This window comes from Cnephaeus nilssonii (genome assembly GCF_951640355.1).
Source record: "Cnephaeus nilssonii genome assembly, chromosome: 10".
NCBI lineage: Eukaryota > Metazoa > Chordata > Mammalia > Chiroptera > Vespertilionidae > Cnephaeus > Cnephaeus nilssonii.
In genome coordinates this window covers 46283627-46427805 of record NC_137081.1, presented here as the reverse complement: position 1 = coordinate 46427805, position 144179 = coordinate 46283627, and the positions used below count along the sequence as shown (strand labels likewise).

The window sequence follows — 144179 nt, the reverse complement described above, 5'->3', positions numbered from 1 at the left end:
AGAGAGGAAGGGAGAGGGATAGAGAGATAGAAACATCAATGAGAGAGAAACATTATGGATCGGCTGCCTCCTTCATGCCCCCTACTGGGGATTGAGCCTGAAACCCAGGCATGTGCCCTGACCAGGAATCAAACCAGTGACCTCTTGGTTCAGGGTTTGACGCTCAACCACTGAGTCACACCGGCCTGGCTTAATTGCAGTTTTGATTTGTATTTCAGTGATAGCTAATGATGCTGAGTACCTTTTCATGTGCTTACTTGCCTTTTATATATCTTCTTTAGAGAAATGTCTAGTCAAATCCTTTGCCTATTTTTATTTGGGTTAGTTGTCTTTTTATTGTTGAGTTGCAAGAGTTATTTATACATTATGGGCATGTCTCCAATTAGATACATAATTTGTAAATATTTTCTTCTATTCTGTGGGTTGTCTTTTCACTTTCTTGATGGTATCCTTTAAAGCACAACATTTTAAATGTTGATAGTATTAATATATCTATTTTTTTTCTTCTGTCACTTGTGCTTTTGATGTTTCTAAGAAAGCGTTGCCTAATCCAAGATCATGAAGATTTATTCCTATGTTTTCTTCTATGAATTTTATATTTTAACTCTTACATGACTCACTTAGAGTTAAATTTTTTAAACATTTGTATTGATTTCAGGGAGGGAGGGAGGGTGGGAGGGAGAGAGAGAGAGAGAGAGAGAGAGAGAGAGAGAGAGAGAGAAATACAAACATCAATGATGAGAGAGAACCAGTGATTGGCTGTCTCCTGCACAGGCCACACTGGGGATGTACAACCTGGGCATGTGCCTTGATAGGTAATTGAATATGACCTTCTGGTTCATAGGTCAATGCTGGCTGGGCTTAGAGTTAATTTTTATGTGAAGTATAAGGAAGATGTCCAACATCATTCTTTTACTTGTGGATATCCAGTTGTCCCAGCACCATTTGTCAAAAGAGGGATATTTTTTATTTTTCCTTTTGTTTTATCTCTCATTCCAACCTATCAAGTTTTGCTCTTTTCCTCTTTAATGTGTCTACCACCTTTTCACTATCAGGCCAATTTCCAATCAGAGCCTTCACAATCTCACACCTAACTGACTGCATCTGTGTCTATCCTTCCAAGCTCTCAGCAAAAATAAATCAAGAAATGGAATTGAATTCCTGTAATTCACCTGCTCCAGAGCCTACAATAAATCCCTACTGCATAAAGCATCAGGGCCAAGCTTCTCCCCCTGACTTCCCTAATCTGTCTACACCAGCAAATCAAAGATGTAAAACTTCATCTTCCATGTTTATTCAGCTCCTCACTGAAAGGGGGTTCCCTTTCCTTGCTGTCCTTTCCCCCCTTCATCATCTTCCTGTCTATGAACCCCATTAAAATCCACTAGGTCCTTAAAGGCTCCTCCAAGCCCCAGCTCCTTGATAAATGTCCCTTGCCTCCTCCAGGCCTCACAGTACTCTCCTGGGTCCCTGCTGCATGTGTGTGCTCTGTAGCACCAATCACTGTGCACAAGACAGTGGTACACAGAATTTCATGCTACCACCCAGCACTGATGAGCAGCTACTGAGCAACTACTGAAGTTCACAGCACTGTGCAGGCATGACACATTTCATGCAAGCACTATTTCCTCCTGCCATCAAATGGGGGAATCCAATGGGATAAGATAAATGATCCTCCTAGAGCTAGAATTCCATTCCTCCATCCATGCTATATTGACTCAATTTTGAAGTTTAAAACTTAACATTAACTTCAAATTTCCAGTGGACGGAACTTTCCAAAACTAAGCCTGTGTTTCCAAAGATCCCAGTATTATAATTTTTTTATTTTTTTTTTATTTTATTATTATTTTTTTTTTTTGCCACCGAACTCACTGGGCCTATTAGTGATAGAGCCCCTGTTTAGGGCGTCTGTGACTGGGTCTGCAGCTTAAGCTGCAAGACCGCTCCAAATCTCAAAGTTAATTTAGAGAGTATGGGATTGCAACTCCTCCCCCCACCCCCACCATTAAAAAAAAATCTTTCAAATTGCAGAGGCAAAGTTTGATCCCTTCCTTGAGAGCTGAGAACAATAGGAGCTTTCTGCTCTAGTGCGACTTCAAAGGGTTGCAGAGTGACTGCTCTCAGAATACTGGGTTGTAATGACTAAAGAAACGCACAGGCATCCTCCTGCGACGCACAGTGCCCCGAGAGCACCAGGGAATTTCTGCCCCCTTTCTTACCAGCACTTTAATAAAGCAACGAGTGGTACTTGTAAGTGGGCAGGTGCAGGAAACTGGAAGGCTGAGCCTTTGGCAGAGAGCGGGCGAGATCTGGGCACTTCAGCAACACCCTGCTGTAAAGATCCAAAGAACTAAGAATTAGTTGAAATGACCTAAATAAGTGGGGGCGGGAGGGAGGAGGAGGGGAGTCAACTGGAGCTGGTTTACTGGATTGATTCCAGAGGCACGATTCCCTGGTTGCTGCAAGGAAATGCCTGAGGCAAGAAGATACCAGGCTCGGTCGCGAACTAGCAACCAGGAGTTCTCGGCAAACACTTTTCTTTCTGGGGCGGATGCCCGAGCGCGCAGAGCAGGTCCACCCATCGCGCGAGTGCCTCCGCGGAGTCACCTACCCGCCTCTTGCAGGTGGCATCCAGTCCGCGAAGCAACGGCGTGGCAAACGTCCCACCTCCGAAGCCTGCTGCTTGGAGAGCAGCGGAGTGCGGCTCCTGGGCACTGGCGGCTGCTATACAACCTCCCCGCGGCGCCAGGGTTAAAGTTTGCGCCCTATTCGCCGACCCCCCTCCCACCCTGGCACTTGGAGGACCACGGAGGAGTTCCTGGGTCCTCCTGTGCACAAACACCCACCAACAAAAGAAAGCCCATTAAATCTTCCCTCCTGTGAACTCGCACCCCAACCGACAGCTCTTTGAACTGACCTCCGCCCCCGCAGCCCCGCGCCGTCTGGAGCGCGCTGGGCCCTCCCGGGCTCCCTCCCGCCCGCCCGCCCGCCCGCCCCGCTGCGCACTTTTGCAGCGCGCTAGGTCTTTGATGTCCTTTTACATTACGGCAGAGCAGCCACACGCTCTTCCCGGCGCGGGGATTTGTGTACCACAACTGACATTTGGCCTTGAAACCTGTATCTCTTGGTGATTACAACAAATTTCTAAAATAAATGTTGTACTTGGGTCTCCCGGCATTGCATGTTTTTTATGGTCGCTGCGAACGTTACTTCATTAAGAGTAAGTTTTTCAGGAGCACGGAATGCAAAGGGAGGGAGGCTAAACAGCCGTTTGTAAAAGTCTCTCCAGACTTCAGCTCGCGCCTAGGAGGGCTGGAATCCCGGCGGGTTCTCACAAACGGAGATGAGGCGAAGAGCAAGGATTTCCAACACTCAACACGGAGCCTACTGTGCGCTGTCCCAGCACTGTCCTACAGTCTTTGCATATACAAAGTCATCTGTTAAGCCTACAAGCGCTGTACAGGTGAGCATTTTACACACTGGGAAAGTAAAGCACAAAAAGACTAACTTGCTTATCAAAGTTACCAACTAGAAAGTGGAAATCTGGGTTCAGATTTTCAGAGTCCGTGCTCTTAACCACAAAGCCACCAGACTCTGCTTCACTGGTGGAAGTGTAATTGGCTAAGTGGAGGCATCTCAGAGAAAAAGTTATCTCCTGTAACAACCAAGAGTGTGTGGATTGGCCTTTCTTGCCTTTTTGTCACAATAGGGAACAGATTCGCCCAGTGCGAATGCCTTCCAGTCTGTTTGGCCCAGCCTCCCGGGGACAGGGGGTGTCGAAGAGCTCAAAAGATTTCCAAAGGACACACGCTAAGGGACTAGACCGCTTGCCCAGTGCGGACTGGTGCCGGCAGGGCTGTGCGCCACGGGGCTCCCTGGCCTCTGACTTGTATCCGGAAAGGGGCTCCCTCAGGTCCCAGGCTTTGCGGAGACTCGACCCCCTTAGACCGAGCGTGGAGAGGGGTAGGTTTGCCCGGCCTCAGATCAAAGCACTAAGTCCCTTCCCTTCCCCTCTCCTAGAGCACCCACACCTCATCATCAGGACCCAGACCTCGTCACCGAGCTGTGCAGTCACTGCTCAGAGTTCCCGGGGTGACACCTGGTTGAAGAGATGAGGGGCGTGCAGGGACGGGACGTGCAAAGTGCTCGGTATTGGGGCCACTCCCGGCCCATTTGTGTCAAGCAAGACGTTTCTTTTCGCTGATGGGCCCTGGGCAGGGGGAAAAGTGGGCCTGGTGGCGTAGTGTCCCGGCCCCTTGGGAAATGCTGAGGGCACCAATATACTACAGCCCAGTCTCTGAATCCGAAGCCCGCTGGAGTTCAGTCACCCTATCCGTCTTCTCACGTCAGTCCCGCCGCGGGGCGGTGCCTGGGAGGACTATGCGCAGGAAGGCTGCGGGCGAGAGGACTGGGAAGATCCCTGCACCGCCCTGGACCGGGGAGAGCACCCGGTTCTGCGGAGGGAGAGGCCGGGCTTGGGTCTGGGTCTACCAGGCCCAGCAGGCCCAGCAGCCCCGGCTACCCGCTGGAGGCCTCAGAAGCTATTCCTGGCCCCTAATCCTTCTAGTGCAGTGGGGACCCCGCAGCTCCTCGCCCGCCTCTTCCTCATCCCCCCCCCCCCCGCAAGCCCCCAAGAGAGGAGATCCAGGTGTTCGTACAGCCCCCGCAGGGTCCGCCTTGCACTCTTGGCCGGAGGGAGGCAGGTGGCGGACTGTCCCTCCTCGGCTGGGCGTGGAGGGCTAGCGAGGGTTGGGGGTGCGGGGGTGCACACTGGTGAGCATTTCCCTGACCCGGGCAAAGCACGCCCCGCTCCTGGAAAACTTCCTTTTCTTTGCAAAGGTGGTGAGAACAACCGTTTTAATGGACTTTCCTTTCAGATTAGAGGACTGTTTATTTGTCCTGGTGCGTACTGTTATGGTTTGTTCAACCACAAAAGGCTCCCTCGGCCGCGCCTCACTTTTCCGAGTGGTGTTCCCGGGTAGGTCTGTGCGGCTCGCGAGAGCGCGCCCTCCCATAGCAGGGCCGGGGGGAGCGGGGGGAGAAACTGCCAGCCCCGTTGGGGGCTTTCGGTGGGGGCTAACAGCGATCAGCCCCCTCCCACTGCGGGGTCCAGGGCTGCGGGCCGGAGAGAGGAGGGCTAGAGAACAGCATTTCTTCCTCCGGGTGTATGTTCTGGGTTGCTCTGGATGTACCACCCAGCTCGGCTCTGGGAGGAAACGCGGCCCGGGTGTTTTTCCCAGACTATTTGCAAAGTTGTGGCCCTTAGAAAACTTCCAGGCCGCCGGTAGGAACGTCTCCAGAGGGCCCCCGCAGCTTGTCAGGCGGGCGGCCCTGAAGTGTGCGCGCCACCCACTGCCGCCCTGGGCGGCCGCCCCGCCCCGCCCCGCCCCGCCCCGGGTCACCGCCCAGCCCGCCGCCGCGCAGAGGCGGGCCGGGGGGCACGCGGCGGGCGGGGCGAGGTGAGGCCCACGCCCCGCCCCGGGAATTCCCTCGGGTCCGCGGTGTGCGCGCACAGTTCCGGCGCGAGGTGTGTCAGTACCGGGGAGGGGAGAATTGCCCTCCTCTCCGTCTCAAAGTCCGAGCTCGGAAGACGAGGGCAGATTTCTCTGGAGATAACAAAGACACTTTGTCACTTTGGGCGCAGCCTCGGTGCACATCTTTAATTGCCAGGGAGGCGGGGGGGGGGGGGGGGGGGTGAGGATAGAGAGTCTCAAGCAACCCAGCGCGGGTCTCCGGGCGGCAAGGCCCCCTTTGATCAGGAAAATCCAATTATTTGTGTATATACATTTCCCACACAGTGATTACTTCATTAATTGTCCCGCCTTTATCTCCTCCCTTCCCATCCCCCCTAATAATCAGTTCTTTTATCCAGACCAACAAACACACCATAGGAGCTTTGTGGATTCAAAGGATTTGCTTTCGCTTCTGAAAGAGCCGCTATTCTTTGATGATTGGGCAGCGGCAAACTTCAAAGTCATAAATCTTCCCTCTGACTGGCTGGCGGCCCAGCAAAGTCCTTATCAAATTCTTGGAGGTGATCCTGAAGCGCTCAGACTTCGCGCTGGGCGAGCGAGCGGGGTGCGGCCAGGGGCGCGGGCAGGGAGGGCCCCCGTGCACAGGGCGGGCGCCGGCGAGGGGCGAGGGGGGCCGTCCGGCCGGCCTTGGGGTCTCCATGCCTCGGCTGCGCCCTGCTCCGCAGCCCAGCGCCGGCCAACTGTAGCCATGGCCGCCGCTGCCGTCCTCCGGAACGACTCGCTGCAGGCCTTCCTCCAGGTCAGGGCTGGGCTCGGAGGGGGCGAGGGAAAGGTGGGAAGGGTCGGGGCTCGACTTCTCCAGGCACTCTGCGTACCCGGAGTCTCAAAGGGAGCCGTGCCCCGTGGATGTCGCTGGAGTCAGACTTAGCGGGGTGCCCACGCCAACTTAGCACCTAAGCTCGGTGTCAAGAGTGTGGCCTTTGGGGGAGGGACGCGCGGGTCCGGGGGTGGTGCTGGGGTGCCTCAGGCTGAGAACAAGGCCCTAGCTGACCCAGCTGGCCCCCCACCCCCTCCCCACCCCGGCTGATTTCAGCCAGGGGCGGGGGCGGGGGAGGAGCCCGAGAGTCGCGTGGAAACCGCTTAAAAGATGAGAGGGAGGGAGCGAGGGCAGTCCGGCTGTGGGTGTCTCCGGGCCCCTTCTGACCGCGGAACCGGGCGTCGCGGGTCGGATCCCTTCCCCGCCCACTCCGCGCCTGGTTCCTCTAAGACTGGGTGGCGTCTCCGGGAGCCAAGTGCCGTGATTTCACAGGAGCCCTCGTGCGCTCCGCGTGCAGGTAGCGCAGGCACCAAAAGTTTCCCGGGACTGGCGGGGGCGCGCGGGGGGCTCGGGGGCGGGGGAGGGGCAGCGGGCGGGGGAGGGGCGGCAGTATAATAGCTGGCGAGGGGGTGGCGGGCTGGCCTGGAGACCGCGCTCGGAGCGCTAACCTTTTGTCTGTTCTCCGCCCTCCCCGGCCGCCGCCCATGCAGGACCGCACCCCCAGCGCCTCCCCGGACCTGGGCAAGCACTCACCCCTGGCGCTGCTAGCCGCCACCTGTAGCCGTATCGGCCAGCCGGGCGCTGCGGCGCCCCCGGACTTCCTGCAGGTGCCCTACGACCCAGCGCTGGGCTCGCCCTCCAGGCTTTTTCACCCGTGGACCTCCGACATGCCGGCGCACTCGCCGGGCGCGCTGCCGCCCCCACACCCCAGCCTGGGGCTGACGCCGCAGAAAACGCACCTCCAGCCGTCCTTCGGGGCGGCGCACGAGCTGCCGCTTACCCCCCCTGCCGACCCCTCGTACCCTTACGAATTCTCACCCGTCAAGATGCTGCCCTCCAGCATGGCGGCGCTGCCCGCCAGCTGCGCGCCTGCCTACGTGCCCTACGCGGCCCAGGCCGCGCTGCCGCCCGGCTACTCCAACCTGCTGCCCCCGCCGCCCCCGCCGCCGCCTCCCACGTGCCGACAGCTGTCCCCCAACCCAGCCCCCGACGACCTCCCATGGTGGAGTATCCCGCAGGCGGGCACCGGCCCGGGGACCGCCGGGGTTCCGGGGGGCAGCCTGTCGGGAGCCTGTGCCGGCGGGCCCCACGCGCCCCGCTTCCCTGCCTCCGCTGCCGCTGCCGCCGCCGCCGCCGCCGCCGCCGCCCTCCAACGGGGCCTGGTGTTGGGTCCGTCGGACTTTGCGCAGTACCAGAGCCAGATAGCCGCGCTGCTGCAGACCAAGGCCCCCCTGGCGGCCACGGCCAGGAGGTGCCGCCGCTGCCGCTGCCCCAACTGCCAGGCGGCGGGCGGCGCCCCGGAGCCCGAGCCGGGCAAGAAGAAGCAGCACGTGTGCCACGTGCCGGGCTGCGGCAAGGTGTACGGCAAGACGTCGCACCTGAAGGCGCACCTGCGCTGGCACACGGGCGAGCGGCCCTTCGTGTGCAACTGGCTCTTCTGCGGCAAGAGCTTCACGCGCTCGGACGAGCTGCAGCGGCACCTGCGGACTCACACGGGCGAGAAGCGCTTCGCCTGCCCCGAGTGCGGCAAGCGCTTCATGCGCAGCGACCACCTCGCCAAGCACGTCAAGACGCACCAGAACAAGAAGCTCAAAGTCGCCGAGGCCGGCGTCAAGCGGGAGGACCCACGGGATCTGTGAGCCCAGCCGGGGGGCGAGTCTGGGCCTTTCCCGCCTCGCACTCCCCAGCACCTCTACGGGGAGGAGGGGGGCCCCCCGGTCCTGGGGGCCTGTGGGCAGCTGGCCGAGGGGAGTCCCAACAGAGGCACTTGCCCCTTCCTGCTGTCTGCCTCCAGCTTCCCCGGCCCGGCCGGCGGACGGGGACCCCTGTGTCCAGGAGAAGCAGGGGAGGTAGGGCGGAGGGCTCTGCGCCACGAAAGGGCGGTTTCGAGCCCTGAACCATTCCCACCGTTTGGGGGGACTGCCCTGAGCTGACCTGTGTATAGGAAACGTTGCTGAATCAAAGCGGAGGAACCTTGGGAGAGTTGAAATCATGCTGGGTTTTGTTTGTTTTTTTGTTAGGATAGGGCCCGGCTTTGTACAGGTTATTTAATAGCTTTGTTAAAGAATAATTATAATAATTACATTAATAAAAATGTTACTTTTGTCCTCGGCTCCATGCAGAGCTACAGCATGAAATGTCTATGTAAAGCAATCAGCCGTTGCAACGTGAAAAATAAATACGTTAACTCCGGGGGTCGCCTCGGGAAGACCCCGCTGAGCCGGTCTCATTTGATCTTTTCTTCTTCCGGGAGGCTTCACCAAGAGGTCAGGTCTCACCAGGAATTTGGAGGTTCCTGGAGGCTGCTCGTGTCCGAGGCTTCCTTGGTTTGGAAGATTCTGGGGAAGCGTATTGGGTGCATGGATGGAGGAGGACGTAGGGCAGGGTCTGTTTTGTGCTAAAGAAGATAGGGCAAGGTTTTCCAGTCACACCCTGCGAAACTAACTTTGCGGCCTTAGGACTTCTTACCTGGACAAGTCCCTGTGGCTTTCCTTTTGTTGGCACTCTAGAAACAGGTCTTACAGCAGCTTCGCTTCCTCCTGGCAGCCAGCTATGCTGGTGTCTGGAAAGGTCCTAGCGACGCAAGGATCTGTTCACAGGTGAGATCTTTGGAGAGTCAATAGATAAGCTGGGGGCCCTTGTTCAGGTTTGTCTCTGCCTGGAAAAGAGGCATCAGTCTTGCATTTCAGCCCCACCGTGGCATACAACGTTGTCTTGTTTTTCGTCTTAATTATTTTGCTGTACAAATCTTAAGTCTTGTTTTACAATAGCCTTGTTTCTGGCTGGACCTGGAAGTATAGTTCCATTTTGAATCTTGGGATTTTATTCATCACTGAAGTAGACTAAGATTTTCTCAGGGAGGGGCCAGGAATACTCATATCCAGGTTTCTCTCCTGATTCTAAAATGTGAAATTTTAAAGTTTACAAGTGCTTTTTTTCAAGTCTCAGCTCTACTGGTTCCTTGATGTTTTCTAATATTTGAGTTTTTAAACCTGAAACTGAAATCTTAATCTTCTGATTTAGAATTAGCAAAGAACAGAAACATTTTAAATTTCGTTAATATGCTAAGCTGGCATCATTAATGCCAAATTTCAGTGGAACTCAAGCTTTTCATGGTAATAGAAGTGTACTATATAAGTTGACATGATTTCCCAGTTTACAAACAAAAGTTTGCCTTTTGTTTAAAGTCAAAGTGAAGGGTAAGTTCTTAAAAGCTGTGAGGGTTGTACTTGAGACTTAACTGTAGTAAGTCAAGCACAAATATCAACATAATTGAGATTAAGATTACTGTTATACTCATAAGAAATAGCATTTTTACTCTGTTAACTTGGGACAAGGTAGCAAATGAATATTAGAATCATTGTGGAAATATGCCTTAGAACCAGTCACTCTCATTAGAGATTTTGAAACTACTTAATGACAAATTAGACTGAGTCTTCGGGGTGCTTTACCAGGGAAAGGCAATTTGGGTTAGCTACTGTGGCAGTTTTTCTAGCAAGGAATAAGAAAGACGTTAGAGTAACATTAACATACATGCAAATGTGTAATCTTGATCTAAATCAAGATTCTTGAGAATCATTTCTATGAAGCGTTACCGAAACTCTCACATCTGAGGCATTGTGTGGGATCAACCTTAGAGCCAGAAGAGGTTTTTTGGCAGTATGAAGAGACCAAGGGCTTTTGACTCAGAAAAGTTGAAGTGATCCTTTCATGAGAAAGAGAATGCCCTTGGTAGAGAAAAAAAAAAATGGCAATTTTGAATGAGTCTACTAGCTATTCTTGACAGCTATGAACATTTAGTATCCAAACAGATGAAGTGATGAAGATAGTTTCCTTATCAATTTAACTTTGTGGTTATTAAGAGAAAAATTACATATTATCTATAAAACTTAGTATCTAAGTGAGGTGTTGAAGATATTTCCTTATAACTATAATTTTGTGATTGTTAAACTAGGTAAAATATAGTAAGTATATCTAAAAATACAGTAATTAAAAGCAGACTAAAGTCATTTGATGACATAACTTTTTTAACTATAATTTTGTGATTGTTAAACTAGGTAAAATATATTAAGTATATCTAAAAATACAGTAATTAAAAGCAGACTAAAGTCATTTGATGACATAACTTTTTTATGTTTCATTTAATTGAGCCTGCAAATTCTAAAAAGTATGGTTAAAGTACAGTCTCTAGACTAACTTTGCATAGCTGGAAGACCGCTCTTTATTGTACCACTGCAAAATCTATTCCAATTATGCCATTATCCAAGTGGCAATCAGAAAGCCACAATAATGTGACATTTTTGCCCAAGTGTAGGAAAGTATTTCATGTTTATACTGAAAAATAAGCTAATAAATGCTCAGCAATACCAAGTTTGTGCAGAAATGTATTAGACTATATAAGCTGTTAAAATTTAAACTGCTATGGCATGCTTTATTTGTTTCATAAAACTGCAACCAGAGTACCATTTAGGACTTTAAAATGATTTTTAAATCAATATGTAAGAAATAATATGCATAAATGATGGATTTAAGCACACTTAGCAGAAAAATTAATGAAATTCAAATTAAAAGAAGTTCAAAAACAAAGTACTATTAAATATAAATAAAATTTATTTTATAATTGGAGTTTTACCAGTATCAAAAAAGACAGTTTAATCTATCAACTGTATTCAAGGCTTTACTTGGAACCCAGAACCCAATTCAATTAAGTTTTAAAAACTAGTTGAAGAAAATATGTTAACAATGGCCTCAAATGTCAATAGACATTTTACACTTTCTAAGCAACTGTTTTAATAGTATGCAAGTATAGTGTAAGGTGTCATATTTTAGAAAATTCTAAAATTGGTGTGATATTATTTTAAATTTAACACTCAGTTGATAAATGAACCATTTTTTTACCAAGTACTTAGAAACATGGAGAAATTGAGTTATCAGTAATTTAGGTAATTTGGAATTGTGTGTTTCTTGAGTTGTTTTTATACTCCATAGTTTTCTGCTTTTCTCAAGAGAAAATTGTGCAAATTTACCTTTGGCTGACCGCTAATTTGTAATAGTTCTGATAATGAATGAAAGCAAATTGTGTTAAAGAAAATACCAGTGTATTATTCACTATTATGTTATTCTTTTCTAGTTTGGGTTAGAGTTCAAATCTGATAGCTATATTGTATATATTGTTATAAAAATTTTCCCCATAAGTCAACCAAGACGTACCAATTAATCTTAATGAGCATGTTTATTGCAGAAATATATTTGAAACACTATTAATAGAAAAGGCCGTTTTTCACTAAGTTTGCACCATGTTTCTATTCTAACACTGTGGGTCTTTAAGTAATCAGGTAAAGGCAGCATCTTTGTGTTTCCCATTATTTTGGTTTTGCTGTGAGAGTTTCACAATATTACTAGGGCCGGAGCTCTGACTTCAAATGAGGGTGAACACCTAGTAGGTTGTTTGGAGCTCTGAAGTTGCAGACCATGTGCATCAGTTGAAGTAAATTAACAATATCTCACTGGGAAATGGTCTGCTGTGTTTTATAGTAAATGTCATTAAGATTTTCTAACATCCCAAACTGAGGAGCATGCAAAACAAATATTAATGCTCATTAATGTTTTGTGATATATCATTACCTTCCTCTGGTTTGCATGATGGAGGGGAACTTCAAAAGTTTATGACACCAAGTGCAGCTTTGAAATGAGTATATGTCTCAACAGTTGGATAGCCTAGAAGGAAAAAAATCTAGATAGAAAGATGTATGTTAATAAGGAGATATATATTTAGATTAATACACCACAAGGGCATGTTTTATTACTGAGCCACTATAATGGTAACCTGATTGATTTATGGGTCATTCATTCAATATACAGAGGGGGGGGGCAAAAGTAGGTTTACAGTTGTGAATATGTGTAACAGTTTATTCTTGTATTGTTATTTATTAATTATTGTATTATTTTCCATATGAACAACTGTAAACCTACTTTTGCCCCACCCTTTATGTAAACAGTACATTTTTCTCTGGTGCTGTTCAAACTGAACACATTTTTTTGCATCAAGATTTTTGTATCTATTACTCCTCCCTTGATTGTTTTTAAAGAATATGCAATTTTTCAAATTAATTTATGGATACTGTAATATAACTTACATGACGTTCCTTACTATCGCAAGTAAGTGATAGCATTCAACAAATATGTAATCAAACATTTATGGACCATCACAACTTTTTCTGATAGTTACAGGGTTTTTTTACTATTATAACTTACTACCAGTTGAAGATTTGCACATGATGATTTATACACATTTTCATGCTGACATTTTGATGATTTCTCTTTCTAGTCTTTATATTCTTTTCTTCCATGTCTTTAGTAATTATGCTGAAGCATAATCCCCAATGGGGTAGTTGACACTTACTTCATAATTAAATCCATGCATGTGAACTATAGTAGTTTCTGCACAGTATCTAATAAACTGTATTATATATTTTGCTTGTCTACCTAATGTCAAGTTCAATTTAGGGAAAACAATCCAGTTTCTAACTTGATGGAAAATAGCAGATTTCACTTTTCAAAAGTTGTTGCATCATCATGGAGATTCAATCTGCCTATTATAAAATGAACGTTTGTTTTACAGCAAAACTAATTTTTTTCATTATCAAACTTATGACATCAAAAAAATACTAAATTTTCTAAAGTCTAAGGCAGTATATAGATGTTACCTGATTTTTAAATATAAAGTTAAATTGTTGAGTCATATGGGTGCTCTCTAATGATTTTGTATTTAGCATAATCAAAAACACGGATGGAAAACATCTGGTCCTCAGTTTCATCCAATTCATAGGCCAGTATCAAAACTAAATCCTCATTTATACTTATAGTTGGGAAAATGTGTCCTAATGTGAAAAGTATTTGGTGACAGTTTCCTAAAACTCTACATAAGGTACCATGAAAGCTTATTTCTCTTATTTCTGTCTTTGAGAATTTTATTCTTGTATTTGGGTAGTTTTCTTCTCCCATTCTATGTCTCTTTACTTGTGGATGTCACGTGTCTTCTGTATGTCCATGTTCATCTCTACCATGGAAACTCATTTTGTGTTATGAGTCTCTCTTCCTTCTTTTTTTTTTTTAATATATTTTATTGATTTTTTTACAGAGAGGAAGGGAGAGGGATAGAGAGTTAGAAACATCGATGAGAGAGAATCATCGATCAGCTGCCTCCTGCACATCTCCTACTGGGGATGTGCCCGCAACCCAGGCACATGCCCTTGACCAGAATCGAACCCAGGACCCTTCAGTCCACAGGCCGACGCTCTATCCACTGAGCCAAACCGGTTAGGGCCTCTCTTCCTTCTTGATGTATTTATGCCCACTATTTGATTTTGCTTCCTATTGTGTAGAACTTGACAGGATTCTAAATTCTAGGTATTTAAAAATCTGTCATTTTCTGTAGAAGTTTATATTCCTTGGTCTAAATTTTACATGTGAGTTAATTAAATTTATATTTCTATTTGTAGATTCAAGTCATGCTTTATTTATAGTATGTGCATGGCTGATGTTTACTGTGGATTTGTGAACATTATATTTGGTGGTGACTTCTCTGAAAGCTTTCTTCTCCTATGTGATCCTTGATAAAGTCCATGTCATCTCTTCATAGTACCGCAGACAACTACTAAGAAGTCACTGTGGTAATAAGTTTTGTGCCGAGCCTGGGTATGGAATAGAAAGTTGCTAAGTTTTCTAAGGAGAAAAGCACTTCCTCCATCAATAATTCAGGCTTGTCCAGCAGCTAGTAGCTGGAAGCTGGGGGCTACAACTGCACCCTTGCTTCTGTAGCAGAGAAATGTAGAAATAGTGAAAAGGGAAACAGATCATGGGGGAATAACATGACCATGAGGAATAACAGACACTTGGAGTGTCCTGTTTAGATAGGCTATTCTTAAAGGAGTTGCAACAGAGCTGTTGGGTAGAAGTTGAAGGGAAAGGTTTGAGCACACTTTGGGAAGGTGGACCCCAGCTTGGTTTGGTTTTTTTAAACCAAAGGTGAGTATGAATGTAGGGGAGATATGAGACTTGACTGAGGACATTTGGACTTGGATGATCTTTATGGTCTCTTCCAAAGCTGAAATGCTTCAAATCTAAAATCTGTAAATGAAAATTTCAAATACATTTTTTAAAAATTTATGTATTGATTTTAGAGAGAGGAAGGGAGAGAAACATCAATTTGTTGTTCCACTTATTTATGCATTCATTAGGGGATGGAACCCGCAACCTTGGCATATCAGGACGATGCTCTAACCAACTGAGCTACCCAGCCAGGGCCAAATACATTTTATTATGGCTTCTAAAAATGGAACAGTAGTATGAATATTCCTGGCATTCTGGTATCTGATTTTAGAAATCCAGTCTTTAAAAATATAATTTGTTCTTAAATAGTTAAAAGTATTAAAGAGGAGCAAAGGTAATTTGCTATAAATCAACCTCTGCAAGTAATGTCAAAATTTAGCCATGACTTTAATATTGGCTTTCAAACATAACGCTTCTGGGTATGTCAATCTTTATAAATGCTGTACTGTTATGCAATTATGAAGTGTCCTGTTTCTATGTATGGAAATTTCACAGTAGAATGATAGGATTGAAAAGTATAGATAATAATAACTAAGGAGATTTATTTAGATTTGCAAACTTTAGCCTAGTTAAGTTTAAGAAAACCATTCGTTCCCCACACCCTCAAAGTCAAGTTGATATGTGCAATTAAGAATTTCATACTTAATTTAGTACTAGTTATAATTATTAGATGTAGAAAACCAGATACAAAACAAATTCAAAACACGTGCACATAACTAAATTTAATTGACCAAACAATTATTTGATATCCACAAGATGTAAAGTACAATGAGGATTCAAAAGTGAACACAATCCTTCAAAAACCTGGCTGTCATAAAGGAGATAAGACATACACACAAATGAAAGAAATTCCTATTAAAGCACAAGGAAAGAGGAAGTATTTCAGGTAAAACAATGATAAACTATTTTATACCATAAATGGGTCTTCTGCTTTCAAAAACAACACCCCATAAACTGGATTCAGAATCCAATTGGGGGGGTGGGGGGTGGGGCGGAAACGTAAGATGAAAAGTAAAAAAAAAAAAGGAATCCAATTGGGTTTTTACCTGGAGCTGAGAGCTCAAGACAGTGTGGTTCCCAGACCAGTAACATTAGCATCACCTGGGAACTTGTTAGAAACGCCATATATATATATAATTTCAGAGAGGAAGGGAGAGAGAGATAGAAACATCAGTGAAGAAAATCATTGATCGGCTGCCTCCTGCACGCCCCCTACTAGGGATTGAGCCCACAACCCGGGCATATGCCTGACTGGGAATCGAACTAGCAACCTCTTGGTTCATAGGTTGACACTCAACCACTGAACAACACCAGCCAGACAAAATGCACATTCTTGGGACCAATTTCAGGTTACTAAACCCTGGGAATAGGGCTCAGCAGTCTGTGTTTTAATAAGTGATTCTGATGCACACTATAAAGTTTGAGAATCACTGGTTTAGAAAGTTGAATATTTAATAATGTATAAGATTAACCTATGGAAAATAAGCAAATTCTAGCCTAAAACATTTCTCACAAATTACTCTGGAGAAGTCGAGAATGGATAGGCCACTTGGCTGAAATCCCTCAATTAATTGAGAAACAATTGAAAATCTAACTCCAATGAGAAGTCAACAATAATCTTAATTAGTTATTTTATATGCATGTTACACAATTATATAGGCAATTGTCTTTTTTAGTATTTAATGCACATAGAAAATTAACATTTTTGAATCCTAAATCATATTTATATGTTAGTAGAAATTTTCCCCATAGAGGGGAACACTGACTTTAACAACATCTGTTTTCTGAGAAGGAATACTCAGCTAACTGAGCAGTTTGATTTTTTTAGTGTCATTAGATGATTAATAACTAATTATCTGAGGGCATGTATGAACATCACCTCTAAGAATGAAAAAAAAAAATGCATGTACACTCCATGCTGCAGAAATGTAACACTTCCAAAATGCAAGCACATTGCTTCAGGCCGCTGGTTTGCCTTAAAAGGGCCTTTTAAAACTACTAAGAGACAAGAGCAGAGTCCTAGGGCTTTTCTATAGAGGCCAGACTTCACTTCCTCTGGTTTCACCAGAGTCCTCATCGGCCCACCCTCTTTACCAAACCTTTCTTGCTCAAGGTGCTTCTCAGGGCTCTTCCTCAAACCGGAACATGATTTTGTAAAATTTCTTTGAAAAGCGGTTTATTTCTGACCATTGAAATTATAGAACGCTGCTGGGAATTACCAGCACTGGAGAAGCTTGTTACATAAATGAGAATAGCTCCATTATTTTTTTTTTCTGGTTTATGAACCCTTCTGGCTCCAGGTCTCATCGATCATTGATTTGTGTTATTTTAGGGGGCCCCTTAGTGAATGACAGCATGAAGCTAGCTTGATGCTGGCTATGGCATATTCCCAAAGTTCCCCAGAACCCTGAGAGATCAAAGGAACTCTGTGACCAGAAAAATCTTCCCAACCAGAATTTTTGAACACTTTGGAGTTGGAGGAGACCTTAAAAACCATTCAGTCTGGCTCTCCCATTTAGCAGAAGAGAAAACTGAGGGCATGCTTGCTCCATGATGCATTTATGAGTAAGCACACTGAATGGACATTCAGCAGCCTGGCAAAGGAGAAATGGTAGAGGACCAGGAAAAGTGGGAGAAGACTCAGGAAGTCACAAGCTGCCAAAGGACTGGCTCTCAATTTTTTATGTGTGTGAAAATTACCTGGGATGCTTATTTAAATGCAAACTCCCAGGCTACATTCCTAAACCAATTTTCCTGGACTGCCTACCAGCTGGTCTTTTATGTAAGAGAGAAATAAACCATTTCATTTTAGCCATTGTTATTTAGCATCTGTTACAGTAACTTAACCAATATCCTAACCAATGGTTCTAGAGGCAGTTATTAGCAGTGCTTCCTGTGGCAGCTGTGAATTACATCCCTTTAAAAGATAATACATGGTGTCACCTTTCCACCTCCTCCTGGGCTGTGTCAGCCAGAGTCTTCAAAAAGTTCTCACTCTTGGGAGGGTACCCCCTTAGGATGCTGCTATGAAATTGCCATCTGTGCTTTCCAGCTTTGCCCGTGCATAAGTACCCAGAAGACTTCATGCATTCAGTTATTCATGTAGTCGCTGTTTATGGGGCTCTTCACATGTGGCAGTCCTGTTTTAAGCGTCAGGAATACAGCAGTGAACAGAACAGATAAGCTTTATGTTGTCAGGAGGCCGGCATTCTAGTAAGGCAGTAAAGATACAATATTACCAAATAATAAGACAATTTCAGGGATTTATGAAGTAAAACAACAGTCTGAAATTCATCTTCATTTGCTCTGTAAGGTCACACAGGCAAACTGAGTCTCGGTCACATTGCTGGATATCTCATGGTCTCTGTGGTAACCAGCCTCAAAGATGACCCCCAATAATCCTTGCCTCTTAATTGCCTCAAACTAAAGGAGACACGTTATTTCCTCCTACATTCCTTTGGTGAGGATTAGTCCCATGAACATACCTAGATGCACGGGGAATGGGAAATAGAGAAAAACACATGGGTATTTGTTGAACACTAACAGTGTTCTGCCAACATACTCATCAAAAAAATTCAAATAAATAAAAAACATAAAGTAGAAAATAAAATGGCTACTGTCATTCATTCAAATAACACATCTTTATTGATCTCCTATAGTGAGCCCAGCCCTGTCCTAGATGTGCTGGATATAGTGCCTTAACTTCATGTAGCTTCCAGTTTGAGTGTGTGTGTCTCCTTCTGTGTTTGCAAACTGCCTCCACCACACATAGCTATGTGATTTCAGGCAAATGAAACTCCCAAAGACTCAGGTTCCTCATTTGCAAAATGGGTATAATAATAGTACCTAATTTATAGGATTGTTGTGGTGATTAATTTGGTAATATACATTAAATGACTTGGAACAAGCACTCAAAATATCTACTATTGCCCAGCCAGTGTAGCTCAGTGGTTGAGCATCAACCCATGAACCAAGAGGTCACCAATTCATTCCCTATCAGGGCACATGCTGGGGTTGTGGGCTCAATCCCCAATAGGGATCATGCAGAAGGCAGCCTATCAGTGTTTCTCTCTATCCTTTTCCCTTCCTCTCTCTCCAAAATCAATAAAAACATTTTAAAGAAATAACAAAAAAAATCTATTCCTATATGCATAATACAAATATTTGCTTTTATATAAATAGTATTACACTACAGTACTTATATGAAACTATTCTATCATTTACTTCTTGAACTCTTTCAATAAGGTTTATTTTTCTATTTAAAATGTAGAAGATGAAGTTTATCATTTTCACTGCTTTATGGTATTCTGTAATCTATATTTATCCTAATATATCTGGCCAAGAGCTTGATGCACATGGGGTATATAAATGGGCATATGCAATTTATTATGTACTCATTTTTCTGGAGAATGGATCCAAAAATTAGTTAAATTCTGAAAGGATTCATAATTGAAAAGCAGAACTATTATTTAAATGGATCAATCCTTGACCTTGATCATGTAATTTCACCTTTTTGTGCTCCAGTCTCTCTATCTCCATGTTTAGTTAAATCACTTCTCTCTTTCCTAGAAATGTGAAAGCTTTCTAGAAAACACAGACAGAAGCAAACATAGATCCCAAACCAACAGTTTTACCCGGATTAAGTGTAATGGTTCCATTTTACTTCCAGTTCATATGCTGAGCAGGACTGCCAGCCTCTACACTTGAGTTTTGTTAAATTACCTCAGTTACCTTCCTGGCTCAGGCTTCAAATATCAGAGTTTCTGTGCTGTCCTCATAAGGCCTATTTCTTTTTCTCTACGGAGTGTGTCCTCATGTAGACTTTCCTCCCTCTATGTACATCCTAAAGCACCACCCTTGAGGAGATACATATGCTCCATTAAACACTTGTAAAGTACCCTCTACGTGTGCTCTCAACCCTACAATTTAATGTTGCTATCAAGATCATCTAAATTTGTGATTTAAAAAATGTACTCTCCGAATACCAGTGATTTTGTATATTAAACTGGCACAGATAAAATCTTTTAAGAGGAAAAATTCAACTACCCATTTTGATTTTGGGGGATTTCAGTTCTGAGATCCACACAGAGGCACAAAGGCCTGGATGATCATAGACAAATCACTTCACTTGTCTGAGATAAATTTCCCTATCTATAAATGAGAGAGAGATAAAGAGGTTTCCAAATGTAATTCCTTAGAGCCCCTGGTGACTGAGGAGATGCCTTAGGAGTCTCCTTGTTGCTTCTGTTTCATATCCTGAGCTTCTCTGATGATCACCAACCAACTGGATGGTCCCTTTCACTTCTGTTATGTCTGTACCTGGTAAATTACAAGCATAATCCACTGCCTCTCAGGGCCATTGGTTGATACACAAGGTTTCAATGCACAGTGTTGGAAACAGAAAATGGAAGAAAATAGTAGAGTGGGAGAAGCCACTGGGAGGAGAGGGAGAGAGATCAGGGAAGACTGGGAAAGGAAGAAACAACCCACCTGCCTAATAATTTAGGCAGGCCCCATGGGGAGCTTTCAGCTTAAAGATTTACCCACAGTCGAAGAGAGCTGGAATTTCAATGTACTAGTAGATTCTGTCCCTGGCAGAACAGCTGATACTGTTCAGTTCATAGAAGACTGTACTGCATGGTTGATACATCTCTGCTTATGGAAGAGAAATTCAGACTCTTGATCTGCTACCAACTAATGGCATGATTTTAGGCAAGTCATATAACTCTGTGAGGGTCAGTTTCTTTATCTAGAAAATGAGGGGGTAGGACTAGATGATCTCTGGAGGTACTTTTCTGCTTGAAAATAGCATGACTCTCAGGAACACTTGTGTATATAGCCAACTGTTCTGGTTTATCTGTTACTAAGTAGAACTACCCCAACACTTAATGCTATAAAATAACAATCATCATATTGTGCTCCCATATTCTGTGAGACAGGAATTCACACAGGACACAATGGGAATGACTGGTATCACACGGTCTTGGATTTTAGTTGGGAATCACTCAGTTGGGGGTGACTCAAATGCCTCTGGAGACTGCCTCATTGACATGCCTGGTGCCTGAGCTAGAAGACTTGAAGTCTGGGCTAAGTAGAGTGTGTCACCCAGAGCACCTGGCCTCCTCATGTGACTTGAGCTTCACAAAACATGGCAACTGGGTTGCCAGAGGGAATATCTTGAGATTGACCATCCATTCCAATAAGGAACATTTTAAAACAGGTGAAAGCTACATGGCCTTTTCATAGATAGCCTTAGAAGTCACTTGGTAAAATTCTACTATATTTTATTGGTTACAGGCAAATCACTGAGGTTCAGGAGAAGGAAAAGTAGAAAGACAAATTCATTGCTGGGGGCATAGCAAGTTCACTTTGCAAAAGAGCCATCTCTGCTGCCATTGTTGGAAAAGTACAGTCTGTCAGCATCTGTGCTCAGGCAACAACAGTTCACATCCCTCTCACATACAAAGCAACTTGACCCCTTCCTCAAGATCCCCAAAGCCTCATCCTCAAGATTTTACTTATTTGTTTGTTTTAATATTTTAAAATTTATTTCAGAGAGGAAGAGGAGAGAGAGAGAGAAAACATCAATGATGAAAGAGAATCATTGATCGGCTGCTTCCTGCATGCCCCACACTGGGGATTGAGTCCGAAACCTGGGCAGCCACGCTGGCCAGGCCATCCTCAAGAAATTTAAAGTGCGTCAATTCAGAGTCCAAGACTTTACTATCTAGTCAGTTTCTGGTGCTGATAAGGCCTCTCAGGTGCCTTTCTCAGGTATGGCCCCTTTAGTACATCCTTGCAATCTGAAGACCTGTGTATTAAAGAGACAAAGTGGTGTCTTAAGCTTCTTAAAGTGCCTATTATCTGTCTGAAAGTGTTCACAGGAAACAATCTGAAATCTTTTTGAGGTTTCAAAGTCACATCATTGGCTTTATCTTTATTCAGAGACTGTCTTCCTAACTGCACCCTAGATCTGACCTTTGCACTGAGGACTTTTCTTACTTTGAGAATGCTTTGCTGACTAGAAAGACTGACTTGAGCCCTCTATACTTCCTCTAACTTTTGCTGGAAATTGAACAGTTCCTCTTTCTCTAGCCAGATTGTATCATCAGTAATTAAAAGAAACCAGTTGCACCCTGGCCAGTTTGGCTCAGTGGATAGAGCGTTGGCCTGTGGACTGAAGGGTCCCAGTCCAGCGCACGTACCTCAGTTGCATGCCCAATCCTGCCCTGGTCAGGGTGCATGTGGGAGGCAACCAATCGATGTGTCTCTCTCACATCAATGTTTCTTTCTCTGTCTCTCCCTTCCCTTTCACTCTCTTAAAAAAAAAAAAAATCAATGGGAAAATATCCTCAGGTGAAGATTAACAAAAAAGAAAAACAAAACAAAAAAAGAAAGAAAAAGAGAGAGAGGAAGAAAGAAACCAGTTGGCACTTTCTTCTTAGCCAAATCCACTCTTTCATTTGGTATATTTTCTATTTTCCTTGTTACTGCAGGTGACAGTGTTGCTAAACATTTGAATACAACTTAGCAAGTACCCCTTATTTCCACCCTCCAATAATAATTTCCTCTTTGCCTTAGCCTTCATTGACAGCCTTCTCAAAGCCCATACAGATTTCACTAACTTCTCAAGGCTGTTTGAACTTGAGAGCCCTCATATGCAAACAGATAATGGAGAGACAATATATAAAAATGAAACTGTGACCCACAGTCAGCAGCAACCAGCCTAGAACGTCAACCCATTACTACAGTAACCAGCCAGGAAGCCTGCCTGTTAGAAGTCAGACTTGGAGGAAGTCAGACTGCTCTCTTCAGCAACAATCCAGGAAACCAAACAAGAGCCCCTATAACAACCCAAAATGATCAGGTTAATAATTAACTAACAACAGACAGTGTCCCTCATTTTTGTCCCTGCTTCCAATTTAGGAAAGACCGGAGAAAGGCAAATATGCATCCTAACCAATCACATAGGACATCCCACTTTTCATTAGCCCACAGCTTCCCAGGCCAACCCTCTCCAATCAGGGCATACGTGAAGTCTTCCATTTTTCCCACTGTAAAACTATCCCACTCCTTTCTCTGCCTTTGAGTTTCTGCCAAAACGAAAGTGATGGTGGCTGCTTCCCTAACTACAGCAAGTTCTGAATAACCTTTGATTGTTCTCATTTAGCTGGTCTTCCTTTATTTCCACACGCTTCTTTCTACTGCTGAGTCAAAAGCCAATGATTTATGGGTGTGTGTTTTGTGTGTGTGTGTGTGTGTGTGTGTGTTTTGTTTGTTTGTGGTTTTTTGTTTTTTTTTTTTGGGGGGGGCGGGTGCTGTTATGAAAGAATCCCACTTCCAGGTACCAAATTCTATTCTGGTTACCTGTTGCTACATAAAAACTACCTCAAAACTTGGTGGCATCAAAGAACAGTCATCTTATTATGCTCACTGGATCAGGAATTCAGACAGGACAAACAAGGATGCCTTGTCTCTGCTCCACAATATCTGGGGCCTCAGTTGGGAAAACTCAAATGACTGGGGGAGGGACTCATCGGGAGGTTGCCTCCTTGACATGTACTGATGCCCAGGCTGGGGTGACCTGAAGACTGGGCTCGACTGGTTTGGCAACCAGAGACTTGGGCTCTTCACAGCATGGTGGCTGGGCCTGTGAGGGAGAGGGAGTGTCTTGGGAGATGCACCAAGACAATGAGTTTTAGAGAGAAAGGTGGAAGCGGCACATCCTTTTCTAATCTAGCCTTAGAAGTCACATTTGTTGGTGCAAGAGAGTCACTAAGGCTAACCTAGATTTAAGGGGAGGGAATTAGACTGGTGTCTTAATGGAAGTGGCAAAGACCCTCACAAGTATACGTGGAATAGGAGATACCGCTGCAGCCATTTTTGGTAACTATGATTTGCCACTCCAGGCCACCCCTTCCGGACATCCATCTACTCATTCATTCCTACTTACTTATTTTTCCTCTGCTTCCTTTCAAAAAGAATTTGAGGACACTCAGTTGTAGTTAGGAGATGGATTGGTGGGCATGGAAACAAAACAAAGGAAGTTGGTTAATCTCAGGTGCTAAGATAATAATCTCATACAGAATTCATTTATTCATTCCACAAGTATTTTTTAAGCATTAACAAGGGGTCACCAAAAAAAAAAAAAAACAAAAAACAAGGGGTCACCCACTTTGATCGCTAAGGAGATATGAGTTGAGCAAAATTAATGCAGGTCCTGTTCTCATGAAGCTTAAATCCAGTTGGGGAGGCAGACATTGTAAAACAATTCCACAAATAAATAATTGCAAGTATACTAATCGCATAAGTGTCATGCAGCAATGGTCTAGGAGCAACACAGGAATTAGAGGTTTCCCTGAAAAAAAGAGACTCTTGAGCTATTAATGCAAAGATGAGAAAAAGTCAGGTAACTAAACCAGGGTGTTGCAAAGCATGTTACATGAATCACTGGTGGAACAGAGATATATTATTATTGTCCTTATTATGTATTTATTCTGTGCAATTTATGACAGGTGATTTTCTGTTTTTGTTAGCGAAGTTTCCTTCTTAAATAAATGTTAAGTTTAGCAAAGTTGTCAACTTAAAAAAGAAAAAGATGATGGATAAAATAATAGGGTAGGTGTTACAAAAAGTGGCAGACTGTAGGTGATATGTGGAAACCTGAAGTTTAGTAAATACTGGACTTGGTGTGTTGGGAGGTGGGGGAGGGGAGGGAAGTCATGGGCAATAAAGGGAGCATCATAATGCAAAAGCTCTGAGGTGGAAGAGTGAAGGTTCCAAGAAACAGAAAGATGGCCTTATGGCTTGAACAGAAAGTGAGAGAGCGTTGCTGGCAAAGAGCCAGAAGAGGCCAGCAGGACCTTGATATTCAGGGACCTTAGTTCAGAACTGAAACCTCAAAAAATCAAAATGGGTAACTGTACTTTTTTTCCCTTAGTACAAAAAAATCACTGATATTTGAATAGTACATTTGTAATAGAACAAATTTAGTCTACATAGATAGCAGCAATATTAACTTGTAGTGTCTGAGAGCTAGTATTCCCATTGGAAACAGTGTTGTTCAACATGTTTTAATTATCCTAAAAGCAATAGGACATCATTAAAGAATTTGGGAAAGGGGAATGATAAACCTAATTTGTGATGTTTTTAAAAATTATTTTTATTAATGTAATTCATACACTAAAAATTATATAGAAGAACTAATCTATATACATAAAAGGCTAATACGCAAAGTATTGGGAGTTCGACCAGGAGACTGGGAGTTCGCTCTCTCGCTATGATGTGTGTTGACCACCAGGGGACAACGTGGAATGAAGGAAGGCCCCAGCCAGCAGCCAGAAGGCCACAATCGCCCTAATCACCAGCCAGGCCTAGGGACTTTACCCGTGCATGAATTTTGTGCATGAGGCCTCTAGCAGTAATTAATAAGCAAATGCTGCTCACCAACCTCTTTCCCACTCACAGAAGCAACCTCTTTCCCACTCACAGAAGCAACCACTTTAACACTTTTCAGTTTTTGTTCTTCTGATAGTTTCCTTCTTACTTAAAAAAAAAAAAAATGCTTAAATCGCCATTACTTGATTTGTCAAGTTTGGACATTGTACTGTATACATGTGCTTGCTTAGATTTCTTCAGACTCTCCTTTCTCCCAGTCTCTCAGCTTGCCCTATCATTGTTAACTAGTCTTGTTTTATTTATTTAAATAATAGCATTATGTTTAGTGTTAATATTGATCTCTGGCATTCTGCTTTTGAGAATAACTTAATACAGATTTGAAATAAAAGTGAGAAATAACTTCATTAATTTTATTAGGCAATATATAATCACGTTTATTTATTTGATGAAATTGAAATGGATAGCCAGCTGAAAAAACAAACAAACCCTAAATTGAATACAACAACCATTTTTTAATAGGAGATAGGCAATATTTAACATTTTATAAAATGAGGATTAACTGTAATTGAAATAAATATTTTATGATATGATTTAATAAAATAGGAACTAGCTGCATTATTTAATAATGTACACCCAACTGAAAGAAATCACATAAAAGTTTTATCTGTAACTTTTATCTGATATATCTTTAAACAATTAGTAGTCCCAGAAATTATTCCAGTTACACTGAAAAGAATCAGTGTTATTAACTTACACTGATTTGTTGTTCAAATAACATGGCCCTAAGGATGAATACTGAGAATAACTCATAAAATATTTGCTCATGTTTAAATGCATTTAGAAAGCCATTTTAGAATCATATATATATATATATATATATATATATATATATATATATATATGTATGTATTTTTTTTTTTTTTTTAACCAATCCTCTTTGTTCTCCTGGATTCTTCCCAAGAATGCTCCATGTTCTTGACAATAGTCTGGGATAGAGGAGGCTAGGACTTTCAACAAAAACTGTCATTACTTTCACCAGCCCACTCTACAATGTATCACAGCTGAAAACATTTCAATGTGAGTCAAAATACCGTGTCTCTAATGCTGGTTTTACTTTAACTGAAATATACTTAGAACAGAGGAAGACAAGAAATCCAAAATGTGTACAGTATGATGTCTTGGTCCATCACAAAAAGGAACTACCCTTTGGCTTGTCCCACAAGGTACTTACATCGTGGAGGTCACCTTGGAGATTTGAGATGGGTGAGAGGCATGTTTTTTGTTTTTTTTTTATAAAGTGAGAGGAGAAGCAGGGAAATTTTAGGAAAGAGTCCATACAGATGTTGAGGATCTGGTAGCTGATTCCCTTAAACTATTTTTTAATGCGATTGCCATTTGAAGACCAGTGGTGTAGGAGAGGAGGAGAGCAGATGGACTGAGGGCATGAGGTACAATGATAGGGCAGCACTGATGACCCCCTTGAGGTTAACCATAATGAATTTAAAATGAAACTAGTCATGTGTTTTCCATTAGTCACAGTCTACTGGGCTGATACAGGCATGAAGAAGGTAGAGAACCAGATTTAACCAGGGTTGAGGATTTAACCAAGCAAGTAGTTTCGAGAATTTATTTTTTATTTATTTACACACACACACACACACACACACACACACACACACACACACCAGTTTTGAGAATTTAAAGATGAGAAAGGAAATGTAATCACAGTGCACTACTAGATTCTACAGTAATGCAATTTTATATAGATTTTAGTTCCTGGCTCATCATACTCTCTAAGTAAGTGTAGTCTGGTGGTCACCACTCCACCTCCTTTCTCTTTGTTGTGGATTTAGACCTTTGTCATTCTTTCATTATCATAATAAATGTGATAAACATATGTGCCTAATTTGTCATCCTGAGCAAAAAGTTCTCAAATTGCATTTTTTTTCCCTTTCAAATTGCATTTTCAAAGATCATGCTGGCTCTTGGATAACATGGATTTGGTGAGGAAATGAGTGGATGTAGTGACATTAGGAGACAGTTGCAGTAATCCAAGGAAAGGGTGCTGGTAGCTTGGTCTAAAGTGGTAGAAGTAAAAGCACATGGTGTGGAGAGTTATTCAGACTTACAGTTAACATGACTGGGTTATGGAATGGAAATGGGGAATAAAAAAGAGATATTTGTTCAGTCTTCTTGTTAATGGCCATATTCACTAAGATAGGGAATACTTAAACAGGACAGTAATAGTGGTGGAAGATCATTAATGTAGTTTTAGAGCTATTGAGCTTGAGGTATCATTGAGATATCCAAATAAGAGGTCAAGGAGGCACATATTATATGAGTTTATAGGTGAGGACTGAGGAGAAGACATGTTAGGGAGTCATCGCTAGTATATTGATGGACAGTGAGCCAAATGAATGGGTGAAATCTGTTAGGAAATGAATACAGAGTAAGAAGCAAAGGAGGAAGTAGTATAATGTAAAAAATGGCCACATATTCCTCTCATTCTGGTTTGCATGACTCTTTACAATGTGATTTTGTCTCTCATTTAGCGGAGTTTCTTTCTCTCACCTCTTAAGTGTGGAGCAGCCTTGCAACTTGCTTTGACCAATAAAACATGTTAAAAGTAACATTATGGGAATATGAGCCTAAATATCAAGAGGCCTTGCAGCTGCTGCTTCTCCTGCCCTATTAAGAAGCCTGGATTAGCCTTCTTGAGGGCAAGTGATAATGAGCTATCACTGACCACCATACCTATGGGAAAGGTCATTTTAGGAAATCCAGGCCTTGGTTTGACATCAGATAGCTGTAGATGCATGAGTGACTATAGGCAAGAGCACAGAACCCCTCAGCCAAGCCAAATCCAACGTGCTGATAAAATCATGAACAAATAAAATATTTGCTATTTTAAGCCACTAAGTTTTGAGATGCAGCAATAGACCACTGATGCAGAAGCCCAGGAAAGTCTTAAGAAACTCCAATATTTAAATATTGGGTAGAGAAACAAAAGCTGGCAAAAAGAAAAGGAAAGAAAGGAAAAAGAGAAAAGAAAGGATAGGAAAAGAAAAGAATCCCAAGTGTTTGGAGTTTTTTAAAAGAAAAGAACAAAAAGTGAGAGCCAGAGAGAGAGGAAGAAAACCAGAAAGGTACAGTGTCACAGCAGCACGGAATTAACCCACAGAAATCAAGGAGTGTTTCAAGAATGAGGAATACCAACAGGGTCAAATATGGCTGAAAGGTTAAATAAAATGAGATGAAAAATTCCTGTTGGATTTAATGACATGAAGGCATGGTCATGGTGACATTTGGATCAGAGGAAAATATGATAAGACAGAATGTGAGATGCCTGTGGAGTATCTAAGTAAGTACATGAAGCTCAGTGAAAAGTTTCACACCTGTGGGCATATAAAGTGTGGATGCGACTCCAGGAAGACTATGTAAAGTGGGATGGGGAGGGGATCTTGGGGCACACCGGGTTTTAGAGGGTGGGCATAGTCAGATACACCACAAAGAAGCCCATGAAGTAGGAAAACTGGGAGAAAGAAGTATACAAAAGCTAAAAAAAAAAAAAAAGGTATTTCAAAAAGGCATGAGAAGTCTGTGTACTAGACTTATCAAGAGAATCACTTTGTAAGTTATATAGATGTCTATCCACTATACTGTATACCTGAAAGTAATGTAATATTGAATATTAGCTGTAATTTTTTTTTAAAGGTAGTTGGGGGTGAGAAGTATGTCAAACGCAGCAGAGAGCTTAGTAAGGCTAGAACCAGAAGGTCCTCCCATTGAATCTGACACCATTTGCCAGGAAAATGTTTTAGCAGCCCCGTGCAGGCAGAGCCAGCAAGGTGTGCTGAGCCATGGCTGAAAACCAGAATATGCATGCCTGTGTGGAAAGAGAACCCCTGCAGCAGGAAGAGAGGAGGTCACCTTTCAATGTCAAGTGTTTGGGGTTTTTTAAATTAATTTTGTTTGTTTGTTTTAAGGCTATGTGACTTTTGCTTGTTTAGTAATTGAGGAGAAAGGGATAGTAAAAGAAAACCAAAAAAAGGGGGGAGAGGGGTTACACTCTAACAGGATATTTTTTTCTAACGTTTTCTTTTCCAGATTCCATGAAAAATCCTTCTACTTGTACTTAGTTTTTGCAGTATGGCCCTTCATCTCGATATATATAGTTGTTGTTAAAATTCCCAGATTTGTTTGCTTTTTCCATTACGACTTTAGGTTAGCTGGTTCCTAATTAAGTTGGGGACGGACAGGTCATTTCATTGTTCTCATTTGGAGCTAGCTTCAAATCACAGAGGAAGTACCTAGTGATCCTAGAGCTCCCAAGTGGCCCTAAGAAAAGGACTGAAGTTTCCTGGTCAAATAATTGGAGAAAGGCTGTCCATTAAAAACCTCCCTCTGAGAGACTGACAAAGTACATTAGCATATTAAAGCCTCTGAGCCATCCTAGTTAAACAACAACAACAACAAAACTCTGTTTAAAAGTTTACAAACTCATTCCCCTGCCCCATGCTTTTTTCTCTCTGCATGTTGTTAACAAACCAGAAGAATTTCCCCCTTAATGCCAGTTTAGGAAATACCTGCTGTAGCAATTTGATTCTCCCTATGTTCTGTGGACTGGAAGGTTTTAAACAGAGGTTCTCCATCTTATTTCTAGATTCAAGGATTCATGTTACCCTCCCTAGACGGTGAAGAATAATGGTGACCACAAATTACCTTGCGGACCCCTTTATAACACCAGGACCGGAGAAATTAACAAAAACTCAGGATACCGAGGATGAAGATGGTTGAGGAGAGGTCATCAAGATACATCATCTTTGATAGATCCTCCCTTCCCCCAACTGATGGACGGAGTATGACGTAAACTCCACCTGTAGCCGGACATTCCTGAACACCTTATATGGACCGTACATTGAACCACCAATCAGCACCTGCCATATACCCTAAACCCCCAATTCCTAAATCCCTAGGCCCCTAACCATGTACCTTACATGAAACCACCAATCAGCGTGTGCTGAGTGCCCTAAGCCCCGTCCCCTCTTTTCCTCCCCTTAAAAGGCACTCTCACCCCGGCAAGCTCGCGCTCTCTCTCTCTCTCTCTCTCTCTCTCTCTCTCTCTCTCTCTTCCCTTTCCCCCTCTGGAAGGCGGCCGGCAGGGTGATCTCCAAAAAAGCCTGTGTCCTGGTATCCCATGGTCTCCGGCCCTCTGTTTCATCTTTCAATCTTTAATTAAGGGAAACAAAAATTGCCGCTCAGTGAAAGGATTGGCAATTTATTACCTTCCCAGAAGGATGTGCTTTCAAAATAGGATCAAAGTGTCTCCTTATGTGTCTGGAGGAAGCAGCCAACTAAACTATAGTCACTTTAGTAAGATTTTTGAAGTTCTGATGAAATAAACAATCATGATGTAATGCCCATGGAAATGGATGGTCTACATTATGGGTTGAAAAGGGGGAAGTTGTGGAGCACAAATATGTCATTGTGGAGGTGTGCTGTCTCCAGCGTTACCCAGAGGACAATGGGAGGCAGCATGAACCCTGATGAAGTCTAGCTTGAACTGGCAGCCAACCTTCCCTTTCCTACTAAAGTGGTTATTTAGGTACAAGCAACCTTTTGGGGGGAAAAAAAGATTGCTGTATCACATATATGCTAGTATTTAAATTCAACCACATCTCAGGACTTGGAAGACAATCATCGTTTAGGTGAAGCCTAAAATAACAATGTTTTGGCTCCAGGCTCCCTCTACTGTTTCTGCAATAATAAATAAACATTTTATGGCACTCTCCTGACTAGATTCCAGAATTTATGAATGTCAAAGCAAACACAATCTGTGTAATAATAAAGGAAATCATTATTATAATAATCAGGAAGTTCAATATTTGGAGAAAGTTGAGAAAAATCATAAACTAGTTAATGATATAGATAGAACCACATGAAGTTATTTGACTATTTTTTTAATCCACAAATGACTATTTCATATGGCTCAAGCTTGTATTTAAACATTTTATTGTCAAACGGTGGTGGTGGTGGTGTGTGTGTGTATTGAGGTGGTTATTTTAATAAATAATCTTTATTATGAAATCCCCTAAATACATTGGTTAATTTACATCTTGTTTCTTGACCAAAATTAACTATAGGGTATGTCAGTACCATAAGAATGTGTGTATTATAACTTGGGTTTAAAAGTTAAAAAGTGTGAAAATACAAAATGTTTCACACAGGAAGGTAAATGAAAGAAATGTAGAAAAGCCATATGTTTACAAGAGGAAAGCTAGAAATAAAATAGTTAACATTTTAACTGTGAGAGGAGGAAGTAGGGCAATTTGCATAGACTTCAAACAATCTCACACTATTGAGAAAACCTGCAAATCCTGGAAAGAATTAGAGATAAAAGCCAAAGTCAATACACTTCAACCACCCTTGATGTTTCACAGTCACTAACGAGAAAGCATCTTCTGGGTAAGTTCACACTTTGCACAAAATAAATATTAAGTCTGTTGGCAATTTTCCAAAAAGTTAATATTTTACAGTTCAGGATTTTATTTAAGTTTGTCTTTGAACCAGAAAAAAAAATGCTTTTTGAAGTTGTTTCCATAGTTCTAGGAATTCAGTCTAAGAATAAAAGATGCCATCAAAAATTTATTTACAAGGGTGTTCATCAAAACCTTATATTTACAGTTATTGTTCACCACTTAAGTCTTATACCTAGCATAGCACCTAGCATCCAGAAAAATCTCAATAAATATTCTTGGAAGAATGAATTACAGGAGAAAAGTTGGAACTTTCCAAATGGGTGACTAGTTGAATAATTATGGGTAGATTGTGATTTATACACATTATGTATGACCATTAAAATGTTTTCAATACTTTTAAAAAGACATTAGGGAAATGTTAAGGCATTAGAGAAAATGTTAAGCAAAAAGGGATGACTACAATGTGTACACTATCTAATATAAATCTTATAAATATATATGGACACAAAAAGGGTTAAATTATTGATTGAAGTGGTTTTTATTTTTTCTTTGTGTTTTTCTGTGTGTTGCAAATTGTCTATCATGAGTATGTATTGTTTTTATAATCAGAGCACTAAGTGTTATTTAAACATTTTTATAATGCTCTGTTAACATTCAGATCTGTAATAAAAATTTATCTATTAAAACCCATGGAGCCCTAGCCGTTTTGGCTCAGTGGATAGAGCTTCAGCCTGTGGACTGAAGAGTCACAGGTTCAATTCCAGTCAAGGGCACATGCCTGGGTTGTGGGCTTGATCCCCAGTTGGGGGTGTGCAGGAAGCAGCCCATCAATGAGTCTCTCATTTTGATGTTTCTGTCTCTCTCTCCCTCTCCCTTGCTCTCTGAAATCAATAAAAAATTAAATATATATATATATATATATATATATATATATATACACACACACACACACACACACACACACACACACACACACAACCATGGAGTTTAATAAAAGGTATTTGCTGTAGGGTGGTTCAATATTTGTATAAGAGTGTTTGGCTTTTCCCTATTATTTTGTTAAATGCTCACTAGATAGATACTTTTGGTAATTTACTCAGTGGTCTGAATCATGAAACAGAGCTAAATTGTGCTCTACTTTTGAGTATTACACCAATAACTTGTATACAAGTTACAGAGATAGGTGAATTATTTCTAAAGTTATACAAAGATAAAATATGTTTTTTAATAAGTGAGAAATAAAATAACCACTATGTATAGGCACTGGGCCAGGCAGCTTCCCTTTATTCATAGACATGATATTATAGTAGAAGTAGTAATAATAGCTGAGTTATTGATCAGTTGTCATGTGCCATACTCTGTGTCGGGGGCTTATTTTCTCTCATTTCATGTTTTGAGCTATTGGGGCAGGTAGTGTATATTATCACCACTTTGCACTTGAAGACCCTGAAGCCCAAGGTGGAAGCTAGAACTAACCACCCTCCATGTGGAGAAAATATTTTTATGCTCAAAGGTCATTAAACCATTGTTGCCCCTTCTTTCAGGAACAATAAGTAAACACTGAAAACACGGTATTCTACAAATGAACTTGATCTTCTGTTGGAAGGAAGAGGGGGTGTAGGAGGAGGCAGCTTAATCAGCTAGAGTAGAGGTCTTCTTACTTTCCTTGGAGTAGAACAATGGGAATAGCCAGTCAGACATCACCCATTATCAATACAAAGCAAATTCATCAAACTGACTTTTCAAAGATATTCGTCAAGAAATATAATGATTTTTCCCTTTGCCTATTTGAACGAAAAGTCTGCAAACTTCAGACATCGTCTATGTAAGGGTGTTTCTATAATAGAGGTAGTGGCTTGCTATGTCCTTATCAAACAAGGGATGTTTTTGTCAATGACTTCATTGAGTTCTTTAAAAAACTTCCATTCTGGCTTTATCCCTTTGCCTCCTCCTTTCCATCCAGGGTTCCAAGGAAATTTGGAGTGAATATGGAGAAATGATTAAAAAAATTTTTTTTAAATAACGGACACTCTGCATACTTTTGGTTCCTGAAATGGTTCAGCTGGTTCTATTTTTAATAATAGTAATAATAAATTAATTTAAAATTGCCACATATTATATTTTGTGTCCTTTGCAGCCCACAACCATCTACCAAGGTACATGTTCCCAGAGGGCACCTAGTCCAAAGGTTAAGTAGCAATTAAACCTCATATCAGGGCTACTCAGTGAAATTCGAATCAAGATTTGATTCCAACAAACAGGCTTCCTTCAAAAACACGTTGCCTAGCAACAAATCGATCCTAGTGACTTCTACGCATCTTAAGTGGAGAAAACCAACCAATTCCGTTCCTAGAAGCCAAGCTTGAAGAACAATTAGAATTGTTTACTGACATTCTTCCCCACCCGCTTCTGTGACCAAAACAGTCACCTAATCAGGAAAACCTCCCATTGGCCAGTGTCGATTTCACTTGGGACTTGGCAGGGGTTGGTGGTAGAGGAGGGTCCCCGGGTTCTCACTTGAATCTGATTTGTGGGGAAACTGGCGCCCAGAGATCCCTTAGGAAACCCATAATCTTCTGGGGGCGACCTCAGGTTGAGGGACCAAGACCTGCAGGGGGCATTTGTTCATTCGCATTCAGGGAGAACCCTCTCTCCCAGTGCAAGACCGAGCCTCCTTTTACTCCACAAGTTTAAAACTACCGAGGCCACCACGCCCTTGCCCCTCTTCCCACCAAGAGCAGGATCGGGTATGGACAATGATACTTCCATCTCCCTTCCTTCTGCCCTTCTCCAAGTAACCGGTGAGCGTGCGGACGTGCGTCCGAGGGTGTATGCACCTAACCTACTGCGCGGCGGCACCCCTAGAACCAGGGGGCTCTCTCGGGCCTGGGTTTCGCGCCCCGAACCTGCCGTGACTCACAGAACGTGCTCCGCCCCCGCCCCACCCTCGCCCCGCCCCGCAGGCCCCGCCCAGGCCCGCCCGGCCCCGCCCCCTCAGCCGGTCCCCAGGCCCGCCCCGCCCTCTCCGCCCCACTTCGCAGACGGAGCCCGGGCCCGCCCCGCCTCGCCCCCTCCGTCTCGCGCCAACTGCGGCTCCCCAGGCGCGGCCCGCCCCCTCCACGCCCCTTCTCAGCTCCCCGAGCTCTCCACGTGCAAGCCCCGCCCCTTCCGCCGCCTTCCACGGCGGCTCCCGGGACTCCAGCCGCACGTGGTGTCGTCTCCATGGCGACGGGGCGTCCACAGCTCGCTGCTCCGGAACCCGAGCGAACCTCCGGCCGGGCCGGCCTTCGCCGACTGCCTTTCAGATGATCCGCTTGAGAGGGCCCCAAGCGGGTAAGAGGCGCCGCGGCAACTGCGGGTCTCCCTCTCCCGGTCCCCGCGTGCAGCCGGACTCATCTCTCGCCTCGGACCCTCCAGGCCCGGCGCCTGGCTCCGCAAACTTTTGTCCACCCTCCAGGTTTGGGCTCTGCGGCCCCTCGGCTGCCAGGCGGCACGCGAGAAGGTAGGACCCGATCGCACGGCTGGAGGTGCGCCTCGCACGGGGCTCCTCCTCCGGCTGGAGGGGCCCGGAGGCAGGACATTGGTGTCCGCGAGAATGAGTGACGACGGGCTGTCTGACGGCTACACCCGCCGCCAGCTCTGGGCTGCGGATTCCCCCGAGCCAACTCCCCTTCTCCCCCTCCCGCCCCCGTGAAAATTGCTACAGTTCATCTCAAGGCTTCCGCTATTCCTTTAGTCCTCTACTACAATTTTTTATATTTATTTATTTATTTATTTATTTATTTATTATTTATTTTTGGAAACTGCTTAATGGCCAGTAGGAGCAAGCGCTCACTGCTGTAGTTAAGACGTCATTACTCTTTAGACATCACTTGCTCAGCCATAAAAACTTTCGGTGGAATTTGGACAAATTATTTAACCTCCGCGGGCTTTCTTTTCATCTTTCGTAAAATGAGGGGCTTGGACAACGGATCACTTGTAAGGTTCAGTCTTCAGCCTTGAGATGACGAAATTGACCTGAGATTTCTAGTCATAGTGAAGACTTTTTGACTACTGTCTTACACTATTCTACCCTGCGCCCTGGTGGCATTTAAATTGACACATGGCATAAATTAACACGTGGATGGAGCTGTTCTTATCCCAGAAGTTATTGTGTGTGTGTGTGTTTTTAAAAATATATTTTATTGATTATTTACAGAGAGGAAGGGAGAAGGGTAGAGAGTTAGCAACATCGATGTGCCCGCAACCAAGGTACATGCCCTTGACCGGAATCAAACCTGGGACCTTTCAGTCCGCAGGCCAACGCTCTATCCACCGAGCCAAACCAGTTTCGGCTGTGTGTTTTTTAATAAATCTGAAAAAGACACTGAAAATTGTTTTTTTTTATACTTGTTTCATTCTCCTGAAAACCAAATACAGTGTTCCCCAAATCCACCTTATTATTTTTATTTTTTGCTAATTGAAATTTTGTGTTTTTTAATCTCAGGAAAACAACAACACTGCTTTTTACGTGTTAAGAGTTTACCAGAGTTGAAGTCCAACACCTTTGTAGCAATTCCACTGCTGCACTCCAGAATTCCAGAGTTTCCTACTTACCACCTTGGAGCTAAATTATCAGTGTTTTTCCCATCTTTTGCCCCATCCAGTCTCAATTCTTCACTTAGATCTGTCTTCCCCTAAGTCAGAGTTCACCTTCAGGACTGTCCCTGACAGGCTGTGGGTAATAATAATAATAGTAACGGGAGGAGGAGTTGCAATAATTATAATTATAGGTGCCACTAATATTTATTATTATTTATATTAACCCTCATAATTCTATGAGGTAGGTAGTATTTTTATACTCATTTTATAGTTGAGGAAAGTGAATCAGAGAGGTTAAGGAACTTGCTCAAGGTCACACAATTTGCTGGGATTTGAACACAGGCAATCTGACTCCAGAAGCTGGGCACTATATTATGTTGTAAATGAAATATATAAGATTTATATGTAGTCACTTTTATTTATTTATATATATTTTTAAATTTAATAAATCTTTATTGTTCGGATTATTACAGTTGTTCCTCTTTTTTCCCCCCATAGCTCCCCTCCATCTGGTTCCCATCCCACTCTCTTCCCTTACCTCCCCCCCCCACTGTCCTCATCCATAGGTGTACGATTTTTGTCCAGTCTCTTCCCGCACCCCCCACACCCCTTTACCCCTGAGAGTTGTCAGTCCACTCCCTTTCTATGCCCCTGATTCTATTATATTCACCAGTTTATTCTGTACATCAGATTTTTAATTCACTTGATTTTTAGATTCACTTGTTGATAGATATGTATTTGTTGTTCATAATTTTTATCTTTACCTTTTTCTTCTTCCTCCTCTTCTTAGAGAATACCTTTCATTTCATATAATACTGGTTTGGTGTTGATGAACTCCTTTAGCTTTTTCTTATCTGTGAAGCTCTTTAGCTGACCTTCAATTCTGAATGTCAGCTTGGCTGGGTAGAGTAGTCTTGGTTGTAGGTTCTTGCTATTCATCACTTTGACTATTTCTTGCCACTCCCGTCTGGCCTGCATAGTTTCTGTTGAGAAATCAGCTGACAATTGTATGGGTGCTCCCTTGTAGGTAACTAACTGTTTTTCTCTTGCTGCTTTTAATATTCTCTCTTTATCTTTTGCCCTTGGCATTTTAATTATGAGGTGTCTTGGTGTGGTTCTCTTTGGATTCCTTTTGTTTGGGGTTCTGTGCGATTCCTGGACTTGTAAGCCTATTTCTTTCACCAGGTGGGGGAAGTTTTCAGTCATTATTTCTTCAAATAGGTTTTCAGTATCTTGCTCTCTCTCTTCTTCTGGCACCCCCATAATTCTGATGTTGGTACGCTTGAAGTTGTCCCAGAGGCTTCTTACACTATCTTCAAATTTTTGGATTCTTTTTTCTTTTAGCTTTTCCAGTTGAGTGATTTTTGCTTCTTTGTATTTCAAATCTTTGACTTGATTCTTGCGTTCCTCTAGTTTGCTGCTGGGTGTCTGTATAATATTTTTTATTTCAGCCAGTGTATGTTTAATTTCTAGGTGGTCCTTTTCCATATCCTCAAGGGTCTCTCTCATATCCTTGAGGGTCTCGCTAAATTTATTGGCCTTTTCTAGGAAATTCTTGAAAAACCTTATAACCGTGGTTTTGAACTCTATCTCCATTCGTTTGTTTTCCTCCATTTCTTTGGTTTTTTATCTGTTTCTTTGTCTCCGCATTTTCACTGCTTCCCTGAGTTGGTAGGGTAGCTTTGTGTGCTAGTTGTCCTATATGGGCCAGTGGCTCGGCCTCCCCAGTTACCTGAGGTGGACACTCTTGGTGCACCCCTTTGTGGACTGTGTGCACAGCCTTGCTGTAGTTAAGTCTTGATTGTTGTTGGTATCAGTGGGAGGAGTTGACCTCCAGGCCAATTGGCTGTGAGGATCAGCTGTGTCTACGCCGGGAGACAGCCTTATTCAACTAGACTTGCAAAATTGTAAAAGCCTCTGTGCTCAGCTTGGATGGGGCGGAGTTTCAGGGTGGAGCCTACAGCCTTGGCTTCCTGTAAGCCCCGCCCTATGAGGTTCCTGGGTCTCAGTGTCCCTCGGTACTCGCTGCAAGCACCTCTGAGAGAAAGGCGCCGCTGCCAAACAGTCTAGTCTCTCCCCCAATGAATCTGGATTCCCAGATTCTCGCCCGGAACTGGGGTTCAGTGCAGTCGGAACTGGGGTTCAGCGCAGTCCGGAGCTTTTGTCTCCTTCCCACTAGGGCAATTTAGCGGCATAGTCAACAGTCCATCCTCTGCGCGCATTCACGTGTGCGCCTCCGGACCTCTGCCTTTCACCGCTCCCCTGAGTTTCCGCCTTATAGCCCAGATTCCCCCAGTATGAGCCTGAGTCCCCAGGGTCTCGCCTGGAACTGGGGTTCAGTGTAGTCTGAGCTGGGGTTCAGCGCAGTCTGGAGCTTTTATCTCCTTCCCGCTAGAGAACGCCAGCCAGGCACTCAGCCACCCCGTCCTCTCTGGCTCTGTCCTCTCCGCACGCGCCCGTGGCCCGTGTCTCCGTACCTCAGGCTTTTACAGCTCCTCTGATTTTCCTTATGGTTTTCTCTTTCCTTCTAGTTGTAGGATTTCCAGGCAGCCAGCTTTCCTGTGGTTCTGGATGATGTCCGTTTTGTCTTTTAGTTGTATTTTTGAAATGGTTGTGCGAGGCTGCAGTTTAGGTGTTTAACTATGCCGCCATCTTGGTTTCTCTCCTTGAGGACATTTTCTGTAGTCACTTTTAAATATGAATGTGAGTGATAGATGATCATTGACGCCATCTTATACACCTTTGAGCTATACAATGAAATAATGCTCCCACGTCCTTTTATGTTTCCTCATTAAGTTCTTCTGGGACGGAGGGTGGTGCTTAATCAGCTCTGCTCTCCTCCTCACCACATTGCAAATCCTGAACATGTAGCTATTTAGTAATTCATTCTTTGCCTGGTAGAGTACAAGATAGCTTATAAAAACAAATAGCACAAAAGGGTAAAATAATTGCACAAGTGGGATGAAGAAAAAATGTCTTCCAATATTACAAGAATAACCTAAAATAAGAATTTTGTGAAATCTGAATTTTAAATGTTGGTGACTCATTTTATAAAAGTTGTTTTTTGTGTTTTTTTTTAACCTGTAGAATCCAAATAAAAACTATTTGGCCTTAATAGCTGCTGGTTAGTGAACGCTTACTCAGAGGAGGTGGAGATGTTTTACATTCTCTTTTTGCTACTAAGTCTTTATTGTCCGGTGTGCATATCTCAAATTGAACACATTTCAGGTGCTCAGTAGCCACTAGTGGCTACCATATTGGACAGTGAAGCTCTAGTTTAATACATTCTTTTCTTTTGCTTTCTTGTTTCCTTTCTTCCCATTCCATTCATTCAACAAATATTTATTGAACACCAGATTATGTGATATAGACACTAGACAGGTTATGTGACATAGACACATAGACCAGGTAGTTCACTAGACACTAGAGATTTTTTTTAAAGGTCACCTGAGATAATCTGTTCTTTATAGCAATAAAACAAGCCTACAAAAACCTATCTAAACTAATTGGGACCTTGACTGGGGTTGTTCATTGTTGACAGTCAACTTTTCCTTAAAAGCTGGAACTACATCACATATAACTCAAGACTTTCTGGGAGCCCTGATCTGTTCCATGTGCAGAACATCTGGAGAGAGAGAGAGAGAGAAAGAGAGAGAGAGAGAGAGAGAGAGGACCCACATGCAGGGAGAAGCTGAAATGAACAAGGGAAAGTGCCAGTCTAGCCCCCTTGAACACAGTTGTATCCATTGTCTCCTGACTTGCACATAGCTCGGGTATTCAACTCTTGGATTCTATGAGCCAATGCCTTTTTCTCCCCTCCCCCCTCCCCTCGCCCTCCTTTCGCCTTCCTCTCCCTCTGTCCCCTAAACTAATTAGAGCAGGGTTTCTGCAACTTGCAAACAAGAGTCTAGCCCAGTGGTCGGCAAACTCATTAGTCAACAGAGCCAAATATCAACAGTACAGTGATTGACATTTCTTTCTTCTAACGCCACTTCTTCAAAATAGACTTGCCCAGGCCGTGGTATTTTGTGGAAGAGCCACACTCAAGGGGCCAAAGAGCCACATGTGGCTCGCGAGCCACAGTTTGCCGATCATGGGTCTAGACTAATATAACTAAGAAGACAAGAACAAGAACTAAGCCCTTTCTTTTAGAAATGAGCCCTTCCATTCTGTCTCAGGTTTACTCTCAACAGAATTTCAACGGCTTGACCTGCTTTCCATTGCCTTCCGATTAAAGCCCAAAATTCTTAGCACATGGCAATTAATGACTTTTAAAATGTACTTCCATGTACATTTTTTATTTCATCTGTTGATATTCTCTAACACAGTGCTGGATTTCTCTTCCCCTTTTGTTGACTACTTGTTCTTGACTTGATTAAATAAATGCCAGCTATATTAGTGAAACCTGACTCAGTCTTTCTTCCCATAACAGGTAGAATTCATCACTTCTCACTCTGTGCTCCCTCAGGTTATCTTAATTCTAATATGTAGCTCTTATTACATGGTATCAGGTGTGTTAGTCTACTTTTGTTTCAAGAAGTAGGAGCCATATTTGTCAAGGTCTCTTTTGGCTTCAAATGTTAAAAATCAGCTCCAGCTTATTTCGGCAAAAAGAGAAATTAATTGGCCTGTGGTAAAGACAGGTTGAACTGTAAGCAGGGACTCAAACATCATTCATTCTCATTCTCTCTCTCTCTCTCTCTCTCTCTCTCTCTCTCTCTCTCTCTCTCTCTCTCTCTCTTCCCCCCCGCCCCAATCTTGTCCCTCGTTATCTTTTGTACATTCTGCTTCACTCTCAGGCCACTTTTTTCCCCTGAAGGCTACAACCATGCCTACTGGGAGCTCTAGATTCATATTCTTCTACCTTTATCTCAGAGAAAAGTTGTGATGAGCTTAGCTTGGATCATAGGCTCACCCCTTGGTCCTGTCACTGTTAGCTTATGAATTACTATGATTGCTGTGTCTTAGGACAGTACTATCTTATGTTCAGATAGGCTGGATCTTTTAACCACATAAGGAGGAAGGGGCTATCAGTAGACAATACCGTATTCTAGGGATACTTATAGAAATTACACCTGAAGGAATATAGCAAATCCAGAGGACAGGCCTCAAGCTTGATTCTATTACTGGAAAGTTGTTCTGGGACAGCTCTGATTATTAGACTTTCTCTTCCTTTATCTCTCCTTTATCTGCCTCCACTGCTTGCTGACTTCCCTTGGATATCACCAGCCCATGAGCTTAAAATAAGGGATTTAATTGATCCTGTTTAGGCAGTGGGGAAAACTACATCAGAGATTCTTAGAAGGAAGGATTTAGTACACTACTTTGAAGTTCGGTCTGTCCCATATATATAGGTCTGTCAACTATAAAATTATAAGCTTCTTTTGTATCCCCAGGGCTTATCACAGATATATATGACATTTAGTAGCTGCTCATAAAATGTTTGTCTCAAATAGACATTGACTGTAACATGAAAATTGGGACCTGTCATCACTGTTGTTCCCATTACCACTGGGACTGTTGAAAGACATCAGGAGAGTCTGCCCACATTCCAAAAGCCAGAGGGTACACTTGGTAGAAACTCAAATGGCTTATTAAATGAACTAGAGGCCCGATGCTCGAAGATTCATGCAAGAATGGGCCTTCCTCCCCCTGACTGCCGACACCGCCTTTGCTCCGGCCGGAGCCGCCTTTCCGCCTTCCCACGCTGCCGAGAGGCCCGGAGCGGCTGGGGCAGTGCAGAACGCCTGCGTCGCTGCAAGCGTCCCGCCCCGCCCCCGGCTGCTCAGCACCTGTGTATGCAAATTAACCTGGCATCTTTGTTGGGTTAATTTGCATACTCCTGATTGGCTGGTGGGCGTTGCAAAGGTATGGTCAATTTGCATCTTACTCTTTTATTAGTGTAGATGTTGTGATGTTAACCATAACCAATAGTAATGAATATACAAGGTGTGCACCTGTATACCGTTCTTTCTGGATACCATGACCCCTGTTTGAACAGGTACCATTGGGTAGAGAAGAGAATTGAAGTAGCACCTGGTTCACATGCCTGTAAGAGAGGGATAAACATAGAGATGCAAATGGTATTGCAAATTTTAAATTGTATTTTTTAAAATAGATAATACATTTATTTTTTTCCAGGTTCAAGAAGTACTAATGCACCTAAAGTAAAAAATTCCCACCCCAGTCCTGCAACCATCCCCAAAGTCAGCCAATATTATCATTTCTTTTCTGAAAGCATTTCCTTTCAGAGATATTTTGCATATTGATAGTTATTTAAAAAATATATATTACCTGCGCAGTGGCTGCACCTCATTCTACTCAGCCTGTCACGGCTGCTTTACCTTTACCTGTGTTTTTACTCTGCTTTTTTCCTGGAGTCAATGATATTTCTAAACAAGTATCATTACTTTGGAGCTAGTGTGATTTTTAAATTAATTAATTAAAAGTCTTCAGAGTTAATCTGCTTGTCTCAATGACAGCAAAGCCTCCCTTTTGTTTCCCTAAGCCAGTGGTGGGCAAACCGAGGCTCCCGAGCCACATGCGCCGAGTCTCCCGTCGCCCGACCGACACCCCTACTTTTTCTAACGCCACTTCTTCAAAATAGACTCGCCCAGGCTGAAAATCGACTTCTGCGCATGGGCCACGAAGTTTCAAGTGCACTGTACGTGCGCGCCCGCACGTGGTGTTTTGTGGAAGAGCCACACTCAAGCGGCCAAAGAGCCGCATATGGCTCGGGAACCTCGGTTTGCCGACCACTGCCCTAAGCAATCTTAACCAGCCCCATAGAACACCTTCCCAGTTTTTCCTTTAGATAAAACATCGAGTTGTTTCTTCAGTGTCCCTCCAATGTGCCCTGCACTGTGCTACACACTTTACCCAGATCATCCTATATAATCCTTATAATGATCCAGTGAAGTTGGCAGCATTGTGATCCCCATTTTACAGATGGAAGAATTGAGGCCTGGAGAAGTGAAGTAACTTACTCAAGCTTACATGGCACATGCAGAACTGGGATGTGAATCCAGTCTCTGTCACTCAAGAGCCCCAACTCTTGAGTATTACTCTGTACCCCTAGGAATTCAATTTTATGAAAGGAGAGTAAATGGACACTTCCTAGGTAATGATAAAGTCAGACCTAGGAGAGCCTGCATTTCCATCAAGAGCTAGGATCTGCCCACCCTACCTAGGTTTTTCTGTTACCAGGTGAAAATGGGAGAAGAATTATATGCACTGATGTCTTCATCCAGGTAAAAGGTTGGACTGTAGCAATCCATAAAGATCCTAGAGCTAGAAAGGAGAGGACTCTAAACATAGTCCTACCCAGGCAGACTATGGCAACACAGGATTGTGGAAATCTGTGGAGTGGAAGTATTTCTCAGGAGAGGCCATCCCAGATTTCTTTTGTTAAGGCCTTATTTGGTTCACTGCATTGTTTCACGTTCTGAGCTCTGTCTACTACCCTAGAGAATTAGGAGGAAAATCTTTCATTTATTCTAGAGTTTATAGTCTTCTACAACTGTTTTCCCCCAAAAGATTCCTTGCTTTTCTGGTGTACTTTAGCTCTCTGTGAGCTTCTCAGAGAGATAATCAAATTAATCACATATAATGTCTGGCTTGGTTAGGGTTGCCCGGAAAACAAAGCTCCAGGCAAAGGTTTACATACTACTGATTTATTCAGGAGTACAGATCACTGTGAGGGAGCTGGTTTTAAAAAGAGAAAAACTTAATGCAAAATAATGAAGCTTTTCTTTTATTGCCCACAGATTTGGCCCTACATTTTGTATTCCAGAAATCCCTAGGTATGTACTACTAATAACAATTTGAGAAGTCTGGCTTGGGATTTGGGGACAAGTGAATTGTTACCTATGAAAAGTTTAAGTGTGTCCTCTCTCAAACATAAAAAAACGTATGAGCTGATTTTTCTCCATGCAATTAAAATGAAATTTATGTAAGTACATAAAGGGCTAACTTGTAGGAAAATCAGTCTACAAAGGGTAACTTAGGAAAGGTGAAACTTCACAGAGAAAACATTTTAACTTATAAGTGTTAATAAACATAAGGGAATTTATAAGGTAAGAATTATTTGGAGAAAAATCAAAGGTTAATTTCTAAATGTTATATATATATATATATATTTGATTTTTTTTTTACAGAGAGGAAGGGAGAGAGATAGTTAGAAACATCAATGAGAGAGAAACATCGATCAGCTGCCTCCTACTGGGGATGTGCCCGCAACCAAGGTACATGCCCTTGACCGGAATCGAATCTGGGACCCTTCAGTCCACAGGGGTCCTTCAGTTACTATTTGGATAGAGCCAAATAGTAACAGAGTTAGTGGCTTATTTAATCTATCACTTTTTATGCAAAATTATTCCCAAGGTAAAAGGGGACAAAGGGTTAATTTCTGTATACCTTTTTTTAAAAATCTAGTTTCATCATCCAGAAAATGAGGTTTTTCAGTTAGGATGGAAATAATCTACCAAATACAAAAAAACATATACATACTTAATATTCTACTGAAAAAACTGAGATCTGCATTCTATTTTATTTAGATTCTAAATTTATACAAGTGTTCAAAGACTTATGAAGTAAATATTCTGGTTTTTGCAGGAATTATCTAGATAAGACAGATGCTGTAAAGGTAAGAGTACACAAACTTTTTAAGGACACTTTAGTTCTATTTTACCATCAACTTACATAGTTTTTTAATAATTGCTTTAGGATAAAGTTACCTTTTAACATAGTTAACAGAAATTTTTATATAAGACTATGGATAAATCATTTCAATTACCTCAAATGAAAATAATAATGATAATGCTAGTTTTTATTTCTGCTTCTATTTTAGGCACCAAAATATAGACAGAATGGCAAGTTGCTGGTGTTTGATCCAAAGGGTAAATGATTTATTACTTAAAAAGAATATGTTTAAATACCATTTTGTCTTAAATATTAAGAAGATAGTTTACTGGGATGGTTGAGTGTGATTGAAAGACTTAGCAATTAATCCTTTATTATATTGTTTGTCATTCAAAAAATGCCTAAATATTTGCCAGTCAGGAATTTCTGTTAGGAACATCACTATTGATAAAATACTGAGGGTGTTTTTTTCTTCTCTTTCAGAAAAAGTGATGATTGAACCAAATGAAACAATGTCAGAGTAAGAAAATGTCTCTGGTTGTGCCACTGATCTATCACATGCCTTTTGAGCAGTTAGAATTAGATAATACAATCATTTGTCATCCAATTAAATTTGAAAGGCCAGAAGTACATGGATTAGCACTTTGGCTTTTGCTTCAGTCAAAGCAATTGTTACTAGATAAAAGGACATTTAAAATGAAACATGAATTTTCATAAAATTATAGAGATATAGATAATATTCACTTCTTTTAAATGCTTAAATACCAAGGATTCTGTACTTTACTTATGTAATTCTCATTGCTCATTTCTTTTTTTTCTAGGGAGAGTGGAAGGGAGGGGGAGAGACAGAGAGAGAAAGACACATCGATTGATTGCCTCCCCCATGCACTCCGACCAGGGCAGGGACCAGGACAGGCATGGAGTCTGCAACCGAGGTGTGTGCTCTTGACCTTGACTGGAATCAAACCCATGACAACTTCAGTCTGCAGGCCAGTGCTCTATCCACTGAGCCAGACCAGCTAGGGCCTCATTGCTCATTTCTATTTCCCTTTGATACTTGCTCATTTATTTCAGAGTATCTCTTTAAATGAATATTTATAAACAGATTTTTTTTTATTTACTATGAGATGATTCATTACTAGTAAATAAGGAAAATACATTATCACCCCAAGTAGATGAAGAGATTAGTGATAAAAAGTCATAGTTCAGTTTAAACTTAGTAGCTAAAGTAGCTGATTCTGCTCATTTATCAAAGCCCTTCCTGATCTGATCATCTGCTACAACCTTAAAAAAATATTCTATCATTTAGTCCACGAAAAATTACGTTTTGAAAGCTGATCATAAAACAGATTCATAGAGATCAATTATTAACAGGTTTGTAAGCACCATTCTGGTGGGATTCTATTCAAATTAATATTATTTTGGCTTATTGTGAATATTTTAGCTGGGGAAAATTTCATGTAATGCAATATATATTTTAACTTCATACTGTCAAACCTAAAAATTAAAATTAGATTCCGCCTTGGCTTTGTTGTAAATTATATATTAAATACATATTCTTATATTAAAGGGAGAGTAATGTATAGCAGATCAATGATGAGAATCTATATACTTCAGGTTAAATATTATAGACAACCAGAAAAAATAAATGCTCTGTTAAATATATATATTTATTTATATCCTCCTAGAGGCCTGGTGCATGAATTTGTGCACGGGTGAGGTCCGGCTGGCCAGCCTCCGATTGAGATGCGGGGGGACTGATCAGGGCCCAGGCCAGCCGGGGGGAGGAGCCACGGGAGTTTGGCTGGCCAGCCCCGCCCCCATTTGGGATGGGGGGGCTGATCAGGGGCTGGGCTGGCTGGGGGGAGGAGCTGCGGGAGGTTGGCCGGCCAGCCCAACCCCCAATCCAGGTTGGGAGGGGCCGATCAGAGGCCAGGCCAGCCCGGGGGAGGGGCCGAGAGAGGTTGAGGGGTGCCAATTGGGGCCTCAATCAGGCTGGTTAGCCGCCGCAGTGCACATCATAGTGACGGGTCATTCCAGTTGTTCCGGTCACTCCATCATTCTGTTCGCTTGGCTTTTATATATATAGATTACATCGTTGAAAACATTTAAATTAAAAAATCTAAGACAATTTTAGTAGTCTTTGAGGGAAATATAACTTCTAATAATAGTAACAGAAGTTAATAGGTCATTAATGAAAATAAATTGTTTTGTCTACTGTGAGCCCTGTGTTCTGAGACTGTGATAAGCAATGATCCACACCCTGAAATAGTTATACCTCAGGGATAAATCAAAGGCAGCCAGGGCCAAAAGAGAAAAGCAGAGTGCCTACTCTTTCCCTTAACCTCATTAATAATTGCATCTGCTCATCAAACTACTTTTTGAAAGGGTCAGATGATAACATTCCCTTAAATTTGCTTGCAGAGAAGAGTTTGGGTTTGGTTTGGTTGTTTGAAGTGGATAGTTAGTGTAGCCAATAAGCTTCACCATTGTGTGGTGTTGTCACCTCAGGTTCCTTACCCAGAGTTGAAGGCAAACAGGATCAGTCCTGGGAAAAAAATGAGCAAGAAAATAGAAAATCGTGCATGACCTTTGTTTGGGAACTAGTGTGACTGAACTGCAAAGTTGATGAATTTTCTCAGTGTAGCTTCAGATTCCACTTTCCAACCCCTGTTGGCTCCATAGTCTGACTGGCAAGTGGAATTTGCCGTAAGATCCTATCCAGCTTGGGTTAGAGGAAAACAAGAACTTTTCTTTCCCCACCAGTTCTTTGCCTTAATCTGGTTGATTCTTCATCTATTTGGAGCTGCAAGGACTTTATAAACCATGAATTTCACACTCTGCACATAAAACTCACATTTATCATTTCCTTTTCCCCCATAAATCCATGTGTGAGAGATTTTGTCCACCAACAAATTGTACTTAATTAACAAACTTTTCAGTAGTAAAGGTAAAATATATCTTTAACGCTGCACAAAGTTTTACAGGTCTTGGACCTTTGATCTGTTGGGTTCTTTGGTTAAGCTTCTGAGCTTCCTTACAGATGTGAGGAGGAGATGGCTGAAGCAGACCCACTGCACTCAGTGGTCTGAGGTTGAAAACACTGTATCTATGTTATTCCATAATTACATGTTTTATCTTTTCTGAAATGAATAAGTTATTTTTTTAGTTCCCATTTTTACACTTTAAGGACAAGACCAAGAATTGGCTAGCAAACTTTACATGTCAGCAACACAAGTTTCTCTAAGTATAGCTAAGACATTCTTAGAAAAGTAAGTTTTAATTAATTTTTAGGCCCATTTAAAAAAATATATATTTTATTGATATTTTACAGAGAGGAAGGGAGAGGGATAGAGTTAGAAACATCGATGAGAGAGAAACATCAATCAGCTGCCTCCTGCACACCCCCCACGGGGGATGTGCCCACAACCAAGGCACGTGCCTCCGACCGGAACCGAACCCGGGACCCCTCAGTCTACAGGCTGACGCTCTATCCACTGAGCCAAACCGGTTTCGGCTTTAGGCCCATTTTTTACAAATTATAAACCATTTTAAGACAAAGTTTAGAATATAAACTTCCTAAAAAACTTGTTAATTCCTATGAAATTTCGGGGCATTCCATAAATATGCCCACTGCTCTTAAGAAACAATTCTAAAACCTAGGTTTTTTACCCGTTAGCATAAATATCCTCCAGTGAGATATCTAACTTGACTAACTCTCTAACCTTAGCAGATACTAAATTAAATATCTTTCATTTCCAAAGGATATTACATAAAGTAAAAATTTGAGTCTTTCCTTAATTGTAACTGTATTTAAATAACATCTTTTAGAGTATACTGGTTATCTACTTTTTTTTAGTGTTTAGAGGCATTATTACCATAAATAACATCACTTTAGCAAATGGAAATCAATAGATTACAGTTGAAGTTGAAGAGGAGATTGGCCTTTGGGCCTTTGAGTTTTAAAACTGTATATGAGAAAGACTACAGAAAGTGAGCAGAAAGGTAATTCATACTTTATTGTTAAAATGAGGATTTGGCCCCAATTCTCCTATGTATTTTTATGGCATGTTAATGCTTCCAAATAGTAATATCCCATTTATTACATTGAATATGTTGGCTTCCTCCCTGTTGTGTCACTAATACTATTTAAAAAGCAAGTACCCAAAACTACTGTATACTAGCTAAATTTTCTTTTTGTTGTTGTTGTTTTATTTTTTTTATTTTTATTTTTTCTGTGTTTTTTTTTTTTAGCTAAATTTTCTTACTTGGGGTAGAACTTAGTCAATATATAAATAACATATTTCATATTTAAAATATGTACACATGTTTTCATCATAGTTTAACATCTTTTACAATTGATGGCATCTTAAACTTGACAACGCTTTTTTTCCCTTAAATAATGGTAGTCTTCTAATAAATATATGGTATTTTATGGATTTACAACATTTAAAAAAGGCTGGTATTACTTAAATAGTTTTTTCTAATATATATATCACAATGATGTGCCAAAGACACTCATAGTACTGATTGCTTATATGCTCTGTGTTAAAGAATTCTGAAAACATTCTAGGAATCATTACACAATGGCAAATGCCAAGCAGAAATAGAATTTTAACAAAATACTATAATTTGTATGGGGGAAGGTAGACAGTTAAGGCCTTTTACCTAGATTAGTTATTAGAGCAAATAAATTCTAGTAATCACTTGTAATGATCTTTGGTATAATAGGAATCTCACCATGCTAGAAATTGAATGTTTAAGTGACTTCTCAGCTTTCACATGTAGAGTTTTTTCTTAGATGTTTTCTTTTGAATAGAAGATTGAGGGCAGAGGCAGATAAATGTAAATCATCTTTGCTATGCATTTTCTTTGTTTTTAATTTTTATTGATTTTAGAGAGGAAGGATGAGGGAGAGAGAGAAACATCAATGATGAGAGATAATCATTGACTGGCTGCATCCTGCATGCCCCCCCACTGGGGATTGAGCCTGCAAACAAATATGTGCCCTTGACTGGAGTCAAACCCAGGACCTTCAGTCCACAGGCCGACGCTCTATCCACTGAGCCAAACCAGCTAGGGCTGCTGTGTATTTTGTGTTACCAGGGAGAGGACTTGCTTTAGCAGCATGTACTGGGGAAGTGAAGATTCCATTCCCTCCCATTGTATTAAGAATATAGCAAGATGTTCAGCCTCTTTGCTAAATCACTGTAAAAGACCACTAACAACTTCAGTACTAATGTTCTGGATTCACATTTCAATGGGGATAAAATAGAGCCACCATAACTTGGGGGGGGGGTGATATTTTATATCTTTTTATATCTTTCCATGCAAACTAAAAGTTGAATTTTTAAACTTGGTAAGGAGACACATTAAAAGAATCTTAAACCTACAGAAAACAGACTTGGGGTCATTTTTCCACCAGCCTGGGTGCCTGTCTTTGTAAACAGAGTGCACCACACATGAATCCTTTGTCTCAGTGCATTGTTTACTGACATGAGGTTTTAGGCTTAGAGGCTAAGAAAGAACCCATTTTATTTCAGCTACTTAATGAAAAAGCAGGCTACTTTATATTATGACCAAAGATTAACATTAGTGTTGCACTCTGTCCATACTGTAGCATTTAGCAATGGTAAGAATGGATTTACATTTTAAAAGAGCTAGTATTCCTTAAATAGTTTTTTCTGATATATATATCAGAAAAAACTATTATATATATTGTGAGATATATATATATATATATATATATATATATATATATATATATATATCACAATGATGTGCCAAAGACACTGATTAGTACTGATTGCTTATATGCTCTGTGTTAAAGAATTCTGAAAACATTCTAAGAATCATTACACAATGGCAAATGCCAAGCAGAAATAGAATTTTAATCACCAGTAAAAGTTATTTTTAATGCTTTCCCACAAAGAAGATACTGCATTTTAGCTATTTAGTTTATTATTAGTATATTATACTGTATGCTTATATTAAATAAGTGTGTGTGTGTGTGTGTGTGTGTGCGTGCGCCCAAATAAAGCCTTAAACATAATTTTGACCTCGGAAAGTATTTTGACTATCTACTTTAACATTTAGGAAGGAAGTCTCTTCAAAAAATATTGAAAATAAAGTCTTTTTAAAGAATACTGAAAATAGAGTATCTTCAAAGAATATTGAACATAAAGATACAGAAACAAATCTACAGTCAAAGCTATGGTCATCTTCCTTCTTAAAAGAAAGCACAGGTAATAACACTTGGTTTTGTTTTTTTTAGAGCAACTGTTGCTTCTAATTCAGCCCTCTTTCACCACGACCTTTGGGATGTTGACAACTCTGTAGGTCTGGGAGGATCATAGGAATTGGTACTTTTTCAAATTCATGTACCATATGATTCTGATTATGCAGTCAGGTATAGGATCCATGGGAAAATATTATATGAAATGATAGTAATAGAGTATTAAATTTTAGAATGAATTAAAATACCCAATGAAAGCATTAACAAGTTCCATTCATTCAACAATGGTTTATTCAGTGCCAGTCACTGCTTTAGAAGCTGGGGATACAATAGTTAGCAAATAGGCAAGGTCCTTGCCTTATGAAGTTTACATTCTAGTGGGAGATAGACAGCCAACTATTAAAAATCAATAAACAATATAAAACAAATACAAACAAAAAAGCAACACCATGTCAGGTGGTGATGGATGTTTCAATGTTAATAAATGGCACCTGGGAGAGGACTACCTTAGATCTAGATATCAGGAAACCTCTCATGAAGCTCAGTGTGTGTTTGTGAATTAACTGAGGTGAGACAGTTCCTGTGACATCACACAGTCTTGAATTCCTTATTCTGATCTTCCCCTGATGACATCAGTGTGATGAGTCAATGAACAGGCTGGATACACACTGGGAGATCAGAGTGGCTGTGAGCTGATGGACACCATAAAGGACACAGAATCAGGTAGCCAAGCCATCCTACTATTGGAAAGACTTTTTGGTTTGTGTTCTCTTAACATTGTTTTCTCTTAAGCTTTCCTGGATTTCCTCATTTTCTCCTGTCTACACAAGTGTTTCTACGTTATTTAGAGTAGCTCCAAAAGGCATCTCACAAGACTTCCCAGATACTCAAAATCTGACAAGAAAGAGATGGTGTAGCACAAGTTAGTGTGAAACAGAGCTATCCATGGAGCCAAAGGAGTCCTATAAGCTCATTCAGTAGTGTTTCCCAAAGAGATGCATTTAGGAAACACATAGTAAACTTTTTTTAAAAAGTACTTTAATAGCATATTTTCATGTGTGTTGGGGGAAAAAATAAGATGTGGTTAATAATATGGCCCTAGCCAGTTTGGTTCAGTGGACAGAGCCTACAGAATGAAGGGTCCCGGGTTTGATTCTGGTCAAAGGTACATGCCAGGTTGCAGGCTCAATCCCCAGTAGGGGGCGTGCAGGAAGCAGCCAATCAATGATTCTCTCTCATCGATGTTTCTATCTTTCCCTCTCCCTTCCTCTCTGAAATCAATAAAAATATATTTTTAAAAATAATAATAATATGAACTCTGGAGCCTAACTGACTCCCAGATCTACCATTTAATTAGCAGTGTGAAGGTGGACAGGTTATTTAATCTCTCTGTCCCTCAGTTTCATCTATGCATGAAATAAAAGTAAAACTGCTTTGGGTTGAGAGAAAATGAGTTAATATATGTAGTGTTCAGAAGAGTAATGGGATATAATGTGTTAGGATTATTATATGTTACTTTTATTAATACATCAGTTTCATGTATGATAATATTTATGATCTAACAAAGTATATAAGTTAAAAAAGTAGATTCAAAGGAGAATATTAAGTAATTAGTACAGGTGATATATATGTGTATATATATATATATATATATATATATATATATATACACATATATATATATATATGGCAAAATGGATGAAGATAGTATAAGAATTACTGAAGTTTGGAAAGTGTTTCACTAGTTTGTACCAAGGAGATTTTACCTCTTAAATATTTCTCTATCACTTCCTCTCCATTCCTACTTTACCTGTGCCCTATCATGTCTCTTATCTGGAGTCTTAAGATAACTCTAATCTCTTCCCTTACTCTTTATTTTTGTCTTCCCTCAAATACACTTTTTACCGTGCTCTCCAAGTTTTCCCTCAGAAGTGCAAAATTGATCATACTTGTTTCCTTACATAAAGTCTTTCATTAATAGCCCCTTCATTCTTAAGATAGTCCCCAAGGCTTCTGGTCTACAAGACTCCATTATCCAACTAGCCCCTACTAGACTTCCAGCCACATCTGTTACCATTTCAGCCTTAACCTTGACCCTTAAGCAGCATCAGAGTGATTATAGTCCACACACATTCTTGCTTCTGTATTGGCTCATGCTGTCCCCTCTGCCGGGAAAAACTGACCCACTCAGACTGGACAGCTCCTGACCACTCGCCAGGCAGGGGTGTGGCCCTCCTTTGTTCTCCCATTTCCCTAGTACACATCTTCACTGTTCTTCCATACTCTTTTATAATTACCCATATGTTTCTGACTCCCCAGTTAGAGTTTTTGCAAGTACTCTCAGATCAAGGACCATTCATTTTTGTGAAGGTGGGACTCAGCATAGTGCCAGGCACTAAATGGGTAGTCACTCAGTAGTACTTAGTTTTAATTGTAGGGTCATCTATGTTTGGTCATAGGTACTGTGACTTAACATTAAGGAAAATCATTAATAATGTTATGTAACCTCTGGTTATATCTAGAATATCCACGGGTGTTTCTTCCTTGTGTGTGTGTGTGTGTGTGTGTGTGTGTGTGTGTGTGTGTGTGTTGAGAGAGAGAGAGAGAGAAAGAGAGAGAAACTTTATTCTCAAGTATCCAAGGAGTAACATGACGTAAGAAGGACTATTTGCTTCTCAGCCTCTCCAGCTTTTCTTTTACTCTCCAAGCTCTTTATTTTGTATTTACCTTCTATAAGAATAATTTAAGAAATATGTTTCTGGAGGTAAAATAGCATTAATTTCTTTTTTCTTGAAATTATATTCTTTATAAACAAAAATATTTTTTATTTATTAAAATTTCAAGCACTAAACAGTTAACATTAACATCAGCTCAATGTTATAGGTTTGGGTTTTTTTCCTCTTTCATTTGGCAGTTTTATTACCTTTTTTGAAAATGTAAATCAGTGCTGTTTAGTCAAGAAAAAATAAAACACAAAACTCCAGAACAGAAAGCCATATAGGCAACATGTACACTTGTTACATTGTCATTTAGGAGTAAGCATTTAAAATTTTTGAACTTTTTAGTATTTATTGATTAATTATGTATGTTGTTTTAGGTGAGGTGGGCAAAGATGAAGTCATTGCAAAGCAGGAGAAAAATAATGAAAATTGCCTTCAGGTTATTGATAAGTTATCCGAGTCAACAAAAGATGATGGTGAAGATGACACCAATGATGAAAATAATGAAGACAGTGGCCCAAAAAAGGATACTCGTGCCCCATTAGAGTTAATGGCAGAAGTAAGCTTTACTTGTGCATTATAATTTAAGAAACTTAAAAATATTAAAATAACTAGTACATAGCCTTGAGGATTTAAAAAATAGTAAAAAGATCCTTGCCATGTACAGATGCTTACCTGGCTACTCAACTCTCTTACAACTTTCACCAGGGGAGTGGTGAGAGAAGATTCTAGAACTGACTGACAGTATTCTGGTAAAAGGAGCAGGAATAAGAGTAGATTTGGTATAAAACTCTTCAAGGACTGTTTAAAGGAATGCTTTGTACATAAAGCATGGGCACCATGCTAGTTACTGGGAATGTGTAGAAATAAAGACAGTTTCCACCTTTGAGAACTAACAGGCACATATTATTTATATAATATAATTTATAATAAAATGAAATATGTGCTAGTAGAATTGTTTATGAAATTCTCTGGGAACAGAGGATTAAGTAATTAAAAAAAGAAACAGGAGAAACGAGATAAAAGGAAGAGACATGAATACATCTTAGAAACTTAAAGGAAGAGGGAAGGGTAAACAAGAGGAGAAGGCATTCCTGACACAGGAAATAGCATATGCAAAGGCATTGAAGCCTGAAACATCACAGGAAAAAATTGTACATTTACTGATAATTCTGTGGAGAACAAAACAATTTTACCTCACTTATTATGGTGTCACAGTCTACCATTACTTAATATTACACAATTTCATGTATATTGTACAAACTTTATAATAGTACATTTTCATGTCCCCTTCTCATCCTTGCTATTATTGTTGTCAAAACATTTTATTTCTATGTATGTGATAAGCTCCACAATGCACTGTTATTATTTTTGTTTTAAAAATGGTCAATTATCTTTTTTCTAAAAATATTATTGATTTCAGAGAGGAAGGGAGAGGGAGAGAGAGAAACATCAATGATGAGAGAGAATCATTGATCGGCTGCCTCCTGCACACTCCCCACTAGGGATCGAGCCCAGAACCTAGGCATGTGGTCTGACTGGGAATTGAGCCATGTTCTCCTGGTTCGTAGGTCAACACTCAACCACTGAACCACACTGGCTGTGCTAAATGGTCAAATACCTTTTAAAGAGATTTCTTAAATTGGAAGATATTTCTTTTTCCCCGAATACATTTTTATTGATTTCAAAGAGAGGAAGAGAGAGGGAGAGAGAAACATCAATGAGAGAAATACCCATCAGCTGCCTCCTGCAATCCCCCTAGTGGGCTGGCCATGTGCCCCAACCCAGAAATCAAACCAGCAACCTTGTGCATGGGATGATGCTTAACAACTGGGCCACACCTGCAGAGCAGAAGATATATCTTTTTTGGAATACATTTCTGGTGCTCTTTTTTTTTTTTTCAATCCACACCTTGCGGATATTTTTTCCATTGCTTTTCAGAGAGAGTAGGTGGAAGGGAGGGAGGGAGGGAGAGAAGGAGGGAGAGAGAGAGAGAGAGTGAAAGAGGTGAGAGACACATCGACTGGTTGCCTACCACATGCTCCCCAACCAGGGACAGGGAGGAATCTGCAACTGAGGTAGGTGCCCTTGACCAGGAGTTGAACCCATGACCCTTCAGTGCACAGGCTGTTGCTCTAACCACTGAGAACACCGGCCAGGGCCATTTCTGGTGTTCTTTATAGCTTTGTGAGGGTCCAACTTTTCATCTGATACTATTTTCCTTTTACCTGAAAAAACACACACACACACAAAACTCTTTCAGTGGGTATGGGTGGGTGGGAGGGAAGAGATCAACCAAAGAACTTGTATGCATATATGCATAACCCATAGACACAGACAATAGGATGGTGAAGGCCTGGGGCAAGGGAAAGATGTGGGCTAGAAGGGGTCAATGGGGGGAAAAAGGGGATATATATATAATACTTTCAATAATAAAGAAATTTTTTTAAAACTTCCTTCAGCATATTTTATAGGACAATTCTGCTGACAGTGAATTCTTTCAGCTTTTGTTTGTCTGAAAAAGTCTTAATTTCAGCTTTTTAAAAGGATATGTTAGCTGGAGAATTCTAGGTTGCCAGGTTATTTCCTATAATTTGAAAGGTTATTCCACTCTAATACTACTTTCTGAAAGATGCATAGTTTCAGAAAAGATGTCTGTTATTATCGTTATCTTTAGTAATCCACATTATAATATGTCATTTTGTCTGTTTTTAATTTTTTTCATCTGTATTATTATTATTGGCAATTTGATTATGATGTGCCTTGATTCTTCTGTTCATTGAGATTCTTGGATCTATCAGTTTATAGTTTTCACCAGGATTGGAAAATATTCAATTAAGTCTTCAAATATTTTTTTCTGACCCCTGCTCTCTTCATCTGGGCTATAATTACACATATGTTAGACCACGCAATATTGTCCCAAGAGTCACCAATGCTCCTTTTTTTCCTCTGTTCTCTATTTCAATTAAGAAATTTTTATTGCTATCTTCAAATTATAATTTGCAATTATAATCTGCTGTTAATCCCATCTTTCTTCCCTCCCTCCCTTTCTCTCTCTAATATATGAGAATATAACATATATTCATTGTAAACATTCTATTTATCATCTCCCGAAGTTTTATTTAAATATTTTGTATAATTTCTCTCCTTAGGTTCATATTTTCCTCTACTTTTGTGCATATGGCATATATTTATAAGAGCTATTTTAACATGTTTGTCTACGATGCTATCATTTTTGTCAATTTTACTTCAGTTTCTATTAAGTTTTCTCTATCTTTTGATAGATAAGGTATAAATATATAGCTTAAATATATATTTTTGGCAAAAACATTTTAAAGTTGCAGACAGTATAAAACATCACCCCTAAAACTTGAGCATGGGTCTCTTAAGAATAATTCATTCTTCAAATTAACATCATACCCTTAGTACATCTAAGAAAATTATCAATAATGCTGTAATAAAGTATATTATATTCATATTCAGACTTCCCAATTTGTCTTTAAAATTACTTTTATAACTGGATTTTTTTTCCCAGTCAGGTTTACATCAAAATTCATGTTTTTAGTTTACTTTTTAAGCATTTCTTTATTTTGAATGTCACAATTAATTTAATATGCAACCAATTTTTTAAAACCTGTTTTCAGCTTAAGTTTGAAGTCTTAAGTAATTTTCATTAAAGTCTTTATCCAAATATCCATTGTATGAGTTTCTTAATTTCACTGGCTTTTGAACTATTGAAAAAAATATGTTTATATTAAAAACATAAAATAGATCAATGCAAATAAAAAATAGGTCAATGTAAAGGAGCCTTAAAATGGACCTCATGCACCTTTTATTTTCTGAGGCTAGTATTATTAATATAACACTTCATTAAATAGACTGGAGCCTGCCCTAACTGGTTTGGCTCAGTGAATAGATCGTCGGCCTGCGGACTGAAGGGTCCCAGGTTCGATTCCAGTCAAGGGCATGTACCTTGGTTGTGGGCATATCCCCAGGAGGAGGTGTGTAGGAGGCAGCTGATCGATGTTTCTCTCTCATTGATGTCATTGATGTTTCTAGCTCTCTATTCCTCTCCCTTCCTCTGTATAAAAAAATGAATAAAGTATGTTTTTTTAAAAATAGACTGGAGCCTGGCCAGCGTGGCTCAGTGGTTGAGCGTCAACCTGTGAACCAGGAGGTCACGGTTCGCTTCCTGGTCAGAGCACATGCCCAGGTTTCTCAATCCCCAGTGTGGGTGTCCAGGAGGTAGCTGATCAATGATTCTCTCTCATCATTGATATTTCTCTCTCTCCTTCTCCCTTCCTCTCTGAAATCAATAAAAATATTTTTTTAAAAATAAATAAAGGCAGATGCCAATGTTTAAAAAAATAGACTGGATATTAGTTGATATTAAGAAATTCTTGTTAATTTTGTTTGGTGTAATAGCAATAATGTGATTGGCTTTTTAAAAATATTTCTTTATTGATTTCAGAGAGAAAGGGAGAGGGAGAGAGAGAGAGAAACATCAATGATGAGAATCATTGATCGGCTGCCTCCAGCACGTCCCCCACTGGGGATCGAGCCCGCAACCCAGGCATCTGCCCTTGGCCAGAATTGAACCTGGGACCTCTCAATCTGCAGGCCAACGCTCTATCCACCGAGCCAAACCAGCTAGGGCGTGATTGGCTTTTTAATTCAAAGTGATATCTAAAACTATTTTTAAATAGGCAGAGGGGAAACCAAGATGGCAGCATAGGTAAACACCTAAACTGCTGCCTCGCACACCAGTTTCAAAACTACAACTAAAAGACAAAACGGACATCATCCAAAACCACAGGAAGGCTGGCTGAGTGGAAATTCTACAACTAGAAGGAAAGAGAAAAGCACACTGAGACTTACAGGAGCTACGGAAGGCAGAGGTATGGAGGCGGGCGTGGAGAGGGCTGACAACTGAGTACGTGGCTGTCTTTCTCAATTGGGAGGGAGACAAAAGCTCCCGACTGCTCTGAACTCCAGTTCCGGGCGAAACTCTGGGGACCCAGACTCATACGGGGAGAAACTGGACTGTCTGGCAGCGGGCAAAACTCGAGCGCAGCTTTCTCTCAGAGGTGTTTGCAGTGATTACCGCGGGACACTGAGAACCAGGGGCCTCTTAGGGCAGGGCTGATGGGAAGCCATCAATGTTTGCTCCACCCTGAGACCCCGCCCCACGAAGCCATTGCTGATTGCTCCGCCCTGAGACTCTGCCACCTCCAAGCTGAGCACAGAGGCTTTTGCATATGAATGGCCTGGTCCTTTGAATTTTAAACTTACCTAACAAACTGCAGCTGAGTCAGTGAGACCCAGAACATCCAAGAGAAGGCCCAAGTCTCCGCAGCAGCTTGCATTGCTTCACAGCTAGGCCTCATCTGGGCACCTCCAAAACCCAAACAAAGAAGAGGAATCTTCAGATCTCTCCGTAGTTCCTGCTGGGTGGCCTCAGGCAGAGGCTAAATTAGCACCTCCTTGGAGATCCAAGAGCCAGTGTACCCAGGGGTCAGAGGGGGACCATCCAGATTACAACTCCTCAGATCCATAAGGGACACACTCAGGGGGCAGACTCAGTGAGCACCAAAGCCCCACTGAAGCCAATCTTGTCTTATAAGGGTGTCTCCAGCACAGAAGTTCTTCCATCGTAGACACCGCTGATCCTCACAGCCAACTGGCCTGGAGGGAAATTCCCCCCAGTGATACCAGCAACAATCAAGGGTTAACTACAACAAGACTGTGCACACAGCCCACAAAGGGGTGCACCAAGAGTGTCCACCTCAGGTAACTGGAGAGGCTGAGCCACTGGACCCTATAGGACACCTAGCACACAAAGCCACTCTATCAACTCAGAGAGCAGCCAAAATGCAGAGACAAAGAAACAGGTCACAAATGAAAAAAATGGAGGAAAGCAAACGACTGGATATAGAGTTCAAAACCATGGTTATAAGGTTTTTCAAGAATTTTCTAGAAAAGGCCGATAAATTTAGCGAGACCCTCGAGGAGATGAAAAAGGACCAACTAGAAATTAAGTATACACTGACTGAAATAAAAAATAATATACAGAGATCCAACAGCAGACTAGAGGATTGAAGAATCAAGTCAAAGATTTGAAATACAAAGAAGCAAGAAACACCCAACCGGAAAAGCAAAAAGAAAAAAGAATCCAAAAATATTAAGACAGTGTAAGGAGCCTCTGGGACAACTTCAAGCGTACCAACATCCGAATTATGGGGGTGCCAGAAGAAGAGAGCAAGATACTGAAAACCTATTTGAAGAAATAATGATAGAAAACTTCCCCCACCTGGTGAAAGAAATAGACTTATAAGTCCAGGAAGTGCAGAGAACCCCAAACAAAAGGAATCCAAAGAGGACCACACCAAGACACATCATAATTAAAATGCCAAGAGCAAAAGACAAAGAATATTAAAAGCAGCAAGAGAAAAACAGTTGCCTACAAGGGAGCACCCATACGATTGTCAGCTGATTTCTCAACAGAAACTATGCAGGCCAGACGGGAGTGGCAAGAAATAGTCAAAGTGATGAATAGCAAGAACCTACAACCAAGACTACTCTACCCAGCCAAGCTGACATTCAGAATTGAAGGTCAGCTAAAGAGCTTCACAGATAAGAAAAAGCTAAAGGAGTTCATCAACACCAAACCAGTATTATATGAAATGAAAGGTATTCTCTAAGAAGAGGAGGAAGAAGAAAAAGGTAAAGATAAAAATTATGAACAACAAATACATATCTATCAACAAGTGAATCTAAAAATCAAGTGAATAAAAAATCTGATGAACAGAATAAACTGGTGAATATAATAGAATCAGGGGCATGGAAAGGGAGTGGACTGACAATTCTCCGGGGGAAAGGGGTGTGGGGGGTGCGGGAAGAGACTGGACAAAAATCGTACACCTATGGTTGAGGACAGTGGGGGTGGGGGTAAGTGCAAAGGGTGGGGTGGGAACCAGGTGGAGGGGATCTTTGGGGGAAAAAAGAGAAACAATTGTAATAATCTGAACAATAAAGATTTATTTTAAAAAATAGGCAGAGGGGGCAAAAGATTATGCAGTGATATTGATAAAGCCAGATTGGTAAAATGTTAATTTTTGAAGGTGAGAATTGGGAGCATATATTTCCTTTACAATTTTCTCTACTTCTGTGTATATTTAAAATTTCCATAAGAATTTAAAAAATATAAACAGATAATAAAATAAGAGCAAAAATAGAATTACTTGAAACTAAAAGATACTCTTCTAAGTGACACATGAATTAAATAATTAAAATTATAACATTTAAAAATAGTTATAACCATAACACTAAATATTAGAACATTTGAAAAGTGCTTGAAGTTTCAAATGTTTTGATGATGATGACTCGGGTGACAGTAAATGAACTAAAAACGCCAAAAACTGGAAAAAGAATAAAATAAACATAAGGAAAAGTACAAAGAAAAGAAAGGAACAAATTAATAATTCAGAGTACAAACCAAATTAATATATCAATTTAAGAGCTAGATATTGGAAGAAAATGACGTAGATCAAACACTAGATATTATCATTAAAATGGAAGAAAACTACAAATAGGGATGAAAATGAACATGTCTTAACCCAGTGGTCGGCAAACTCATTAGTCAACAGAGCCAAATAACAGTACAACGATTGAAATTTCTTTTGAGAGCCAAATTTTTTAAACTTAAACTTCTTCTAACTCCACTTCTTCAAAATAGACTCGCCCAGGCCATGGTATTTGGTGGAAGAGCCACACTCAAGGGACCAAAGAGCTGCATGTGGCTCGCGAGCCGCGGTTTGCCTACCACTGTCTTAACCTTTTACAAGAATAGATTTTTTTTAATGTAAGACAATTATTAATCTGAATAAATGAGAATTCTGATGAAATTATTTATAGAAAGAAGAGTTCTCTTACATTAGAAAAATATAATCTAATACCCATGGGAGAAACTTAGAAAACTGTTAAAGAACTGCCTCTTACAATGGCACCTGGATATTACCAAATATATGGAAATGTGTGAGAAGTTTTTTTGTTGTTGTTGTTTAGTTATTTTTTGTATGACTCGATGTTCATGTTTCTTGGAGAGTAAACCTAGTGTATCTACATATGGTTCAGGATGTCACACAAGCAAGAACAATCATCTAAGTGTAGGCTATTTTTAATGGAAGCAGTTTAAATAACTAATAATAAAATATTAGTTTGGTAAATTACAGCCTAAGTAAATAAAAAACATATTAGGATATTTAATTCCATGGGAGAAAATGATCATGATAGGTGAATGTGAACATGATGTATTTTTAAAAGTTACTGAACAATTCTAGTTTTTGTAAATATGTGGTCACTTATGGAAACAATATGAAGATGTAAAAATAAACATCTCTGGATGGTAGAAATATAAAAACTTTTTAATTGGGGACAGAATGAGTATATTTAGCTTTAAAATTTTCTACATACAAAAATGTATTATTTTGTAACGAAAAATATTTTTAAAAATAGTAAAAGCAGAATGGTATGAGTGCAATACTAAAAAACAGTGAATATATGTAATTGTAAATCTTCATTTTTTTACTAAGTATGATCATGTAATTATGGACTAAGTTCACAAATAAAAGCTGTATCTGAACCAAAAGAATATTCAAGTGATTAATGTCTTCACTATCTTCTCCGGTTGAATCAGCCTATGTATCCTCAAATTATTCAGTAGTGTATATATAGTGTGGCTGCAAAACAGTAGAGGTATCATTCTACATATGTTGCCTTGCCATGAGAAGTCCTTAAATATTCTTAATTGATCAACTGATTACAGACTCACTCCTGGAAAAGCATGTGTAAATATTATAAGCAAAATAGTTAATCATTAATAGAATATTTTCTAAGGTGTTTACAATTGACACTTAAATTCTCTCAGAAATTACTTATCTAAAGAATTTCTTAATGTTTTCCAGTTCCTGAGAGCAGAAATGAGCCAAGACTACCATTTGGCTAAAAAATTATGTCAGATGAGTAAGTACAAAATACTTTCAGTTTTCTAATCTTCTCTTTGTTTCTAAATACATTCCATAATATATAAGATGGTTTGATTATCCTAAGTCCAGTGAATTTCCCTGATAGTGTCTCAGTGATTCCTTGACAATAAATTAGGTTGATTGGTATGAAATCAAGTAAAAAAGACTAATTAATTACCACTAATATCATGAAAGTAAGTCAAAATCCTTACCTTTATGATAATGGGTAATTGCTGTCAGGTAGTGCAGCAAACCTTATTTAACATGCAATTATTCCACCAATATTTGAGTGCCTACATATGTCAGGCACTGGAAATACAGCTGTCAACAAAACAGATAATGATCCCACATTTATATCTAGTATCAGGCAGATGATAAAACTCATTTAAAGAGTGTGTCATAAATAATAGGTTCTATCTAGGAAAATAAAGTAGGGCCCTAGCTGGTTTGGCTCAGTTGATAGAGCATCAGCCTGCGAACTGAAGGGTCCCAGGTTCAAATCCGGTCAGGGGCACATGCCTGGGTTGTGGGCTCGATTCCCAGTGGGAGACTTGCAGGAGGCAGCTGATCCATGATTCTCTCTCATCGTGGATGTTTCTCTCTCTCTCTCTCCCTCTTCCTTCCTCTCTGAAATCAATAAAAATATATTTGAAAAAAAGAAAAAGAAAAATAGGGACGAAGGAATAGAAAGTCCTGGGAGGAGGCAACACAGTTTCAAATAGGATGGTCCCAGAAGACCTCATGGAAAGACTTGAAGTTGAGGAACTAGTCATGTGGGTATCTGGAAAAAGTGAGTTCCAGGTAGGACTAATAGCAAATGTGCTGAGAGGCAAGTGTGCCTGACAACAACCAGGAACATATAACTGGAGAAAATAAGCAAGGGAAGTGTGATAGATGAGGTCACAGAGGTCATGGGTTAAGGTTGTGCAGATTACATAGCACCTTTTCACAGCTTAGGGTCTTCGCTTTTTCTCTGAGTGGGAAACGGTTGGACATTTTTGAGTAGAAGAATATTACCCTATTTCAGTGATGGCGAACCTCTGACACGCGTGTCAGTGCCATTTCTGATGACACGGGGCCGCTGAGGCGGCCGCATGCTGAGGATGAAACATTTATGTTATTTAAACTATAAATATCGCGAAATAATGTTTTTTCCTCAAAGGGATACACTACCTGAGTTATGCTCAGTTTTTTGGCCAAGTTTGAAACACCAAGCTCAAAAGGTTGCCCATCACTGCCCTATTTTTTTTTTTTTTTTCTATCTTTGGTCTTTAGTGGTTTGACTTGATAGTTGTGATTTTTCTTTGTTTTTATACAAAGGGAGGCCTGAGAGGTTTCCTGAGTTTCTTAATTCTGTGGGTTGATGTTTTCATTACCTTTGAAAAATTCTTAGCCAGTATCTTTTAAAATATCACTTCTACCCTATTCTCTTTCTTTCTTTTCTTCCTGGCTCTTCAATCACACATAAATTAGACTTTGTTTTCATAGTGTCCCACATGTATCTTATACTCAGCTTTGTTTTGTTTTTTTCCATTTCTTTATATTTCTCTGCTTCAGTTTGGATATTTTCTGTTGTACTTTAGTTAACTTATCCTCTCTTCTGCTATTAAAACTATTTTATATCATTCTCTGTTTGCACTTAAATACACCCATGGTATAATTGTTGGTGTTTTTGCTTTTGTGCATTTTTCCTTACTCTGATTGACAGTTTCAATCTCATTCTGAGGAGCCTGTTTGCTGAAACCCTTTGACCATTAGTAACACACACTCTGTTGTCTATTTTCAGTCCTAATCTATGAGCCAGAAAATCCTGAGGCCAAGGAGTTCTTATCACTTATTGAAGAAATGTTGCTGATGGGTAAATTTAAAAATTGAAATCCATTCTTTCTCATAGAACTATGAGCAGTTGCTATTTAAAAACCCATTCTCCCAGGAGACTGGCAAAGTACATCCTCAGGATGTGGTTAAGAAAAGGCTGAATGGTCATCTTGGATGGTTAAATGAAACCAGCTTGTCCTTTGTGGATGATCAAGATGACTTCCTCTTCTCTGTGGGGTGGAACTACCCAAACAAAGTGGGCTTCCTGGGCACAGGTGTTTGCACGACAGTCTTCAGTGGGAACAGAACATGCCAATTGCCCCTTGTATTAAAGGGACTATCCCACAATTCCAAAGAAAGCCAGTACCCTCTGAATTATCCTATTCTGTTTAAGAATTACATTCATAATAAAAAATATTTTATAGATCTATAAATATTGTAAATTTACTTTCAATCCACAAACATCCAGTAAGAATATAGTCTTATTTGTACTACTACTTTACCCCTTTATACAGTTATCAAAGTTCAGCTCAGTTCTCATGTCCCAAAAATATATATTTCTTAGTGGAGGGAGAAGCAAGGAGAATTTCAATTTTTCAAAAGAGTGAAAATGTTAAGAAACATATTAAGCAATTCTCTTTCTGTGGCAGAGAAAGCTCAAAATCGTGAGGAAGATGAGGAAGATAGTGAAGAAGACAGTAGCGGGGAGAGTGAAGGAGAAAGCAGTGAGGAGCCGAGTGAAGAAAGCTCTGATGAATGTGAAGACGGGTGATGAAAGGTGCTACTATGGTTTAATCTTCATATATTTTCATTACTGTATAGCATGGAAATATAAAGAAGAGAACTGCATTTTATTCTTCTTTATTTGCTAGAGAGGTACTTTAATTTATCCATATTAGTTTGAACTTCTTCCTAATATTAAGGTCTTGATTCAATGTGAGTTACTCAGAGAGGAAAACAATTTGTATTTGAAAACACATAGCACTATGTGCCAGGTACTGTTCTACACACATTACTTAATGCAACAAACCCATGAGGTAAGTACTATTGTTATTCCCATTCAGCAGATGAGAAAACTGAGGCACAGAGAGGATGGGTAGCTTGCCCTGGCATCATATACCTATTGAATGGTAGAGCCTGGATTTGTACATGGACATTATAGCTCCAGAATCATACTCTTAGTCTCTCCATGACCACCTCTTTAGGTACTTTTATATCATTTGCTTTATGTTCTTTATAACATATATCAGTACCTGACATTCTTATTTAATTACTTGCCCTTTTTATCTTCTCCCTTCCAGTCAGGAAACGTAACCTCCTGAAGTACGACTTTTGTCTTTTTCACCATTGTATTCCTAGCAACTGCACAAGTGCCTGGCAAATAATAGGATGTATACACAAAGTGAATGAATGTAGTGAAAATTAATGAAATGTTTATATTCTTTCATGAAACATTTACACAACTATATTACACCTTTGATGTATTAATCTACATTATTTTGCTGATTCTGTATTCCTCAATAAATTTCTGCCATCTTCAAAATAGGTTGTAAGGTAACTAAGGTAAAAATAAGAAATATATTCCTAAGTAATTTGTTTTCAGTGTGCCAGTCTGATTTGTGGGTGGGTATTTTGAATTTTTATATTTATATCAGATGTTATATCCAAAATGTTTGCAGCATAGTTTATTCTTTGGGCATTTTGTAGCCTGCTAACATTTAGAGGAAGAAATTCTGCACCATTTTATAGGAGTGACTGAGATAAATGAAGACAGATATGTATAATCCTCTAGTTACAAAGAAGTCAGATAGCACTGGAGGGCTGGCTGACGCAGACCTCACAAATGGCTCTTCTTTTTATTTGGGGTGGGGGGTTGTTATTCCTCCCCACTATAGCAAAACCACCATATGTCAATCTGATGATGCTTACCTGAGTATAGAGGTCCCCTTCCCCCACCAAGAAGTTCATAAAATACTCTACAACTGATAATGCAGATTAAATTAGTTACATTAATGAGATTTTAGTTTTCTTTTAAAGGAACGCCGAAGTTCTAAGAAAACAACTATCTGGACAGTCAAAATATCATGAGGTTTGCTCATATAGGATTATCATATCCCTCTCTTCCTATTCTTCATTCTTCTTGCTCTCCTTAACTAATGTAACTTAGGGTGTTGGCAAAACTTGACTTAGGTATGTAGTAATAGTAGATAAAAAATAATCTGCAAAGTATTATTTTATTATTTAACTCACTGGCTTCTCACAATAGTTCTAAGAGCATGCTATTATTATCCCTGTAAGTGACATGAATTGAATTGGGGATGCTGGGAGATATCCAAGAGTAAATGTTACGGATATTGGAATTCAGATGAGGAAATTAAGACTTGGAGAGGCTAGGTTATGTTTCAGTATGAGAGATCTAGAGAACCTTGAACACAGCATCCCATGCTACTTCACACATCACTAAGTTCTAGAAACATTCACATTAGCTAAAGTCTAAAAACTGTTTAATGTTCCAGACTTGTGCCTTCTTTAAAATTTTGTAACACGTTACCATGGTGTGAAAGAACTAGATACCAATGCTCACTTAATTGGAACATCGTCCTGTATACAAAGAAAAAATAAAAATAAAATTAAAATGTGGGTTCCATTCCAGGTTAGGGCACATACCTAGGTTGCAGTTTAATCCCCAGCTGGGGTGCATACGGGAGGTAGCCAATCAATGTTTCTCTCTCACAATGATGTTTCTTCCCTCCCCGCCCCCCAGTTCCTCTCTCTCTCTAAGATCAGTCCTCAGGTGAGGATTAAAATAAAAATAAAACAAATACCCAAATATCCAACAACATAGGAAACCCACTAAGTTGTTTCATTTATTAATAAATATTTACTGAAGGCCTGTTAGGTATACTATGGGGGACAAAACCCATAAATAGTACTTAAATAGCACTTCATAGTTGAAATACAGGGTGATAAACATTGCATTGAGGAAGTCCAGTGTGCACAGAGGAGGGGCACCTAACCCAGGCCCAGCATCCAGGGAAAGCATCCAGAGGGGAATGAAGTCTAAGCTGAGAAGTTAGAATGAGCAGGCATTCGCTACAAGACAATGTGGGGAAGTGTTCTAACACTAGATACATTCTGAGTCCAGAAAGTAAGTAGGTAAGGTGGGATTGCAAAATGAAAACGAACCAGTTAGAGTAGAAACAGATGAAGCTACAGTGATAAAAGAGCTGGATAATGGAGGATCATATAAGTCTTTATCCTTAGAGTACTGGGGAGCCATTGGAGAATTTAAAGAAAAATAATGATTATATTTTAGAAAGAACATTCTAGTAGCCAGGTAGAAAAATGTTTTCTTGAAATACAGGTCATGATCCATTGGTCAGTTATGAAAAGTTTATAGAGAGTCACAAGTAGCTGGGGTGTTTTAAAATTAAAATATATAGAATAGCACACATTACAAAAGAGTATGGAAATTACGTTTTTGTGAAACTTTTGGTTTGAGTATGTGTGTATGTCCTAGATCTTGATGTGAAATGTAGTTCTTCCTAGGGATCTCAGTTTAATGTGTGTGTGTGTGTGTACGTAGATATATACAAACATACATTATATGATATATCTGAAAGTGTGGAGAATAGACTTAGAGTACAGAACACCACTGGTACATAGGCATTCTAACAGCTCAAAATTGTAGCCTAGAAAGAGTCAGTTGCAGAGAGATGCAATGGAATGGGGGAGTTATTTTAGAGGTAGAAGGAACTGAAAGGAATTGGTGATGAATTACATGTGGGGGAATGGTAGAGGTCAAGGATGTCTCCCACTTGGATAACTATGTATATGGTGGTGCTATCCCCTAAAAAAAAAAAAAGAAAACAAAGATTTGCTGGAGATTTGGGCACTTAACTTACAGAAGCTGAGCATGGTAAATATAATAGTTTGCTATCACAGATGTAACAAGTTACAACAAACTTAGTGGCTTAAAACAACACAAATTTATTATCTTACTAGAGGCCCGATGCATGAAATTCGTGCACAGAGGGGGGGTGTCCCTCAGCCCAGCCTGCACCTTCTCCAATCTGGGATCCCTCTCACAATCCAGGACTGCTAGCTCCCAACTGCTTGCCTGCCTGCCTTCCTGATTGCCCCTAACCGCTTCTGCCTGCCAGCCTGATCACCCCCTAACCACTCCGCTGCCAGCCTGATTGATGCCTAACTGCTCCCCTGCCAGCCTGTTTCCCCCAACTTTCCTCCTCTGCCAGCCTGGTCACCCCTAACTGCCCTCCCCTGCAGGGTTGATCACCTCCAACTGCCCTCCCCTGCAGGCCTGGTCCCTCCCAACTGCCCTCCCCTGATGGCCATCTTGTGGTGGCCATCTTGTGTCCACATGGGGGCGGGATCTTTGACCACATGGGGGCAGCCATATTGTGTGTTGGAGTGATAGTCAATCTGCATATTACTCTTTTATTAGATAGGATAGAGGCCTGGTGCAGGGGTGGGGGCCAGCTGGTTTGCCCTGAAGGGTGTCCTGGATCAGGATAGAGGTTCCCTTGGGGCATGGGGCGGCCTGAGCAAGGGGCCTGTGGTGGTTTGCAGGCCAGCCACGCCCCCTGGCGACCCGAGCGGAGGCCCTGGTATCTGAAATTTATTTACCTTCTACAACTGAAACTTTGTAGCCTGGAGCAGAGCCAAGCCGCCTGCTCGCTCCGTGGCCGGCAGCCATTTCTGTTGGGGTTAATTCACCTTCTATAATTGAAACTTTGTAGCCTGGAGTGGAGGCCTAGACTGGCCAGGGCAGGTGGAAAGCTTGGCTTCCTTCATTGCTGGGGGCAACCCTGGCCTGCTCTCTCCAGCTCCATGGCGGCTGCCATTTCTGTTTGGATTTGTTTACCTTCTATAATTGAAACTTTGTAGCTTGAGTGGAGGCTTAGGCCAGCAAGGGCAGGCGGAAAGCTTGGCTTCCTCCGTTGCCTGGGAAACCTTGCTCTGTGGCTGTAGCTATCTTGGTTGGATTTATTTGTATACTCGCTCTGATTGGCTGGTGGGCATGGCTGGTGGGTGTAGCGAATGTACGGTCAATTTGCATATCACTCTTTTATTAGGTAGGACTAGGGACCTGTTGCAGGAATATTCCTGCAAGACTTCTGGCGGGCTTCCCTCCCGCCACCGCCACCTCTCCTGCCCCCCCACCTCTCCTGCTGCGGCGGGCGGGGTGGGACAGGCGGGGCACGCCCTGCCCGTCCCGCCCACCCCACCATGCCCTCGGCCACCGCTGCCGCCGCCTCCATGGCCACGCATGCCGGCGCCCCTGTGTGCCCCGTCCCGCCCACCCTACCCGCCGTGCCCGCCGCTGCCGCCTCCTCGATGGCATGCGCCGCTGCTGCGCACCCCGCCCCGCCCCACACGTGCCACCAGCGCTTTCCCTCCAGCAGCTGCCTTGCTTTCCACTTTCCCTCCCTCTTCCTTCTATGCTGTCTTCAGTCTTCACTCCTCCCTCCCTCCGCATATGCAAATTAACCGCCATCTTTGTTGGGTTAATTTGCATACTTGCTCTGATTGGCTGTGGGTGCAGCGAAGGTACGGTCAATTAGCATTTTTCTCTTTTATTAGTGTAGATAGTTCTGGAGGTTAGAAATTAAATGGGCCTCACTCGGCCAAAATCAAAGTGTCAGCAAGGCCTCATCCTTTCTGGAGTCTCTAGGAGACACTCGGTTGCCTTGCCTTTTCCAGCTTCCAGGGCCTGCCTGTGTTTCTTAGCTCATGGCCCCATTCCTCCGTCTTCAAAACCAGCAATGTCTGCCTGGGACATTCTCAGCCTGCAGTCTCTCTAGTTCTCTCTCCCCTATCTTGTGGTTTTTGTTAAGTAGAACCCTGGGGTGTTGAGCCAGGGTTCAGCAAAGATCCCAAGGGAAAGTGAAATAGGAAAGTTTATTACTCACAGGTCCTAGAGGAGGTACACCTTACGACTGGGAGATCAGTTGCAGGCAGTGAGTGAGGAGCAAGACCTGGGGTCCATGTCTTTTTTAGGATCTACAAGAGGAATGCTTTTGGGGTTCCCAGACTAAGGCCAGATTGGTCCATTCAAACCAAAAGGATCCAAGTTTTGTAAACCCCTTGAGGGTATTATTCAAAGGGGTGCACAAGGGAAATAGTTGGGAAGCAGGAGAGACTTTATCACCAGGGGCATTAGAAAGTCATATCAGAAGCTTACTTGTGGTTCTCTTATCTAATGCTTGGGCTGCTACGTAGGCCAGGCACTTGACTGAGAGGCTAGTCAGTTCAAGGCCCCTGTAGGTTGCTCAGCCACACAAAATAGATGCCGAGGCAGCAATATTATGGAACAGTTCAGCTGTATTCTCAACACTCTGACTCTCTCTTCTACTTTTAACCTAAAAGGGATTAGCCAGTTACGTGAGTATTCAAACCATTGCTTTAACAGGTTGTAAAAGATCTCACTTTAACAAGTTTTAGTTTGAGACAAGTTTCTTAAAGTATTCTTTTAATTCCATTTAGTACATATGATTTTTAATATTTTCCCTCTTATTTTCTTTCATTGGTGGGTTGCAAACTAAGAGAAGATAGCGTTAGCCTAATGATGTTGTCTGCTGATTTAAGTATTCTGCCTCACCTTTGGTTGAGTTCTGATACCAACAGGAAGAAATTGAATTTGGTACTTGGTATGATGGTGAAAAGATTTTCTTCCTAACACACTGTCCAGGGAACTGGAATTTATCATCATTACACAATGATCATTTTCAAATAAAGCTTTTTATGGAAAGACATTTAGAATAATTTTATTAGAGCCCTAGCTGGTGTTGCTGATCAGTGGTTAGAAGTGTCAGCTTGTACAATGATGGGTTGTGGGTTCGATCCCTGGGTCAAGGGTATGTATCTGGGCTGCAGGTTCGATCCCCAGCCCCAGTTGGGGCACGTGTGGGAGGCAACCAATCTATGTGTCTCTCTTGCATCAATATCTCTCTCTCTCTCACCCTCCTTCCCTTCTCCCTTCCACTCTCTCTAAAAATCATTGGAAAAAACATTCTCAGGTGAGGATTAACAACAAAAATAATTTTATTAGAGATGAGGATACACTTAGGGACTTGAGGACATGAAACACCAAAAGCCTTGTTTTATACAAAAGAAGAAGCTAAAGTATTTAAAAAGGGCAAAAGAAACTCATGACAGTTAACCAACTATTAATTGAGGTCTCCTAGGTGGCTCCGACTTTTGAGGACTTATTTTTTCCTTCTCTACATTTTCTTCTCAACTTATCTGAATCCAGATGTAAAAAAGAAACTGATGTAAAACGACTGCTCCCACTCATTCTACATTTGCTAGTGCCTTCCAGATGGCCAGCTGAAGAGGTGAGGAAAACATTGTCTATTCAGCTGCACAAAAGAAGTCAGCTAAATATGCACTGGGTGGTTATAGTGTTCCAGGAGCCATTCTATGCTGGGAATACACTGGTCTTAAAAGAAAAAAAAGAAAAAACCCTGCCCTCATGGAGTTTACATTTTAGTGGGAAGAGCGAAGCAATAAATAAGTAAAATATACAATATGTCAAGTGGTATATGAAAAAAAAACAGAAAACGGAAGGGATAGTACGTACTGTGGGAGAGGGAAAATTGCAATTTTAAATAGAAGGATAAAGCAAGGTCTCACTGAGAAAATAACATTTGAACATTTGAGCGAAGACCAGAATAAGGAGAAACAAGTCCTTCGGGGAAGAGCTTTTTTCCCAAGCAAAGGAACAGTGATTGCCAAGTGCCTGCAGTGGGAGCGTGCGTCAAATGTTCAAGAGACAGCAAGTGTCAGTGGGGCAGAATGAGGACTTCCTTACAAAACTGGCTCCCTTTTACCTCTTCTCAGGTGAGTGTGAATATCCTATCAGAAAGTTTTCTCCTCTGGGAATCAAAACTTCTCTGTTGGTTATAAAACCCTCTAACTCACTAGAGAAGAGCATCTCAAGTCCGTGTCAGGGGATGATCAAGCTCTGCTGAAGCAAATGGGCAACAAAATAAAACACTTGTTAGGCTTAGCTTATATAGCCAAGGAGAAATTTAAATGGGTCAAAATCATTGTTGAACTGAGGGGGAGAAATAGGAGCAAGAATTAACATTTATTGAATACCATAAACCAGGCACAGTGGTACTTGCTAACTGAGTTTTATGGGCATCAAATAAAATAGCCCACAAAGCTGATATTAGCCCCCATTTTACAGATGAGAAAATTTAAAGCATAAGTAATAGCTGATAAATAGAATCAAGATTTGAACTTGGCTGGCTGACTTTAAAGATTTTGCTTTTCCTTCTGTAATAAGGAAGAAAAGAAGTCCTTAAAAGGAGTCCTTAGCATTCATAGCATGAGAAGATTCCCCAATGAGAAGAATCACAAAATACTGTTACTAAATTATTTCAGATAAAGGAAGCCTTATCTGGTCTCATCTAATACTCTATCCCTCCCATTTTGGGAGTCCAGAGAGATTAAATGATTTTCCAAGGTCAAATGGTTTTGTAGCCAAGTTGGGAGGCCTCACCGAGCAGTGTATGGGGCACTGGAACCAAAGAAGGGTTTTCAGCCCACCTCCCATTGTATAGTCTGAGAAGTCCTGAAAGCTCTCTGGACTTCAGTTTCCTCATCAGCAAAATAGAGGTGATAATTAAATGAGGATTCATACAATAAACACCACATAATATTCATAATTTGAAATGAGAGAAATAGAGAAAGACAGGTCTCTAACACACTACCACCAGTAGGCCAGACTGGGCCCACAGTAAGCAATCCTGGGCAGCCTACCTTTCTCTGGGTCCCACCTTGGTTTTCCCTGGTTACCTTGGTGTATCTGTCAACTACTGCCACAAAAATGATGCATAACACATACTCCGAAACTCATGTTTGCAGTTCAGCTCCATTCTAGTGGCAAAGCAAATCACATGGCCAAGCCTGACATTGAGGAGGAAGGGAGGAGGTGGGGTTGGGAATATAAAGTCCTGGTCTAGGAAAGAGGAAAAAAAGTATTAACCAGTTCAAGTCTCTCCATGCTCTGATGCTTGTCTATGGCCTGTCCCTAGCTATGAAGTTGAGAAAATGTGCTCATAGCCCCAGTGAGAAGATAATTAGGGACTGCTTGAGATTTCGGATCTAAAAGATCCCTGATTCACCCAAAGGCAAAGAAAATAGGACCTCAGCCTTGGGACTGAGTAGGATAGAAAGAGTTCCAGATGACTAACTGCCCTGGAAACCCGTGGTGGGGATTTCAGATGATACAGGTGAGAACCTTGGGTATGGTAAAATTCCAGTGATACTGGGGGATGTGGGGGTGACGGCATGTACCAGGGGGGTAGAGGTGGCCGGGGGAGGTCAATGGGGAAAAAAGGAGACATATGAACTACTACTTGTAATACTTTAAACAATAAAATAGAATAAAAATTCCAGTGAGGTTACATGTAACTTCTTACATGAAGGGGAATGAACTAGAGCAGCAAAGATGAAGAATCTCCTCCCTTTAAGGTTCCGTTTTCTCCCCTGAGTAACTGGCCAGAATGAGGGTATGAACCCTATCTGAAATAGAAATTTATCAGATTCTCCAAAACTAAATCAGAACCTCCCAGAACTTTGACAAATAGTAGTTCCATATATCTAAGTCTGAAACAAGGGCTAAATACCTGTTATCTTAAATAGCTCAAGAGCTTTTATATGGAAAGAAATTGATAAAATATTACTATACCTAGTATCCCACTTCATACTATTTTGCTGAAAGCATCTCGTGGGAAATCATCTCTCTTGCATCCCACTCTTTGGGGGAGAACTGAATTTGCTTTAGTTTTTGTTGAACAAAGAATTGAAAAGATAGATACATCCTAAAAGCTCTCTGTAGGAATTGCAATCCAGATCTGTTATTTCCTTGGTCTCCAATTTTGCAGTGAAACACCTTGCCAAATGTCAAAAGGTTCCCTCCTTGAGCCTACATTTGAGGAGCAGCTCTGTGGGAAATGGATACTCTGCATCCCCTTCTCTTTTCACCAAAGGGACAGAGACTTTGGATGTTTCGGGCCACTTCCGGCAGCATCTCTCAGCATTTAAAACAAAACAAAACAAACCGCCCTCCTTTGTGAAATATGGCAGGGGATGAGTGTGAAGGGTCAGCAGTTTTTCCTGAACTGCCCCCTAGTGGGGCCTGTTGTTTCTTCTCAGAAATTGTAATCTATCGCCACCTGGTGGTCCCTTTGTTTTTATGTTTGGAATAACAAGATTTATACAAGATTTGCCCTAATACAAATCACTCTGACCTCCTTGATTAGTTTCTTTAATATTAGAATATTTTCATCTTCTGGATATCAGGGAGGACGGGACCATTTGACTGTTATCTGAGCAATTCAGCTCTCTAGGAGAAAAGTTGTAATTCCCGGAGTCCTTTCCAGCCATCTGGCTGGAATTCTGCCTCCCTCGCCACCCTTTTAACCCTTCCCTGTCTCTGAGGAGTGAATGTAGTGTGGCTCTTTGGGATAAGGGTGTCAATTTAGCTATGGTCTCCAAAGTCCAGAATGATTTGGGAAATTATCTTTAAAGTACACAAATACATTGAAGACCTCAGCTCCGACCTAAGAAAAGCTGAGTGTCAAGTTAACGCTTCCCACAGCCCTGGTCTCATGAGGGAACCCTCTAAAGCGTGAGCACTGCCATTTTCTCTCTCTCTCTCTCTCTCTCTCTCTCTCTCTCTCTCTCTCTCTCTCTGTGTGTGTGTGTGTGTGTGTGTGTGTGTGTGTGTGTGTGTGTGTGTGTGTATCATAAATTAGATACTTAAAATAGATCTTTAAAGAGTCCACTGAAATGAACCAACACCGTGGCTCTAAATTACCTTTTCCGGAGGCTAAAAATGCTAAATACGTCCAAAAAAAACCAACACACATACCAAGATTGACGTTTCTTGTTTATTACTCACCTTGACGTGGACATATCTTACGCATAAAAATTTCCCCCGCAGCCCGTGTGGGCGCCCCTTCTCCGTCTTACTCTCTTCCCACCCACTCCTTTTTTCCTTTGCTGAAAGGCTCGGCTCCAAATCCGGTTGGAATATCTTTAAACCTCCCGGGGAAAGGGCATTGTGGGCGGGTGGTCCTGTTCCCAAGTTAAGGCCACGGTGACCTAAAGGAAGGGTGTGCTCGCGGACAGGGAGTAGCCGGGGCTGCGGGCTAGCACACCCGGAGAGAGTCCGGAGGGATCGCACTCGCCCACCCCTTCTGCCTCTGGGCATCGCGTTCCCATTTCTTCAAAGCGCTAAACCTTAGATCAAATGAATGGAAACCAAACAGCTGGGCGGATACCACTCCCTGCTGGCCTGCCCCTCCCCTCCGGTTCGAGTCCCTGGAGAGGATATCATTTTTCCATCCCCATTTTCCAAAGCATCTTCCCTCGGTAGTAATAAAAGACAAAAAGAGGAGTGAAAAACACAAACAAAAATATAGATTCCCAAGAGCCAAAAGACGACCACAACCACCCTCCGTACGATTTCTTATGGAGAGGGGAGGAGGGGGCGAAAAACTCCACCACCACCACCACCTCGGCCAACGAGGGAAAGCCGCAGTTACCGCCGGAGGGGAGGCGGGCGGGGGCGAGCCGGCGGGTGGGCCGAGAGCTGGAGACTGAAGAGGCTGGAGGCACCGCACGGTGGGCGCTGTCCTTGGTGCTGAAAGGGCTGGGCCCTGCCTCCCAGCTCGACGTGCTAGGACTGTGGGGTTCCGGACCTTGAGTTCCTTGTCAGCTCCGCTGAGCTCAAGATTCTGGGTTGAGATGACAGATAATTGGAAAATAAATCAAAGTTCCCAAGTTTGTTACTCTCCCCGCCTAACTGGAATGTCAACTCCTTGAGAGCAGGGATAATAGAAGTCGCTGGGACAGTGTAAGCTCTATGAGAACAATGTCTGGCACATAGTAAGGGATAAATACTCGTTTAATTCTAATACTTAATTAAACATTTTTAAATTAAGGACGACCCCTTATCGCTCCCCTCTCTAAAGGAGAAAGGGGGGACTGTCCTCGCAACTGGACCGACTCAGCTTTAATGTGTGATACCTACCCTTGTAGATTTCTTTTTCAGCGAGATCATTTTCTTGGCTAAAACGTTGGGGGTGAGTGGTTTGGACAGCGGGGTCAGAAGAGGGAGTGGTTGGAAATTTCTCAGTCTGATGCCACAGGTGAAGGTAAACGAATCTTCCTTTAGGAGAATCTCGGGAGATGGGAGAAGGTTGAGGAGACAGGGGGCGAGCGGGCATCTAACCATGACTGCTGCCCCCAGGGGCGCTGGGATTTGTGGTCTCTTCCCTCCTGTCTCCTGGCCCCGCGTGCGCCGTGCAGAATAGCACTGCACCGGGCTCCATGATTGGTACAACCATCTCTCAGAAAGGCTCGAGGAGGGGACATGGGTGGGACTCCCAGCCTCACCCGACAGTACACTGCGCATTTCAAGCGTGACAGAGAAGCTGCACGGTGCGTGGTTCCCAGGAACGTTTCCTGCGCGGAGTGGGCACGCCCACCCTTCCCAGCCCCAAGCTCTGCCCTGGAGCTGTGGTTACCCAGGCCCGCCGTTCGGGATGCTTTTGTGCCTTTAAAAAGTGCCCAAGCTTTTATTGTAAGGTCGAGAGAGGGCAACAGTATTTTCTTTAGTATCAAGGGCAACGCGGTTATTTCAAACCTCACAGCGAGATCTTTCTTGCTGATCGGACTGTATTTTCTCAGAGCGAATCTTCCATCTCCCTTATGAAATTTACAGTGATTTGTAAGATTTTCTGCATTTTCACTGTGTGGTGGTGAAAAGTGACAAGCCGTTAAGAGAGGAGGGGCAGCCTGGGGCGGAGGGGGGGAGGGGGGAGGGGGACCAGCAAGGCCGCAGCGGTGTCCATAAATAATCTTTGCCTGCTGCGCAGCAACTGGGGGAAAAAATTACTGTGAAAACGAGTAAAGGTTACCCGGTGTCATCTGGACACACGCAAAGATAACTCTGTTTTGCCCTAAATAAAAAGAAGCTGAAGTGGAGGAAGGAGGAGAGCATTTATTTAGCGACGAGGGTAGCTGAGGGATGGCTCGAAGGCACAGGAGAGCGCAGCCAGCCCCTCCAGGTGTGGGCTCTGGCGCAGCCGGAAAGACCCGGCTAACACAGAGCCTTTCGGTTTCTGGGCGCCTGGCGCCCTCTGGTGGAAGTTTTTCCGTGAACGCCTTTTTGTGGTAAGGGGCTTGCTGAACGGGGGCAATTCATTAAATATGCTTAAATATTGCAAAAGGAGGACCTAAAAAGCAAGGGCTTTTACTTACACACACACACACACACACACACACACACACACACACACCATAACCACTCTGTGCTCGGTTCGCCGCGTGAGTAGAGTGACGCTTCTACATATTATTAACCTTCAGATGTGATCAATCAGAATTACTTCTTTCCCCATCACCAAGAGGATCAAAGGTAGTGAGGAACAGAATAAAGAAATGAAGTCACTATAGTCAAGCTTCTGAATTACTAAAATCAAGTAGGTTGAGGCATGAGGAAACAATTCTATTCTTATTTCAACTAACCTGGGAATTCCAACTTTTTAATCACCCTGTCATCAAGAGGATTACCATCTCGGACCAATCCAAAGAGGAAGAATGTAGGACTGAATTTTCTTAAGAACTTTTACTATATGAGCCCTCAGCCTACCTTTCTTCTTGGGAACACTCTGGGGATTGCCTACTTGTGTTTCTGGTTTGCACACACGAAGACCCTTGAACCCATCTTTATCACCTATTTCTAGCCAAAGCCTCTGATTCCTTTACATTAGGTGGGAGCCCCAAGTGGGTGGGAAACGGGACCCTTTCTCTGCCGTGGCACTGGGTAGCTGTGCTCGAGTGAGGTACTTTGGGGAGACCTTGAGCTGGATAAGAAAACAAACGAAAGGGAGATGGAGATTCCTTCAAGGGTCTGAGAGTTTCCCCCATCTCTGTCTCCTTTGCTTTTCCAACGATGCTGGCTGAGTGGAGGGCCAGCGAGGACACTGGTAGGTCTGGGGAACCGCTGGAAAAGAAACTGAGGCGAAGCCGCTGCTCTTGTCTTCTCAAACATTTGGGGGTGGGGGGAGGAAAGGGAGGAAGACAGTGCCCAGCCAAGCAGAATTCTTCACCGGAATTATCTTTTCCCTCGTCTCACCCGACACTATTTTAAAAAATAGCGTGTTGAGTACATACTGGATTACTCATAGGGTCTTTTTTTTTCCGGGCGCAAAACCGTGACCTGGGTTTATAATCGCCGCGTACAGCTCCGGAGGCAGTCACGCACCTGCAGAGGAGCCCCGCCGCTCTGCCGACGAGCTGCCCCCGCGAGCAGCGGCCGCGTGATTCCCCCGCCTCGCGGGTCCCGCCTCCCCACCCCGCCCCCGCCTCCCCCAAGCTTGGCTGCCGCCTCTCCGCGTCGCTCTCTTCTCCTCCGGGCGCTAGTGTGCGGGACGGTGCTAGTGGGAGCGAGGCGGCAGCCGGAGGGGACGCCGGGCCGATTAAGCCGGTGGCAGCGCCAGCCGAGCCGCGCGGATCGCTGGGCGCCGCGCGGAGGAGCAGCGGCAGCGCTCGGCTTGCTGTCGCCGAGCCAAGGTGGGTAAGCGCGCGGCCGCCGGACTTGCAGCGCCCAGCCGAGGCTCTTCAGCTGCGTTCGCCCGCGGTTTCTCGGTCAATAGCGGGCGCCCGCCATCTACCCTCAGCAGCCGAGCGCGCGCCCCCCGCCCGGTCCTGGCTCTCCGCCGGTGCGTCGCAGAGACCCCCGCGCTCGCCCTCAGCCTGTCCCCACCGGCGCGACTCACGCCCCGCGGATGCACAGAGGCTGAGGCTCGCGCACAAGTGGATGGCGAGTGATTTCCGCCTGCGCGTCCCGGCTGCGAGTGCCCGTCTCACCTGAGGGCTCCGGGGCGGCGGCAGCCGGAGGCGCGACTCGAAGCGATAACCTGTTACTTCTCCGGGAGCCGCGGTCCACCCGTGTGCCTGCGTGTTCGTGCGGGTGCGAGCGCGGAGTTAGGTAGGAGGTCCTAGGAAGAAGGGGGAGGAGGTAGTGGCCGGTGGGCTTTACTCCGCGGGCTCTGAGACCGACCCAGATTCACTCTCTCTGCCCCCGAGTCTTCGGACGCCATCGCGCCAGCGCGGGGCGCGGAGCAAGGGTGCCGCGTCTCCATCCCGGGGTGCCGCCTCCCGCGCGCTGGGCGCACATTCGTTTCCCGAGTGACGTTCCCCTTTCTTGCCTCCCTCGCCCTTTCTGCGCGGCAAGGAATCCGGGGACCTCAGAGGGTTGGGTAGAGGGGAAACATAGAATCCTGGGCCAAGCCTCATCCTAGGCTTCGAGATGGCTCAAAGCGGGGTGGGACCGGAGGGAGAGCAGCGAGGTTGCGACCCGCCGCTTTCTGGCCGTTTGGAGTACAGGGCGACTGTAGTGCTTCCCCCGGCCAAGCCCGAGGAAGAACCTCAAGGTCCGGACCCTGTTTTCCTCACCTTGTCTCACCAAAGTCATCGGTTTCCCAGAGCAGCTCGCCTCCTTCTTTCCAGGGAATTAGCCAGACACAACAACGGGAATCAGACATTGAACCAGACGTGCCCGCCCCGTGCGCCGCTCCCCCCACCCCCACTCCCGCCCTCCGGCAGCCGAGAACCCAATGGGGCTTGTCGCGGCCAGGCTGGGAAATCGCGCCCCGAGCCTGCCGCGCCCTCTAGCCCAGGCCCCGCACCCTGCGTCCTGCCCTGGCCTCGGGCTCCTCTGGCCTCAGCACTGCGCTCCCGGGCGCCCCGCTGCTTCTCCAGACTGGAGGGCCGCCCGGAGCTACGGTGCCGGCCCCGGCCCCGGAGTTCCCGCGCCTGTTCCCCCTCACCCCCCACACACCCGGACCCAGCCGACTAGCAGCCCTTCCCCCCGCTTCTCTCCCCTCAGCGGGCACTGAAGTCCGCGCCCCGGGTCGCTCAGCCGCCTCCTGCGCGCCGGACCCCGCAAGCCCTCCCCGCACAGCTATCGCTTCTCTTTACAGCCTATTCCGGCGCCTGACGGGCCGAGGACCCGGGCAGCGGAGGCCCCGGGACGACCGAGGCGATGGCGTCTCCGACCCCTTCTTCATCGGCTACCTCCTCCAACGCCGGAGCGGACCCCAATACTACCAACCTGCGTCCCACAAGTAGGTCCTGCCCCCCGGTTCCTATCAAATCAGTGCAGGGAAGGAGAGGTGCTGGGACGTGAGGAGGCTCTGCTGGCGGAAAGGAAGCGGGAGAGCCATGAAGGAGGCTGGGAAGAAATGGGGCCCTGATCCGGTCCTGGCCGGCCAGAGGTCACCAACCGACGGGGCTGCTAGGCGATTTGGAGGCGCTGGAGAAGGGGGACCACGCAGTGTCCGAGTGGCAGCGATTGTTGAGGGCTTCGCTGCGAGAGAGGGATGGGCCGCGAGAGTGTTGTTTTTGTTGTGTTGTGTTGTGTTGTGTGTGGTTTCTTTGCTTGGTGGGGCGTCGGGGGTCAGTGTAGGGGGCGGTGTGAGGAGTCGAGAGTCTCAGCTGGAATAGAGTTTTCTGCCTCCGGTTTTCGTTAAGCCAAGATCTGACCCCTCCTCCCTTCCCGGTGCGCCGTGCTCAAAGTCTACAATCAGCGGAAACGTCGACGTTAATTGCAGCTTTTAGAAAACTCGGGATCCCTAATTGCTCCAAATTTGCCTCTAGCTATTGACAAGGGAGGGAGAAGTCAAAGGCAAGAAAGGTGCATAAAATGGTTTGAGGTTGAGCCTGAACATTTTAGACAATTAATTACATCTCAGATAGGGGGGGGGGGGGGCGGAATAATAAAAGGATTGGGCAGCATCCTGAGAGCTGTCGAACCAGAAGGCCGGAAGGTTTGCCAGGGCGGGAGGAGAGGGCACCGCTCTCTTTTCTCCCGGGCAGGAGACCTGTCTGCAATTGGCTGTCCTGAAGAGAGGGGAAGAAAGGGGGAACCAGTTCAAGGGCAGAGGCGCGGGCGGGGCTGGGGTGGTGGTGGTGGAGGTGGTAATTTATGCTTCCCCACTCCTAGTTCAGTTCTTCAATCCATTCCAGAATGCCTTTAATTCAGATTGATATCCCAGTTTTCTGTAGAGGCACGGGGATGAGAGAATTGTTTTTCTTTTTCCAATGTGGATTGAAATGTGTCATCCCCAAATCCATCAGCTCCAGATAGTAACAGCCCCAAAATGTCTATAAAAGAGAGCCCTAGGGATGGCAGGGTCCTTAAGAGGGCTTATTGCTGCGCTTTTATGACACTTTCTCTAAGCTTAAGGAAACGTTGGTGGTTTCCACCAATGAAGATGGGGGGTGTTATGGGGTAAAGCCCCCTCTCCATCCCCTTCGTGTTGCCACTGGCTCCGGGGCTGGAGGCCTGGTCTTTTAGGCTGCGTTCTAGCTCCCTCTCCCCCCCCCCCCCAGGCGAGCTACAATTACCCACACAACAAAGAGGGGCTCGGAGGGCCGCCAGCCCTGGTGGCACGTGAGTCTGGCACTGGCGGCGGAGCTGGCCGGGGCAGGCCGAGAGGAAAGCGAGGCCCGGCCTTTGTCTGCTGCTCGGGCCTTGATGGATTTCTTTTCCAGTCCTCTCCACATCTCCTGCTCCCGCCCCTCGTCTGCTGGGGGGCCCTTGTGTTCTTCCACCCTTGAGTCCTGCACCCCCACCTCCGAGGATAACCTCCTACTTCCCTTCCCGGCTGCAGCCAGCCGTTGAGTTAGTTGCATGTGCCCAGCCCTGGGTCCGAACCCCAGTAGAAGCTCTCGCGCGACTGTCATCCGCCGAGGGAGAGGGAAAATAGAAGATTCCGCCAGGGAAGTGCATGCACCTGTGGGGAGCACACCGTCGAGGGCCCCCAACCACCCAGCCTGTGGCGTGGGCATCCCAGACTGCACGCTGGGCTCTCTCCACTCTCCACCTCCTCGCAGACACGTCCTCGCCCGCCCAGCTGGCTCGCTGCTCAGCCCCCCCCCCCCCCCCCCCGCAAGAGCTCCTGAGAGGAGCTTGCCGAATCTGCACCCCAGTACTGGCCTCTCGCTCCAGCCACCCCTCCTCCTTGCTTTCCGCCACTTGCTGCATCAAAGAGGCTCTCTCATTTCCTCCGTCTCCCTTTCCCCTTTCCCTTACTGCTATTCCCAGTTCTGAAAGACGGAGGAACAGGTCTGACCTCCAGCGCCCCAGCTGCCTGACCTTGGTAAACGCTTAGCCCCTCTGAGCCTCAGTGCTTTGACTTGTAAAATGGGGCTTAGGTGAACACCCCTCTTGTCTCATAGGGCTGCTATGAAAATTAGCTGCGGCGGTGTTTAAAGTGAGAGCACTCGATCGGCTTTTTACCTGCCAGGTATTATTAGGGTTTGACTTGGGCACCGAGTTCCTGTCTGTTGCAGGAACTCCGCCTGTGACCGGCTGTCTCCCGGACGTGGGGCTGTTTCTGCCCCTCGCTGGGGCGCCGCTGCGCCTCGGTTTAGTGGGTGTCACTGTCCTGGTCGCGGTCTACACTCGCGCGGGGCTGCAGGCACCGGCCAGAGTGGGGCGGGGTGGGAGTGGTTGGAGGAGTCTTGCTCTGAAGGATCCGAAGGGAATTCGCGGGGGGCTTCGTAGGCACCCCGGTGCTGCTGGCTGGAAGTTGAAACCCGAGAGCAGGATTGGCCCTGAGGAGTCTGATAATACGGCGCCTCGTGGGTCCGCCGATGTGACCCGGAGGACAGATGCCAGGTTCCCTTCGCTATCTGCAGACCCCAGATGCCGAGGGAAGGGTTAATGAGGGGCAGGTTGGGAAGAGGGGGCCGGGGGATGAGGACCGGATGCGCACTATTGTCTTCCCGACTCCCCCGTCAGACAGAAGGGCAGTCAAGCGAGTCCGATCATCTAGTCAAATACTATTTTTCACCCAATTAATTCCTGAACTCGTTCGCGACCCCATTTCATGCCAGTTTATTTTAAGCTGCCACTCGGCTGGAGACCCGCCAAGAAATTACGAGATGTGCTGGTCCCAGATGCTCTGTGTTCCCTTTCCGGGCCGCTGTGGTCGCCTTTGGCGTCTTTGGGGCGGAGACCGAGAGCCGGGGCCAGGCGGGTGGGCACTGGGCAATCGGAGCTGCGGGGCTGGCCCTTTGCTCTTGGGATCAGCCTGCCCTGCTCCCACCCGCCTCCGCCCCACCCCGCGAGGGTCGCTTGGAGGCCGGAGCCACAGCTCTGCACCTGAAAGTGGGAGCAGGACACGGGTGTGCCCGTCCGCCCGCACACCCGGCTCCTGGGTCCTTTCGGAACGAGCTTTGCATGAGGAGCGCCGGCAAAGCCCTGCCCCACCTTCCCCAGAAACGCCTTTGCTCTCCACCCGGCCTCCCCGCGGCCCAAGCCTCGCTGACCGCCCCTCTCTTGCTTTCCAGCGTATGACACCTGGTGTGGCGTGGCCCACGGATGCACCAAAAAACTGGGGCTCAAGATTTGCGGTAAGTGAAGAGGCCCGCGGGGGCCGGGCACGGCGGCTTCGCGGGTTCGTGAGAGGGGTGCGCTCGGAAGGGGCTCCCGGCTGCTGGGCCTGGTACTTACAGCCCCGAGGCGCGCGGGGACGCGGCCCGACAGGCCTTGACTCTCCTCTGCCTTCCCCCGACCTGGCCTGAAGGGACCTTTCCCGACGCCTGTGACCGCGGGCTACCCTCCGCGTGTCTAGGTGCGAGCGCGTGAGCACAGCGCCCCCGCGCGGCCGCCCGGCGCCCAGGCCGGCCCGGCCCCGGCGCTCCGCCCGCGCGTCTAGAAGGTCGAGCGGGAAAGGTGAACCGTGCGGGCCTCACCCGGGAGCGGGCCCGCGGCCGGCACCTGCCTCAGGCGGCGGCAGACCCTCCCCCCTCCCCTCTGCCCTTCGGGCATGGAAGGTGGCCTCTCCGGCTAGAGACGTTTGCCCCGAGATGCCATCACATCCAGATTTCGTTCCTTGGGGCCTCGGAGGGCGGGAGAAAGGATGGCCTGCAGCCCCCGGCGCCCTGCCTGGGGAGGAGGGGGTGCGGGCGGCGCAGACCCGAGGGTTTGCCGAGCTCGCCCTGGACGGGGAGGAGGGAAGGGAACGGAGCAGGCGAGGGCGGGGGGCCGGAGAGGGGAAGGGGGAGTCGGGTGCAGTTGGCCAGGGAGAAGGGAAAATAGATCTGGGAACTGGAAAGGAGCAAGAACAGCTCTCTGGAGACGTGAAGGTCTGAAATGAAAACGCCCAAGGGATATAGGTTGTTTTTTTTTTTTAAAGGAAAAAGGGAGATTGTTCGAAGGGACACAGCCGAGTGGCTCCGGCTGAACAATGAGGATTTGCTTTCCTCGCTACAATTCACCGTCTAAAAATCGTTAGCCTTATCGGGCCAGAAAACACGGGCTTCCCCGGGCAGGGGGCGGGGGGGGCGCGGGGAGATGAACGAGGGGCTTATTAAAGGGCCATCCATCAGCGGCTGCTCGCGGGAGATAGCGGGGGGCGAGCGGCTGCTCGCTGGGCCGGGTCTCCCCAGCCTCGCTGCGCCCCAGGCCCCGGGCGCCGACAGCGGGTTATTGATAGCAGCTCCTCCCAACCCCCCTCCCTTCCCCCGGCGCCCGCCCTGCGTCTCCGGGGCTCTGCCCGCTGGACCCCGGGAGCAGCACGTACGGTGAGGAAGGGTGGCTCCACCCCAGACCTGGCCATTTCCCAGGGAAAGCCCAGCCCCAGGGTCCGGCCCTCTCCCCGGCATGCTGGGCCGGTGGGGCGAGGCGGGGGGCCGGTCCCGGGCGGGCAGCCGGCGGCGGCGAGCTTTGTTCTATAAATAGCCCTCCCCTCCCCCCGCCGCCGTTCCCGGCTTAATGGCCCGTTCCGCGCCGTGTCCCCTCGGCGAGGCGCTGGGCTCCAGCCGCCGTCATTGTCAGCAGTCGGGCAAGCAGAACGGAGGGCAGGGTGGGTGGGAGAGGCCGCTTTCCCCGCGGTCCGGCCGGCCTGGAGGGCAGCCGTATCCACCCCAGTCCCCACCTCCCGGCCCTTCGAGTCTGCAGGAAAAGGTCTAAACGGCCCTTTGGGTAAAGGAGCTTCTCTGGGTCCAGGAATAGGGGCCCCCGAGTTGGCATCCACTTCCCCTGAGGGAGAGCTCGTGGGCATTTGGGGGGCCACCATCCTTAGAGAGCTCCTCTCTGTTTCTACAACCCCCCCCCCCGCCCCCAACAGTAATTTCAGGAAAGCTGAACCACACCTGAGGCGGACAGGGCTGGTAGTCGTTAAGGGAAAATTGCCTTCTGCTAAAACGCGTGCTTTGGGGGCCACCGGTTAGGAGGCTTCGCATGAGGTTTGGTTCTGAAAGGAAAGAAAACACCAGGAGGATTTCTTTTCCAGGCTTTGGGCCAACTCGGGCTTTCCGTTTTCATCTAGTGGAGGCAGAGTGCAGTCTTGAGTTTTGACCTGAATCCACAGCCCCTTCCCCTCCCCCCACATAGACACCTCCACTCCCTTCATTCCAGATTTTCTGTGGCCTCCAGGTTGCCTTCTTAACCTGTCACCATTTGGGGTTGGTTTGATCTTTCACCTTAAAATAGCAGAGGGACTAATGGTCCTCTTCCCACCTCCTAATTCATTGCCCTGCCGCCCCCCTCTCCCCCAACTTCTTCAGTGCCTTGCCAAGTTTCCACCCCCACCCACTCTCTACCCCCCTTCCCGGGAACCCCCCTGGAATGAGGCTGCAAGGAAGACCTGGGTCTCACCAAAGGTACCTTAGCTCTGGAGGCAGAATCCCCTGGGGGAGTAATCTGAAGAAATCCAGGTCTTGTCAAGAGGTAGAGATTGAGGTGGCTACAGGCACGGTGACAGGACGGAAAGAGGAGATGCAGCTAGCCCCAAACCCCGAGCCCCGAAGTTCTGACTCTGGGCTCTGCTGAGCCCGTGTCTTTGTGCCTCCATCACTTACCTTTGCAGAGGCCCCGGCCGGGCTGCCAGTTAGAGCCTCTGTGCTCTTATTTAGCCTGTGCAGTGTGTGTGTCTCTGTGTGTGTATGTTTAATTTTGTGTTAGTTGCCAACTTTTAAACATACAGAGACTTCCAATATTCTGTATTTTTTGCTTCTCTTGAAATAAAATGAAAGTTGTGAGTGGGGGTGGGGTGGGGGGATCTGGCAGGGTACTTTTAGCCCGTAGAAATCCGAACAAGAGTCCCTTCCTCTCGTGAAATGCAGTTCCATGCTCCAGCTGGGGAGGCGAACAGAGCTGATGGGCTTCAGGCCGCAGTGGCCAGCGTGGTCGTGTGCTTTTATGCCCTGTGCACTCGCAGCCCCACTTGGAAACAACGGGCTCGTGTCCGGTACCCCCTAGTCCCCACACTTCCCCCACTCACTGGGCCACCTAGACCCTTGAGTTTGGTGTCAGCATGCGGAACCAGCCGCAGGATCTCCCCAGAGCCCAAAGGTGGAGTCGTGACAGGGCTCACCTCGCGTCCTCAGCTTGAAGCTGGCCAGAGTGCTACAACCTGACCAAAGCCACCTCCGGCTTTGTCTTTCCCTCTGTTTTGCCTCTTCATGTTGAGCTGGGTTACTTTACACTAGGTCCTCACAGCCGGGTGTAGAGCAAGAGGGAATAGAGTCTGCATCCGTGTCTCCGGGACTCCTTGCTAGGCAGGGAAGTTGTCAACACACTGACCTCAGTGTGACCCACCACCTGGCCATCCTTGCAGAAGCTCACGGCTCCTTCCAGAGCCTCTCCGAGCCCAGCGAGGCTCCCAGTATTTTAGAAAACAAATACCTTCCAAGAAATCGTTATCCTAATAACAATATACGTTGAGTGTTTATATTATCAGATTAATGGTTTTTGCCACAAATTATAATGCAGTATAAGTGTGCTAGTCAGAAGACCACTTACAGGACTTACAGGAAATATTCATTCCTAGTGCACTCCAGGGAGTGGGGTCCAGGAATGGGATGCAGGTTTGAAGTTGTGTCACAGTTGTCACCTCTCAACCCCGTCAGGACACCTTTGAGATTTAGAGACAATATTCAAAGCCCACGTGGAGGTCCTCGGTCCTGCAGCTGCCCAGAGAAAAGGGGTTTCTAAGAGTTTCAGGTACAGAGACTGAAGGCTTTTTCCGGGAGTGGGTCAGAGCCAATCAGAGGTTAAGGGCCTAAGAGTAGGGTTTCAGCGGGCAGGGCCTCACCTCCATTCTGCCACAGGGATTTGGTCTTTTCAGCCTGGCAAATTCCACAGCTCCCTGTTCTGGGGGCAGGGCAGCAGCCGCTGAATTCAGGAGCCAGGCGACCCTGCATCTCTCTGGCAAATGAGTGCTGGCTCCTGGTTCTGAACTTTGGGGGTTTGGAGGAGGAATTCAGAATGTAGGAGAAGAGGTGAGGGAAAGGATAAGACCCCCACCTTTATATCCAAGTATAGAGCTCTGTTATACAGGACAGTGATTTTCAACCTTTGTCATCTCATAACGCACATAAGCTAATTACTGAAATTCTGTGGCACACCAGAAAATATATTTTTTGCTGATCTGCAAAAAAAAAAAAAAAAAAAAAAAAAGGTATAATTTTGATTCATTCACACTGGATGGCTATTGTTGTGTTGGCTGCTGTCATTTTTTAATTTGACAATCTAAGGGAAAATAGGTCAAAGCCCCTGACTAAATCGCCAGGTATGGCATGTTTTAAAGATTCTGTGGCACACCGGTTGAAAGTCCCTGCAGTGGTGTGTTTCTCCTCTTCTGGTGTCCTTTCGGGCTTTCGCGGTAAGTTTACAAGATGCTGGGAACAATGAAGGGCCTGGTGCCTCTGCCTTCCTGTTCTTCCCTCCAAAAATAGACCCTACTCCTGTGTGTGGGAGGACTCTAATCAGCCAGCCTTCCCTCTGCATCCCTCCTTCCTCCACCCAACACCACTGAATTGCAGTCCTGGGGAAGTAAAGTGGAATTCCTCAGATTAACTTGCCTCTTCCTGAACCTCCTGGGACTTTGCTCCAAGCCTCCCTTGTGATGTAAGCGACTCCCCAAGGATCTTGGTATCTACAAAGACAGCTTTGGGGTCACCAAGAAGCTTAGAACTCTCTTCCTCTTTTCAGTATGGTGCATTTCAGGCCAAGGACTAAGCCTGAGGCTAAATTGGAGGGGATGCTGAGGGGAGGAGGGGTCCTGCAGGCCCGAGCCCAGAGGGGATGTGTAGAGAGTCTCCAGCCCTCTTGGCTCAGCCTGCTTCTCTGGGAGAGATCCGTGCCCGCTGAGGGGCAGAGGTGAGGCGCTTTGGATCCCACCCTGGGCTCAGAGTCTATCTCCGTGGAGTTCTTGGATGCCTTTCTAGCTTTATTACAACATTGGCTGCCATCTGCCCAACGGTAAGCTCCTGGAGAGTAGGGGGTCTGTCTCATTTATCTTCAGAGCAATTACACTTACATTCAACCTGTGAGCTGTACCTGGTGGCTGAGGAAAGCATCTTCCCTAATGCCCACTGCTGGTCCTCACCCCCTCCCTCGGCTGCACAGCCCATAGACCCTGGGCCGGCAGTATCCTCTCGGATTGCGTCCTTCCCTTAAAACCCCATCCTGGGGCTGGTTACTGGAGTGGAAGCTGTCCAATTGACTTAATTCTGAGTTCGCTGTCAAGTTCGGAGATGAGAATGGGCTTTGCTCACTGTTTTTCTCTCTTGCATGACTGGGTCTGTGCCACTGATGACACTTGGCACTGCCCCTTCCCTGCCTGAAGGCAAGCAGTGCCAGAGCCCGTCTGTAGGAAACGCAGACAGCTTCTCTGGAGAAGTGAGAACCCTGCTTGCACAGTCAGCCCGGCTCCGCAGCTGACCCTCTGAGGCTGCAGTTCAGTGCGCCATCTCTGACCCAGCTTCTTGCGCTACAGGCTTCTTGCAAAGGACCAACAGCCTGGAAGAGAAGAGCCGGCTTGTGAGCGCCTTCAAGGACAGGCAGGCCTCCAAGAACCTGATTTCCTGCGAGAACAGCGACAGGGATGGCCACTTCAGGCGCACGGAGACCGATTTCTCCAACCTGTTTGCTCGAGGTAGTCCCTCCCCATCCCGTCCCTTACCCCCATTTCCCCAGCCCTAGAGCTATCCTGTAGGTTCTATTGCGTTTCTTGACTTTTTCCTAAAATTTTCCTTCTTTTACCAAAAATGTCATTACTTTTTCAACATTTGAATTCCTTTCCTTAGTGCCCAGTCTTTATTGCTTTGGGAGCTGGATGAGGATAGTCAATAAAACAGTCCACTCTGACACTTCCAAGGATTAATATGGATTCCTAGAATGTAGAATCCAAAGAACTATTGCATATAAGGAAATCTGGTAATTCCCTTAATAGCATTTATCCTCCAAGGTTGGCAACAACAGTAAGAACCAAATCACCCTGTGGGAAGCTGTGTGTCTGGACCTCATGCCAAAGTGCTGTCCCAAAACTCCTTTTCCTTTTGGAGACCTTTCATTATTTACTGTTGCGCCCACACCACTGGTCTCAGGAGGTGCTTTCCCAGTCTCTCTCTCCCAAACAACTCCAAGGTAAACCCACCACCGCCCCATCCATTAACTCCCCACAACCAGGAGAGGCCAGACCAGAACAGAAACGAGACTTTATTAAACCTCAGGGATAATCCAGGGAATAGACACAGAGCATCACACCTCTCACCTTCCTGAGTTCTATCTTCTAGTTCTAGTTTTCTGTCTAAGGACATCACAAAGGACCACACTCTTCAGGGGAGACCTTAGCCTTTACCCACAGAGGCCTGACCCTCCGCCATCAACAGATCAAGCACACCATGACACTAAATCAAAAGCCCAATGTCTGAATCAGATGTATAGGGACACGCCTGGTACCAGGGGGGCAAGACAGAAGCCCCCTCCATCACAAGCCTGACGTATGTCCGTTCAGCCTGCAAATGGCAGGGTGCTCACAGCTTCTCAAACTGCAGTGGCAGGCTGCTCAAAGCTCTCCATTTCACTTATGAGCAGCCTAACTATCAGAAAGTCTGTGGACCCCCAGAAAGTACGTGCAGAACTTCTGTGTATATGCTTATGTGCGATTTTCTGGGAAGATGATACATCAGATTCTCAATGTGTATACATATCCTAGAGTGAAATTGGGCCTATAAGAGCTATCATGGCTGATGTTAGGAATTTCTGGGCCTAGGAAAGGCAGATATGAGTCAAGTGATAACCACTCATTGGCTTCCCCCTTTGCTCCCCAGATCTGCTTCCAGCTAAGAATGGGGAGGAGCAAACTGTGCAATTCCTACTGGAGGTGGTGGACATACTCCTCAACTATGTCCGTAAGACATTTGATCGCTCCACCAAGGTGCTGGACTTCCACCACCCACACCAGCTGCTGGAAGGCATGGAGGGCTTCAACTTGGAGCTCTCTGACCAACCTGAGTCCCTGGAGCAGATTCTGGTTGACTGCAGAGACACCCTGAAGTACGGGGTTCGCACAGGTAAGGATGGGAGCCAGGTGGACATGCAGCAGCAAGCTTGCCCTACACCACACCCTCTCCAGTTGTGAGGATGTCAAACTCATGTGGAAGGAGAGACACAAACCTAGTGAGGGAAGGCAGCAAAGTGCTCAGTGACCGCACAGCCACCTTAGGCAGTGACACTTAATGGAAGGCCCCAACCCTGGCAAAAGCCCATCATCATTTATTTTGTAAAAGTAGATTTTAAAAGATATACAGTATCCAGTACTCTGTCAACTTCAGTATAAAGTTTTCATTCTTAGTTTTAAGCTATTCACAACCTAAAGAGAGCAGAAGGACCCATTTTCATGGCTATTTCATTCTGATAAATCCTGCTCTTGCCTGTCCCTGAGATTGGGGAGAATTTGGCCCATTTCTCTTCCTTTTTATATTAATGTCCTAAGGCTGCCATAACAAATTACCTCAAACTGGGTGAATAAAACAGTAGAAACTTTTTCTCTGTCAGTTCTGGAGGCTAGAAGTTTGAAATCAAGGTGTCTGCACGGCCATGCTCTCTCTGAAGCATCTTGAGAAGGATCCATCCTTGCCTCTTCCAACTTCTGGTGGTTGTGGGTATTCCTTGGCATGTAGATGCATCACTTCAGTCTTTGCCTTCACCTTCACATGGCATTCTCCCTGTGTATGTGTCAGAATTTCTTCTTGTCCTAGCTGGTTTGGCTCAATGGATAGAGCGTCAGCCTGTGGACTGAAGGGTCCCAGGTTCAATTCCGGCCAAGGGCACATGCCTGGGTTGCAAGCTCGATCCCCAGTAGGGGGCATGGAGGAGGCAGCCAATCAATGATTCTCTCTCATCATTGATGTTTCTCTCTCTCCCTCTCCCTTCCTCTCTAAAAATCAATAAAATATATTTTTAAAAATTTTCTTCTTATAAGGACACCAATCTTCGGTCTAGGGCCCATCGTAATCCATTATGACCTCATCTTAACTTGATTACATTTGCAAAGAACCTATTTCCAAATAGTCACTCACCAGGAGTTAACACTTGAACATATCTTTTTAAGGCACACAATTTAACCCACAACCCCTTCTATTGGTTAGACCAATAAGTCACACACACACACACACACACACACACACACACACTTCAAATTCTCTTCCTACCTCTGGAGTTTAAAGCTTTATTTTTTTTTTTAAAGAGTTTCTAGAGATTTATTTATTTATTTATTTAACCCTCACCTGAGGATATTTTCCATTGATTCCTAGAGTGGAAGCGAGGGGGAGAGACACACAGAGAGAAACATCGATATGAGAGAGACACATCAATTGGTTGCCTCCCACATGAGCCTGCAGCCAAGATACATGCCCTTGACCGGAATTGAACCTGGGACCCTTCAATCCACAGACCAATGCTCTATCCGCTGAGCCAAATCGGCTAGGGCTACCTCTGGAGTTTAGACAACCTAAATCGCCAACTTCCATCCCACCAGGAAGCCCTGGAGGATCCCCTCTTGCCTCCTTTTCATGTTACACGAACCCTCTCTAATCAGCAATCCTGGCCAAAGTGGTTACTTTTCGGTTGCCTCAAGTTCAAGGACTTTTTGGATTTCTGCCTGTCTATGCCAAAGCCTGAGAGTTAAGCAGTGATTTCTTCTCTCTGCTATCTTTCCCCACTGCAGCCTGAGCTCTTGGGCAGATAGATCTACAAGAATTGGCAATTCATGGTATAGTTGCCAACATAGGGGGAGCTCCTGAGACCACAACTGGTAGCCTCTTGTTTTTTCTTCTTCTCTTCTTCTCTTTCGTTATCCCTCTTACTCTTCCTAGTCCTGTGAAAGGATGACTGGAAAGGTTGGTGGAGATAGAGCTGAGTAAGGCTATTAGATGTCAAAAACAAAGTGTTAAAATGAAATGATGAGGCTGGCCAAAGAAGCATTTTTAAATAAAGAATCCCAAACAGCTTTTGAGGTCTGCCAAGACCACTGGAATAAGTGTAGCTTCCTTGAATAACTGTAGGTTGGACACGACTCAATTATATTACGAAGTCTGTATTTCATTTTTAAAGAAAAGCACACTCATCAATTTAGTTACATCTCACCTTGGTATCTAATGGCTAACCCATTTCTGATGGAAATTAAGTAGTGTAATTTGGCTGCATTAAAAGAGTCAGAATTCTCTCTCCGTGTATATTTTAGCTTGACTTGCTTTGAGCCAACATTTTTTATTTTGTCAGCTCATTCTAAATATACTTTCTCAGAGAGATGAGACCACATACTTTTATCAGTAAAGCCCAATTAGTGTTGTCCCTTAAAGAAAAATACATGGATTTGTCATAATGGCAACCCCTATTGATGATAAAACTGAAACATCATAGACTCCTTTTTAAAATTTTATTTTTCAATTATAGTTTATATTTAATATTATTTTGAATTAATTTAAGTATAGCATAAATGGCCAGACAATTACATACTTTGCACCAAGCATGTCAAACTCAAAGGCTAACATGGGCCAAATAAATGAGGTATGCGGCCCACAGGCCACGAGTTTGACATGCTTGCTTTTCACAATAGTCCCCCTGATTTTTTCAGTACACACCTGGCAATGTACATAGTTATTACAATGTTATTGACTATATTCCCTATGTTGTACTTTATATCCCCGTGACTATTCTGTAATTACCAGTATGTACTTCTCAATTCCCCCACCTTTTTCACCCAGCCCTCCCCCCTTACCCTCTGGCAATCATCAGTCCATTTTCTGTATGTATAAGTCTGTTTTTATTGTGTTTGTTCATTTACTTTGTTTTTTAGATTTCACATATAAGTGAAATCATATGGTATTTGTCTTTCTCTGTTGGACTTATTTCACTTAGCATAATATCCTCTAGGTCCATCCATGCTGTAGCAAATGGTAAGATTTCATTGTTTTTTTATGACCAAGTAATATTCTATTATATATACGTACCACACTCCTTTATCCACTTGTTTATTGATGGGCACTTGGGTTGCTTCCATGTCTTGGCTATTGTAAATAATGCTGCAATGAACATAGGGGTGCATATAGTTTTTAGAATTCGTGTTTTAAGTTTCTTTGGATATATACCCAGAAGTGGAATCGCTAGGTCATGGGGCAGTTCCATTTTTAATTTTTTCAGGACCCTCCATATTGTTTTCCACAATGGCTGCATCAGTCTGCATTCCCACCAGCAGTGCATGAGGGTTGCCTTTTCTTCACATCCTCACCAACACTTGTTGTTTGTGGATTTATTGATGATAGCCATTCTGGCAGGTGTGACATGATACCTCATTGTTGTTTTAATTTGCATTTCTCTGCTGATTAGTGATGTTGAGCATCTTTTCCTATGTCTATTGGCCATCTATATATCCTCTTGGAGAAGTATCTATTTAGGTCCTCTGCCCGCTGTTTAATTGGATTGTTCGGGGTTTTTTTGGTGTTGAGTTGTATGAGTTCTGTATAAATTGTGGACATTAATCCCTTATTGAATGTATCTTCTGTAGGTTGTCTTTTCATTTTGTTGATGGTTTTCCTTTGCTGTGCAAAAACTTTTTAGTTTGATGTAGTCCCATTTGTTTCTTTTTCTTTTGTTTCCCTTGCCCAAGGAGATATGTCAGAAAAAATACTGCTAAGAGAAATGTCAGAGGTTTTTCTGCCTATGTTTTCTTCTAGAAGATTTATGGTTTCGAGTCTTATATTTAAGTTTTTAATCCATTTGAAGTTTATCCTTGTATATGATATAAGAAGGTGGCCTAGTTTCATTTTTTTGCATGTATCTGCCCAGTTTTCCCAACACCATATATTGAGTAGGCTGTCTTTACCCCATTGTATGTTCTTGCCTCCTTTGTCATATATTATTGGACCGTATAGCTGTGGGTTTATTTCTGGGCTCTGAAGCATGGACTCTTATTAGTTCAGGGTATGAATTCACTTAGATATCCACCCTGCAGCCATTCATTTCTGTTCTTCAGAACAGCTTCTGGGAATAGGTATTTGCATATATAGAGTTTACTATCTTCCAGGCAGTGTGAAGCCTTCTGCTAAATCTCAGGGTACTGACCCTGGCAAAGTGTACTGTGGCTGCCATGTGAAAACAGCTTCCGGATACTGGTCTCTAACATAGAGGTAGATGTCAAAGCAACAGGGCAAACCCCACAGGTAGCTACACACAGTAGAAGATATTTTATTCTTTTAAAAAGGATATTAATGCTCAGCCAAAATAATGAATTGGGGTTCTGGGTGGTTTTTTAAAATTTTAATTTATTTTTAGAGAGAGTGGAAGGGAGAGAGAGAAACATTGATGTGAGAGCAAAACATGGATCGGCTGCCTCCTGCATGCCCCTCACCAGGAATCGAACTGGCAACCCTTCAGGGCATGGGATAATGCTCAGCCCACTGACCCACATCAGCCAGGGCATGAATTGGGTTTTAATAGTGAAGACATGCTGATCTGGGTACACTCTGTGAAGGGTGATGATGGCATTTGGAGATTTCTCTACAAATTAACAAAAGACTTCTGAAAAAAGGACCAGTATATGTAGATTGTCCATGAACTGAGACAGATGCTAACCAGCCCTCAGTCACAGTAAACATGTTGACTTCCTTAATTTTTCTTTTTAACTTTTTATTATGGAAAATTTTTAAATTATACAAAAGTAGAATAGTATAATGAGCCCTGTATACCCAACACCCAGCTTCAACTATTATCAGCTCCTGCCAATTTTGTTAATCTGTCCCCCTGCCCATTGTCCCCTCTTCGATATTATATGAAAGCACACCCCTGGCATAATATTATTTTATCCATAACCTAGGGGCCCAGTGCACAAATTCGTGCACCTTGAAAGGATCTATGGGCTGCAAGGCTGCGGTGGGCACCGGGGCTGGTCTCAGCCCATCCTCTGCACCCCTGCCCAGCCCCTCCCGCCACGGCCCTGGTCCCCTGTCTGCTGGGCAGCCCTGCTCCCGCTGCACCACTCCTATGTGCTGACATCGCTGGGCCTGCTCACACCCACTGCTGCCCTGATCACCCCTCAGGAGCAGGGGGAGGTGGAAAAGCCCTCAGGGATGATCGGGGCTGGCAGCCACTGCTCGCACCCGCTGACAGCACCAAGCGATCGGAACCGGCGCCGGGCGCCGGCAATGGGTATGAGCAGCGGCTCTGGCACAGGCAATGAGTGCAAGCGGGGCCGTCGCCAGCAGCGGGTGCGAGAGGTGGCTGCTGGCCCCAATCACCCCTCAGGAGCAGGGGGAGGTGAGAAGCCCTGAGGGGCAATCGGGGCTGGCAGCCACTGCTTGTACCCACTGACAGTGATGAGCGATCGGGGCCGGCACCGGGCACCAGCAGCAGGTGCGAGTGGGGCCAGTGCCGGCAGCAGGTGCGAGCACCCAGTAGGAACACAGCATGGGAGTAAAGAATTTTCAGTAACCACCAGAGGCTCACCCTGATGACAGTGACTGGCACCCTGCCTTGTTCTGGCACCCCCCCTCCCCCCCCCCCCGTTCACCTGCTCCACCATCCTGCCGCAGCCAATGCCCGCCATGTTCTGCGCTCTGCTGCCTGCTGCCAATGCCTGCCATGTTCCGCATGCGCCCCCTGGTGGTCAGCGCATGTCATAGCGACCAGTTGTTCAGTTGTCCACTGTTCAGTCTATTTGCATATTAGGGTTTTATAATAGAGACTAGTGGCCCGGTGCACAAAATTCATGCATGGGGGGTGTCCCACAGCCCGTCCTGCACCCTCTCCAATCTGGGACCCCTCGGGGGATGTCCGACTGCAGTCGGACGTCCCTCTTGCAATCCAGGACTGCTGGCTCCTAACCACTCACCTGCCTGCCTGCCTGATCGCCCCTAACCACTCTGCCTGCCTGCCTGCTCGCCTCCAACTGCCCTCGCCTGCCAGCCTGATTGCTCCTAACTGCCTCTGCCTCGGCCCTGCCACCATGGATTTATCCAGAAGGACATCCGGAAGGTCTCCGGTCTAATTAGCATATTACCCTTTTATTAGTATAGATAGAGGCCTGGTGCACGGGTGGGGGGTGGCTGGTCTGCCCTGAAGGGGGTCCTGGATCAGGGTGGGGGTCCCCGCTGGGGTCATGGCCAGCCGGGGTGAGGGGCTGATGGCCGTTTTCAGGATGGCCACGCCCCCATTGGGGTGAGGGTCCCCGCTGGGGGGTGTGGCCAGCCTGGGCGAGGGGCTTATGGCAGTTTGCAGGCTGGCCATTCCCCCATCAGGGTGAGGGTTCCCGCTGGGGGTGTGGCTGACCTGGGCGAGGGGCTGAGGGCCATTTTGGGGTGGTTTGCAGGCCCGCCAAGCCCCAGCTTTGTCCAGAAGGATGTCCGGGAGGTCTCCCGGTCTAATTAGCATATTACTCTTATTAGTATAGATATTTTTCACCATCAAGGGCTCTTTAAACAAAAATAATCACATATCATTATTATATCCAAAACCCCACAAAATTTATAGTTCCTTAATATCAAATATTCAGTGTTCAAATTTTTAATGTCTCATGAAAGTCAGAAATGTTTTGTTTTGTTATCATTCATTTGAGTCAGAACCCAAATAAGTGCCTCACATTGCAATTGTTTGATATGTCTCATAAAGTAGATTTTCCCTTCCAGCTCTTTTTCTTTCTTCAAGTTTATTTGTTCAAAAATAAAACTTGAACTTTAAGAAATTACTTTTTTCTCCCACTCTCTGACTCCAGGCCATGTGTAGCTCATCACCATATCTATCATCTGTTATTTTCTTTGACTATAGAGAGTTGAAATTGAAATTTAAACTGGGTCATTTTGTTACTTGATTTAAATTCTCATATAAGATTTTGGGGGCATAAGGCTGTAGCCATAAGAGAAAAGTACTGTTTTACTTACTTTTGTGTCCTTTATATTTTAATGGAGAATGAGATACTGTTTCACTTTTATTTGAGGTCATTTCTGTCAGTCTGTCTGTTTATCTTTGACCATCTTTTGTCTCTGCCAGGCCATGAGGTTTTGAGACATTGTCAAATAGTGTGATTGAATTTATTTATGATTCAGTCCTATTTAAAATGAAAGGTTTAGTTTTCAAATGGGAATCACATGTGTTTTTGTTTGTTTGTTTATTTATTTACTTATTTATTTATTATTTTTTTAATCCTCACCCAAGGATATGTTTTTCATTGATGAGAGGGGGGGGGGGGAGAGGAAGGGGTGGAGAGAGAGAGGAAAAAAAAAAACCATTAATGTGAGAGAGTAATCAATCTGTTGCTCCCACCCCCCTATGTGCCCTTACTGGGGATGGAACCCACAACCTGGGTATATGCCCTGACTGGGAATCAAACCCGAGACCCTTCTGTGCACTGGAGGACTCTCTAAACAACTGCACCACACTGGCCAGGGCTATCACATGTATTTTTAAATGAATTTCAACAAAATTATGTTGCAGGAGATCTCGTAGCTTCTGTTGATACTGAGCAAAGCAGAGTAAAATGGGCTAGTTTAAACTATTTAGGGTAGTCTACACGAATGTCTAGAATCTGGCCCCATACTTACACTAAGCTTAATGTTTATGCTTCTTTTATTTTTTCTAAAGATCAGTATTATTTTCTGAGTACTGTTCAAATGCAGGGATTGGACGATTCTGATAAGAAGTAATAGTTGAATGTTCCTGTTAACCAATGTCACGCCAATAAATTTAATAAATATATATTAAATAAAAGAAGTAATAGTCCAGATGTTCCGAATGAGTCCTCATCCCATGTGAGAAAGAACAGGCATTCTCAGAGAGGGGGCTTAGAGGAGGAACCGCCAAGCTCTAGCTTTCTGACAGTTATTTCAGAGGCAAAAGCAATTTCCACTGGAAACACAGCAGTCAGCATATCTTTCTAGCACCAGTTCCCTGTCACGGACCTCTAGATAATCTATCGCGTTGACTCCTTTGGGACAGCCAAGCCTAGCCTGCTGATGTGGGGTTGAGTTTTTGCGTGAATGCCAAGTTGCCCAAAACTTGGCAGCAATCCTGAAATTGCTGAGAACAGAGCCTGTGAAAGCATACTCTGGGTTGCAAAGGACTTTAAAGTTTTATAATAATAACAATTATTTTACCAACAACTCAATGAGTGAATGAGGCTGTGTCCACCCCTGTTTCACATAGGAGATGCCAGGTCATCTCAGCAGTAAACTTAGTTTAACATTCACGTGACTATATATAGGCAGACACACCAATGCTTGATGCCGTATTTGACTGACACAGAGACCCAGAGAGTGATGGCATGCCCTCGGCATCAGCATCATAGCTGGCACCTGCCTGGGCTTGGTTTGGCCCACGGAGCCACGAACTCTCTCTGAGGCCTGCAGCCTCTCCTCCATCAGTAAACCTTGATTGGGGGATTAAATCCTTGAGATGTCAAATTAAAGTCTGAGCCCTGGCCAGTGTTGTTCACAGTGGTTAGTGTGTTGGCCCGTGCACCAAAGGGTCGTGGGTTTGATTCCTGGTAAAGGGCACGTACCTGGGTTGCAGGTTCCATCCCAGCCCGGTCAGGGTGTGTTCAGGAGGCAACCAATCAATGTGTCTCTCTTACATCGATGTTCTCTCTCTCTCTCTCTCTCTCTCTCTCTCTCTCTTTCTCTCTCTCTGCCTTCCTCTCTTCCTCCCTCCTTCCCTCCATCCCCCCCCCTCCACTCTCTCTAAAAATCAATGGAAAAAATATCCTTGGGTGAGGATTAACAAAACAAAAAAATTTAAAGGTTGAAACATGAGGAAAATCAGGACCACTACATCCTGATTTGTAATTTAAAAAAATAGATACAAGCCCTAGCCGGTTTGGCTCAGTGGATAGAGCATCGGCCTGCAGACTGAAAGGTCCTAGGTTCAATTCCAGTCAAGGGCACATGCACGGGTTGCGGGCTCAATACCCAGTGTGGGACATGCAGGAGGCAGCCGATCAATGATTCTCTCTCATCATTGATGTGTCTATCTCTCTCTCCCTTCCTCTCTGAAATCAATAAAAAATATATTTAAAAAAATAAATACAATAAGAATTTCATCTGGAAATTAAGATATTAGAAAGATTATTAGTTTCATGACATTGGATTTTTTAAAATTTAAAAGCATTATGCTTTAGAAACATACAAATTTGGGGGACATCATTCATGTTAAAAGTTGGTATAGGGTGAGTCAACCTGATCTTCCTTCTCCATATCCTTGGGCAGCCCTATTAGACCACTGGAATGGAGGCCCCATCTGGGAGGCCTGGGAGAGCAGGCTTTGGCTTTGAAGGTAGCTTGAAAAATCTGGGTTTGCTTTGATGCTTGCCTGTTACTTACCTCTCTAGGTCATCCTCGATTTTTCAATCAGCTCTCCACTGGACTGGATATCATTGGATTAGCTGGTGAATGGCTGACATCAACTGCCAATACCAATATGTAAGTCCTTCTTATTATTTTCATATAAACAACCATGATGTATGATTATGGTTTCTTACTTTAAAATTTCAATTCCAATGACTCTGTAAAAATCGATTACAGTTACCCTTGTCATCTTTTCTCTTTAAATATTTTAGGTTTATCCCCTTTTAAATCTAGTAGGTTTATACTGATTTAATAGTGGATAATAGATGAACTATTTTTTAATTGAATGATGCAATTTAATAAAAGCATAGTTATAAGAAAGAATAACTCTGGCTTTCAAAATTACTGCGAATTTCATGTTAAAAAACTCCATATATCTTAATGATGTACCTAAAGAGGTCAAGTTTTAGAGTATGATCTTGGTCCATTTTCCCATCCAAGCATATTGGTCCTTATATTTCAGTTGTATTTCCTTTATAGTTAAAGCTGCCATAAATTTACAAACTAATTTGATCAACCTATTGTTAACTAAAAGTTCCAAAACAAAATTCAGTTGTTAGTGATACATTCCTTTCAAAATCATTGTTTTTCTAAATTTGCTTTTCCCCCGTACTTGTTTGAATAGGCAAACTCTTTGTTTGTTTCTAAGTTCTTGTAAATTTATATGAAACTGACTCTAAGGTCCTGGGTGAGGGGGAGGGTGCATGTGCTTCCTGGGTCGACTTCTGGTAATCACCTCACAGTTTCCTCTACATACACATTACCTTGTCAGAGACAAGGACAGGTGATCAGTTGATGTAGTGTCAGCATAGCCTCCTGAATACTGTCTTTCCTCTCAACATTATGATTATGCTTTACCACCATCTATCCACCCAGACAATGGCACCATATTCTGTTAAAGTATCCAGGAGAAATAATGAAACAAAATTTTTACAATAAGCCTATATAATAAAAGGCTAATATGCAAATTGACCAAACAGCGGAACGACCGATTGCTATGACATGCACTGACCACCGGGGGCACACACTCAATGCAGGAGCTGCCCCCTGGTGGTCAGTGCGCTCCCACAGGGGGAGCACCACTCAGCCACAAGCTGGGCTCACAGCTGGCGAGCACAGTGGTGGCAGCGGGAGCCTCTCTCACCTCTGCAGCAGCGCTAAGGATGTCCGACTGCCAGCTTAGGTCCACTCCCCAGGGAGTGGACCTAAGCTGGCAGAGCGGGCCTAAGCTGGCAGTCGGACATCCCCTGAGGGCTCCTGCGGGGACTGTGAGAGGGTGCAGGCTGGGCTGAGGGGACCCTCCCACCAAGTGCACAAATTTTGTGCACCGGGCCTCTAGTTTTAAAATAAATACATAAGAATTATATGGGTTTTAGTAACTATGGAACTATTTAGAAAATAATCACCTACTTTTTAAGTTCATGGTGAAGTAGATTTGAAAAATAAATTTAGGTAAAAGGGTGGTATTATTTAAAATGAGAAATTCCATCAGACATCAAGATAGAATGTAAGTTGTTAAAGTCCAAGGCACTCGATTTTTCTCCCAGCCATGCAACCTGAAAGGGCACTTTAAAATTACTTACTGAGTCGTGTGTGTTCCAAAGCTGTTTAATGCTGTTACTCAAAATACTTAACTACCTTCAGAAAAGTTTCTATTAATTAAAGATTCTTGCTTTGGTGGCTAATTTAAAGCAACAATTACAAATTTTTGAAAGCGACTGTGACAGGAGAAGCCTTTCATGCTAAAAGGCTTAAAAGATTAAATTGATTGAAATCGAAAATGGTTTTTACACTCCCTGCTTGCAAGTCATGGTTAACTTCACGGAGTGTCCATGTTGGATCGCTGAGGCTGCAAAGGGCAGAGAGGAATTCGGGTCAAAGAAACAATTGCTGGTGTCTTGCCTTTGCACATTTTTACTGTATTGTGATGTGTGAGGTAAAAATGTATCAGCAAGCACAGATATCGTGATATACTCATTATAACTTGAAAAGATACTAATGCTTAATTGGAGCATTTCACACTAATGGATGATTTTAATTAGAAAGTATAGCTTTAAAAAAACTTCGGTGTGGCTCAGTGGTTTAGCGTCAACCTATGAACCAGAAGGTCATGGTTTGATTCTGGTCAGGGCACATTGCTGGATTGCTGTCTCGATCCCCAGTGGGGGGGCGTGCAGGAGGCAGCCGATCAATGATTCTCTCTCATCATTGATGTTTCTATCTCTCTCTCCCTCTCCTTTCTTCTCTGAAACCAATAAAAAATATTGTTTTAAAGAACTTTTTGGAAAATAAGTAAGAAAAATAGAGTAAGAGTTACATATCTATTAAGACCTAAATAAATAACCTTATTAATATAGGCCCTGTATTCACCCAGCATCTTTAAGTGTGTATCCTGTACTCAGCTGCAATTTCCTAATATATATAGCCCAATCTCCAGGTAAATAAAAGGAACTCACCCCTTTGAGCTATTTATTGGCCAGATAGTCTCCTGAAAGGCTTTTCCTCAACCAGAGAGTTCTCACAAACTCTCCTTGTTTGTATGGCTTCGTAAAAATCAAAGCCCCTTATTCTTCCCTTACCTCAGCTCAGCCATGAAACACTAAAATATGTCCCAGCCATCTGAGGTCAAGGCCAGTCCAACTACATGGCACATAGGAATTGCAGCTGTCCTGAACAAAGGATATTCATAAAATATGATCCGATTCCAGCAGATCGATAGAGAAGGTTATTTAAAAGAGTGAAATAGCTTCTGTCCGTTGGAGACAAGGCATTGTCTGAAGAAGGCATAACTATTATCTAGAAATTATTCTAAGCCAGTTCCCCTGGAAGATCCTGAAATGCAGCAGCGCTGTCGGGAGCTTATGCAGAAACGTGCTCCCTGGGACAGTTTCTCCTCCAACGGGGAACAGTGTTCAAATCAGTCTGAGAAAGAAGAGCAAAAGGCTCTTTCTTTGGCAGAGTAGGAATTAGTGATACACTCTTCTTTTTTTTTTTTTTTTACCGTGCTATCATTAAGTATGGGTAGCACTGGTAACAGGAAATAGTAACTGTATTCCTCAGCATAGTCTTTTTAAAAGAAATGTCCAGTATCCAAATGCAGGTGACAAAGTGTTAGGTATCGGGCTGCTGGAATAAAAAGAACATTTATGTTCATGCGTTTATACTTGCCTGTGCATGTATCTTGGAGTTGTATTCTTCCCAGCAAGGACCCAGTGGAGATCCAAAGAAAACTTCACAAATGTACACATACAACTCCTTCCTTCCGAAACAGGGCCACCAGCCACCACAGTGCAGGTTGAGTTGTGCCCAAGTGTAAACAGCAGCCTGCCCACAAGTGACTGAGCACAATACATGATCTTTATGGGGAGATCTATCCCAGCCCTTGGTTATGAGGTTAGGATTTCAGCTACCTAGTGCTTTGTTTTCATAGAAATCACGCAGGAGAAATTTTCTAGTGGAGTTATCAGTCACTTTAACTCTGGGCAGAGGGTTAGAGCCTGCAGAAGGCAGTTCTCGCTTGTCATACAAAAGCAGATGTCATACAAAGGACTTGGAATTCTGACTCTGAAACTAACTGTGAGAGCTTAAAACAAATCACTGAATGTCTCTGAACCTCATTTTCTTCTTCGGGAAAATGGGGGATAATAATATCCATCCTACAGGGTGGTTCTGAAGACTGAAAAGGGCCCCGGTCTTAAGTGCCCAGTGTATCCAAGGTGCAGGGCCCAGGCACACACTGAGGAAAGGAAGACCACCCTACAGGCGCTGCTGTCATTCAAGACCCTCCCTTCAGCCTTTTGGCTCTTTTGTTTCTGTCTCTCATCCTCTCTGGACACCAGAGGGCTCACTAAGCCCCTCCCAGATGTGTTAGCTTTTAAGGTGAAGATAGGCCGCCTGCCACATCAGTAAGGAGGGGAGATCTAAGAGGAGTGTCAAGGTGGTCATTGTAGAAAGTTATTTCTTTCTCTCACTAAAGAAGTGCCCAATTTGGCAGTCACCAGGGATCCAGATTCCTTGTGCCCTTTTCATCCCTATTTGTAGCACGTGGCTCATGTCCTCAGAGTCAGTCACACGATGGCGCAGGCTGGCTGCTGGAGCTCTAGTATAGAATCCCTGCTTCAAACCTCTGGAAGGATGGGGGGCGGGGGAGGGAGAGAGGGAGGAAGGGTCAAAGGGGAACACACTCATTCCTTCCAAGAAGCTTCAGAAGTGCCACACATTTCCCACAGCTTCTCTTTAGCCAGAGCTTAGGCCCATAGCCACACCTAGGGAGGCTAGGAAGTGTAGTCTCTGATCTGGGTGAATTGCCATCCCAAATGAAATGGAATGAAGCAAGAGAAAATTGATACTGGATAGCACCCAGCAGATTCTGCCACAGAGAAATGTAGCTTCTTAATCAATTTGCCTGGGTTCTGAGTGAATCCCTCTGGAAAGGTGAGTTGAGCCACACACACACAAAAAGGGCTGACTGACTACTCTACTCAGAATATAGAAAGGCCTAGAAGTCTCCTTCAATGTCACTCCATGACTGTTTTACATCCTTACTTCCAATCTCATGTTCTTATGCTTCAACTCAGAGCTTTTTGCAGCGTTAGTTTCTTGTTCTCTGATTCTGAAATATGATCTTGTACTCAAACTCTAGCATCTAACCAGCTTCTTCTGAATCCATATTTGACCTCTGATCTCTTGACTTTCTCTTCTTTCGTCTGTCATTTAGGGAAGGGGTACCTAACCTGGAGTCCAGTTTGCAAGAGGGGTATCTCCTACAATTTTTATCAAATGATGTGTTTCTTCATTTTCTTCCTGGGAAGAGGGGCTATAGCTTTCCGAGGAGTCCTAAAGGGGTCTGTGGCCCCAATTAAGTTAAGAATCACTGCTGTAGGGTGAACTTCAAGGCCTTCTATAAAGTTTTGGGTGCAGGCAGACTACCAGTTATAAAGATGGCCCAGGTGGGAAGGCAGGGTCACAGAAATGTCAGAAACAGGGAGCACCATGTCAGCCCATTTGACAGGCCTGGCTGAGGACCAACAGCCATGGGCCAACCTCTCTACTTCCAAGAGAGGACGTCGGGACTAATAATCAAGACAAGCATGATAGTAGCTATGAAATAACTGGTCCTTAAGATCCAGGCAGGAACTGTCAAACAGGATGTAGCTAAGGCCAAGAGCCTATGCTGGATTCATCCTCGTAAGCTTCTTCCTCACGGTTGGGAGTGGTGTCTTATAACATCTTTGTCTCCTCAGTACGGAAGATGCTACCTGGCAGAGAATAGGCATTCAGTAAGCATTTGTTGAACAGAACTGAAAGAAAGGTTTATGAATTGAGAACTGGGACAAATAAGGAACCTGAAAAGCATAAGATCAGACAGTCTCATGATCAAACTCTCTAGACTCTTTCTTCCAGTCCTGAGAGTAGTGGTCTTGCTCCTTCCTGGTCCTTGAGTAGGAAGACGAATTCTAAGACTAAACCTAGGGCCTAAATTGATTCAGATCATGAAGTGGACCAAACCCTGGCCTTCAGACCCATCCCTTCTCCCTTCCCCATGTGGTTCCTGCCTGACCATCTAACACTGACTTGACTCCAACTCAGCTTCCATCCAATCCTAGGTAAGGTTCTGATACTATTGTATATGATTCCATGTTCCTTGCCTATTGTGACATTCCAGCACACACAATGCCACCAGTACCTACTAGTATTCACCATGCAAACATGTTTGCTATTCCAACATTTCCAAAAGTCAGTGGCACTATTAGCATATTTGTTCAAGAATGGTTAGAAGCACATCATGAGTTTGACTCTTGGTACACTCAGCAGCACAGGCTAAACCAGGAATCCTTCTCTTCTTCTTCCTTTATCAGGCCATCAGACATGAGGGAGTGTTGGTTGCTACGGTGATGGGGCTCAGAGAGAACCAAAGCATCCAGAGGTGATGGTAACTGAACACATGATTTCCAAGGGTCTTCCTCCTAAATTTCAAGTTCCTACTAAGGAAAATAGACATATTCTTTTTATTTCGGAAACAAAATTCTCCTACCAACAGATATACCCTGAGGATCCTCCAGGATCTTTTTGTCCTCTTTTACAGCTGTGTGATTAATGTGATGGCTTTTTTCCCCCCATGATTAAAACTTAGTAGCTTCACCTGTGTCTTATATACAACCATTGTTATCTCATCCTTGCAAATAGCTTTTCTAAGTCATTAAGCCAGCAAGAATTTCCATTAGTTCTCAGCATTGACATTCAGCTCAAACACCCTGCCCAATGATTAAGTCTCCCCATATCACTCAGCTGAGTCAATCTAGGCATCTCTCTTCAGTGAGCCTGGTCACAGACTCCAATGCTTGAGAGGGTCAAGCAAAAAGAAGAAAGAGAGCCTCAGAGCCAATAAATGTCATTTTGTTTTCTGGCTCAATTTTCTGTGGCTGCACCTTCTTTGATGTCTCCTAAGTCCTATACTTGGCACCATGATCTTGTTTCAGTGACCTGTCTGCCAGACTGTGCCCTGTTTTGAATTGCTTTGAGAAGAGCATGGCCTGCTGCTGTTAAATCAGTTTGTTAGAAGACAAAGCTAACCTACCAGGATATCTAATGCCCACAGTTAGCTGTTTATGCCAATTGACCATCTTCTTGTTATTTATAATTGGCAATTAGAAAATCATCGCTTATAATTATTCTTGACCGATATCAACTTCAGAGAACTATGGAAACATAGCTGTCCTTGGGGATTCTCAGTAGAAAAACCATGTAGATAATTAAATTGAGATCTTTAAAACCTGGGTCAATATTTCCAATTATCTTCACAGTTAGCTGCAAGATGTTTACATTGTTTTTTAAAAGATAGAGTTTGGTTCTGGGTTTTATGGATTCTACAAGTGGGAAATTGGCAGTCAAGGTGTGTGATTTTTTAATGTTGCAAATCAATTTTATATGATGTTAGGATACATTATTTTCCATTAACATTTGCATCATGCTACAATCTCAGAGGTGAAAGGGACCCAGAAAAGTAATTTTCTTTCATTATTTTTCTCTGGGTGAACCACACTTAAGACATTCCATTTAGATGAGAATATATTTTTTGTTGGTGAAAAATCATAGGGCAGGCACTTCAACCACCTCTTTTGGTAACACAGGCTGGTTTCTGACATTTTGTGATTGGTGACTTAATGCATTTCCAGGAAATGAATTGTTTTAGTGGTTTTGAGCCTCTTTTTTTTTTTTTCTTAGATCCCAAGTACAAATATTAAACCAGTCATCTGTGTTCTCCAAATAAGTAGTTGACTTCTTTATTTTCATTCATTTTTTTACCACTTTTCCAGGTTTACTTATGAAATTGCCCCAGTGTTTGTCCTCATGGAGCAAATAACGCTTAAGAAGATGAGAGAGATAGTTGGATGGTCAAATAAAGATGGTGATGGGATATTTTCTCCTGGTAAGTTTCTGTTCTGTTTCCCTGACTCCCCTACAGGTTTGTAGTATGGATCCTCAGGACCCTTTTGAGAGTAGTAAGCACAGAGTGAGTTCATGGAAGAATAATGACTTTTAAAGATTTTTTGGATACTCTGCCTTCCTATCTTTGCCAGGGTGAAGGCTAGCAACAATGCTACCTTCTGTGTGTACTAACCAACAAAGGCTGTGCCTAAACCTGTCCAAACTGAGAAAGACTGTGTCTAAATTATGCTAAATAATTCCAGTTTGTCAACAATGGTTTGATTAAGCTGAGGATAAGTGAATCAAGGCTGTCAATTGACTAATCAATTTCTGCCAAAATAGTTTACCTACTTTGATCTCTAGTTCAAAGGATACAATAAGAATTTTAAAAACAAGGACAGGAAGGAAGGTAGGAAGGAGTTTGGGATGGTGTCAGAGACAGTATGATTGTATTCAAGTGGAAATAAGTAAGAATTACACTTGTCCAGACGATTCAAGCCAACCACCAATTTACCTGTTTAATTGTCAGGTAATTGATGCAAAAGCAATTAGTTTGTGCTGGCCAGATGTACCTAGCTACCTGACTTCTCCTTGTGTCTTTATTTAAGTAAACCCAAGTTTGGTTTTATTTTAATCAACTTCGAGCTCTCCCAAATGACTCAGTTGGGCTGTTCTTGGAAGGGTATCCAGGCAATGTCACCATCTCCTTCAGTAGGCTCCATAATTCTCTCTTTCTCAGTCTTTCTGACTCAGAGAACAAATTAATCTTCATTCAGTAAATAGATTGAGCAGAGAGCGGAAGCAGGGAAGTTGTAACTCACCCCTCTCTTTACAGCCACTGCCACCTCTTAATTTCTGTCTAGGCTTCAGGTGGGGCAGGCACTGGAGTACGTGATGCACCTCCAACCAAATTGCCTAGATGGCTTTGGTAAGGAGTGTGACCACTATATTCCCTGGGCAAAGGGTCCAGAGGGAAGCCCTGGCAGTAGGGAAGCCATCAAATCCTATCAGAATATTGTCCTTCCCCCTTTCTGACCTCCCTTGTCTCTTGAGACACCAGCTTAGCCTTTGCTGTTAGAAACAGTAACGAAGGAGCTGCAACACCACCCAATGTGTCTGCTTGCCGATAGGGGGAGCCATATCCAACATGTACAGCATCATGGCAGCGCGATACAAGTTCTTCCCAGAAGTTAAGACAAAGGGCATGGCAGCCGTGCCCAACCTGGTCCTCTTCACCTCAGAACATGTGAGTCGGGTGCTCTTGCTCGTGGGTTGCGGTGTTTTCCGCGGGGCTGTCGAACATCTAACCTCGAGCCTCTGTCTGTTGCAGAGTCACTACTCCATAAAAAAGGCTGGGGCTGCGCTTGGCTTTGGAACCGACAACGTGATTTTGATAAAGTGCAATGAAAGGTAGGCAGGGGATGGTGACTGTTAGGTTCTTGATGTATGAAATGTGTTCATCTGTTAAATTTGTTTTATTGTGCTTAAGGACTGACTCAGTACAGTGTGCCAAGCTGCTAATGGTCTGTTGAAAATATCCGATTACATTACTTTTTGCTGCGGCTGAAGTTTTTTTTCATGTGCAGTCTCATTGATTTTTCATTTTCATTTCTCTCCTTTTATAATAATTACAGGGGGAAGATAATTCCTGCTGATTTAGAGGCAAAAATTCTTGAAGCCAAGCAAAAGGTATATACTCTATGGTACATCTAAACTCTGGTGAATACAAATTTTTAAAAATACATTCTCTCTGCTGTAGACAGTAAAAATCTTCGATAGTATAAGAAATTATTTTATTGTGTTTCTAAAATTCTATTCTTAGATATTTATTTATTTCCAACTTGTGAGATGATTTGGCTTTAAAGCTGTGTCTATACCATATCGGTTTTTTTGAAGAATTAAAATTTCAGACATTAAACCTCTTGTCCTATCTTAATTGCGCCAAATGATTAGTTTTATGTACGTCAATAAATCCACTACTCACGCACCACGAAGATACAGCCTATTGTGGTTTTCACTTACTTCTTCTTAGGTATAATCTCATTTTAACAAGTATCATTTTAGCTTGGGGTTTTGTTTAACAAAGTACTTCCATGCCCTGCCAGGTGGACCATGATACTTGGTGAATCAGCCTCAGTCAAGTCTATTAAACAAAAAAATCTCATAGCACAGATGTATCCACAAGGCATTGCCAGATAGTTGTCAAACCATTTACCAACTCATTATTTTGGTTACATTTTATGCCTCCTTCTCTAATTGTAGTTGTTTACTGAGGTTTTAGTAGGGGGATGAATGGAAATGTCACTAGGACTGAGCAAGGAGTAGAGGTGGAGCTGAGCTTCAATAAAACGTAGGGCTCACAGATTTCCCCCAGACTGTCTGACGCCACTTCCTTGTTTATTTCTTGTTCACATCAACACATTTTGCCATGTCCACTATTAGTGAAACAGTGTATAGACTGGTTTTTAATAACCAAGCAATGCTTCAGTGCTATTATTGCATCAGTACACTTAGAATAACACGGCTTCTAAACTCTACAGCGTCCAGATGCTATTCAGAACTACCTGCCTAACACTTGAAACTTGGTATTTCTCTTCCCTGCTTTATTGTTCACCATAGACCTTGTCAATATCAGACTGTGTATTTTGCTTATTTGATTTTGTTTGCTCTCTGTCCCTGTCCACTAGAAGGTAAACTCCACGAGGACAGAAATCTTCATCTCTTTTGCTCACTGCCGTGTTCCCTGTGTCTACAACAGGGCTTGGCACAAAAACGTCGCTCAAAAACTATTTGTTGAATAAATGAGTGAATGAGTAAATGTACCAACGAAGAACTGCCAGATAGAGTGTCTGATACCATAGCTGATGTGTGAATAAATGCTACTGCAATTCGTCTACCTCCTGTGGAAAGGAGAGAGGTTAAAGAGACTAATCAGCCTGTCTCTCTTGCCTTATAGGGATATGTTCCTCTTTATGTCAATGCAACTGCTGGCACGACTGTTTATGGAGCCTTTGATCCGATACAGGAGATTGCAGATATATGTGAGAAATATAACCTTTGGCTGCATGTCGATGTAAGTGCTGTAACTCACAGCGTGGCCCAGCCCACAAGGGTGGACACGGTTCTGCTTTGTGATTTGCCTCAAGCTTCTCCCACTGCCCAGCGGGGTCTCTCTCCACACCACATCAGCTCCCCTCCTCTCTGGCTCCGGGCCGGCGTTCACCACTGGACACACCACAGGCCTGTGCATCCTCTGGGACTCATCCACTCCCTTATGGCCAGTTGCTATCTCCTGGGATTCATTTTAGAATATGGTCTCTTATCGCCTTCCCAAGTAGCTTTTGTCTGGACACATAGCTGCAGAGGGGAATATAACTGATTTCAGAGGGAAAAAAACATAAGATACAATGAAGAAAGTGGCCATGAATGTGGACGCTCAGCTAGCTGCCTTCAGTCAGCCATCTATCACACACTTTTCTTTAAAAAAAAAACACAAAAAAAACTCATATCTTGTACCTGTAGGAAAAGGTAAGACAGTATATGGAAGGTGTTCTCAGCTAAGAGATGTAGTCCCAAACTTTCCCAGGAACACAAAAGGTACATTTTTCACATGCATGACTGAGTGTATTTTTTTCTTTTTTCCTCGCTCTATTCTCTTATGGATATAACTTCTCACAACCGGACAGTTGGATAATCTGCGGTACTATTGAACAAATGACTGACAAAGGCTGTGTCCCAAGCTATTCAGTAAACTTACGCACCAGGGTACCCACAAAAGGTCTTGATGTTGCAGGAGCTGTGGCGGGACGTCCCAGCCTGGCAGGGCTGCTGCTTTCTGAGTTCACAGAAGCCCTTAGACTCCTACCGTGGGGAGAATCTGATGGCAGGCGCCAGTCTGTGTCCCTCCCAGAGCCACCCTGGGGCTCACGGAGTGTCTCTGCCCGCCCGGCGTGCTCTAGGCCTTTGGGTCCTGGCACCACAGACCAGATTCACCTGTGTCCCTCATAGCTACTCTGACTTTAACCTGGAGGAACCTTTGAAGACCTGACAAGTGATGAATTACAACTGCCACTGGTTGAACAATCAGTGTGGGTTCCTTTTGTCAGAGAAGCTTATGTTTTTCACCATTTACGTTCTCATGTTTTAGTAGAGGTGTGGAGTGACTGGTTTGGATTCCTAAATGTCACGACTCCCCCTCCCTCTCCTTTCTCTGTCCTCACAGGCTGCCTGGGGCGGTGGGCTGCTCATGTCCAGGAAGCACCGTCATAAACTCAGTGGCATAGAAAGGTAAGGGCCAGAGTTTGGGCCTCCTCCCATTCGGGCCATCAAACATGCTATGCCTCTGAGTCTGCTGATGTCCCTGACATCTTACTTCAATCTGACTAAGCTCAGTTTTGCTCAATAGAGATTTATTGAGCAATGATGGTGTGCCAGGCACTGGGAGATCAGTTATGATTGATTTCTCAGTCAAATGAGTCCTCTCCTCAATGAGTTTATAATTTCGAGAGAGAGACAAGTAAACAAATAGTTACAGCCCAATGTGATAAGCACAACAATGAATGTGGTTGGTAGGTGCTCAGGTAGAAGAGACGAGAAACCAAGCAGCGGGGAGATGTGGAGGCGAAATGAGAGTTTACAACGGTGCATCTCACTTTTCTTTCTCATGAAGCCTGCTGCTGCGGGAAGGGTAGGCCACTTGGCTCACCCAGCGTATTTATGTTCTTGTTCACCGTTCACGTTTGGTGGGTGTGCTCAGCTGAATGTGATTTTGACCTGATTCCAACGTATTGATCCCATTGATTCAGCAAATATTTCCTGAGCACTTGTCATGAGCCAGGAAGACATGGATGTGAATCTTTGGTTGCCTGTCTCTAGTCTAGCCAGGCACGGCACTTTTCTAAAACATGTGTATCTGCTACGTGTAGGAAACCATGGCAATGTATGGAAGGTGTTGTCAACTGAGAGATGTACCCTCCCGAAGCTTACGTTCCGGTGGGCTGGATGTTCCTAAACAAAGAGATACTTCATCTATCTCAGAGGGGGGGAAATAAAACTTAAATAACAGGGAGGGACCAGGCATGCTGTTTGAGGCAGGGTCGTCAGAGGCCTTTCTGAGGAGGCGACATTTCAGCAGATAAAGGGAGACAGGAAGCAAGGGTCCAGAGAAGAGAGGTGAGAAGGGCAGAGGCAAAGGCCTGAGGCAGGAATGTTCGTGGCAAGTGGGAGGACCATCAGAGAGGCCCGTGTGGCTGGAGCAACGTGCCAGGGGAGAGCAGACAAGGCTAGAGCGCGGCCTGGGAGCGGCATCGGGAACGCGCACCGTGGCTTCTCTCACAGAGGTTTTGTTACGGGTGCTGTGCCTCTTCCCTTCTGGGCCGGTGTCAAAGTGAGTGGGACTGACCCTTTGCGGCATAGTTACTCGCCTCTGTCACTTGGAGGATAATATGTTCAATGTAGAAGAACCAGTCCAACTGTACGTTAGGTTTATCCGGCAATTTTTATTTTCCATGCTTGAGCATAGGAACATTTTGCACTAGCCTTTTTCTTATCTAACATTTTAAAGCATGTATGTCTTCTGAAGGAAATTGAATCCATATCATGTCTTGTTAGTTTCCATTTGTGGCAGCAAAGAGTCATTTACTTCAGACCTTTAGGACACTCAAAACCACTCAATTTAAGGCATTTTATGAGGCCTAAATATAATTTTTAATGACTCAGGGATGGGAGCTATGAGAAAATGGATTAAATCGACTACCTTTGAAATATGGCTCGACTCACGATGCATTTTAATGAGATCAGCCGTTCGTCAACTTCCCTTAGAACTTCTCCTAGGTCTCTTTCTCAAAGGTTTTCTTTCTTACCCACTTAGAGCAGCAGGACCCCAGGCCTTCCTCTCTGATCTTTGAAACACAGCGCACACGCTGTCGTCACACATGTACACTGTTTTCCCTCTAAGGGACCCAGGCAAGATGGAGAGGTTAAAAATTCACAGCAAGGGTTCGCTCTACGGAGAGAGAGTCAGTGCACTTCGGAGCCAAGCGCTCCGTCTGGGGAGAACATCCTTCACCTATGAAAGCACAGAGCCCAGCTGTGGGCCGGGCCATTGGGAAGGAGTCCGTAAACCACCGAAGTGAGTTACCCAAGTTGTAGTCATCATACAATATACTTAGTCGTTTCCGTGATGTCCTAGCTAGTGTGCCGCTCACTAACAGTGAGGCGGTTGCTAGGAGACCGTGCTTGTTAAGCTGTCATTGCGGCCTGAACTGGCAATGTCATGTTCATTTAGCATTTAAACAAAGCTGCTACAGAGCCAAAGTCTAGAGCTGCCTAACTGATCCTTGCTTTTAAGTGTCACTCTACTCACTACCTCAGAAGTAGGTAGGTCGGCATGGCCAGCCCGTTTTATAAATAAGAACCGAAGGCAGCAGCAGCCAGAGCCTGTGGCTGAGAGGGAGGCAGGCTGCAGAAGGGGTAGGAGCACTGGCTGTGCAATTCGACTCCCTGGACGTGAATCTTGGCGCCAACACTTCCAAGCTCTGTGCCTCTGGGCGATGTATTTAACCCATTTGTGCCGTAGTTTCTCCATCTAAAATAGACAGTAGTTCCTACATCGTAGGGTTGTTGTGAGAATTAAGTATTCCAGGCACAGTTATTAGCAATATGTATTTATTAACTCATTTTCTCATTGATTCAGTCCTGTGACAAATACCCCCCATTTTACAGATGAGGAAACTGAGGCACAGAGGAGTTAGGTAACTTTCCCAAACTAGCAAGTGTCAGAGCCAGGATTCAGATTCGGACAGTTTGGCTCCGAAGTCCGGAGTTTTGAACCATGACACCACACTGGCATCACGCCTGCAAAGCTCCCACAGTAATAGGACACACAGCAAGTTCTTCGTAAACGTTAGCCGTTAGGAGCAGCAGCTGTTTAGAAGAGGGAATCTGTCGCTCGGTGCCCTGAGACTGCCTGCAAAACAATTGTCCACCACTGGGCGTCGAAAACGTGGGCTGCCTAGGCTGGTGTTTTCCTTAAGAGGACGGTCTCTTGCTGATTCCTGCACCTTCTCAGCGTGTCACATGCTTCTTGCAGGGCCAGCTCGGTGACCTGGAACCCTCACAAGATGATGGGCGTGCTGCTGCAGTGCTCCGCCATTCTCGTCAAGGAGAAGGTCTGTACTCCCTCCAGAGATGAGCTGGTGGCCGGCACACCCTTTATTAACGTTTAGAAGGCACAAGAAGAGAAAAGCGTGGGGTCTTGATACAGTGCTCGGTGACAAACTCACACAGTGGCTGCCCCGTTAGGACCGCCGTTGCTGTTCCTCCCGGCCTTTACCTGTTAGTCTCCAGCTCACCTCGTGCCTCCTCTAGGCTCTTGCCTTCCGCTGTCCGTCCTTGGTCGGGGCTCAGGGCCCTGTCAGTGACAGAAACTCCAAGGGCATTACTTCATTTCACATTCCTTCATGTTGATACAAACGAAGGGAGAGCAATTGGAACCTGAGTGAGGGCAACAAAGTGGTCACTGGAACATTCTTGGGGTTCTTAGCATGAATTTGTGGCCCCAAGAGCTGAGATAAAGATGACCTTGACATATTACAAATGTCAACTCAGAGGAACGAGGACTGTTGACCAAAAGCTTCTGTAAACGAGTCAGTAGCGTATTCCCTTCCAGAAGCATCTAATAACAGCACCCTGCCCTCGAAGGGAAACTTGTGCACACTGAGGCAACCCAAAGAATCTGTCACCAACCTGTAGGAGCCAGAACCTGCACGAGCGCTTTACTCTCCTCCTCATCAGAGGGCCTCTAACTGCATAGCAGGTCCTGGAAAAGATCAGAAGACTTTCTAGGGGATACTTTTGCGGAGGGGGGGGGGGAGTTCTTCTCAACATGAGACTGTCCCACCCACTGCAGGAAGTTTCTATCCCCTACCCACTGAATGCCATAGCACTCCCCAGACTTTGAAACAACCCCAAACACCCACACATATTTCCAAATATCTCTAAGAGGGACAGTCCTTGTGTTAGGCATCTGAGACAAAAGATTATTTTCTAATGAGAGTGACGGGGAAAGGGGCGAAGGTTTTTGCAAGAGTGGTTTTAGAGAAGAACGTGAGAACAAGTGCAAGAGCTCGTAAGACATTAGGAAGGTTGCATGTGACCCCAAGTCCAGCCAGCCCTGCTTCAAAGCCACCACATCTCTGACCTGTGGATACAGATTCATGCCTGTCTTGATAGGGGATACTCCAAGGATGCAACCAGATGTGTGCCGGCTACCTCTTCCAGCCAGACAAGCAATATGATGTCTCCTATGACACTGGGGACAAGGCAATTCAGTGTGGCCGTCACGTGGACATTTTCAAGTTCTGGCTGATGTGGAAAGCCAAGGTAAGAAAAAGGGAATTCAGGAAACAGAGCAGAAATGTAATTTGCACAGACTGGCAAAAGAGAGGCAAAGTTGTATCACAGATAACTCACTATGTGTTCAATCAATATCTAGATAATTGAGCTAACTGTATTTTCTTTGCAAATGAAGTCACTTTCTTTCTCATGTCAAATTCTCCCTTCCTCCATTCAATCTCCTCAGTTTGAATTAGCATGAAGTTTTTTTTATAACTGTCTCTGATAACAACTAAAAATGATGCCAAGATACAGACTTCGACAGCAATCCTAGGGATGCTGAAGTTATTTAGTGTAGATGTAGAAAGCGATAAAGATAAAATTACTGCATTGATGTGAACAGAACCCTGAATGCCTTTATAAGGCCTCCAATCATGGGGATATATTCAGTGAACGTATCAAAACAAATGAACAAAACAGAACAATTTTGGGTTTTTCATTATGGATTTTCAGAGAGGAAGGGATAGAGAGAGAAGTAGAGACATCAATGATTAGAGAGAATCACTGATTAGCTGCCTCCTGTATGCCCCCAACTGGGGATCAAGCCCGCAACCTGGGTATGTGCCCTTGACGGGAATCGAACCTGGGAACCTTCAGTCCGTAGGCCAACACTCTACCCACTCTATCCACTGAGCCAAACCAGTGGAAAATACATACTTTATTCCAAGAAATACATACTTTATTCCAAGAAATCCTACTGCTAGACTGAATGCAGGATCTGCACTCATCAGCCATTCAGGTTACATTTCTGTCTATTAAAAAAAAAAAAAAAAAAGAGCAAACTATTGGAATTTCCCCAAAAAATATGGGTGAGGGGAGAGGATTACCATTTAACTATTTGTTCAAAGGTGCTTTTATGCAATCAAGTAAAGGCAATTTTTATTTTACATCTGTATACTGTATCTACAATTTTTATTTACCTACTGTAAATTAACTTTACTAATTTCCATGTTTTAAGATTGGGTCTACCTAATGCCAAAACAAGGCTTTCCGGTGAAATATCTACTCACCTATTTCCTCTGTAGGAAGAATTTGACAGATTATTAGTTTTTTCCCCTCATGTAGCCATTGTGTCTTAATATATAAATAGTCTGAATTTGGTGTCTACCACATTGGAATGATAGGTATTTTAAACATACAAATAGCCATAAGCAACAAGAGAAAGAGCCCTATCATTTAGAAACATAATAACCACCTTGTCTCAGTCATTTGCCTATTTATTTTACCTAAAAATAACTCCTTGAGCCATCTGCTGGAAGTTTGGCTCCTTGTGAATCGGTTGCTGAGGGGGCCCCTGGTGCAGGCTTGCTTCCCCAGTGGAAGGTGGCCTGGCCAGGGTGTACGCCTAGTGGTGACTGCTGCTTTGCCAGTGTTGGACTTCACCCAGGCCCATTAGCAATCCACAAGCCAGCCTGTGCATCTGCTCTTGTTAACACTGACCTACTCAACAGCCTCCACACTGCTGTTATTAATCAGCCATGCTGGCTTTTCAAACTCATGCTCAACCATTTCGTCAATAGTTGGAGCTATTGCAGTCTCAGGGCATGTACTGAGACCAGTGGCCTCCCCATCTGACTGCCTGCCTGTCAGCACAAAGGATGATTCTGTGCTGTGGAAGGTAGCCTGCCTGGGAGTGTGGGGACCTGTTTGACCAGGACTCACTGCTGGGAGGGTGGGTCTGAAGCAATGGTTCTCAAACTGTGGTGAAGAGCCAGGTACAATAGAGATGAATTGCTAGAAAAAACGACATGAAAAACATCCAAGGTACAAACACCAATTTTTAAAATTAGGTTCAGTAGACATTAAACTTATTCTGTCACGTTGCTATAAAAGTTTCTTATTGCAAAATCTCAACTTCTGTACTCATTTTATCATGGGCCGGTTACAGTTTATAAACTGAGTAGCAGTATCTATCATAAAGCAAACCAGAAAAGAGACTTCGGGTCCAGGCTGTGAATAACTAGCAGGAACTAAGAGCCCTGTTGAGAATAACTGCCCGGAGACTAGAGAGCCTTCAGAAGAGAGCAGGCACACTTCGCTTGAGCTGCGAAGAAGCTGCGCACAGTCAGATGCTGCTTCCTGTCCATCTCCGAGAAGATTCTTATGTCCATTTCCAGTAGACAAGGACAGCATGGCCTTCTCAAATGCCCATCACCAATGGAAATACAACCTCTCACCAATAAACTCGATTTTTCTTTTTTTAAAAACAGGGAACAGTGGGATTTGAAAATCAGATCAACAAATGCTTGGAACTGGCTGAATACCTCTATGCCAAAATTAAAAACAGAGACGAATTTGAGATGGTTTTCAGTGGTGAGGTAAGTTGTCATCATGGACTAGATATATAGCATTTCCAGAAAATCTGTCGAGGGAAGCTCCTAAAGCCACATTTTCTAACATTGCTAAAAGCTGTTTCAGAATCTTCATTCTCAGGCACTATTCATTTCATTCTCTCTGTGTCCGTGAACTTTTCTTCCAGTAGCATTGGGATGACTTTCCCCCGTCACCTCTTTGCAGACACGAGCTCTTTCCTTGGCAGGTCTGAATCCTTTATCATAAATTACTTCTCAGTTCCAAGAAGCTTACAGGATGGGTATATGCTTGATTCCCAAGGCAGGTTCTAAAGCGAAGTTCTACTTTACAGAGAGATTCATTATGAGGAGAGCAACATGCAATCGTGTCTGCCCTGCGTTCATACCTACATGGTATATAACGAAGTGCTTATACCAGTATTGACTGAGTGCCGCTGTGTGGAAGTTTGGCTCCTCGTGAATTGGTCGCCCCATGCCAGGAGCTGAGTTATATCGCAGTGACCAAAAGATATACGGTTGCTGCCCTAATGGAGCTTGCAATTGACTAATGTTTCTATCACTGAATAGGAGCCAGTGTTGAATAAAAGAAAATCCACTCATACCCCAATATAGTATAACACCACCTACATTCAGCTTAGCCAATTTATTAGGCAGTCTAGACTAGTGGGAGCATTCTGGAGAATCACCAGATGAGGAAGAAAGAGGCCTGACAGCAAGGGGGAGGGGGATCTGAGCAGTTCACATCGACAATACAGTGCTCATGCCCTTCACCCACGGGGCCTCACTCTGATCATTGACACGGTTTTAAATATTCTGCTAGCAGCTTAAAGACAAATGTGATGTCTCAAGCCAGTCAGAGGCAGGCACAATGATGGCAAACAGCAACTAGGAAGGAAACTGAAAAACTGTCGCAAGAATACAGAAGAACTGAAAAGCATAGGAGTCTTTAAGGGAGGGACACTAACTGTCACTTCATCACAGTTACCCGTGTCTTGCAGGTTAGAACCAGTATTAATGTTCTTTATGATAGCCCAGAGTTATCAAGAAAAGATTCAGTATCAGTATAGTAAGCTCCAAAAAACATTCACTTATCAATAAAATAAATTGTGTTTTGAGAATCTCCTAGGCACTGCAAAATGGCAAATGGATAGTACCCTTTTTTAAAACTACCCAACTGTAATTCTTTTCTAATATGTCACTGTTTTTTCCTGTTTTGTTTTTTGGTGGGTTTTCCGGGCCGGGGAGAATTCCACCCAGGGTCCGCAGGGGTTTGGCAGAAGCCTTCTCTCAAGTTCTCACAATTTTCTGTTTTGTTTGTACGTTTGCTTGTTTGTGAAAATCGCTGCAGCCTGAGCACACAAACGTCTGTTTCTGGTACATTCCACAAAGCCTCCGGAGCATGCCCGACAGCCCTGAGCGACGGGAAAGACTCCACAAGGTATGGCTCTCTCCTCGGCCTCATCTCACCCTTTGCATTTCTCTGGTGGGTCGGACTAGCCTTACTCTAATGTGTCTTCTAATGGGGGAGAAATGAAAATCAAAGACTTGGGCTGGTGGGGAGCCATCCTGTTACATTCTACTTGGGTCTGGGTTGTCCCCTTGCTGTGGTTCAGGTACAACAGGAACCGCCGTACTCCTGTCTGAGGTTGGTGTTCTTCATCGAGAAGGGGCCGTGTGCAGGGCAATTGAATCCTACGCATATTCCTAGGAACTTCCATAATCAACTATGTCTGTTACAATATCTTCTGCTAAATTCAAGGCTACTCTAATGCTGATTCATTCTGATTGTTGATTCTATATCTAGTTTGCATATTATTGGTACTTGTTGGTATATTTCATTTATATACCAAACATCCAGCCGTTCAACAAATATTCGTCTGTGTGCCAGGCAGAATCTTGGGCTCTGGATTATACAGAAGCCTTAATTTGTGTAGTTGCCCATAAGAGGTGTTTTTGTTTGTTTGTTTGTTATTTCGATTTTATTGTCATTGCTCTATGACTAACTTTCAAAATTTCTGAGGGAATGTATGACTGGGTAGACTCGAATGGTCATTAGATCTTAGCCACTGAAGAAACTGAGATATAAAATATTTCTTTGTCTTTATGTCCGTGTAAACACAAATGGTGAAAAGCAAACTGCTCCTTTAATCCCAACCAAGCAGCTGGTTGCACTGGTAAAAAGAGCGGTGTTAATATCAGCCTTGAGTTCTGTTTTGTTTCCATCACAAGGTGGCTCCCAAAATCAAAGCCCTGATGATGGAGTCTGGCACGACCATGGTTGGCTACCAGCCTCAGGGGGACAAGGCCAACTTCTTCCGGATGGTCATCTCGAACCCGGCCGCCACGCAGTCTGACATCGACTTCCTCATTGAGGAGATAGAGAGACTGGGCCAGGATCTGTAACCGCCCGCAGAACAGGAGGCCATGGGGATTCCCATTCCCCGCTGGCACGCTAGAGCCTCCTCGGCAAGTTGCTAAAACAATAGCCCATTTCACTGAGGGAAAATATAATATCTTGACTACTGTTAAACCCTTACTTAAGCTCGTGATAGTTAGCAGGAAATAATGTTCTTTTTAAAAAGTTGCACATTAGGAACACAGTATATATGTACAGTTATATATACCTATCTATCTATCTATATATATGTATGTATGTACAGCGAGCGGATGTTAGTAATAGATCACAGCATGTTCCCACTCCAAGACAATTAACTTTACCTGACGGGCCACACATGCTGCAAACCAGCTCGCCCAACAACCCCGGGAAAGATGTTCCTCCAGGTGTCGTGTTGTAGGGACCAAGGGAAATCCTGTTAGCAGGAGTTGACCTTGTTGGCATTGTTTTTCCCACCTAAAGTGATGACAGATGAGAAAAAATTACCGCTCGGTGACAAGAGCCACGCCCACCCCATTAGTATCTGGTTAAGGAAAACTATTAGCAGAGTCATTGTTACGGGTGTACTGTTGCTGTATTTTTAGGAATTCATTTGTGTAGATTGTGCATATCTCTGTTGTCTGACCTTGGGGCGGAGGAAAAACACATGTAATGATCTAAATGACTGTTTAATTGTAGGTATATGAAATATTTGCTTATTTATATTCAGAGATTTACCATGTTAAAGAGGTGTCTTGTATTTTCTTCCCATTCGTAATGTATCTTATTTATATATGAATGCAGTAAGTTCTGAAAACTGTTCATGGTATTTTCGTGCATTTGTGAGCCAAAGAGAAAAGATTAAAGTTAGTGAGACTTGTACTTATATAAGAGTGCCCTTAAAATGATTTAAGCCTAAGTTTACGGTCTGTAAGAGAATTCTGATACTGTACATAGAGCCGTGTATATGGAAATCCCATCACTTAAACAGCATCTGCTCTTCTGTTACCCTGTCTGTCTGGCTGTAGGTCAGTGTGCCCAATGCTTTTCTAGTAACTGTTGGATAATAACTAGATCGCCTGTAATTTTGTGGTTGTTCATGACCAATCCCTGTGACTTGCTTAGCTCAAACCTAAGGCAACGTTTCTGAAGACCTTCTGAAGATCTCAGATCACTGGACCAGCCTCACCCTGTTTCTGAGGAAAGGAAACTCACACTGTGCGTTTTAGAGTATGCGAGAAGAATATAAACAAATAAAAATGCTCTCCATGGAGAACTGAAACAAAATTTTCTTCCAGTTTGTTTTCATGTAGAAAGAGAGATTTCCAATTATAGTTACTTGAGTCACCACGGCCCATTCACTGTCCACTAGCTGACTTTAGGTGGCACTTGGTGCCCTTCTTAAGCTGGGACTCAACCCACTGTCATAGCTCTATTTCTATAAAATCATTATGATAGTAATTTTTTTTTTTTTAATTTGCAGCTTAAGCCTGTAGGGGGAAAAAGCCATCTCTTTCTCATTTTGCTATTTGCGTCTTGGAATTCCAATCGTTCAGTCACTCAGCAAATGTTCCCTCCTCTGTACCAGGCACTGTTCTAGCACCAGTTTCCCTGCCCGTGGGATCTTATGTCCTTTGGTGTCCTTGAAATCTGAACGCCTCTAAGACCATAGAATCGCGCCTTCCTGCTGCTTATGCTTGTACCGTGGTTCCAGTTCACTTCCTCAGGAAATATGTTTTGATACTGGCTCATTTGGAAATAGGGTCCACTTTCTTTTTCTTTTTTAATATATATTTTTATTGATTTCAGAGAGGAAGGGAGAGAGAGAGATGGAAACATCAATGATGAGAGAGGATCATTGATTGGCTGCCTCCTACACGCTCCCTACTGGGGATCGAGTCCAAAACCCTGGGCATGTGCCCTTGACTGGAATGGAACCCAGTACTCTTCAGTCCACAGGCCCATGCTCTATCCTCTGAGCCAGACCAGCTAGGCTAGGGCCCATTATCTGATATTCTATTAAGCTGTAATAAGACTATCTCAGACCTAGCTGGTTTGGCTCAGTGGATAGAGAGTCGGCCTACGGACTGAAGGGTCCCAGGTTTGATTCTGGTCAAGGGCACATTTCCAGGTTGCGGGCTCGAACCCCAGTAGCGGGTGTGCAGGAGGCAGCCGATAAATGATTCTCATCATTGATGTTTCTATTTCTCCCTCTCCTTTCCTCTCTGAAATCAAAAGAAAATAAAAATGCTCATTAAAAAAAAAGAAAGTATCTCACTTGTTTGGGAACACAAGGAGATCCCTATTTAGTTCATAGAGGGATTGGATAACAGTCACTTGTAATTAGCATACTGATTGCATATGTAACCATTGTACTAAACAAACTAGGCTCTATAGGGAGGTGATCATAAAAAGTCACTTTATTTTTTTCTCACTGTTCCTTCAGGTCCCCTCCCTCTGTAGGCTAATTCTTTTCACACCCATATTTGAATTCAGACCAATCTCATAGCTTTTCTGGCTTCTCACTCACAGGAACAGTCTCATTTTAGCAACTAAATGTCCCGCTCAGTGTAGTGAGCAAATCTCCACAATCTTACACAGTATATAGTTTCTCCTCTCCCTCATCCGGGTCTGTTTCCAGCTGCAGTCACAAGTGGCAGGGAGAGCAAGGCTGGTGGCTGGGCGAAGTCAGGTTCTTTTTTTTCATTTTTCAACTCATCTCTACTCCCTAGCTACTGTATTTCCTTATCCAGGGCCAGGCCTAGCCGGGAAGGGGTTAAAGTAACAAAGGCACAATTTTAGGTAGCTGTTAAATTATCATCTGGCGTCTGGGCCCATGGTCCATGTTATTTTTTTTTATAGGACAATTTTTTTGGGGGGGATGGGGATTTTTTTTATTAAGGTAAAATTAAGATATAGTAAAAATTTACTCATGTGCAGTATGTATAGTGTTCTCTGAGATTTTTTCCCTTTTTATTGAATTTATTGGGGTGACACTGGTTAACAAAATTATACAGGTTTCAGGTGCGCAATTCTACAACACATCATCTGTACACTGTATTGTGTGTTCACCACCCCAAGTCAAGTCTCTGTCCATCACCATTTATCCCCTCATACCTCTGCCTTTTCCCCCTTCTCCCAGCCCCCCAGCAATTACTGTTCTCCTTGTCCATGAGATATTTTTTCCATGGGACAATTATTTGGGGAAAATGGGAATTTTTTAAAATTAAGATACAGTAAAATTTACTCATTTTAGTGTACTGTGTATAGTGTTCTATGAGTTTTAGCAAACCTATTCAGTCACATAACTACCAACACAATCAAGATTTAGAACAGTTCTATCACACCCATAATTTCCCCCCCATCTCTTTGTGTGTAACACCGCTCCCAGTCCCCAAGTCCTGGAAACCTCTGATTTGTTTTCTGCCCCTCGAATTTTGCTTGTCCTACCATGTATGTGAAATCATATCATATGTAGCCTTTGAGTCTAACTTCTTTTACTTAACACAATGCATGTTAAATTCATCACTATTGTTGTCTGTGTCAGTTGGTTATTCCTTGTATGACTGCCCAGTATTCCATTGGTATGGCTGCACCACACTTTGTTTATCCATTCTCTAGTACAGGGAAATTTGGGTTGATTGTGGGTTTTGGCAAATGAACATTAGTGTGCATATTTTTGTGTGAAGATAGGTTTTCATTCAAGTTGGGTAAATACCTATGTGTAGGATTGCTAAATTGTTTGGTAAGGGTATGTGTATAAGAAACTGTTTTCCCAAGTGGCTGTATCATTTTGCATTCTCACTAGCAATGTGCGTACACATTTTCCAGTTGCTCTGTATTCTTGGTAACAGTTGTGTTGTCATTTTTTTATTTTAGTCATTTGTTTTTGTTATACTTTTATTGAGATATAGATCACATACCATATAACCCACCCATTTAAAGTATACAATTTCCTGGCGTGTAGTATATTCACAGAGCTGTACATCTATTACCACAATCAATTGTATTTCATCACCCCAAAAAGAAACCTCAGCCCCTGGCCGGTTTGGCTCAGTAGATAGAGCATCGGCTTGCAGACTGAAGGGTCCCGGGTTTGATTCTTGTCAAAAGGCACATGCCCGGGTTGCCGGCTCCGTCCCCCGTAGGGGGTGTGCAGGAGGCAGCCAATTAATGATTCTCTCTCATCATTGGTGTTTCTATCCCTTTTCCTTCCTCTCTGAAATCAATAAAAATATATTTTTAAACATTTTAGAATTAATTCATGTTCCACCAAAAAATATCCTATTGGAATTTTTATTGGAATTTCATTAAATCTGTGGGTCAGTTCAAAGAACATCAACATTTTTAATATTGGATATAGTAACCATAAGCATAAACTCAAATAATTTTGATTCTTTAGTGTTTTCCAAATTGAGAAATATAGCATCAATGGATAATGATAGCTTATTTATCCTTTCTGTTCCTTATATATTTTTTTCTTTTCCTCAATATACTGCACCGGCCAGAATATCAGTACAATGCAGAAATAAGGTGTTGGTCACTCACCCTTTCCTATTCCTGATATTAGAGGAAATACTTTCACCAGTTAACACTTAGTTTTATATTTACTTTAGGGTTTTTCATATATTCATTTTATTGGGTTAAAGAAGTTTCTTTCATTCCTAGTTTTCTAAGAGATTCTATAATAAATGAGAATGCTTAATTAATGTGGTATAATTCATAAACTAAGTTTTCCATGTCTTCTTGAGTCAGTTTTTATGAATTTGTACATATTTTTAAGTCTTCAGATTTATTGGCATCAAGTTGAACATAATATCCTCATTTTTAAAATATCTGTTGCATCTGTACTTATATTCTCCATATTTTTTCATAATAGTGGTCATTTGTGTCTTTTTTTATTGAATAATCTTTTTTTTTAATGCTCACCTGAGGATATGTTTTTATTGACTTGAAGGAGAGAGGGAGAGGGAGAGGGAGAGAGAGAGAGAGAAAAACATTGATCGGTTGCCTCCCATACGTGCCCCAACCAGGAATTGAACTTATAACCTTTCTGTGTATGAGACGATGCTCCAACTGACTAAGCCACCCAGCCAGGGCATTTATTGATTAACCTTAGCAGAGGGTTTGTCAGTTTCATTAAGCTATTCAGAAAATGTTTGCCTTGGTCAATACTCTAAATTGTGATTTCTTTTGCCTCATTAATTTCTGCTTCTACATTTATTATATCCTTTCGTCTACCTATTTTTTAGTCTTTTTCTAACTGCTCATTTTTATATGCTTAGGTCATTAATTTTGAGCTTTTCTTCTTTTCTAATAGAAGCATTTAATGATATACTTTAGCTATATACTACAAGTTTTCACACACAACATTTTATTCAGTTCTAAATATGGAAGATTTGTTGATTCTTTTCCTTATAGTTTACTTATTGCTTTGTTATTGGGTATAAACAAGTTTTAATTACCACATTTTTATGGTGATTTAAAACTTTATCATTATGTAGTGACTCCCTATTTTTATTTTATTTTTTTGCCTTCTTGTCTATTTTGTCTGGTATTAATACGATTATGCCACATTTCTTTAGTTTTTGCCTACTATGTAGTTTCTCTTCTTTGAATTATAATATTTCTGAATTCTTGTGTTTTAGGTGTGCCTCATATAGATAGCTGGACTTTATCATCTTTTCCATCTGACCATCTTTGTCTTTTAACTGAAGGATTTCACTTGTGATTACTGACATATTTGGATTGAACTCTACCACCTTATTTTGATCTATCTGTTCCTTTTTTATCCTTTCTTGTGAAAGATTTGAATTAATTGAGGGTTGTTTTTTGTTGCTGTTATTCTCCAATGTTAACTTAGGAGAGTATAACTACTCGTAACTTATACTCTCAGTCTGTTTTTCATTGCTTAGCCTAAATATATTAGCATGAATACTTTTCCATTTCAAAAGTTAATAATTTTACTCTCCTCATGAATCATATTAGAACCTTAGAATACTCTTTTTCTGATCCTCCTCCTCCCAATATATATTCCATGGTTATCCAGTATTTTAGGCCTCTCTTTTTTAACCCTACAATTTTTACATTATTAATCATTTTATTCAAGTGATTTTTGCTCAGATATACCTATGCTGCTTCATTTGAGCATAATTCCTTCTTACATCTCAGACCTTCCATTTGGGTCATTTTCTTTTTCCTTCATCTGCCTGCATTTGAACTTTTCTTTATTAAAGTTTATTAATAGCCCCTCTCTGAGAACTGACTGGCTAACTTTGCTTCCTACGCATCAATTGTGAGGCTGCTTTGAAAGCACTAGGATTCAGGTGATTTGCTGCCTTGAAGCTGGAAAAGCTAACTATTAGATAAGGCAGACTGTTAAACAGGAAACGCTCCAGTCACATCAAGGGGCTCTGCTCCTAGGCATTATGGGAATTCTGTTATCTCTCACAGATAAAAGGAAACCTGATGCATGCATTGAATTTACCTGCAAGAATCTTAAAATCCTTTAATCTGACCAAATGATGATGTAAAACCATTTAATAAAGGGGAGCTCACTATATTTAGGGCTCAAGAATGGAATTTTTGCCCTAGCCAGTTTGGCTCAGTGGATAAAGCATCGGCCTGTGGACTGAAGGTTCCCAGGTTCCATTCTGGCCAAGGGCACATGCCCAGGTTGCAGGCTTGATCCCCAGAGGGGGCCGTGCAGGAGGCAGCCGATCAATGATTCTCTCTCACCATTGATGTTTCTATCTCTCTCTCTCTCTCCCTCTCCCTTCCCCTCTGAAATCAATAAAAGTATATTTTAAAAAAAGAATGAAAATTTTTATAATACAAGGTTGCTTTAATATTCCAATAAAACCACTTCAAAACTCCTCATCCTGATTCCCTCAGTCTTCATAATGGACATCTGTGTTTTAGGCCTGCCTAGCACCCATTCTCTCTTCTGATCACACCACTCTAATTTTCCTTAAAGAGATTACCCTTTCCTCATTCTTTCCCAGTGTAATTTGGAAAGATGAACCCATCCTCTGATTCCAGAGATGGTCACCTGACTCAGGTATAGCCAATCAGAGTCTTCCATCCCCTGGGCCATAGGAATAGACTCTTGACCCTAAACAGGCTGATGAGATAGATTCCTCAGGTGAGGTGATGAAGCCCTAGACAGTAAGGATCCCATGAGCAAAGCAACATGTGCGAAGCCTAAGGAATCTTGGCATTGACACAACAGTTGGAACAGGGGCCCCATCTTGAAAGACGATGTTCACCCCAGGATTCTTTATCAGTGGCTGAGCTTGTCTGGAGGGCTATGTACTGTAAATAATTAGCACAAATATAGTGACTTAAAGCAACATTGATTTACTTTCTGACAGTTTGGGAGGCAGAGCTGCATTTCTTCTGGAGGCTCTGAGGGACACTCGGTTTCCTTGCCCTCCCAGTTTCGAGAGGCTGTCTGAATTCCTTGGCTCATGGCTCTACTTCACATCTCCATCGTTGACTCCCCTGCCTCCCTCTTTCCATTGTAAGGACCCTGTGATTACACTGGGCCCACCTAAGTAATCCAGGATAGTCTCCCCATCTCAAAACCCATGACTTAACCACATCTGCGAACTCTGTGTTAACATGTAACATAGGTTCCAGGGATAAGGACATGGACATCTTTGGGGGCCTGTGGGCAGGATCCACCATGCGTTAAATGTGCATAGGTGCCAACGAGGCCTGACAAGAACCGCATCTGAGGAAAAGACGCGGTTGATGTGGTCCAAGAACAATGAATCGGTGTGAACAGGAATCTGCTAAATTGAGCAGGGAATGTCTTATTGAGATTCGTTTTTGAAGAGGGAGACCTTGGATTATTCCTAAGAACTGGCACCGGGAATCTGTGAAGGGGGGGTGATAAGAAGAGAAGTCACCTCACTACAAACTGAAATTGTTAGACCACAAGCTGGCATGACATTGAGTCACATAACAGAGTGGCCTCCACATGGGGGAGTTTGAGGAACAGAGTCCATGGCTCTGTGGAAAGGGCCGTGCCTTCTGGCTGGACCTTACGTTATTGGATTCACTTGGGCTCGAACAAAGACTCTGACGATGATGGCTTCCAAGTGATTAACTTTTGAGGGCATTTCCCCCCCAAAAGTACATTTGAAGGCCTCAGAGGAAGAGAACGGGGTGAAAAGGACAGAGCTCGCCTGCCGCCAGGGCTGCAGATGCCTCTGCTCCGGTGCCCAGACGACGTGGCCCTCGTGCTCCCAGGTCCCTGCAGCAGCGTGAAAGGAGGAACAGCAGGAGGATGTGGCTGGGTGAGCTGTTTCAGGGTCTGCCTGTGCTCCTGGTCCTCCAAGCATGTGTGTGTGTGTGTGTGTGTGTGTGTGTGTGTGTGTGTGTGTGTGTTGGGAGCGGGCACGTGTCAGGAGAAACTGAAGAGGGTGGAGATGTTCTGTTGGTCTCAAAATTGGGGCTTAGGATCCAATTCGGGAGACAGAAAGTGGTAAGTGCCTCACATTCTAAAGAGAACTGGCAACCACTGGGTTGCTCACCTTGCTCACAGCTTCCTGGGACGTGGTAGGCCAGGCCTTTCTAACACCAGCCATGGCCTCAGACCAGCGCTCCAACCCCACTACCTTCTCAGAAAGGAGGGAAAGGATTATCAGGGGTGTGAGCTGGGGCTCAACACCCTGACGCAGCTAGAGCCGGGAGGCTGAAGGGGAGGAGGCACCCCAGAGGAGGTGCGAGCCCCTCCATTCTGGGCTGAGGGTGGAAGGAAGAGGAACAAGCAGTTCGGGGCTCTTCCTTCCCACGCAGGTCCCTTGCGTCACAGGCCCGGTGGGATGGGAACATGAACAGCTTTGAGAAGCTGGGCCAGCTTTTAATAAGCAAAAGGGGGCTAGGAAGTTATGGAATCGAAGCTGTTGCAAGGGGCCCCTACATAGCGAGAAAGAGAGGTTCAATATTGGGACCAGATCCTGGAAGACAACACAGGTTCGTGTTTTACCCCACTGAGTCGGGATTGTTCAAAACTTCACGGTGAATTTACAAAGATGGCAGAGTAAACGCTGAGGGGAGGGGAGGGGAGGGGGCGGGAGAGGAGAAGAGAGGAGAGGAGAGGAGGGGAGGGGAGGGGAGGAAAGAGAAGAGAATGACACCTGTGGCTAAACTGAGTTGTGGGCCTTAGAGAAATCAGCTGAAAGGAAGGATTGGAATGAGGTGAGGGTTACTGGTGCTCAGTGGGCTCCAATTACGACCTAATAGAAAGCAAATGAAACTGGGAAGGCAACTTGAGATCAAGCACCAGCCTCTTGCCTTAGTCTCGTCAGGGGAGTCGGAGAGAAGCCAGAATCCTCCCGGGAGGGAGCAGTAGAAAGGTGCCTTGTTTTACTGTAATTTTCAGGGTTGGAGGTGGTGGGGGTGGTGATGGGGGTGGGTGGACTAAACCGAAAAGGAAACGAAATGCAAAAGAACCTTTGTGCCTTTCTAACAGGAAAGCTTTTATTCTCTCCTCGGGCTGGTTAGACGCCACCTAGCGGGCAAACGACCGTCCCACACTCAGCCGGCGCCTGTGGCCGACCCAGGTGGGACAGTTCATCTTTACCTAGCTTCACCTGCCAAATGCGGGGTGTAAACGGTGTTTTAGCTCCTCGAAGGCTGCTCCCCACATTGCGGAGAGAGGCAGCAGCTCATCCGGGCTGGTGGAAAGTGGCCCAGAAGAGCCAGGGAACCCCGAGAGCTGGCGCAAAGGGCCGGAGTCTGGGAGCAGAGGCCGAACACGGGCGGGCGCACAGCTAGCTGCGGTCAGCCACAAGCCAGGAGGGGCTGGATCCGGGGCGCCCGACGAAGCAGGTTGGAACGCATGGGTGCTCCAGACAGAGGTCTGGCATTTAGAAGGTCATGGTGATTCAAACAGTGGCACTCGCCAGCAGAAATGCAGCGCTGAGATTCATTGTAGGCAGGGACCGCCTGTCCTCTGACCCATTTTGAAGGGATCTGGGGCCCACAGGAATCTGGGAATAAGGAACACTTCAGCCAGTCTGAATTGAGTTTTGTTTTATTGAGGTATAATTGACATATAACATTATATTCATTTCAGGTGTACAATATGATCCAACAACATTTTATATATTGCAAAATAGTACGTCTATTTAACATAGTTTTTCCTTGTGATGAGAGCTTTTAAGATCTTCTCTCTGCAACTTCCAAATATATTAATAAGGTATTGTTGACTATAGTCACCATGCTGTACCATTATCATTTTATAACTGGAAGTTTATACCTTTTGACTCACATTTACCATTTTGCCCACCTCCACTCCCAACTCTGGCAACCGCCTAATCTGTTCTCTGTATCTATGAGCTTGGGGTTTTGTTTTTTGTTTTTAGAGTCCACATATAAGTAGTATCATGCAGAATTTGCTTTCTCTGTCTGATTTATTTCACCTAGCATAATATCCTTAAGGTCCACTCATGTTATCCCAAATGGCAAAATTTCCTTCTTCTTTTATGGCTGTGTGTGTAATATAAGTAAAAAATCATATATATATATATATATATATATATATATATATATATATATATATATATATAAAATCTTACATTTTCTTCACCCATTTATTCATCAGTGGACACTTAGGTTGCTTCCATATCTTGGCTATTGTAAATAGTGCTGCAGTGAATATGGGGGTGCATATATCTTTTTCAAATTAGTGTTTTCATTTTCTTTGGATAGTTGCCCAAAAGTGGAATTGCTGGATCATGTGGTGGTTTTATTTTTAATTTTTTGAGGAACCTTTATACTGCTGTCTAGAGTGGCTGCACCAGTTTACATTCCTACTAACAGTGCACAGGGTTCCCTTTTCCCCACAGCCTCATCAACACTTGCTATTGCTTGTCTTTTTGATGATAACCATTCTAACAGATATGGGATAATATTTCATTGCATTTTTTATTTGCTTTTTCCTGGCAATTAGTGATGTTGAGCATCTTTTCATGTACCTGTTGGCCATTTGTATGTCTTCTTTGGAAAAATGTCTGTTCAGATCCTGTCCATTTTTAATTGGATTTTTGGGATTTTTTTTCTTACTGTTGTATGAGTTCTTTATATGTTTTAAATATTAACCCCTTATCAGATATATGATTTGCAACTATTTTCTGTCATTCAGGAGGTTGCCTTTTCATTTTCTTGATGGTTTACTATGCTGTGCAGAAGCTTCTTTATTTGACCGGGTCCACTTGTTTGTTTTTGCTTCCTCTGCTTTTGGTGTCAGATCCAAAAAAATCTTCACCAAGACCAATGTCAAGGAGCATACCACCTGCGTTTTCTTCTAGGAGTTTAATGGTTTCAGGTCTTACATTCAAATCTTTCATACATTTTGAGTTAATTTTTATGTATAGTATAAGATGGTGATCCAGTTTCATTTGAATTGAGTTGATGACACTTACAATCAATCCTGCTGGCCCTGATTGCCCGTGAGGGCTTTTCTACCTTCCCCTACTCCTGAGGGGCAATCGGGGCAGCAGCCACTGCTTGCACCCACTGCTGACACCAGCCCCAATCACTCCGCACCATCAGCGGGTGCAAGCAGGAGGGTGGGGGCAGCGCCGTTAGCATGTGGGAGTGGCAGCAGTGGGAGCGGGGCTGCCAGCAGACAGGGGACCTGGGCCGCAGCAGGAGGGGCCGGGTGGGGGTGAGGAGGATGGGCCAAGACCCGCCCCTGTGCCCCCCACAGCCTCTCGACCCATAGTTCCTTTCAAAATGCATGAATTTGTACACTTGGCCCCTAGTCCTAAATAACATAGCTGTTCAGTCCTATTGCAAAGGACTTTGGAGAGTGCTAGGGGCCAGAAATAAAGTAACAGCAAGGCAATAAGTACGATTACCCTACCTTCCTGCCTGTAGCCCCTTCTAAGGGACTTTGCTGCTTAGAATATCTTGATGACAGTGTGCATTTGCACATATTATTCCAGCCTAACAATAGACCAGAGGCAGATGCTTGACCCCAGGACAGTCATGATGGGTTAGGTCAGTGGTCGGCAAACCGCGGCTCGTGAGCCACATGTGGCTCGCGAGCCGCGGTTTGCCGCTCTGTTGACTAATGAGTTTGCCGACCACTGGACTAGACTAAATGTTACTGTGTAGTTGGAAGCTGTGAGAATTAGGCAATTGTGGCATATTGTGTGCAAAGAGGTAAAGGGTAGTATATGACAGTGGTCGGCAAACTCATTAGTCAACAGAGCAGCAAACCACGGCTCACAAGCCGCATGTGGCTCGCGAGCTGCAGTTTGCCGACCACTGGGTTAGGTTATGCTGCCTTAGCAAATGACACCCACAATATTAGTGGCTTAAAAAAACATAAGGAGGAAAAGAAAAAAACATGCTCATTCCATGTCCATAATATGTCAGCTGGGGTTCCTCTCCAAATCATCCTCAATCCAGGACAGGCTGATGGGGCAGCCACCTCCGGGGCATTGCTGGTCACTACAGCAGAAGAAAAAAGGAAATAGCTGAGATAATACAAAGGCTGGATTGTCAAATCAAACTCACAGGGATCAAAGAACTTACTTAATGCTAAAATCTATATAATAAAAACCCAGTGGTCGTAACGCCGTAACAACCAAAGACCGGTCACCAGGAGGCTGTGTGCGCAGCGAGGTGCGCGCAGGTGGGCAGGGCTGTGTGCGCAGCGAGGCACGAGTGGGCGGGGCCGCGTGATTTCGCACACTGGTCTTCTAGTGTAGTAATAATTCAAAGGATATAGGCAATTCCAAGAAACAAGTGAAACATGTAGAAATTTGGGATTGTCAATGCAATTCTCCCTTTCTTTCTGCATGAGGACACATCCTTGTCCAGATTTAAAATGGTGGGTTTTAAGGAGGGCTTCACATGTTAAAAGGAAGTCTGTCGGTTATGAAATAGCTCCAGTTTATACTCTAATCAATACATAGCTTATTGACAACTTTCCAGTGGACCATAGCCCACATTTGTTTACAGAAATCCCAGATTTGTTTACCATAGCCACCCAGACAGGCCAAATTACCTCCTGCTAAAAGCTACAGCAGAAGAAAAAAAGAAAATAGCTGAAAGCATTCCATAGGTGAAGACTCTCCATTATCTTCAGAAGGTGTGCTTAGCACATTCATAAGGACTAAGTCCTTTCTTGTAATCCCCCTTACCACCCATTTGTATCCCCAGGGGAAAGAGAATGGGTTACAGACCAGCTGCTAACCTCTTCCTTTCTGATGTTGAACTTGCTTTGGCTCTTAAAGGCCTCTACTGAAAATTAAACATATCACTTTTACTCACATTTCACATGGTCAAGTCACATGGTCAAGCCTGGAATCAAGGGGGTAGGAAAGTATAGTCCTTCCTCAGGGAGGGGAACCAGATATTGTTGAACAGTTATAAATCTACCACAAGCAGCTAATCCATAGTCAGGAAGAGGGGGCCTGATAGACAGGTATGCATCATATTGGGGTAATGCTAACTGCTGTAACAGAAACTTCTAGGTGCTTAACACACAGAGTTGCTTATTTCCCTTTCACATTACAATTCAATGTGATATTTGGGCACAGCTCTCTACATGGTAACTCTGTGTCCCCCTCTTCCACCATAAATTACTCCACCATTCCCCATGGCTTCAGTGTTCTCTTCCATCTGGACAGGGGAACAAAGGATGGAGAAGTGAGAACCGGTGCTTCTGAAGAGCTTTGGTTCATAAATGACACACACAGTTTCACTTATCTGCAAGATAGACTAGCAAAGGTAGTCCCAGACTGGACAGCTACTTCCCAAACACAGTTCCACCCAGGGAACACAATCTCTCGTGGAAGCCTGCCACCTCTGCCACAGGCATTGAAAGATGGGGCTACCCCCAGCCAGAGTGACTCGACTCGGTTGGTTCATTGTCATCCTGTGCACCAAAAGGTTGTCAGTTCAATTCCCGGTCAGATACATGCCTGAGTTGTGGATTTGATCTGCAGTATGGAAGGCAGTTAACTGATCACTTTCTCTCTCTCTCTCTCTCTCTCTCTCTCTCTCTCTCTCTCTCTCTCTTCATCCCTCTCTCCTTCCCTCCCTCTTGCTAAGCATGTGCTCAGGTGAGGATTAAAAAAAAGAAAGAAAAAAAAAAGATGGGGCTAGACAGATCTATCTTTTTAATATGTATTTTTATATATATTAAATCAATATTTTATTGATTTCAGAGAGGAATGGAAAGGGAGAGAGAGATAGGAACATCAATGATGAGAGAGAGTCACTGATCAACTACCTCCTACATGTCCCACACTGGGGATCAAATCCACAACCGGGCATGTGCCTTGACCGGGAATCGAACCGTGACCTCCTGGTTTATAGGTCGACACTCAACCACTGAGCCATGCCAGCTGGGCCACATCTATCTTTTTCTTGGAACTTTCAACTAGCAAACACTTAAGGAAATTTCTAATTTGTGATGAAGCTGAAGCTAAAGGAATTTATCAGTTAGGATTGGGTTGAGTTATTGGGGGGTGGATGAAGAGGAATAGCAGCTTTAAAAGGTTTGTTTCTTTTATGGAGTTTATGTAAAAGTCCAAAAATGAGCAGTTCATGGCCAGTATTGAGGTTCTGCTTCATAACATCTTCATGGATCCAAGCTTCTTTTGTCTTATTTTAAAATATATGGCCTTCTATTCCCAAGGAATGGTTTCCTCCTGGTCCCCAGTAATGATTCTCTGTTCAGCCAGCTGTCCATAACCTAACCACAAGAAGGAAGAGTGGACAAAGAAGAGGGCAAAGGGCTCATATCTCCTGTCATTTTTTCTTGCAAGCTTCCTGGAAGCCACCACATGACACCATGTCACATGTTTATGTTCTCCTGGCCAAACTTAGGTGCTCGAGAGCCAGGAACTACGGTCTTTATTCTGGTAGGTCCAGGAGTTGACTGGGAGGAGAGAACTGCTCCTTTGTTTTAGGAAAACAGCCTAATGGAGAGCCTTGGTTCCTAACAACTAGGCTCCTTGTGGATTAACCTAGATGGGAAAGAGTTTACTAAAGAGAATTCAGTTGCTTTTCACAATAATATGACAGAAAATTTGAATCTTCCTCTATTGTGCAAAAGAGCAAGAATGTGGGAATACAGGAGACAGAGGTCTTGGTGGAGGAGGAATCGGGGTACAATGGCACTGGTATATCGGTGTCCTGGGACGGCTGTGACAAAGTAGCACAGTCTGGGTGGCTTAAACAACAGAAATGTATTGTCTCTCAGTCCTGGAGGCCAGAAGACCAAGCTCAAGAGCCAACCCTGTTGGCATGGTTGGTTCTTCCTGAGGGCTCTGGGGTAAGGATCTGCTCCAGGCCTCTCTCCTCAGCTTGAAGATGCTGAGGAAAATGTCCTTTGTCATTTTCCCTCTATGCAAATGTCCCCTTTTTATAAGGACCTAGGCATATTGGATCAGAGCCCACTTTTGTGCCCTCATTTTAACTTGACTTCCTCTGTAAACACATTATCTCCAAATTAGGTTGCATTCTAAGGTACTAGGGATTAGGACTCTAACATTTCTCTTTCGGGGACACAATTCAACCTATAACAAGTAGTGAAGAGAAGAATGGCTGTGAGAAATTCTCTGGGGAGGGATAGCAAAGACCTTTAAGAAGAGAAATGTTTAATATTCAGTTTAAATGTTCTGTTCATTTAAGGTGAACATGCTCTTTTAGATGTAAATCCCTCTACTACCCAAACCTTCAGTAAAAAGTGTGCCCCCTACGAACATGGAGGTCAGGGTGGTTTGGAGAATGTGGTTCTGTGTCCGAGGAAGCACTCTTAGCCTGCTTGTCCTGCTCTGCCCACTATTAAAGCAAGCCTGGGGAGTTAAGGCCTGGAAGCATCCCCAGCCGCTTCCAGATAAGGTGTAGGTGGGTAGATGTTCTAACTTCCTTGCCTTGGGGCAAGTCTGAGGTTCTTTGCTCATCATCTCCAGATTCCCCAAGGGCACTGAGCTCCAACTGCCCACAGTAGTAACCCATGCTTTAGTCACTTCCTTCCCCTCCCGACCTCAGGTTCCCACTCCCTCACTGGTCTTTCCTGGGCTCACCGCCCAAGGAAACTACTTGTGATCAAACTCTAGTTTGAGGGTTTGCTACTGGATGATCCCAAGTGTAGACAATGACCAAAAATCTGAAATCTTAAGTTGTAATACAAGAGCTTTCTTAGCTGAATACGCTTAGGAACACAATCCTAATTGTATTTTTTTTTTTTTTAATTGAAGAGAGAAGGAGAGGGAGAGAAGTGGGGGAGAGATTTGTTGTTCCACTTATTTATGCATTCGTTGGTTGATTCTTGTATGTGCCCTGATGGGAATTGAACCCACAACCCTGGTGTATTGGGCCAATGCTCTATCCAACTGAGCTACCCAGCAAGGATCTAATATTCTTAATTAATGTCTATTGATGTCTTTGACAATCCCTGGCCCTAGAAAACAATGCTGTATCAAAATTTCCTGTTTCATTCATGGGCTTTTAGCATTAGTTCGAAAAGGTGGAAAATAACAAATAATTGTATTTTCAAAGTTTATTTTTATTTCACTCCCTGCTAGCACCTTGAAACAGGTGGTATCCATTCAGATGAAAACGAGGTATAAAAGTGATTTTTATTAAAATTAACCTTCAATTTAAATTTTGCTTTATTACACATACCACAAATAACCGTGAGTTCCCTGTAAATAGGTTGTATGTATGACATAATTCATAGCTATTCATGCTCTACCAATTACATTGAAATTATGACTGGAGTTACCACTGAACCTCAATAATCATTACTACGAAATTTGCAGTTTCCTAGATTGGGGAGCTCTTTGGAAGCTGCAAGTAACTAGCCAATTGTTTTTAGAGAGTACAATAATAACTGTTATTACTAAGGAGTTGAATGAAGCTCCTTCTAATGCCCTGAACATTAGTTGACAATTACACTTGATGCTATCGTTTTAAAAAGTGCCAACAGATAAACAGCAAACTAACTATAACAGCCCAATAATGTGGGCCAATATTATTTGCTGTGAAAATTAACAGTCTTCTATTGATTTTTATTTTTTTATTGTGAACACCTGCCTATACAAGTACACTCAATTAGATGGACTGCCTTGCCCCATGAATGACATTCGCAGAACAATAAGTGAAATTAAAGGGAAGATTTCTGAAATTTTGTTTATTGTGTGAAAGTACAATAGGCCGCAAAGAAGACTCACTAGGCCAGCTCCTCACCTCACTTCAAGCCTGGTTAGCTCTGTCCAAAGTTCCCAGAATATGGGGCCCAGACCCACCAACAGTTCCTTTCAGTAACCTAATTCTGGACTACAATGTATTACTAAGGCCTACCTCTCAGAAAACTTTCATTTTTTATAGATGGAAGTCCGTTAAAAGATTTCTTACATTTAAGAAGAACTTCAAAGCAGCATTTCTCCTCTACTTCTCAAACTAGGTCACCATAGACTTTCCCAGATATATATATATATATATATATATATATATATATATATATATATATATATTTTTTTTTTTTTTTTAATCAAGGAAACATGTCTCATTTAGAATTGACCTCAGGCTAAAGTGGTTGGGATTCAAAGTTTTGTTTTCAGTCCCATTAACCTCCTTTCCTGCCTTTTACTCTTCTCATCTTTAAAGGTTTAGTGCAAGTCAGAGCAAAGCTATGCCAGCCCTGTGTTACCTTTCCCAGTGATAATTGCTCTGTGAAATCACCTCTAGGGACTGATGAAAATATTTTCTCCCCATGTTAAAGTAACTCAGCCAAGGGGAGGCCAACTGGCTTCTGAAATCTGATGCCACAGGCTGCACCAGTCAGGGTACCTTCCTGCAACTGTGGTGAGACTGCCCACTGTCCTGACTTCCCTGCTGGAAGCATGCAAGTCCCTGCCTGGAAACGGCCACAATGACAGCACGGAGACTAGGTCTTAATGCCCTCCTTCTCTGCAGCAGCTGTTCCAAAATAAAAGCTCCTGCCTTTCACTGGGAAGTTGCCTTGGGAACCACTTTAATAACACTACTAAGATTTTTGTTCATGCTCTATCTTGCTGCTAGTATTGGCTCCTGTTTCTTTTTTTAAAATATATTTTTTTATTGATTTCAGAGAGGAAGGGAGAGGGAGAGATAGAAACATCAATGGTGAGAGAGATTAATTGATCGGCTGCTTCCTGCATGCCCCCTACTGGGGATGGAGCTCACAACCCAGCACATGCCCTCACTTGGAATTTACCTGTGACCTCCTGGTTCCTAGGTCAATGCTCAACCACTCAGCCACACCTGCAGGCATTGGCTCCTATTTCTAAGTTTAATAAGACTTATACTAGCTGGCTCATCAAAAACAGTCCTCTTATATTTTTATTCAATTGATTAACTGCAACTGAACTCAACCATTTTATTTAATAGTCTCCAAAAGCACGCAAAAAAAGCTCCATGAATCCTTTCTTGGAGCCGTTTTAATGAGCAAGACTTACTATACTTTCAAAATTCCTGTGATCAAAGATTCATCCACTTTTAGAAGACTCCAATTGATGGAAATAGCACCTGTAAAATATCTCCAGGCTGTGTGGGATGAAATGACAGACTGACAAGACGGATAGAACGCTGACAGACACAGTTGGGATGCTACTCAGCTTGCCCTCTAGCAGGAAATTTCTTCACCTTCTTCCACAGAGTTGGGCCTCTGACATGTTTAAAAGTAGAAGTCACCACTGCCTTGCCCAACGCTGATGGAACCTGAAGGGAACATCTAACCAAATTTGAGCCAATCTGATTCTCTGGCCCAGGAATTTGGAATTGAGAAAAAATTTAGTTGGTCTGTATATGTTTTGCAATCTCAAGAGCAGAGGGGTGGGGATGGGAGGTAAATGTTACCTGTGGACAGGAGAAGCAAGAAGGCCAATCCAAAGAGGAAGCTGAATAGGAGGAGAGAACCAGAGATAAAAATAGAGTACTCTGACAGCATTCCAGCCCCTGGGCCCAGTCCTGACTGAGGCTCAGCTTCATTTCTTCCTGCCCTAGGCTTCCATGAACATCACCACCCCACACCCCCTGCCCCAACCTTCTAACAAAACCCCTATAACTGCCCTCCCCTGCAATGTGGACTGGACTTAGTATCTCACTTCTAGCAAAGAGAATGGGGTGGTCCTAACTGGTTTGACTCAGTGGTTTGAGTGTTGGCCTTCGGACTGAAAGATTGTGGGTTCAATTCCAGTCAAGGGCACGTACCTCCAGTTGCAGGCTCTATCGCTGGCCCTGGTTGGGGCACGTAAGGGAGGCAACCAGTCTATGTGTCTCTCTCACATTGATGTTTCTCTCCCTCCACCCACCCCCTCTGTCTCTCCCCCTCCCTTACACTCTCTTTAAAAATTCATTGGAAACAATATCCTCCAGTGAGGATTAACAAAAAAAAAATTAAACAAACAAAAACACACAAGAGAATGGGGTGGAACTGACAGTGTGACTTCCGAACTCAAGTCATAAGAGGCATTCCACACACACACACACACACACACCCCTTTCTCTGTTACGCGTTGCCCACTCGGGGGGATTCCAGCAGCCGTGTATTGAGGACACTCCAGCAGCCTGTGGAGAGGCTCAGGTGGAAAGGCGCTGAGGCCTCCCTCCACCAACCAGGTCTTCCTGCCAGCCTTGGCAGTGAGCCATCTTGGGAGTGGACTTTCCAGCCCCCATCAAGCCCTGGCTAACATTTTAACTAAAACCTCATGAGCTTCCTAGTCAAAACCATCCAGCTAAGCTGCTTTCAAACTCTTACCCCATAGAAACTGTGAAGATGAGTGTTTACGGTTTTAAGCCACTACGTTTTGGGCTAGTTTGTCACACAGCAGCCTTCATGGCCCCACATGATCTGGACCCCCTTTCAGTCCTCATTTCTGACCCCTGCTCTCCTTGCTCACTATGCTCTAACCATATATTTTCCTCCTCATGCCTGTACTCTTCCCATTATCTGAAATCCTCTTCTCCCAAATAATACTTTCTCATATTTTAGGTCTCAGCTTAAATGCAAATGCTTCCAAGAGAACCCAGTCTAAAACCTGTCCTTTTACCCCATCTCCACTCTTCTCTCACGATATCCTGTTCTCAGTCTTCATAAATTTTACTATCGCTTATAATTATATATATTCATATTTGTTTTATAACTATTGTAAATGAAGTGGGTTCTACTATCTATGGCCAAGGAGTCCTAACTAATAGCTCAACACACAAATATTGGGCCAGGAGATGCAGACTCTACTTCTGGGTTTTACAGTAAACTGGGTGCCCTTTTCAGGGTGCTTTTGCTCTTCTAAGAAATCTTTAGTACAGGTAGATACCCAATGAAGTGGGCCCTTGAGCCCAGATGGTTAGGCTGTCAGAGGCCAAACAGTTAAGGGACTGTGGATGAGCGGGCCGGCCAGCAACTGTGAATCACGGGACCAGCTCCCACAGGTCTCTGCACTGGCTCTCTGTCCTCCCAAAGATTCAGCAAACCTTGCTTTCCAGCCCTTTTCAGAGCAGAAGGACTTATCTTCATTCTAGAGTGTTAGAAAGCTCTCACTGTTACTATACCTGGTGTGGAGTTCCCAATCCCTTTCCTACCTGTGCCAAAAGCTCGTTACTCTCTTGTTCTCCTCTCTGATGCCACAAAAAGCAGCTCTCTTCTCCCTCTCATTCCAACCCTACCCTGCTCAGGACACACGGCTCCCCTCCTCACCAAGGGCCTTATTCTCCATAGTGTTCTCAGGCTCAGTCTGGTGCCCAAAACACTGTCCCCCAACTTCTATCTCAAGTCTGCAGTTTATCTCTTAGGATATCTACAGCCTTTGTGACCCCCAACCCAAGGCTCACCCACAGTAAGTTGACTTTTCCTCACAACTAGCCAGGATAGAAAGCAGAGCCTAAGCCTGGGGAGGACACAGAGCAGCTGTTTCATGGGCAGAGCCCATGGCTGATATGACCAAAGAGATAGCCACAGCTGTAGCTCATTCATTCTCTCTCTCTCTCTCTCTCTCTCTCTCTCTCTCTCTCTCTCTCTCTCTCTCTCTCTCTCCACCCCCGTCCTCCACAGACCATTGGCCTCAGCTTGTCTGTATCTTTGTTTCTATCTGTGCATCAGCTCTCCTCCTCCTCCTCCTCTTCCACCTCCTCCTCCTCCTCCACCTCCTCCTACTCCTCCTTCTCTTCAGTCTCAACCAGCTTCCTCTGCTTACTTGTCTTACACAGGGCCCATCCCATACTTCATTTCTATAGGACTGAACACCACCATAGCCACAGGTCACTAGGCTTTCCCTCTATATCTCTTAGTTCTAATTCCCAAGATAACTTGGGAGAAGTTTCAAACCGAGCTGTGCCAATCAGGGTAGTAGCCTGCTTTTCCATGGAGTCCCCGTGGCCGGTCTTCTGGAGCTGAAAGGGGCTGGGAACAGGGCCCTCAGCAGACTGTGGGCAGGCACTCTTCCCGCAGGGCACAGGGTGGCAGGCCCCTTTGTATGCCACACCTCCACTGAGTTCTGTAACTTTGATTTGAGGGTTATTCAACACCCTAAATATCTACTTTATCTACCCTTGGAGTTCAAGACATTTTCTCCAGGAAAATCCTGCTACAGTATGTTACATGCGGTTACATCTTCGAGTCTTATAAAACGGGACTTCAGAGACTATCTAGTCCAGGAATAGCAAGCCTGACTCACCTCATGCCAGCTCTGCCTGCCTGCGGTATTTCCTATTATCAATCACAATATCACAGGGCAGTCAGAATCTGAACCCAGAGCGGCAGCTCATTGCTCTTTCCGAAGTGACATGGCAGCTCTGAAGGGCCCAAGCACAGGCGTGCAGGAGGGCTGTGTGGGCAAAGCCACTCACTGGCTCTCAGTGATCTTGAAAATGGCCCAGACCGTGGCTGGCTGAACAGCTGAAAGAGAACTCCAGAGCGTGAAAAATGCTCCACCGGTTTTCCTGATAAACCGTATTTTCCTATTTGGCAGGTGAAATCCTTTCCAGAAAAAAAAAATAAAATGCTATATTATGAAGAACTCCCTTCTCCAAGGTGTCAATGACATCTTTCATGAGGAAAGCTCCCAGGCAATAAACTAGATGCCAAGAACAATTAAGCAAGCCCCACAGTCAGGAGGAGATTAACCGGACCAGCCTCCATTCAGTGCAGGTTGGACCAAATGAATAGATCAGCTGAGATCAATAAAAGAAAAAAGTAATTAGAGATTCTTACTCATGTGTGCTGCCCTTGCCATGAGGTTAGTTCTCGAGGTGACATTGGAAGGCCTCACAAATTCCACTTTGGGGTCTGGGTGGCACTCTGGATTGCTTTCTGCATCTTTACATCTATATAGGGGACAATTAGCCTACATATGGTGGAGCTCTTAGACAGTGCACCCTCCCCTTGTCCCTCCACCTCCCTGCATACTCCCAGCCTCCCGTAGGCTTCCCCCAAGAACCTGGACCAAAATCCAGTAAGATTTAAAATCATTTTCGCAAAGGGCCCCCTCAACATCCTAGTGCTGGTTAGAGGAATCTTTTCAGTTCAGTAACAGGAACACCTTCAGTTACTAAGTTGATCTGATAGCTGTATACTTTTCCTGACCTGGTTTCTTGTACTTTCTCCTTGAACTGATCTTTTGTCCTTGCTTTCCAGGAGGCCCTGGGCTAGGAGGGTTCAGGTATCTCTAGGCATCTTACCCAAATGGTGAACCCTACCTGCATTAGTTTGGATCAGGTTGGGCTGTGTGTAACAGAAGAATGCACAACATCTGGGTTAAATTGAGAACAGTTTCTCATCCATGGTTCTCATCCAGGCTGCATCTGGGGGGTTAAAACTATTGATGCTTAAGCCTTAGGCACAGAGAATTCTGGGCCCTGAGCATTAGCTTAAAAACAACAATATCCCCCAAAACAAAAACCCTGGTGGTACATTAGGATCACGGGTGGGGGGTGAGGGGGTGGGGGCGGTGGGGGTGGTGCTTAAAGAAGCAATACCTTGCTAGGGCTCCAGCTCAACATTCTAATTCAATTGGCCTGTTGAGAGGCACAGCGATGTAGTTTTAAGCTGTCTCAAGTGATCCCAAGGTGCATCCAGGGTTGAAATCCACTGACCTAGATGCTCTAAATTAGCCTGAGGGACCTGACCTGGAGTTCCAGAGTACAGAAAGCACTTGCATAGGAAATCGTTGTACCCCTTTGATCGTCTTTAAGAATGGGTCGGAAGAATATAAGGGCTGGTTTCAGAAAGATGGGCAAATATGATCCCAATTTTCAAAAAGTCTAAAAAAAGAAGTCATTCTAATCTGTAGTTCTGGCAACTAGGCATTAAGCCCAGGCAATATTTCTTTTTATTAAAATTATGGTTTATCAGCAGTGACCAATAGGAGCTTGCCCAGGTTCAGTAAGAAAAAGATGCACCAAACTA

General features: G+C 43.7%; 3 protein-coding genes across 4 annotated transcripts; all 3 read left to right on the top strand.

The window, feature by feature from the left end:
- Positions 1-6091: 6091 nt before the first annotated feature.
- SP5 (Sp5 transcription factor) lies at positions 6092-8150 on the top strand (the record flags this gene model as incomplete). Its single annotated transcript, XM_079782489.1, has 2 exons — positions 6092-6273; positions 7002-8150. Exons 1-2 carry the CDS (start codon positions 6223-6225, stop codon positions 8148-8150), a joined length of 1200 nt encoding a protein of 399 aa, XP_079638615.1. The 5' UTR covers positions 6092-6222.
- A 35142-nt stretch (positions 8151-43292) lies between these two features.
- ERICH2 (glutamate rich 2) lies at positions 43293-65288 on the top strand (the record flags this gene model as incomplete). The annotated part of the gene is made up of 9 exons (XM_079783143.1): positions 43293-43330; positions 44694-44724; positions 44929-44977; positions 45204-45240; positions 50817-50965; positions 54053-54234; positions 62639-62696; positions 64485-64556; positions 65167-65288. The coding sequence occupies 9 exons, from the start codon at positions 43293-43295 to the stop codon at positions 65286-65288; spliced, it is 738 nt and encodes a 245-aa protein (XP_079639269.1).
- A 15315-nt stretch (positions 65289-80603) lies between these two features.
- On the top strand, positions 80604-120786 carry GAD1 (glutamate decarboxylase 1; the record flags this gene model as incomplete). Of its 2 annotated transcripts, XM_079783268.1 has the most annotated exons (16): positions 80604-80685; positions 83918-83980; positions 89353-89511; positions 90689-90931; positions 100234-100324; positions 107566-107678; positions 108808-108923; positions 109008-109087; positions 109312-109366; positions 110634-110750; positions 111900-111964; positions 114768-114846; positions 115910-116059; positions 118282-118389; positions 119732-119821; positions 120613-120786. In XM_079783268.1, 16 exons carry the CDS (start codon positions 80604-80606, stop codon positions 120784-120786), a joined length of 1785 nt encoding a protein of 594 aa, XP_079639394.1. The 2 variants fall into 2 exon arrangements, with proteins under 2 accessions (XP_079639394.1, XP_079639395.1); XM_079783269.1 differs by lacking the exons at positions 107566-107678; positions 108808-108923; positions 109008-109087; ... (6 more) ...; positions 119732-119821; positions 120613-120786 and adding an exon at positions 106108-106144.
- Positions 120787-144179: the final 23393 nt, after the last annotated feature.